At 39.6% G+C, this 144,179-nt stretch overlaps 3 protein-coding genes across 5 annotated transcripts; 1 reads left to right on the forward strand and 2 right to left on the reverse strand.

Moving 5' to 3' along the window:
* The first annotated feature begins 17,902 nt into the window (after positions 1-17,902).
* prepl (prolyl endopeptidase like) lies at positions 17,903-31,813 on the forward strand. 2 transcript variants are annotated; one of them, XM_052089944.1, is made up of 15 exons: positions 17,903-18,189; positions 18,524-18,652; positions 19,881-19,947; positions 20,149-20,361; positions 20,519-20,645; positions 20,733-20,949; positions 21,168-21,359; positions 22,558-22,764; positions 23,178-23,353; positions 26,134-26,350; positions 27,788-27,937; positions 28,013-28,139; positions 30,146-30,248; positions 31,079-31,161; positions 31,569-31,724. In XM_052089944.1, the coding sequence occupies exons 1-14, from the start codon at positions 18,091-18,093 to the stop codon at positions 31,119-31,121; spliced, it is 2,067 nt and encodes a 688-aa protein (XP_051945904.1). In that variant the 5' UTR covers positions 17,903-18,090; the 3' UTR covers positions 31,122-31,161; positions 31,569-31,724. The 2 variants fall into 2 exon arrangements, with proteins under 2 accessions (XP_051945904.1, XP_051945903.1); XM_052089943.1 differs by lacking the exon at positions 30,146-30,248 and having other exon boundaries at positions 31,569-31,813.
* A 41-nt stretch (positions 31,814-31,854) lies between these two features.
* Positions 31,855-54,222, reverse strand: LOC127617844 (neutral and basic amino acid transport protein rBAT-like). Its single transcript, XM_052089946.1, has 10 exons — positions 51,750-54,222; positions 46,085-46,264; positions 45,617-45,759; positions 45,124-45,249; positions 37,329-37,448; positions 34,772-34,896; positions 34,473-34,674; positions 32,614-32,790; positions 32,394-32,519; positions 31,855-32,301 (listed from the first exon to the last, which is right to left on the reverse strand). The coding sequence occupies exons 1-10, from the start codon at positions 52,162-52,164 to the stop codon at positions 31,876-31,878; spliced, it is 2,040 nt and encodes a 679-aa protein (XP_051945906.1). The 5' UTR covers positions 52,165-54,222; the 3' UTR covers positions 31,855-31,875.
* Positions 54,223-55,815: 1,593 nt separating this feature from the next.
* On the reverse strand, positions 55,816-110,501 carry LOC127617850 (protein phosphatase 1B-like). Of its 2 annotated transcripts, none has more exons than XM_052089957.1 (6): positions 88,860-88,975; positions 67,225-68,094; positions 66,995-67,112; positions 63,570-63,681; positions 62,276-62,333; positions 55,816-57,561 (listed from the first exon to the last, which is right to left on the reverse strand). In XM_052089957.1, the coding sequence occupies exons 2-6, from the start codon at positions 68,077-68,079 to the stop codon at positions 57,532-57,534; spliced, it is 1,173 nt and encodes a 390-aa protein (XP_051945917.1). In that variant the 5' UTR covers positions 68,080-68,094; positions 88,860-88,975; the 3' UTR covers positions 55,816-57,531. The 2 variants fall into 2 exon arrangements, with proteins under 2 accessions (XP_051945917.1, XP_051945916.1); XM_052089956.1 differs by lacking the exon at positions 88,860-88,975 and adding an exon at positions 110,100-110,501 and having other exon boundaries at positions 55,817-57,561.
* Between the last annotated feature and the right edge of the window lie 33,678 nt (positions 110,502-144,179).

A 144,179-nucleotide genomic window follows, 5' to 3' on the forward strand; every position in this document is an offset into this window, starting at 1 on the left:
GTTTACATCTTATAGCTATACTTTTGAAACAGTGTGTATTTATGTGTCTTACTGTAACTGCGATTTATTATTCTTTTTTTAAATAAACGACGGACAAGTTAAAAAATATTTTTTTGGTAATCAATATTATTTAAACCCCCCACAATTCTCATTACTGTAATGCAAATAAATATTACTAATAATAGTATTGCATCTTATTAAAAAGTTTGTTAATTTAAATAGTAAAGTATTTTTATACCATAGTAGTATTTGTACTACTGCCTCTAATTTATTAAATAAATAAATAAAAAAACTTTGTATAATTTATATTTACTTAAATACAGCAAAAATGTCTGTATTAAAGTAATCAATTTGCAATGAGAATCACTATAAAGAGTAATAGGAATTACAAATAATAAAAATAAATATAAAAAAACAAGGAAAATATCCAGACACATTATGGAAAATTGGCATAAAAAATCCTAATGGTCCTAATAAGGTTTCATTTTCTTTTAGCAATGTTTTTTGGGGTGACATGTTACCTGTGCATGTTTGCATGACATTCACCCACATATTGTCCAATGGCAATACCATGGTATTCTTTGAAGTACCTTAGATTACCATGTTGATACCATGATATTTAAACATGGCAATGTTTCAGAATCATGGTAAATTTCAAAATACCACGAGCATGTTTACATACACCACCTTACACCCATCATGCTCCATAGGCATATGTACATGCCATTTAAGGTCATGTAAATGCCTGAAATGCTTTTGTTTTATTAAATATTAAGCAAAAGCAAATTAGCACACCTAGATTTTTGCCTTTTGCCCCAATTACTCTTATCAGCTCTTTGACAGCTTGTTCAATGTCTGTGAAAAATTTTGACATTAAAATTGGAGAAAAACATGTTAACTTCAAATGTCGTTTAAACATGATTTTCTTGCATTGTCAGGTTTTAAGAATGAGCAGATTTTTATAGACCATAATATTGCTCTGCATGTAATATCATGTACACTCCATGATATTTCCATCAGACACCATCACTATACTATGATACCTTAACCTTGATAACTTTTGTAAGGGTTTTAGGCTATTGACGGCAACATAAATAAGTACAGACTTAAAAACAGACCGTAGAAAAGGAAGTGCCTTATCCCAAGCTGGCCCTGGCAGTAAAGAGAACAAACACTGTTACTGTTCCAGAGACTCTCACTTTCTATCTTATGGCCACAAGCTTGTGTCTGATTCCTTCATATCTGCACCCCATATCTTCATTATTTACAGTAATAGCCTGTCAAAGCCATACATTCACTTTCTCTTAAAAACATATACCCACAGTTGGGCAATGTGCATGGTGCATGCACTGGCCAGTTAGAACTCACTCCCGGTGGCAGCCTGGGGCTAGCTGCTAAATGGAATGCTTCACCTCAGTTGAATGGGAATCATTTCTCTTTTATTTCTCCATGTGTGTGACCTTGTCTTTCTTCCCCTGTGTGAGGGTGAAGGACACTGGGGGCTTGCCTTTGGCTGGTGGGGGCTTCACAGAAGCTGGTGAGGGACATTAGGGAAGCGGTCTTTACTAGACGCAGGCCTGGAGCCCAGGTCACGGAAGAGGAAAGAGGCTCTCGAGTGATCTGATTGCCTGGTGCAGGATGTGACGGTCCTTAGAAAGGTTGCTAATAGCATAGCCCCCTTTTAGTGAACAGGACAATACTGGCTAATTCTATCTGATGCAGAGCTCTTGTGTACACACATGAGTACACACAAATGTAGACCGGCATTTAACTGAAGAGAACAAAATATGAACGATGTACACACTTGCACGTATAATGCACATTCCTAATGTGTTCAGGCTCAGTTGCATCTGTACATGTACTTGCAAAATACATTAACCCAACAAACACAAACACCACATAATGTGCACTGCAGACTGGAAAAGCCATTGACACTTGTTTTGAATTGATTACTAAAACGCTGGGTTTTGTGGCCGAGGAGAGAATGGACTTAAATGATTCCCATTGATTAGTGATGCCCCACTTTGGAGCACGCTACGGGTTTCAGCTCACATTCACAGTGAGAGTGACAACACAACATCAGGGTGTGTGCGTAGTGCATGTTAAATTGAGAGCGAGAGAGAGACAGAGCGAGTTCGGAGTTCAGACAGACTGAATTAGCTCTTCACTAAATGTAATGTGACACTTCTAAATTAATATATTTATCACAAGTGGAATAAGCATCAATTTAGCAAGTTAGCCACACCATCTCACTTATTTGATTGTAAAATACAACAACAATAACTTTGAGTGAGTGAAGTAAAAAAAAAAGGGGGTTGCATGACTATGGGCATTATTTAGACCTTTAAAAGATTTAAAGAACCACAGGGGAACAACATTGGGGTTCGGGTGACAGAACTTACCATATTCTGAAAAAAAAAAAACATACAAAAAACGAGTAAAAAACTTGTAAAGTGTGAGAGTGCCCCCAACTGGACACATCAGCTGGCTGACAAAAACAACAATTATGGTGGAGACAGTGAGAGCAACTCAAGCATAACCACCATGCTGAGAGTTTTAAAAACTGCTGATCCCAAAAACATCTAAATAAACATGCCTTCTCTTCACAAGTATCCCTGTGAAGAGTTTCGACAATGTGTTTTTCTCACTGTGTCAAAACACAGAAGTCATTTGTGAGACATTCACTGCCATTTCAGAGGCCCCAGGTAAGAGAGATGCAATTAGGACGCTAGCACGATCAATTAACCAGCTCTCCAAATCTACAGTAATTAGCTTCTCCATTGTGGAATAGTTGTAAAAAGCCACTTGGCAAAGCAGCGAAAAAGCATCGACTGGATTGTTTGGAGGGAATGTGGGTGTGTGTGCATGAGTATCATTGTGTGCATTTTTGTGTATAATACAAACCGTTATACAGAGTGTGATGTGATTGTGGGTGTTGGCAGGCTCTTTAACTGGTGTACTTACAAGCAAGTGGAAATAAAACAATTATCTCTCAAAAGGTGGTCAGATATGTGAAGATGCACAAATCAGCCCACGAGTTGCTGATGAAATTTACACTTTTGTGTATAATTTGTCATGCCTATAATGGACAAAAATAACCATTCTACTGAATGGTGACCGAGGCTGTCATTCTGCCTTTAGAAGAAATGGAAAAAAGAAAGTCATTCAGGTTTGGAATGACTTGAGGGTTGGTAAATAAATTTTTGGGGGCGAACTGTCCCTTTAAGGGTCTATTCTGTGGCATGCTACTTGGGTCTGTGCTTTACAGATACACACCTAAAAAGCTCAGTGGGGAGGCTTGGCATCATCTGGCCACTAGACCAGCACTACATCAGTCCCCCATAATCCTCTGGGCCAGATAGGCAGGGAGAGTTGGGTGAAAGAACGAGTAACATCACCCCCACCTAACTCTCCTCCCTCATTGGTCTGCCTTTCCTCAATACGTTTTGTGAAGCATGAACCCCCGGGCTGAGACTAATAAATGACTTCTCATTTCTGCTGAAGATTATGTCCCCTCATGACTCCACCAAGACAATGAGACAGGAACCAACCTGCTGGAAAAGAGGTGGGCCGTTCCGGGCTGCCCACTCTATGGGTGAGAAGGTAGAAATGGAGTAAGACTCAGTGGCTAAACCAGTACTCAATATCCACTCGCAACTTTCGTTCAAAACTATGCCAGAAAGCTAGTAGGATTTCTTCTAAAAACCTTCATTTGTGTTCAGCAGAAGAAAGAAAGTCAGACACATCTGAAATGGCATGAGGGTGAGAAAATGAGAGAAGTTAATTTTTTTTGTGAACTATACCTTTAAGCTTCAAAACCTAATTTGTTTGTGAGAACATTTACCTCGCACCACTCAGTGGACATTTTACCTCGGAACTAATGTAAAACTAAAGTAATGTTGCACAAATGTCACCATAGTTGCATAATTTTCATTCTCAAATGAAAGATAAGAGTGGACAAATAGCACAAGTATGGGGCCTCTGTTCTGTCCTGAAAAGCCAGTGATGTGAAGCGGCTTGTAGTACATATGAAAAAGTGCAAACAATGGGCAAGCTAAGCAATCAGCCCATTTTTTAAGCATGTCCTCTATACCGTGACCCAAAAGCAAGGGCTGAGGGCTTCTTAATCTTGCTTCTCTTGCCAGCACAGAGATCTGGAGGTGTCATATTCCTGCAAAACATTTCTGCTCCTTTTGCTCCAAATGGCCGACGTTTTGTTGCCAGTGCAGGGCCCCCATAATGAACCAGGGGGGATCTTCAGAAATCAATGACTGGACGTAATTACTTCTCTCCTTTTCTTCGCTGTCTTTCTCCACACTGGCTCTCCCTCTGAGCAGTACCGGCCACCAACTTTCAGGCTGACTGGGTAAATACAAAAGGCAGGCTGCACTGTGGCCAGCGGGAGGGGGTGGGGGTTCAGGATCTAGAACCGTCTGATCAGCTGTCACTGAGACACTGACAGACAACTCAGCATTGTTCACTATGCCTATGACCTTACAGAACCGACCTTCACAGTAATAAAACAAAGCTGTTTGATTTGATAATGGGTAATGTATGCTTTCTGTGCTACTAAGTTAAAACAAAAGGGTTCCACTTGTAAATAACAAACAGTGACAAAAGACTTATGATTGTCTTAGTCAAGGAACATGTACTCATATATTATTATTAAAATTATTATTATTTGTAAATTGCACATCAATGGCAATATACTGTATTTACATTTGTATTTATATAAGAAGATCAGTGGTCTTCATCCTTTTTCGGGCAAAGGGCCACTGGTGGATAGCAATACAGAGCTGGGACCCCTGTTACATTTTATATAAAATTGAGTGTTGCATTTTAAACCTGGCCTTTAATAACATGATAATAGTCCATATTAGTGCATTTACATATAGTACTTCATAATGATGATTAAATCGCAAAGCCATTAAAATAATCTTTAATGTACAAATTCATATTTTTAAACATTACATTTCAATGTAAATTAATACGTTTTAATAGAGGAGGGGCTAGCATTTGATTAACTTAGCTTATCTAAGCTTGGGTTTAAGTTACCCTAAACTTGTATTGTTAATTAACGCATTTACATTTTTCAGAGAAAAACTTTGTTTGAGATCAAACAATAATTAGCAGACCCTAAAAGACTTAATATATAATACAATATATTATCAAGACTCTTACTATAGGATTTAAATACTGTAGAATTTACAATAAATTTGTAACCCCTGTTTTTGATAAAATGTTGGTAGATGTATATCTCTTAAGGGACATGATGTCACATGGGAAGGCTTCTATAATACAGTAAATAATACATCACAAATAACAATTAATATTCTATTAAAAAAAAATTAATATTTTGTTTATAAAATATGTATTCTTTGCATTGAGCCCCGATGTCAGGGTGTAATGTTGCGATCTTCTTTTTGTCATGTATCCTCTCAGTGTATGAACTCACCGTTCACCAAGCTTGAACTTTTGTACGCAGCATTGTACTAAATTTCTTTGCATGAGCTTGCGTTTCCGGCCTCCCACATTCTGAATGGGAATGAATCGACTAAAATACATTTACTTACATCTGTTTTTAAGACAGAAAACTATTGAAAAATACTAAACAAAACAGAAGCTGATTAAAAACACACACATTTTAGGCATGTTTGTTCTGTTAATTACGTGATATACACACAAACCAGGACACAGCACTTACAAACATAAAAGTGTGAGGGTCATTACATTGAGTGCTTTGCTTGCAGATAAACATACATTCAGACAGCACACATAGATAAACAGAAAAACAGACATACACACCCCCCTTTTTGGAGTGCTGCCCAAACTCCAAGTAAGAGATGGCCATTCACGTGCCTTGTTCTAAACCAAGACGCTAATCAGATAAATGATCTATTTGTTTTAAAACATCATCAAGTACATTAGGGCTGCTGGAGAACTGGCATGGTTGCCAGGCAAACGGGAGGGCTCAATACACACGGGGGCCTTGAGGGGGGTCCACAAACACACCAATGGGATGGCAGAGAAGTGCACTTTGGTAGACACTGGGAAACGGGAGACAAATTAACTACACAGCATTAATCACTTACATGATGGGAGAACAGCAACACAAAAAGATACACTTTCACTCAATTACACTCTGTTTCACAGAAACTCAAAGGCCTATGGGCAAACTGTTGTTCTCTACACAAACAAAAATGTGCCAAAAAGTATGTTTTTTGGACTTGTACTATTGTACTTCCATTGTTTTTTGTTTTGTTTTTTAAATGTACCATGGCAGTTCTGCAGTATTCTTTGAAGTATGGAGTACCATGCAACTTGGTACATGAATAAAGTAACTATTCAAATCCCATGGTATTACCATCTGATACATCACTGTACCATGATACTGCCACAACATTTGTAAGGGTAATACCAGTTTGAATGATGTATGATGATATATGATGATTTTGTCCTGAATTTTAAAGGTGTATAACTATTATTTCAACTAATTATTTTGTAAAAATTTACTTTTTAAAATAAAAGTTAATCAAAAAATATAGACTGACTCTGATGTTTCTATACATTTAAAAAGCTGAATATTTTGGCAAAAACTTCCTTAAGCTCAAACTAAAATGTAAATGGATGCAATATTTCAGATGACAATTTTTTAACTAATTAACGACAAATTAAATGTTTTAACAAAGCGTAATGGTTAAAAGAAAACAAATAAAATCTGATTGGATGAGCCACGTTCAAAGCCTTAAAAAAGCCATCATAAACTTGTGATGTACATAAGTCAAATTTTATATTGATGCACCAAATAGTTTTAATTGGCAACCATTAACAACCTACAGTTAGTATAATGGACTAACTTGGAAATAATTATTTATTCTAACTATTATTAATAATAACTAACTAATAAGGATGTCAATCGATTCAAATTGTTAACTGAATTACATGGTATGCAGATTAATCAAATTAATTACATATATATATTTATTTAATTAATTTGATTAATCTGCATACCATGTAATTCAGTTAACAATTTGAATAACTGAAAAATAACTGACCCAGTTTAAAGTCATTATTATATATATATATATATATATATATATATATATATATATATATATATATATATATATAAATATTTACTATGGCATTGCCCCCAGCACAATGTCCCTGCAAATTCATGAATTGTCATTTCTATCCTTCAAGGTTCCCTTTATCACATCCTTTAGCTCTGATACAGCTAGCCCCAATGCTAAGCCCTGTATTCACTTTTATAATTCTGCAGCTCTTACATAGAAAATCAATTCCTTATTTAATACCATCTTGCAAAAACATTCATGTTTTATCGCATAATACTGCTTCACATAATGACTTTAAACTGGGTCAGTTATTTTTCATTTAGCTCAGAGACATGGTCAATTCTGGGTCACTCAAAAACAGACAATATTTCCAGTAGGTGGTTTTGTGCATTTTGAGAAAAGGCCATGAACTACTTGGTGAAAGTAGTAAAATTCATGGCCTTTTCACAAACTGCACTGATTGAAGGCACTTGCATGGTGTATGGGTCATTCTATGAAATGGGTGCCTTTACAGTTTGATAAAGAGAATTTTTAAGTAATTTATATAAAATTGTAGATATTTAAGAGAAATAATATTACAAAAATTGTCCGATTTCAAGATAAATTAATATATTTTAAAATGTGCTGGGACATAATTATGCCATCAGAAAGTTAACGGTGTTGATGGTAAAAATCTATATCTCACCAAAAAATATTGTATCTCTTCAGAATTCATTGATTACACAACTGGAGTCATATGGATTACTTTTATGCAGCCTTTATGTTCCTTTTGGAGTTGAAAGGTTTTTGGCCAGGGTCAGAAATAAATAGGGCAAAAATGCCACTGAAAAATGCCACTGTATGGCCAAAAAATTGCTCTAAATAATAAAAAATAAAAATAAAAAAAAACTCTCTTAACATTGATCTTTTTTTCTAATATTTTATTCTAATACTAATTTACATCATTACAACTTAAAATGTTATTCTAATTTAAAATTATAGGTAAATAACCTTACTGAATTTATTTGGAATTTAAACTAATAAATGGATAAGTTGAAAGTATTTTACTTAAAAGGGTGGCACACCTCATAAAGGTACAAAATGCCCCTAAAAATCAAATCCAGGGTCCAAATATTGCCCCATGATAAAAAAAAAAAAAAAAAGTTAGTTCCATTGTATAGACAAAACCACTTCATACATTCTTCAACATATTTTTGTACAGTTCAACACTTTTTACAATTTGGTGAACTATACATTTAATAATAGTTTTCTTTTATTTATTTATTTTGTGCAATGTTGAAAATTATGCAAAAATACACTTTTTAATAATTTACTTTAAAAATATTATTTTAAGAGGACACCTTACTGACAAACATAAGATGAAGTGAGAAAAAAGTGGTGATTTCAATTTGCCCCTGAAAAGTTAACTTATGACAAAATTATTATTATTAGTTATGGAATAGTTAAAAGGGAAAAGTTTAGTTACTTAAAAAGGCAATGGTAGGCTTGACAATATAGGGTCACAAATTTGAGTAATATATATACTCAACTAAAGGATTATTAGGAACACCATACTAATACTGTGTTTGACCCCCTTTCGCCTTCAGAACTGCCTTAATTCTACGTGGCATTGATTCAACAAGGTGCTGAAAGCATTCTTTAGAAATGTTGGCCCATATTGATAGGATAGCATCTTGCAGTTGATGGAGATTTGTGGGATGCACATCCAGGGCACGAAGCTCCCGTTCCACCACATCCCAAAGATGCTCTATTGGGTTGAGATCTGGTGACTGTGGGGGCCATTTTAGTACAGTGAACTCATTGTCATGTTCAAGAAACCAGTTTGAAATGATTCGAGCTTTGTGACATGGTGCATTATCCTGCTGGAACTTAGCCATCAGAGGATGGGTACATGGTGGCCATAAAGGGATGGACATGGTCAGAAACAATGCTCAAGTAGGCCGTGGCATTTAAATGATGCCCAATTGGCACTAAGGGGCCTAAAGTGTGCCAAGAAAACATCCCCCACACCATTACACCACCACCACCAGCCTGCACAGTGGTAACAAGGCATGATGGATCCATGTTCTCATTCTGTTTACGCCAAATTCTGACTCTACCATCTGAATGTCTCAACAGAAATCGAGACTCATCAGACCAGGCAACATTTTTCCAGTCTTCAACTGTCCAATTTTGGTGAGCTCTTGCAAATTGTAGCCTCTTTTTCCTATTTGTAGTGGAGATGAGTGTTACCCGGTGGGGTCTTCTGCTGTTGTAGCCCATCCGCCTCAAGGTTGTGCGTGTTGTGACTTCACAAATGCTTTGCTGCATACCTCGGTTGCAACGAGTGGTTATTTCAGGCAAAGTTGCTCTTCTATCAGCTTGAATCAGTCGGCCCATTCTCCTCTGACCTCTAGCATCAACAAGGCATTTTCGCCCACAGGACTGCCGCATACTGGATGTTTTTCCCTTTTCACAACATTCTTTGTAAACCCTAGAAATGGTTGTGCGTGAAAATCCCAGTAACTGAGCAGATTGTGAAATACTCAGACCGGCCCGTCTGGCACCAACAACCATGCCACGCTCAAAATTGCTTAAATCGCCTTTCTTTCCCATTCTGACTTTCATTTTGGAGTTCAGGAGATTGTCTTGACCAGGACCACACCCCTAAATGCATTGAAGCAACTGCCATGTGATTGGTTGATTAGATAATTGCATTAATGAGAAATTGAACAGGTGTTCCTAATAATCCTTTAGGTGAGTGTATATATATGTGTGTGTGTGTGTGTGTGTGTGTGTGTTATTTTCATCCAAATGTGCATATTTGCAAATACAGCAAGGAGAAGATGGTCAAAATAGGCATCCTCATGAAAAACATATTCAAATGAAATGGTAAAAAGAAATTATGTATTTTTGTTGATGTATTTTGAAAAATGTCTATATTAGCAAATGGTAAACGTTGCTATCAATTTTGACTGTTTTTTACACATAAGCATATGAAGGACACAAATAGCACTCGTTATGTAGAATGACCCGTATGATGAGCTGTGTTTTTTGTGTTTTGACACACAACCCCTGCACTTTTCAACAGGCCGTTCTGCAGTAATGAGGGCTTGAGTCTGGTCAGCGAGCCGCCCTGTGAACAGAGCGGTGTTAATTAACTCTCACCAACACAGGAGAGCAGAATAAGGCAAAGATGGAGAGGTAGACCTCTGACCTCCACAGGTCTAACAAGGCCTCATTGGGCAGCCTCAAATCTGAGCAATTAGTAAACCAGGTCCCTCAATCTGCATAATTGCCCTAGCAGGGTGTAGGACAGACAGCGATGTGAGTGGAGACCAATGGACACACAAACAAGAGGCAAATAAAAAGAAAGATGAACACTCTAATAACACTCATTAAATCTTGAAAATGCTCTTAAAGTCACCATTACACATGGATTGATGAGAACTGCATTGGTGGGGCATTCTGCAGAATCCCTGCTGAGGCTAAGCGCTGCCTGTTAGTAGCCTGAATGTCATTATTTTAGGGACTCAGAGGAGATCAGTTCCTACAGCTTGTCATGTGACCACTCCGAAGAATGTTTTTAAATCCACGCACAAATGCGGGACAGGAAGACCATAGCTGGACATGTAGAGACTACTGTGTGAATTCTAAAGATGATTACGAGGGCAATTCTCCCAAAGCCTGACAAGAAAATGTCCTGGTCCAATTTTACTCCAAACTAAAAAGAAAAAATGTAAAATAATATTTTGCCTTTAGAAACTGGGGCCTATTTTTTGTGCCATTAGTATTTTTTTGCTTTGTGACATTATGCAATTTGTGGTCCGGAATGGGTTCTCTTTTCAAATTTGAGAGCAGCAGTTGAGTGTGGTCACTCAGGTCAAGGCTTTGCATATGGGTTTAGGCTTCAACTTAGTATCTGTGCCACCCACTAAAACCAGGATGTGTAGACAAACTATATTGACTGGATTGGAGATGTCACTGCTACATCAGACATATATCAAATCAAATATTTATTTTGTTTTCAACAAACATCTGACCCGAACACATGACAATGGAAGAGCTGATGTTCGAATCCAACCCAGTGGTCAAAAGCCTCTCTAAACCTCTTCATGTCCATCCAGCATGTTCAGATAAGACCTTTGGTGTCCCTCTTGATCCCTGCTGGAAACAACAGCACTTAAACCCACAACAACATCGACCCTTCCAAGCCCTGACAAGTTGGATCACCGTAATCCATACATTTGGATAGCTAATCTACATTCAGCGCTTCAGAGGACATAGAGACTTTTCGGCTTGTCAAATCCTTAGATGGGAATTTGAAACTGGGTATGTGGGGTAGGTATTACAAGGGGCACCCCCCTTTTCAAACAATAAGCCTGCCCAGCTGAGCAGACAAGGACATAGGGGGAGATGTTTGGGGTTACCAATGCGTAAGATCAATTAAGGGAGGTTGAGAGGAACGTTTGAAAGGAGAAGTGATGACCTCTTCATGCTGGCTCTTTTCACTAATCCAGTAAAAGAGCCAAATATTTCAAGACATATCAGACTACAAGGTCCTGAAATCCATCTAAGGGCCAGGCTCCATCCTTTATCAAAACACGTAACCTGCATTAAAGCTTTTCAGGCATATTTTCTGGAATGGCACAAGCACAGCTGACTAAAGCATCAAACACTAAAGCAACCCAGTATTGTTATATGAAATTTCAGCATAGTCATAGAACACTGTTTGTCCAACTATCTGTTGCATAAAGAATAGTGACAAGAAAAATTACATTCATTAACTACATATAACAACACAATTCCCTTTTCATGACAGATACTTTTGGTGTCTGATATATGGCCAACATCAGCACCAGTAAAGTATGTTTGTTGTGTCTTTATAACAATAATTGAATGCAGAATATATAGTAAACAGTAGAATAAGAATAGTAAGTATATAACCTTATTCACAGTAGCCCCATATTTGGTTTTTGACATTATGAAAATGAGAGTAACATGTGATGTTTTGGAAATGAATGCAGGAATTGTATTTTTTGGTTACCATGGTGTAACTGTTATCAAAATAAAAGTCTAGTCATTATGATGTGTTATATGAAACTTGGTTGTGGGATATTTCTACTTGATATCTTTGATGTTTGATCATAATGGCATTTAATTACATGATGGTCATAATATTATAAGACAACAAAATTGGAACGATCCCGTTAGCCTAGCAGGTGTTAAACTGTTATTAGGGATGTTGCAATACTCGCATTTGCATTACAAGTACTTTTAGAAAGAGTACAATGTAGCATGATTAGAACACGTGTCTTTGCAAATGTTTGTTAAACAAGTGTCATCAATGCAGAACCTTTGCTTCACAAAGAACCTTTGCGTCTCCATGTATGCTTCCCTGGGAGATATTATCAGGAATCCTGGAATAAGTTTCCACTGCTATGCCGACGATACACAACTTTATATTTCTTCAAAACCTGATGAGATTTCACAATTCTCGAAATTAGCAGAGTGTACCAATGAAATAAAAGATCGGATGGCCAGAAATGTACTTCTACTCATTTCTGACAAAACAGGTACTAATTATTGGACCAAAAAACTCAAAAAATAAGCCACTACAATATCATTTCACTTTCGATGGATGTACTGTTACATCATCTTCAACAGCGAAGAACTTAGGTGTTATATTTGATACCAATCTGTCCTTTGAAAATCAAATTACCAATGTATGTAGAACAGCATTCTTCCACCTTAGAAATATTGCTAAATTAAGGCATATGCTCTCTGTTGCTGATGCCAAAAAATTTATTAATATGTTCATGATCTCAAGACTAGATTATAGTAATGCATTACTGGGAGGATGTCCAGCAAGATCAATAAATAAACTTCAATTGGTTCAAAATGCAGCAGCCAGAGTGCTAATGAGAACAAAGCAATATGATCATATTAGCCCCATTTTATCATCGTTACATTGGCTGTCTGTTAAATTCCGTATTCATTTAAAAATTCTGTTAACTACTTACAAAGCTTTGAATGATCTATCTCCGCAGTACTTAAGTGATCTGACACACTATATTCCATCACGTTCATTCCGATCACAAAATTCTGGCCTGTTAATAGTTCCTAGAAGATCAAAATCCACAAAAGGAGGTAGATTCTTTTCATATTTGGCTCCTAAACTATAGAATAGTTTCCCTAACACTGTTCGAGATGCAGACGCACTCTCTCAGTTTAAGTCTAGACTAAAGACTCATCTATTCAGCCAGGCATACACCTAATTTATCCTCCAACCCACAATTAGGCTGCCTTAGTTTATTCTGCCAGAACCAGAAACATTGATCATTATTTATAACTCTGCAATAAATTGAATGGCATCTATGCTTATATTATTTTATTTGTTTCCCTTTCTCAAAATCGGGACTCCTATCCTGAGGTCACCAGAACCGGCTGGATCCAGCACCATTCCTGCTTCGTGTTGGACTCCACTGCTATGTGTCGCTGAATGATGATGACTAAATGCAGCCGGTGCCAGCCAAACATCACTTCAATCTATTATGATGGACTTCAGAGGATGAACTGATATCAATTCCAACCATAAGACATGGAATACTTCATATGCCACTGTCTGAACCTTGGATTTAGGATGGACCACACCGAACCTCACCGAAATAACCGGCCATGTTGAACTGCGTTTCACATCCCTGATCTCTGCCTGCATCACCTCGGTCTATTGATGGGCAACAATCTTGAAATGGAATGCATAGACTATCAATTGCCAACAAAAGCCTTCATCAGCCAATTAACAAGGGCAATTGCATCTATGTGAACTTCTGCAGTTAATCCAGGATGGACTTCAAAGACATTGGTCATTAATCTTACAGTTCAAACAAAATCGATGTTTAAACACTGTCCCTTAACACTTACTTAATTTAATAATTTTAAACCATGACTTTAACTATACATAAGTAATATTTACATTATATTCATGATGTTAGCCAGAGGGGAACTGGCCCCCACAGTGAGTCTGGTTTCTCCCAAGGTTATTTTTCTCCATTAATCAACATCTTATGGCGTTTTGTGTTCCTTGCCACAGTCGCTTTCAGCTTGCTCACTGGGGTTATTAATACTTAAATAATTATTATTTAATTACTTATTTTTAAACACGATAAACAATCGTATTTTATCTAATTTCACAATGATGATTCATCGACATTATAGACTACAGTTTTATCGTCTGTTAATGCCTGATCTTCTGTCAATCTGCTTTGAAACGATGCATGTTGTGAAAGGCACTATAAAAATAAAATTGAAATTACTTGACTTGATATTTTTTTTATAAAAGTCAAGGTATAGAACCAAGTATGTGCATCTTTTGAGTTTTGGAATGTTTGTGTGACGACAGGCCTCTGCATCTTGGCAAACGTAGAGTGCAATATTTTCTAGGAATTTCCAAGATGGAAGTCTAACATCATGTGTTATGAAAAGGTTGTTAAGTTTAAAAATTGTGCTCACAAGATATGGGCCAATTAGTCATCACAGGTCACATGCAAAAACCTATCGGCTAATATCTTCTGAACTGTTTGACATATCACAATTATTTTGATTACTTTTAGTCAGGAATGTCTGTAGATATGACATAGAGGACTAGTCCCCCTAAAACAGAAAATACTGGTAGTGTTTTTACAGTGTGAGGTGTAACCAGCATATGTACCTGTTCAAATTTGAGAGAATCACAGACATTTCCTGTGTTGTCAAAGCTGTTGAGCACCTCATCCACTCTAATGGGGCCAAGACTGTCTCTGAAATGCATAAGCATGATATACACTCACCGGCCATTTAATTAGGTAAACCTGTACATCTACTAATTAATGTGATTATATAATCAGCCAATCGTGTGGCAGCAGTATAATGTATCAAATCATGCAGATATGGATCAGGAGCTTCAGTTTATTTTTCATCAACCATCAAAAAAGGGGGAACAAATGTGATCTCAGTTATTTTGATCTTGGCATAATTGTTGGTGCCAGATGGGCTGGTGTGAGTATTTCTGTAACTGCTGATCTCCTGGGATTTTCACATGCAATATTCTCCAGTGTGTATTGATAATGGTGTGAAAAACTAAAAACAACCAGTGAGTGGCAGTTCTGTGGATAAAAATGCATTGTTGAAGAGAGAGGTCAATGGAGAATGGCCAGACTGGTTTCAGATGACAGAAACGCTACGGTAACTCAGATAACCGCTCTGTACAATTGTAGTTGGCAGAATAGAATCTCAGAATGTACAACATGTCAAACCTTGAGGCGGATGGGCTAAAACAGCAGAAGACCATGTTGAGTTCCACTTCTGTCATCCAAGAACAGAAAACTGAGGCTGCAGTAGGCCTACCATTTGTGTACCTCAGCAGAAATACAGATTTTTTTTCCAGATCAGGCGATGTTTTTTCAATCATCTACAGTTTTGGTGAGCCTGTGCCCACTGAAGCCTCAGTTTCCTGTTCTAAGCTGACAATAGTGGTACCTGGAGGGGTCTTCCGCTGCTGTAAACCATCCGCCTCAATGTCTGACGCATTGTATGTTCAGAAATGCTTTTCTGCATAGAACTGTTGTAACATGTGGATATTTGGTTTACTGACACCTGCCTGTCAGCTTGGACCATTCTGGACATTCTCCTCTGACCTTTTCATTAACAAGCCGTTTTAGCCCACAGACCTGTTTTTTTTTTTTTTTGCACCACCATACACACTCACAAAATAGTTGACCGCGGTCCTGGTCCGGACCTCGGCTTGGTTCCATATTCCCTGCGGACTGGGAAGAGAAATTGGCCCTGGATTTTACATAAAAATCAGCCCAAAAGTTGTTGAGCGGAGGGGTGGGGGGTTGTTCTTTTCTGCATATCGCAGCACCGTTTTGTGGCCCTTTTTAGCCAGTCGCGGCCTGTTTGGCAAAACGCGGTGGCCCGTTTCAGCTTAGCGTCGTAAAGTTCCGGTTCTCCCTATGGCCAGTCCGTAAAACACTGCAGAAAACGAGAATGAAGCGAAGTGAATTCAGCTTCATGTGTCCGAAATGAATCTGACCGTTCAGCTAAACCAGATTTTAGACAGGAAGATGTGCTTCCAGAGCACCTTTAAACTATAACGTTTTTCCGTCTAAAATTAGCTTTATTTATCAGCATGTTTCAAGCCTTTCACAAACAGATTATTTTGGTGAAAATTAATGAAAGCTCATCGCTCGCATAAATGGCAAGGAAATACAACCAAAAATTTTATTTTACTAGAACGTTTACTAGAATGTTTCCATTATTTGATAGTCTGACAATTTATAGGCCTACTTAACTTAAGCTAACAGTATTTTTACGCTTCACTATTGTGCTGTACATTGTTTGTTGTTGGTAGATTTTCATTTTAAGGAAAATATAAAAATGTTCCATTCAGACTTTTACATTTTCTAAATTTTCTCTCAGGGGATAACCCTGAACCTCCAAACAATATATTTCCTTAATAGTCACAAGGCGTCCTATGCCCATTGAGTATCTAAAAATATTCAAACACAAATACTGTACTGTTGTCAATCAGCTTCAAAATGAACAGTTGATTTTTTTTTATCTTTTAATATTTAAAAAATAATGTACACAAGATTGGCTGATTAGATAATCGCATTAATAAGTAGATGTAAAGGTGTACCTACTAAAGTGGCCAGTGAGTGTAGGTTGAAAATACAATTTACCGAGGCTAAAGATATTAACAAAACAAAACAAGAATGTTAGCTATATACAGTAAGTGTGATGAACAATTGATCAATGACATAGAATGGAATAAAGACCTATAAGTGCACAACCTCGCTCCATGTATTTGCAACTTATGAAGAGTTGTTGCAAGATGTAAAACATAAACATGAAGATACATTATAAAAGTTTGGACTCACCAACTCATTCTTTATTATTACTAGTATTTTCTACATTTTTGAATATTAGTAAATACATAATCCTTTGTCTAGGTTACAGCTCAGCACTCATTCTCTCAACCAATTTCATGAGGTGCCACTTGGGATGACTTTTATTTCACTGTCTCATTCAATGATACAACTAAATAAATAATTAATATACAAAATAAATAAATACATTTAAAAAAAATTGTTTTGTAATGAAACTTGTGCATAGGCACATTTTGTATTTGTCTACAAATCTATTTTCAAGCATTTAAGCATAAGCAGTTAAGACTTTACAATAAGGTTCATTCGTTAACATTAGTTAATGCATTAGATATCATTAACCAACAATGAATAATATATTTTGCACAGCATTTATTAATATTTGTTAATGTTAGTTATTAAAAATAAAAAATGTAATTGTTAGTTCATGTTCGTTCATAGAACATTACTAATACTAACAAATACAACTTGTTTTAAAGAAATGTATTAGAATGTGTTGAAATTAACATTAAATTAACACCAGGTTTGGTGATTATTCGCGTGCATTGCTGTCGTGGGATCAATTCATTCATTAATGCCGCTTCCTTTGATTCTGTTTAATGCAAAGGTGCAAAAACAACAATGCCCTTGCAGACTCAAAGCTAAGCCTTGTTTTGCATTTGTCCTCTGGATGTGGCCAGACTCGATTTTTCAAAAGAATGTAATTTTTATCCAATTTACCGGTATACAACGGTCTCTGTTGTTTAATAAAATCCCACGCTACTTCGGTACACCACCTCCTCAGCTGCCAGGGTAAAGCAAATGTAATCCACTGGTTGAATCATCGAACATTCCTCTCTATCGGCTGTTATCTTTGATTTCTCACTCGATTGAGCGTCCCTGAACTAGATGTCATATTCTCGCGCCTCTGTGTACATAACATTACACCGTGTGGTTCTTCTGACGGAGAGCAGGGAAGCAGAAATATTTTGGCACTTTTTGTCAAACTTTTGTCACACTTTTTGATTATGACACTTACACAGATATATATTGTACCATTTAAGGCAACAGTGAAATGACGTTCATTCAGAATCTGAATCTGAGTAGACAGTGACATCGTGCTACATTAAATGAACCTGACCACTGTTTCATGTCTGCTGTTACGATCAGTTTCACGCAGTAGACATCGGAGCTCATGTATTCTGTTACCTTCACGACTATACAATGGGGTAAGATCAACTGCATAGATACTGATTGTTCTTCTGTATTGCACAGGAGTTGTTTTGAGTAGTATGTTACTTACAAAAGTAGTGTTGTAACCAAAGATAAGATAAATGCATGATTCAAAACTAACTAATTAAATTAATGATGAATCAGAAAAGACCATGTCAGCATCCACTGAGTTATGACAGTTGTTATAAAATGCACATATGTATTCTGTTGCTAGTGTTGTGTTTGAACAAGAAAACCTATGTCTGCATAGTAAAAATAGATCTAAAAAGATTCAGAAACGTGCAATGTAGTAATTTATATAATGTATCTCTATGTAATGCATTCTTACAGGGATTCTCAAAAACTACACCAGAGCTCTCCAAAGCTCAACTATGGAAATTAAAAATTCAAGAAGAGCGTTTTAAAAGAAGATTGCAATCGGTTCATGAGAGGTTTGCTAATGCACCAGAGAATGCAGAGGCAAGTTACTAATTGTTGCACCTGCAATATGACAGGGTCAGCAATTAAGGGGGTTTAGGCCAAAAATGCCACCAAAAGTTACAAAAAAAAGCCTGGAAATTCAAAATGTCTCTGTACTGATTTATTTATTTATTTTGGTAACATCAAATATAGTTTTTAATATTCTTTCTATATTCTTAGTTATAGGCTACATATTTTGAATATTAGTTGATTTAAGGGTAAGAGGAAATTACAGTAATTGTCAATATTTAGAATTTGTATTTATACATTTATTAAATTTGACACAAATGGATAAGATGCTGTTTTTTTATATAGTTAGAAAAAGTCCCCTCAAAAAGGTAAAAAAAATAAATAATTCCCCTTAAAATCATATCCAGGGGGCAAATGTTGTCCCTTATAGGGAAAGGTCACCCAAAAATTTTAATTCTCTCGTCATTTACTCACTCATGCATCACAGATGTGTATGACTGTCCTTTCTTCTGTAGAACACAAATTATGATTTTTAGAAGAATATTTTAACTCTGTAGGTCCATACAATACAAGTCAATGGTGGCCAGAACTCAGAAGCCCCAAAAATGAGGAGGTATAAAGGAGGCATTAAAGTAATCCATATGACTCCAGTGGTTAAATCCATATCATCTTAAGCAAGTTGATAGGTGTGGGCGAGAAACAGATCAATATTTAAGTCCTTTTTTACTATCAGTCTCCACCGTTGGCCAGCCCCAACCAGTAGGTGGCTGAATGTGGAAGTGAAAGTGTAGATTTACAGTTAAAAAAGGACTTTGTTCAAATATTGTTCTGTTTCTCACCCACACCTATCGTATTGCTTCAGAATATATGGATTTAACCACTGGAGTCTTATGGATTAATTTTATGCCTTTTGGGCCTTCAAAGTTCTGGTCACCATTCACTTGCATTGTGAGCACCAACAGAAATGAACTTTTTACAATTTGTGTTTGTGTTCAACAGAAGAGAGAAATCAGACATCTGAGATGGCATGAGGTTGAACAAATGATGAGAGAATTTTCATTTTGGGTCCCTATCCTTTTGGGTAACTATCCCTTTAATGCAAAAAGGCTATTTCTGACAATGGTATGTGACACTACTGATATACAGTATAGTGTGCCTATGACAATTGATTTACAGTATAGTATGTGTATAGCATAATTGATTTACAAGTAATAAATCGGTATGACATATTCATACTTTCTTTCAACATTATCTGAAGTTCCAGGGACACTCTCATGTATACTTGGAAGATGGGAAAGGGATCTACAGAACGGCCCTGGGACATGGTAATTTTTGTAGCCTTCTCTTTAACAAGAAAACCCTTTACCTCTTTATCGACACATTAAGAAAACATTTTTAGACTTTAATCTGATCAAAAATACATTACAAAATATATTACAGAGGAAACGTTTCATTTTGTAAGGTGTAGCCTATTTTTTGGAAGAGTTCCAAGTAGAAACAAGACATTGTGATATGTCTGCTTACAGATGAACAGGAGATGGTGGATGTGTTTAATGCTGATTGGGGAGGAAATGGATATGGAACCATCCAAAGGGTCAGACTCTCTCCCACAGAGAGCATGCTGGCAGCCACTGTAAAGAAAGATCACCACGAGGAGACCAGATGTGTATTGGTCCAAATAAGGGGTGTCAACCCTCCTCAAAAAGCCCTTTTGGTTTTAGATAATGTCCTCAGCTTTGGTAAGATCTTGAGTCAAAGAGGCAAAATTCTACAATAAACAGAACATGAAAAATGTCTGCATTGTGAATCACACATGTTTTGTCCTTTAATCTGCCAAAACTTTGGTGCTAATGAAAATCTTCTTGACTAACTTTTTCTCTTCAAATTTCTATACAGAATGGGCCACAGATGATGTCCTGTTCTACAGCACACAGGAAGCTCTTCAGAGCTTACGTGTTTTCCGTCTTTATTTCAGTGAGACTGGTGTCCAAACAAACCTTGTTTATGAAGAAAAAGATCCAGAGTAAGACCAGTGTGTGCTTTGGTCCAAACCAATGTTTGTTTAATGTTCTTTTTGCTAGCATTATGTAGTACTGTACCCCCTCTGTAGGTTCTTCGTGGAGGTCAGTCGTTCCAGAGACCAGAGGCTGGTGACAATTAACTGCAACAGTAAGAGCTGTTCTGAGGTGTGGTTTATTGATAGCAAGGCTCCAATCTCATTCCCCACCCTCATCCAGTCCCGTCAGCCTGGTCTACTCTACCACGTGGAGCACGCTGACAACCACCTGCTCATCCTTGCTAACACAGGCCCAGGCCAGGAGTACCAGGTAGTACCACATCTTTCATGATCTCAGGACACCTAAAAAAATATAGTGTTATATTACAATCTGTAATTCTGTGTTAAAGCAGTATCGTGTTCATATTTGTACACCCAGAGACATGAGCAAGATTTTTTTTTTTCTTTTTTTTTTTCAGAATGAAATTGTTACAACATGTACTGTATGTGCACTCTTTTTTGACTGTCCCACTGTGTTTATATCTCAAGCTGCTCAGGGCACCTCTAGCATTTCCGGCCATGCCACACTGGGTGCCCTTATTCAGTGCTGTTCCAGGAACAGTCTTTAAAGATATGGAGCTGCTTCAAGACTATTGTGTGTTCACAGCGAAGGATTCACAGTGCCAACTTCATATCCAGACTCTTACTTTAAAAGTGCCTCATCATGTACACACTCTCCAGGTGAGAACATCCTGTAAAATTATAAAATGCATATTCACCGATCAGCTACAACATTGAAACAACCTGCCTAATATTGTGTAGGTCCCCCTGGTACCGCCAAATAAGCACCAACCCACATCTCAGAAAAGCATTCTGAGATTATATTCTTCTCACCACAATTGTACAGAGCGGTTACTCTTGAGTTACTGTAGACTTTGTCTGTTTGAACCACTCTAACCATTCTCTGCTGACCTCTCTCATCAACAAGGCATTTCCGTCCACAGAACTGCCACTCACTGGATGTTTTTTTGTTTTTGTCACCATTCTAGTAAATTCTAGAGACTGTTGTGTGTGAAAATCCCAGGAGATCAGCAGTTACAGAAATACTTAAACCAGCCCTTCTGGCACCAACAATCATCCATACAATTATCTAATCGGCCAATCGTGTGGTAGCAGTGCAGTTCATCATGCAGATATGGGTGAGGAGCTTCAGTTAATGTTCACAGCAACCATCAGAATGGGAAAAAAATGTGATCTTGGTGATTTCAGCTGGGCTGGTATGAGAATTTCTGTAACTGCTGATCTCCTGGGATTTTCACACACAAATATTCTCAATATTCTGAGATGCGTGTTGGCGCTGTTTTGGTGGCACGAGTGGGACCTACACAATATTAGGCAGGTGGTTTTAATGTTGTGGCTGATCGGTGTACATACATAATGCATATTCATTCAAACAATCAAATCGCAGAAATGACTAATGGCAGAGTGTTCATTCATACAGGTGCTTAAAGAGGTTTTTTATGACACTTTCCTTCAATATTGCATAAAACTGATTTGTTTTTGTACTGCAATAAATATGAATCATTTAAACACTATACTATATTTGTATTACTGGATAGATAGCATCTTATTTTATGCATTGTATCTCATTAACAATATTAATAAGTGTATGGCTGTGATTTATAGCTTTTAACCTGCACCCTTCATTAAACTGTAGAAATATAATTCAAGAATATAGTTTGTAACGCACTATGAAGTGTTGCACGTAAATTTTCTAATATTGCTTTGTTTTGTTACGATTAGCATGAATGATTTTAATGAACCACTTGAGTTCTTTGTGCCTCATATTGGATTTGTGGTCAGTACATTGTGAATATTCTTCAGATTTGTTTTTAACATTTAGGTCAGAGAGATTCATATGCATATATTTTGACTTTAGCTTCCCCACTGGGCCTGTGATCTAGCACCACAGCATGTTGGGACTGTGGACAGAGGGTCATTTGGTTTCCTCCTCTCCTCTCCAGTCCACCCACCTGTACGCTACCTCTTCTCCCCCAGAGAACTGCAGCTTTCTTTAACAGGGGAGGTCACCCAGTATATCTCCCTCCTGGAGTGCAACACTACTCGCCTGCAGGCAGCCAGTCAGGTATAAATAACTTGATGCTCTGTAAAAGTGTGCTAATTAGCACATATTACTCTCACATGCAGGTATAAGGGCTCAGAATAGCCATCACATGCACATTACTGAGTCTATATGATGGAAAAGGAATATCATTAAAAATGTGATTTTCCTTTTTCCTTTTTATTAAATTAAATAAAATTCAACCCAATCCGTTTATGGACACAAAACTGCCTAACATTAGTCAAGTCTTGGTATTGATGTCATAACCATGAGCCAATTAATATATATCCACCCACTTTTACATATCAGCACTTATACGGTACTCAGTAAAATGCACATCCTGATGATTGGCACTGTAAATTATGCCAGTCCACAAAGCCATTCATAATAGTCATGCTCTTAAATATGCCTTAATATGCCAAGGTCTATGTTTATAGGATGGTACAATGGTGCCTTTGACTCTCTTCCACCTGCCTGCATTAGCTGATCTTTGTAAGGCTCCTTTGCTTCTGCATGTATATGGAGCATATGGTGTTGACCTCAACATGACATTCAGTGCTGAGAAGAGACTGCTGTTGGAGGACGGCTGGGCTCTGGCCTACTGCCACGTCAGGTACTGAACTACAATTCCCATCACCCTTCTTTACAGGGATGCAAAAATAGAGGGAAATATTCTGAATTTGTAGGAGTAAGCTATTTGTTAGCATTCCCATCCCATCTCAATGGCAGTTGCTCAGCTGGTGCAGGACCCCCCTGGTAGAGGTCTGCAACCTGAGAAACCTTCAGGCTTCAAGCAGGGTTCAAGTTAGTTTTTCAAGTATGGGTTAGGGTTTGTAATTAATGAAAAAATAAACAAGCCTACTTTATTTGTTTCGCACACACACTCTCACAGACACGCATGAACGGAAGAGTTAGGGGCTGTTCAAGAGCATGCTGTTTCTTCAGCATCTTTTGCAGGACCCGCACATTTTTTAGACAATGTGTCAAGTTTAAAGGAAATTTAAAAGTAAAAAAAAAAATACATGTTGAGACACTTGTGCTCTGTTTCATTTATTGCGCTGCATCTAGCTTGTTTTTAGCGCAGGAGTCATAAAGATTTACTGTTCTGAACAAGTTCAGGCTGCAAAGAGAACTTCATGTTACTGTTACTTTGTTTCACATTATTCCAAATATATTCCAAGCCAAGTTTTGGCACTTGATAAATGGTAATCCAATGTTTTTTTATTCCTTCTACTCTGGTGTGCTGAGGGGCCGTGTATGTTTACTGGATGTTTGGATGTTTGTTGTGCCTTGAATGTTTACTGTTGCAATACTGTTAGGTATGCTGCCTACAATGCTTACATAAAATACAGCCTATTGCATCAATACTGGCTAGGAGACTAAATTATCAAGAGAGTGAACAATATAACATTTCAGTCGGGATTAGGCTTAAAAAACGGTTCCTTGTTCGGTTTCATTTTAAGGCCCGCTCAGACCTCATACCTGGTAGGATGCAACTTGAAATTTGTCATCTTTACTCAAGTGAACCACAAAAGATTCTGAACCTAATGTGACTAATCACATGGGAGCTGCAAGAAAATGATGTCATGACAATGCTGAATGGTTAGAATTACACATTCCTAACGCCTTCACTGTCCTGAGGCAGCAGATACTGTAGAAAATGTAGATCCCTTTCAGGCTTTTAAGAACCCTCCAAAAAAATCAAGCATTGGAAAAACATCTACGATAATATAATGAAAAATTTATGCTTTATATGTTCAGGGTTCCCACGCATCCTGAAAACCTGGAATTTTGCATTGCAGATTTCCAGTCATGGAAAACTCATGGAAAATGAGAAAAGTACCTAAATGTCCTGGAAAATACTTATTTGTCTTTTAAAATATTTTAGTCAAATTAAACTGTTAAAATAAATGTTGTTCCAACATTGGTGTAGTGCTAAATACAAAAAAATTGTGTTGTAAATCTTAGACAATGATGACGGTCATACTGCAATTTTTTTATTTTTTTTTTATTAATTCACACCCCAAGGTGGTAGCATGGTGATGCAGCCTTAAAACCTCGGGTTGTAAATTAATTTGAAATAATTCAGAGATTGTCTGCTTATAACGCCGCCACCACATATAGGGCCCTATGGTTTCTGTAATACGGGAAACACAGATGGAATTACTGAATCCAGTCATAATCATTGTATTAGCTATAAAATTCAGAATGTCAGGGTCCTGGGAATGTGACATATTTGGGATGAAAATGAATGATTGAAGACAATTAATTAATTCAAAATCTTAATATGTCCAAGTGTGTTTGTTAAACCGGTTGTGATTTAAATAAATACATGTATAATCTGCAAGTGCTGCACTCTTCAAAATAAATGTGTGAAGGTGGCCGCACGTACCCTAAAAACACCTCATCATGAGCATCACGCGTGATCTGGGTGTGCATGTGTGTAGTAGATGACAGTGAGCAGAGTGCTCTGAAGCGTACAGCACATACAAACTATATATTTATTTTAATGAAATCATAGCTTTTTGGAGTTTAATAATCACAATGGGCCATGTAGCAAACTGCTAATCCGGAGGTGAGAAACTACTATCAAAAACACGCCTAAATAACAGTTTTATTTAGATAAAAATATATAATGTTTAATGCAATTAAATGATAATAATGTATTAAAGCCATATCTCACATCTGTGATGTTCTGCTGTGCAGCACTTCATTTGACAAAAATATCTCCAATGTTGTTTAGGATTGTGTGGTGAGGATTTTGTAGAAGAACTCTTCATTTGATTGATTAAAATAATGCAGTATTATTTGAAAAGTAATTAGATTTTTATTTGTGTAAAGTTTTAACAAATTCCTTTGATTAGACACTATTTTGATAATTAAATATAATTAAACTCCAAAAAACAAAATTTTAATGACCTCTCTTGTGTTTTTCTTAAATATTATAACTATGTGGCAATGTATCCATAGGCGGAAATCGTAGGGAGTCATGGGGTCAGCCCCCCACATCTGAGGGTTGTCCCCTCCTTAAAATATGTGTATTGTAAATAATATAATGATATATTCTTAAAATAATTGTTTAAGAAATAAAATAATACAAATGCAAACGGGGCAACAACAAAAAAACCCTTGGTGTCCCCTTCAAAAATTGCTCTTGAGAATTGTTATGTTTATTGTCCCCCCAACATTTTGATGAAATTTTCGCCCCTGAATGTATATAAAAATTGGTGCCTATGGTCTCTATGATCAACTTAAGCTTGCGATGCTTTTGAGAAACGCAGCCCTGGAAATGTCTTGACAAATATTGCCTTGAAAAGAGAGGGAACTCTTGTACACAGCTGTTATGTTCTAAATGAGTCATTATGTGTGTTCATGTTATTTGTAACTATGTAGGGGTGGTGGTGAGCGTGGATTAGCATGGCACAGGGCAGGCTCTGTGCTGCAGAAGCAGAGGGGAGTGGAGGATCTTTCTGCTTGCATTCAGACTCTTCATCACTTGGGAGTGTCTAAGCCTGCGCTAACTGCACTCACAGCTTGCAGTGCTGGTGCTGTCCTAGTGGGGGCGCTGTGCAATCAAAACCCTCAGCTGGTCAGAGCTGTAATTCTACAGGTGGGTCTCTTAATACATCAGTAGTGGCAGTGGTTGTGGTTCTCAACTGATGCATCACAACCCAAAAATGGCTCACAGGCCTGATAGGGTTGCAGAAAGCAGGGCAATAACAATGCAAAATCCAAAAAATAAAATGCAATTTGCCATAGACTCCTGCATTCTGTAGATAGCAAAATAAATATGCTTATCAATTTTGAAAATGGAGGAGAAAACTCTTGCCATATATTAATAGCTGATGTCAATGGCTGGCTATTCAGTAAAACGCTATGTTTTTTGCCATAAATTCATCTGTCACTTGGTAGAAGCTAGCCAAATTAGACACATGCCAACATGAACAGATTGCCAGACATGAACTCCTCCTCGAAAACCATGAACAAAACTATAGATATTATAAAATAGAAAATATAACTCATTACTTTAATTATTGGGCGGGTGATCATTTGCTCTGACGACGACTCGAGTACGATTCGCTACCTGACATCACGATGCATCCTGAAATCTGAAACCAGTAATTACAGATGAAATGTCATGTGCAGGCAGTTATGATCCAGGTTTTAATGGAGTAGGGTCATAGAATTAAAAAATGTCTATTAATAGTATGGAAAGGCGGTAACATGAGATGAGGTAACCGCGAGTTCCCTATTCGTTTTGGAATAGACTTGTCAAGCCCGTTCCCTAGAATTTAATCGCATTTTCATGCAGGAAAGTTTTCGGCACACACTACGAAATATAAAAATTTTATATCTTTTGCTGCTGCCGTGTGTCATTGACCAATCACAGGTGACTATTCAACTGGTTAGTTCCCTTCAGAATGGTCTGAAATCACTCCCTATACTGTAGCATTCACAGCATGTTTTCCTTCACAGCCAATCTCTGCCCACCAGTCACATTTATTTAAGCCAATTTCTATTCTTGGTTAAAATGTTTTATGGAGATACAAAAGCATTATTAACATAATATATATATCGTAATTGGGGAAGAAGACAACTCATTGAAACTTACGTTGGTAAATGGATGCAAACAGTTTTGAATAATGGCACAGAAAGCCGAACTCAACAGTATGCTTCCATCCATCCATTTTATATTATGTATGTTAGTGGGGTGAATCCGGCTGCATAAACTTTTATTTCAAAGTGCGATTTCTTTCCCATTAATCTCACATGCTGTGCTCTGTCTTTTGCTTGAAGGTTTGTGTAATATGAGATGGACACATTGGGTATAATATACAGTATAATGATAATCGATTCTTAAATTGATGTATTGATTATTTTTCCACCTATTAATTACAGGTTAGGTTTGGTAATGTGTTGGGTTATCTCCTAATGTTCAATGTAAAATCTGGGTCCTGAAGCAAAACTAAACTAGTTATGGAACACTATCCAATGCTCTCTGAACAGCCTATATTTTAATTTCCTCCATTTATATGATTCTTGGCAGGCGCCTTTTCTAGATGTACTTGGCACTATGCAAGATCCATCTCTGCCACTTACTATAGAGGAGAGGGGGGAATGGGGAGATCCCCTTATAAGCCCAGAACACAGGGACAATATTGCCTGCTACTGCCCATGTCACAACATTATACCACAGGTAAATCTCTCAAACCTCACATGGACCATGTGTGTTATGATTCAGGGGCCAAATAACTAGTGTTTTTTCTTACAGCTTTATCCATCCATGCTGATCACGGCATACTCAGAGGACCGCAGAGTTCCTTTATCAGGAGTGCTGAAGTATGTGGAAAGACTGAGGAAGGCCATCCGAACGTTTACTGCTGGTGTCAATGTTAATGGTGAGTGTATGTTTGCCACACTTAGCCTCTTTTGTCATATCACTTCAGTAGAACACAATCTATGCCATCATTTTATGAGAGCAGTTAGCCATGTGAATTGCACAACATAAAGTAGAATGCCTAAAATCACTGTAATGTGCACAACTTTTGTCTTGTCTTGTTACTTTTTAATTTTAAACTGGCAGATCAGATTCAAAATGTTGAATGGATTTGCAATTTGTAAAAATAGCCAATTTGAACAGACTAAACAGACCTGTGACCACATGCACCAGGTTACTACATTACTTGGAAACCATAAACACAATACAGATTGTGTATTATAAACTAATAATAAATGTATTTATGGAATATTGGCATCTTTAATCATTCTGTTATATCTGGAGGGGTTAAAATGGGGTGGAAGACTCCATAACGGTGTTCCAGCACCTCTGATTAAATAAAAACACAAAACATTTGCAATATGTTGTCATTTCAGTCTATTTCCTGCAGATAGGCTCCAGTTCAATTTTATTTATGCATTCTTCATTTAGCAAGTGTGCTTGCTCGAAAACTCCTTTAAAGTTAATTACATAAGCATTATGCTTCTAGTCTGTGTCGGAACCTGGTCAGCTGTATTTGCAGCATTGTTTTATCAGGGTGCAAAAATACCCTGAATATCTGCTGTTTTAAAGTAATGACTCACCCTAGGCACTTTATTACAGTAATTGTACCATGGTAAAAGTAATAGAATAGTCCATCATGTAATTACAAGATTCTGGAGTTGATAGTGATAGTGAAGCCAGAAGTAGTCCATGCGACTCGTGCATCATATTCCAAGTCTTGTGAAGGCATACAATAAATGGGGTTTAAGTAATTTTTCATTGAAAATCATTATGTCCTATGTGCGTTCATGAGCGCTACAAGATTAGCTTGTTCATAGTGGCTTGTGTGTTTAAGCATGAACAAATCATACAGGTTTGGAAAAACATGAGGGTGTATAAATTGATTGATTTTTGGGTGTGGTTTTAATCATTCTACTTCTCATTGTGGTAAAATCACTGTTGAGCACCACCTCAAGTGACTTATTATATTTTATGCTCTGCTGTCAATGTTAAATAAATTGGTAACATAAAATGTATAACCAGTACACCAATCTGGAAATATTAGCTCAAAGATTAAAGAGTTTTTAACAAAACATTATGCCTGTAAACCAAGAAAGGAAAATAAGTATTGAAGTAAGATGGAAATAAACTCACAAGTAGTAATCCAGACTCTCAAATAAACCCCTGGGCTTAAGAGAAGCACTTACACTCTCTATCCAGGAGAGCAGATCACTGATCTGGAAACGGGTGATTTGTGGAGCGATTCCTCTCTGTATCAACCTGAAGTCAACGTGTGTGAGCTGCTCTGTGAGATATGTTGTCTGCACATCTTAGTCCAGATTTCCTTACTTAGAATCCCTCTACATCTGTGTGCAATTAATTATCTTTATTATACACACAGAGACAACACATGCATGCCTTTGCTAACACCCCACACACATACGCGGAACAAAAAAAGAAAGTCTCCTAATCTCTCCCTTTCCTCTCTGGGAGATAAAATGCTGATCACAAATGTTGCCAGCTTGGACAATTAACATGTTTATGAGATAGTGTATCAGGCAGGAAAATAAGGAACAGTACACTGGGCTGAGCCAAGGTCAGGAGAAGCCTTGTGAAACATGTGGTTCAGAGATGACGCGGTGTAGAGAGAGACACCAGTGGCCGAGCTGCAGATAAGAGGCAGATGATAGAATTTTGAGGATTAGGCATAAGATTTTTACATTCAGCTTCACTTGAGAAAGATCCCATCACTGTGGGGAAATAAGCCAGCCAAGGGAGTGGGCCAAGTCCAGCTACATGGCAGCTTCTCATCAGCCATTGTTTCAAGAGCATTGACTTTAAAGTGCTGGCGATATGATGGAGAGCCAGTGTACCAGATTATGCTTGGAAATTGTCAAACTAGTTTTATCTATCCAATGCATTTAGCACTGCAACAAAATGAATTACCAGTCCTGTGGAAAACTGTAACTCGAGGGAGATTGCAGGAGCAGATTACATGTGGGCCTGTGTTCACCCAACTAATATCCAGGTAGGATTTAGTGGATGTATGAACTCTGTCACCCTCATCATTTACTATGGATTAACATTAACTGTGGACATGTTCCTCTACGTTTGACAACCAGAAAGTGTTCAGACACTATTTGTCTTCATATGAACCGCATATCTATTGTTTTATCAATGGGTCTGTTTTGTTAATTTATGAAATGACAGGAGCCATTCCATGTTTAGTTTCAAAATACACTAAACTGAGCACTTTATTAGGAACACCTGCACACCTACTTATTCATGTGATTATCTAATCAGCCAATCAAGTGGCAGCAGTGTAATGCATAAAATCATACAGATATGGGTCATGAGCTTCAGTTAATGTTCACATCAACCATCAGAATGTGGAACAAATGTGATCAGTGATTTCGACTGTGGCAAAATTTTTGGAGCCAGATGGGCTGGTTTAAGTATTTCTGTAACTGCTGATCTCCTGGGATTTTCACACACAACAGTCTCTAGAATTTACTCAGAATGGTGCCAAAAACAAAAAACATTGAGTGGCAGTTCTGCAGATGGAACACCTTGTTGATGAGAGAGGTCCACGGAGAATGGTCAGACTGGTTCGAACTAACAGAAAGGCTATGGTAACTTGGATAACCCCTCTGTACAATTGTGGTGATCAGAACAACATCTTAGAATGCACAACACTTCGAACCTTGAGGCGGATGGGCTAAAACAGCAGAAGACCCCGTTGCACTTTATTTGGACTATAGTGTCCCTAATAAAGTGCTCAGTGAGCGTATATGAATTGTCAAAGTAGGAACCTGTGCCTCATTTATGACATTATTATTTGTACTGTTTTACAATCAGCACATGTCCCTGCTATCATTCTGGACATGCAACCAGGGGGTGATCACTTTGGCCCTGAGGATTTTCAGCTATCCTTGAATGAGGTAAATCAACCCTGAAACCATTATACAGAATGCAGTGCCCTCAACTTATCAGACAGTGTTGTTAAATTGCATGTTTTTACATTAGCACTTCACTCAAATATAATACATAGGCATGCTGGGCATTATAAAGCTATGGATTAAACATCAAAGTTGTGATTACATAAATATTTGATCGTGATTTTCTTTTTTACGCATTTTAGCATTTTAGATGTATTGCTTTCTCTTGAGATGCAATGAAGCCTTTCACTGTTTATTTAAAAATTACTTAAACTGTGAGAATGCTGTTTGTGATCCTAAGAAATGGCTTACATGTTTTCAATGTCATGTAATGGTGCATTTTTGCAGGTTATGTAATAATCATGTATCCAAAGATAATATGTACAAAAGTTCTTTCTCTTCTCTTTCAGAGTGCCCGACAGTTGGCCTTTCTTTACACAGAACTTGGACTAGACCACCAAAAATCTCAACGGAGACAAAAGGGAAGGTCAAATGATCCGAATTGCAAGTCCCATTAACCCCAAAACTGAAACAGAGGGTCTTTATTTGTGCTTAATCAACCAAATACAAAAAGTTTTTTTATATAATGAAACGTTTTGATTTTGTTACACAGATGCTGTTTATTTAATAAAATGAAATTTTAAACTTATAAGAAACCTGACTAATACAAAAACGTGTCTTCTCACAACGATCTTATGAATCTTATAGAAATTATCTTCAGCACCTGTACAGAATATCTAGTACATCCATGTAGCAGGCTTTCTCAGAAACAAAACACTCAGATGCATGGTTAGGGTGGAATCGCCTATTGCTGGAATATTCCAGTAGCAATCCTTGCCCTTTAAATGTTGTAATGCTGGATTTGGAGAACGTTTTTTGGCTTAATGGTACTGTACTTAAATGTACAGTAAAGACATCTGGCAGCTCACTAATCGAAGAGAGGTCTGTCTCAGTATCCTTGCCAAAGTTTAGAACAACCAAGAAGGCTTTCTTGTACCCATCCATCTCACGCAAATAAGCGAATACATTAGCATCACTCCGGACGTAGCAGAACCAGCCTCGGCTCAGGGCGAGCTCAGCCCCTCTGAGCAAACTTAGAGTACGATACTGTGAAGCTATTGAATTGGGATCAGCCTGTTGAACCTGGAGAGAAAAAGATGATTTGGCATTAGTTGTTGTTGCCATTTGTGAACAGCGCTTTAGTTTCTTGTCACAGTATTCTGGAAGCAATGTACCTCCACGTTGACAGTTGTGTAGTCTGGAGCGATGTCTAGCCACGTGCCGGTTTCACTGTCACTAAAGCCAGCATAGAGTTTATTGCTCCATTGCATTGGTGTACGCTGTGGGTCCCGACTGTTGTTCTTGATAGTTAAAAAATGATCATTGTACAAATGAGCTACAATTGAATGTGTTGCAGTTATTTAAAAAAAAAAACAAGTATTTTCTTTCACTTACTGGATTGAACTTTCCGAAAGGGTCCTGAATGACAGATACATTTACATTCGTCATGCCAATCTCCTCTCCGTAGTATGTTGTGGGAGTTCCAGGTAGTGTTAACAACAGCATGTTTATAGCACGTATATATTCCTTACCTGCACTTGAGCCTATGCGTGGCTTGTCGTGGTTTCCCACCTATAAATGCACATGAACAACTGGGTTTAGTTATAAGAGATTACATTGTGTGTAATGTCTGCTCTCTATGTGTAACAAACCTTATATTTTTATTTAAAAGGTGTAAAATCTTTCATTGCTATGCCATGAGTGGCACCATACAGAATTGTAAAAGTAACTAGATGCAATTAGGTAAAGTTTGTCAAGGCAAACTTTGATGATTGCCTGTCAAAGTTTTGTCTGAAAATTTGAAATCCTTTTAAAAGTCTTAAGCTTGATAGTAATACAGCCATTACAGTAAGACAAACCACCAGCTAGCAAGCTGGCTAGTTAGTTAGACAGACTATTACATAATAAATAGATAACAAGAGCAACTTGAAAGATTAAAAAAAGGCCTTTTTGGGTTTGTTTACATTTAATGTTTTTGTCAGTTGATTTGAATTACCTAGCATTCCGTTGGCTCATTTGAACATTCAAGTACAGATTTTTCAAATTTTTGATTATTCACTTTATGAAAATCATAAGTCCAATCAGCTAGAAAAGACATGGCACACAATTCCAGAACAGTCTGAATGTCTGTACCAAGTTTGGTCAATGTAACTCTCTGATTCTTGAGATAAGATACAATACATTTAAAAAATCTGAGTTTTTGATTTTTAATACTAAATTAATTTGAAATGGATATATTTGTAGACAAATGTGTCAGCAAATGAACCATGATAAATTGACATTTATTCACTTACATCTTACTGTAATTAGTTCACTCGGACACACCAAAAAACATGCTATTTACATTTGAAGAATGTCTAAGAATGTAGTCTTTAATTATCTAATAATGTAGGAGCCAAGTGATAAAATATATTCTATAAATTTTATTTCTGTTTTCACACTATTCTGAAAATTCTGGCACGGTTGACAAAATTGATTTCTCCTCACTTAAATAAGCTAAACTGAAATGGCAAAATTATTCCACAGTTCTTAACAGAATTTATCTCAATGGAAAGACAGTTTTGACATGTTGAAGCTGTGACAGCAGAGTCTGATGAAGCATTGTTTGTTTAAAATATATATTTTTTTACATATGCTTTTATCCAAAGCGACTTACAGTGCACTTATTACAGGGACAATCCCCCCGGAGCAACCTGGAGTGCCTTGCTCAAGGACACAATGGTGGTGGCTGTGGGGATTGAACCAGTGACCTTCTGATTAACAGGTCTGTGCTTTAGACCACTACGCCACCACCACCACCACTTTTTAATTATAAAATTGACCAGACCATCTGTCCTACTGTTGCATCCACCATGAGCAGGAAAGGGGTACTCAGAGTCATAGCTGACCTTGACATTGTCTGATTTATTCAGAATTATAAAAAAATTAGCACACAATGTTGATAGGCAGTTTTTATGGAAAATATAATTTCAAGTTTACTTTTTGTATTGATTGGTTTGATATCTTACAGATACAAACCTTTCATTACACCATATCTTTCATTGGATAGTTATATTTATGAATTTGTTTGTTTTTGCAAACTGAGGGATGTCATGATAAATTGACAGATTGAAGGCTCCACTCAAGTTAACAGATTGCAAATGTATTCAGTGCTGATAGTAGCACAAAAACCACACGCTTCCCTTTTAATGTTTATATTTTGATGTCAATGTGATGCTCAATGAACAAGCAGGCTGGTTACTCTGGTTACTCACCACCCAGTTTGGCCATTTGCCCTCTGGAATGTTTGACATCCAAAAATCAACCAGTCCTTTGGCTTTATTTCCTGACAAGCCATCATGAAGATACAGCAGATAGAAGTTAAAGGGGAAATCGCTTTCCGTTGCATACCGTGTGCCATAGTACCTCATGGTTTTTTCGATTTCTTCATAGTCATAACTCTCTATCACCATGAGCCTGATTTGGATAAAGACAAAGAGTGAAAGATTAAAAAGGCTATTTACAAAAGAGAATCGTGGTTGATTTGGGAGTACAGTAGAGGTATTAAGGATACCTGTGACGCCCAGGCTCTCTACTGTAGGTATCCATCTCTACCCTCCAGTTGGTAAGGATCTCATGAAGCCCCGGTTGTGAATAGGTATAATCATGGTACAGCTCAAACTCAGTGTCTACAGTTGACTAAAGAACATCAGAGCATCACATCTTAATAATAAAAAGTAACGGTTGCTAAAAAACACCAAATAAATCTCATTGTGAAATATGCTACAGATGCTTTTATGGCATTACTCAATATTTGAAAATAGCTAAATATTTCCTATTTTGTCCCTAAAGCAACAGGGCATATTTTCAATGAATTTTAAATGAATGTTCTGGGTTATATACAACTTAAGCTCTATCAACAGTGCTGTTAAATAAACTCTTGATTTAGCACAGAAAATAATTGTGTTTTCTGCAATGCATTTACTATGGAGGTCTATAGGACAAGGGGGTTGCACAGGAATAAACTTTGAAATACACACTACCCTGAAGGTATAGCCACAAGACTAACTGATCTTGTCTGTGCAAAGATATATTCAATCTTTCAACTCCTGTCATGACCATGTTAAGCAACCCTGTTACTTTGCATGATGCATGCATTAGTACCAGAAAGGGACTGTTTTCTACAGTGAAATTCCACCCAAAGGAATTACGTTAGCAAAACTAGAATGGGAAGTTCATCCGCTTAGACCCTGCCGGCCCACCGTTGGACCCGTGGGGAGGTGCTATATGGCAAGCCGTTTTAAAACTTAATACTATGCGTCCATGGATGCATTTTTTGGCACACTGTATGTGGTATCATTGAAAATCTTAGAATCTGAACTTTTCAGAGAACCCCATAACTTTTGCATTTAGTTACATAAAATAACAATATAAGGCCTGAAAACATTTGTGTCACAGATTGTCCCCACCTAGAGGCCAGTTGTAGAAATTATTCAAATTAATATAGAAGTCCTTAACGTAGCACTTAAATAGACGATTCATACATCAAATGAAAGCTCTCATTCCCAGGAAGGTGATTGTACAGTTTATTTTATTGCCATTATACCACAGTTTGAATTATTATTATTTTATTTTTTTAAATCACAAAGTGACATTTTATTTTGGTAAGGCATAAAATGTGAACGTCTCTTTTCTTTGATGACTACTGATCTGTATGCCCAAAATAGCCTCAATTTATATAAAATCTTACCTTGGGTTGTTAGCTTTAAAATGAGTTAAACAATTACTTGTTCACTTGTTTGTTAGCTTGCTTGGGAGAATAATCCAATGTTGTATCAAAAAAATGTTGAACAAAATATGAAGTTTATTAGAAAAGTATGAGAAACAAATCACCAGCAAAATAGGTTCTCATCTATAGAAAATCATTGAAATATCATTGTAAAGCTGTGATTCTCTGCCATCTAATGACATCTAGATTGGGCTTCTAGACAAGATATTCAACAAAACACTGTGGAAGCTCTCAGTATTACAAAAAAAATGTGTCTATGGGTGAGGGCTAAAATGTGTTGGAGCACCACCTACATTTCAAATCAGTATAATGTGATGGAAGGTGATAGAGGGAAAATAATTTTTTCTAGTACATCCAGTGGAATAAAATAAGATGTTTTGCTTGAAAATGGAGGACAAATAACTGAAATGGCATACTTTTCAATTTTAGACATTAAAAAAAATACATAATGTTATTTATTAATTATTACAATAATTTCTTAAAATGTAGGGGGTTATCTGTAAAACGTGAAAATTGTATGAAATTGGTAAACTGTGTGTGAACAGGGAGCTTTTCAATTGAAATGTGAAAGTTTTCAGGTGGCAACCCAAAAATCTTTCAGAGCATAAGGGGTTAAGGTATTATATAGACAACATTACTGCTCAAATAACATATTTTTTGTCAGGACAATTTCATATAAACACTTTAGCAATAATTTAAGTAGCTCATTTCAGCTTTTTTATCTTTCAGAATGTCAAAATGACCAGAATTACCTTTCTTGCCCCATTGACGTTCATTGTAAGTGCATCACTGTAAACACAATATTGGTTTGTTTTTGCAAACTGAGGGATGTCATGATAAATTGACAGCGTGCAACAGGTGGTATCTGAACTTTTGAACTTGAAACATTCCTCTGAATTGGTGCTAACAAGTGCAGAAGGAACAGAAAGAAAAGGCATAAAGGAAGAGGGCCAAGACCATTGAGTAATGCCATGGCCTTGTCTAGGCCTTCCATGGCCTTGTAATCATCTGGAATTGGGATAATTGGAATGACTTGCCAGTAAATCCAGAGAAATATGTACTAGTAATCCTCAGATGACATTGTGAGAACAAAGCTTCTGACAATGGCGCAACACTTAAATACATTATAAGATTTTTTTTTTTTCTGTTTCAAATACAGAAGTGCTTTAATAATGAGAAAGGTAACCGCTTAAGAATGTGTATTTCTCAACGTTTATGTTTCTTGTATGGGGCAAAGCAAAAAATCTACATTTAAAATCTGCTAATTAATCAGAAGGACATTTTCCTGTGGTATCACATATATGACTTTGGTTTTTACAGCACAGACCATTATTTGACTTACTGGATCTTGGTCTGGATCAACCTGGGGTTCGTTTCTCAAATGCGTGGCTTCAAGCATGTGTTTCACAGCATCCATTCGGAACCCATCCACCCCTTTCTGCAGCCAGAAATGGATTATGTCCTATTACAGAGACACAAAACAAAGATCAAAGAGGGTCCATGTTTGTAGTGAAACGTGATATGGTATGGTGAATTGTAGATATATTCAAAGGTCTGGATGAATGGCCTTTTTGTTAAAGGGTTTGAAGGCTAATACTACTATATGAACATATTATTAAAAAGAAAATGGTTCTGACATTATGCTGAAAGCCCTTTGGTTGTTGCTAGCATTTATACTTGCCTTTTAATAAAGTATGAGCTAAGCTCAGTACTACCAGTGCTCTGTTCTACACAGCCAAACTCAACCATCAACATAGCTGGACAATACAGTAGAGATATCTTCTATTTGTCCCATGATTTCAGTCAATGTGTAAATGCAAACACAACATAGTCTGTTACTTGCTGTAAATACATAGCTAACAAAATATCGTCAGAATGAGATACATTAACTCAGACAAGGCTGAAAAAAAAAACTGATTGATTGTCAACACATGTCAAATAAATACTTTTCAATGAGAATTTTCTGATTTGCTCAAAGTTAGCCTTTTTCTCTGAAAATATGCAAGTTCCCACATCATCTCATGTTCTTCTTAGTTTGAGTGTTTTAATGGATTATGAATTCATGGTCAAGTGGGTTTGTGCACCCATACATAACAGACATTCATTTAGCCACACAGTTATTTTATCATCTCTCTCTCTCTCTCTCTCTCTCCTTTTTACCACCATCACTGTTCTAACCTCACTGGGACACAGTACAATAAAATCACAGTTATCCATTTTAAGTTAATTTGGAAATATCACCAACAATGTTTTTTCAGCACTAAATAATTTAGGTTCATATACATTTCAAAATATATATATATATATATATATATATATATATATATATATATATATATATATATATATCACACACACACATACACACACACACACACACACACACACACATACATGTGGCTACATGTGAATAACAGAAATGGAATAATGTGGCAATTTGTCAGGAAAAGTTCATATAAACACCTAATATTATAAGAAGCACATTTCAGCTTTCAGAATGTCTTGCCCCATTGACTTTCATTGTAAGTGCATTACTGTAAACACAATATTTGTTTGTTTTTGCAAACTGAGGGATGTCATGATAAATTGAATGCATGCAACAGGTGGTATCTGATCTTTTGAATTGGTGCTAACAAGTGCAGAAGGAACAGAAAGTAAAGGCATCAAAGAAGAGGGCCAAGACCATTGAGTAATGCCATGGCCTTGTAATCATCTGGAATTGGGATAATTGGAATGACTTGCCAGTAAATCCAGAGAAATATGCACTAGTAATCCTCAGATGACATTGTGAGAACAAAGCTAACAGAAATGGAATAATGTGTCACTGAACAAAGGGGGAGCCCTCAAGTTCCTGGACATTTCTGGGGGGAATGGCCCTCTGATCCAACAGGTCCCAGATGTGCTCAATGGGATTGGGATTCGGGCTCTTCGCTGGCCATGGCAGAACACTGACATTCCTGTCTTGCAAGAAATCATGCACAGAACGAGCAGTATGGCTGGTGGCGCATATATATATACACTCACCTAAAGGATTATTAGGAACACCATACTAATACTGTGTTTGACCCCCTTTCGCCTTTAGAACTGCCTTAATTCTACGTGGCATTGATTCAACAAGGTGCTGAAAGCATTTTTTAGAAATGTTGGCCCATATTGATAGGATAGCATCTTGCAGTTGATGGAGATTTGTGGGATGCACATCCAGGGCACGAAGCTCCCGTTCCACCACATCCCAAAGATGCTCTATTGGGTTGAGATCTGGTGAATGTGGGGGCCATTTTAGTACAGTGAACTCATTGTCATGTTCAAGAAACCAATTTGAAATGATTCGAGCTTTGTGACATGGTGCATTATCCTGCTGGAAGTAGCCATCAGAGGATGGGTACATGGTGGCCATAAAGGGATGGACATGGTCAGAAACAATGCTCAGGTAGGCCGTGGCATTTAAACGATGCCCAATTGGCACTAAAGGGCCTGAAGTGTGCCAAGAGAACGTCCCCCACACCACCACCACCAGCCTGCACAGTGGTAACAAGGCATGATGGATCCATGTTCTCATTCTGTTTACGCCAAATTCTGACTCTACCATCTGAATGTCTCAACAGAAATCGAGCCTCATCAGACCAGGCAACATTTTTCCAGTCTTTAACTGTCCAATTTTGGTGAGCTCTTGCAAATTGTAGCCTCTCTTTCCTATTTGTAGTGGAGATGAGTGGTACCCGGTGGGGTCTTCTGCTGTTGTAGCCCATCCGTCTCAAGGTTGTGCGTGTTGTGGCTTCACAAATGCTTTGCTGCATACCTCGGTTGTAACGAGTGGTTATTTCAGGCAAAGTTGCTCTTCTATCAGCTTGAATCAGTCGGCCCATTCTCCTCTGACCTCTAGCATCAACAAGGCATTTTCGCCCACAGGACTGCCGCATACTGGATGTTTTTCCTTTTTCACACCATTCTTTGTAAACCCTAGAAATGGTTGTGCGTGAAAATCCCAGTAACTGAGCAGATTGTGAAATACTCAGACCGGCCCGTCTGGCACCAACAACCATGCCACGCTCAAAATTGCTTAAATCACCTTTCTTTCCCATTCTGACATTCAGTTTGGAGTTCAGGAGATTGTCTTGACCAGGACCACACCCCTAAATGCATTGAAGCAACTGCCATGTGATTGGTTGATTAGATAATTGCATTAATGAGAAATTGAACAGGTGTTCCTAATAATCCTTTAGGTGAGTGTAAATATACATACATACACACACACACACAGTATCTCACAAAAGTTAGTACACCCCTCACATTTTTGTAAATATTTGATTATATCTTTCCATGTGTCACACTGAAGAAATGACACTTTGCTACAATGTAAAGTAGTGAGTGTACAGCTTATATTACAGTGTAAATGTGGTGTCCCCTCAAAATAACACACAGCCATTAATGTCTAAACCACTGGCAACAAAAGTGAGTACACTCCTAAGTGAAAATGTCCAAATTGGGCCCAAAGTGTCCCACCATTATTTTCCAGCACTGCTCTAACTCTCTCGGTATGGAGTACACCAGAGCTTCACAGGTTGCCACTGCAGTCCTCATCCACTCCTCCATGACGACATCACGGAGCTGATGGATGTTAGAGACCTTGTGCTCCTCCACCTTCCGTTTGAGGATGCCCCACAAATGCTCAATAGGGTTTAGGTCTTGAGACATGCTTGGCCAGTCCATCACCTTCACCCTCAGCTTCTTTAGCAAGGCAGTGGTCATCTTGGAGGTGTGTTTGGGGTAGTTATCATGCTGGAATACTGCCCTGTGGCCCAGTCTCCGAATGGAGGAACTGACAGGCTGACCCCCCACCCTCTTCCACCTCTGCAGCAATGCTGGCAGCACTCATACGTCTATTTCCCAAAGACAACCTCTGGATATGACGCTGAGCACGTGCACTCAACTTCTTTGGCGAGGCCTGTTCTGAGTGTAACCTGTCCTGTTAAACCGCTGTATGGTCTTGGCCACCGTGCTGCAGCTCAGTGTCAGGGTCTTGGTAATCTTCTTATAGCCTAGGCCATCTTTATGTAGAGCAACCATTCTTTTTTTCAGATCCTCAGAGAGTTCTTTGCCATGAGGTGCCATGTTGAACTTCCAGTGACCAGTATGAGGGAGTGTGAGAGCGATGACTCAAATTTAGCAAACCTGCTCCCCGTTCACACCTGAAACCTTGTAACACTAATGAGTCACATGACACTGGGGAGGGAAAATGGCTAATTGGGCCCAATTTGGACATTTTCACTTAGGGGTGTACTCACTTTTGTTGCCAGCGGTTTAGACATTAATGGCTGTGTGTTGAGTTATTTTGAGGGGACAGCAAATTCTGTTCAAAGTGGATTGCATCACGGCGTTATCGGGGAAAACAAGAGGCGGTGGAACATTCTTTTAAATCAAGGAAACTTTGGTGTACAGATGTAAAGGTGATGAAGATGATGTGCTGTCCTACTTTAGAGGCACTCTTCATCAACTGTAATAATTTCTACTTGCCGCATGAGTTTTCCTAGTTTATTCTGGTGAGTGTGTACATCCCGCCACAAGCATTCGTGAACACAGCGTTGCAACAGCTGACTGATCTCATCACAGACACAGAGCAACAAAACCCAGACTCTCTTATCGTTATTCTGGGAGATTATATTAAAGCTAACCTCAACCGTGAACTGCCAAAATACTGGTTTGTACTGTTTGTATACACATCACATGCCCCACCACAGACAGAAATATACTGGATCACTGCTACTCCACTGTAAAGCATGTATATCGCTCTGTCCCACGTGCAGCTTTAGGACTCTCTAATCACTGTTTGATCTTTCATCTTCTCCCGACCTACAAGCAGAAATTAAAATCAGCTAAGCCTGTAGAAAGGACTGTAAAGATTTGGACCAATGAAGCAGAGTTAGAACTACAAGCCTGTTTGACTGCACTGATTGGAGTGTTTTTAAGGCTGCAGCCACAGACCTGGATAAGCTCACAGATACAGTGACATCATATATATTTCTGTGAGGATATGTGCATTCCTACTAGGACATTTTTGTCATTCAATAACGATACACCATGGTTTTCAAGAAAACTCGACAGCATCTGTAAGCATGCTCAGGCCAAAGAGGATGCTTACAGAAGTGGGGATAAAACCTTGTACAACCAGGCCAGGAACACACTTACTAAGGAAATCAGAGTGGCTAAAAATGCTACTATGAAAAGCTGAAAAAAACTGTTTTCAGTCAATGCTCCTGCATCTGTGTGGAAAGGCCTAAAAAGCAATCACCAAGGGAGTCAAATAATGGCTGATGAACTGAACGTGTTTTACTGTAGATTTGAAAAGGCCAGTCTCACACCCTTCCACTGCTCTGATCTTCACTTCACACACCCTCTTACTACTCAAACTGCACTTATGATCTGTGTGTAGGATGTGTGCAGGTCTTTCGCAAACAAAAGACTAGGAAAGCTTCAGGCCCAGACAGTGTTTCACCTGCATGTCTGAAAGTCTGCGCTGACCAACTGGCCCCCATCTTCATACACATCTCCAATAGATCAATGGAGCAGTGTGAAGTTACCTTCTGTTTCAAATGCTCCACCATCTTTCCGGTCCACAAAAAACCCCAAAATCACAGGACTAAATGACTACAGACCTGTCGCTCTCACGTCTGTGGTCATGAAGTCGTTTGAGAGACTGGTTTTGGCCTACCTGAAGGACATCGATGGACCCCTGCTGAACCCCCTTTAGTTTGCTTACCGAACGTTGTTTGGTTACATTGTTTGGTTCAGCCACCAAATCAGACAGAAGGAAACTACATCGGACAGTCAGAACTGCTGAGAGGATTATTGGTGTCCCCCTGCCCACCCTCCAAAACCTATGTGTCTCCAGATTGAGGAAATGTGTAGGTAGAATCCCTCTGGACCCCACACACCCTGCCCACTCCTCCTTTGAACTGTTGCCCTCTGGCCAGCGCTACAGAGCACTGAGCGCCAGGACATCCAGGCACAAGAACAGTTTTACCCTCAGGCCATTTTCCTCCTGAAAAATTAAACTGCCTCAGGACTCCCCTACAGTGCAAAAACTAGCACGGGTGCAAGAACATGCAATATTTTCACAAAGTTGAATTGCATAAGCTAAATTTAAGTGTGTGTGTGTGTGTGTGTATATATATATATATATATATTTATTTTAGGGCTGACGATATAACGCGTTAATTCAGTGCGATTAATTTGACTAAAAATAACGCATTAAAAAAAAAAAAATGTACGCCATTAATCGCAATGCCCCCGGACCATAATATGGGAGATTCCTGAGAAATGCAAGCTTAGTACCACCTGTTTACTCCAGAGGGCAGTAAGTGAATTTTCAGCTGTATGGGCAACGTGCAGTTTATATAGTGAAGAAAAACACCCTTGAGCTGCAGAACAACACAAACATGCCTTACGTTCTTGCGTTCAAAACACTTAATGGAGCGCAAATCCGAACTAAGGGATCTCAATATGTGTTCTAAGTATTAAACTATATTTAACTTGACACAGTGACCTAAACATTTTATGTTTATGACTCAATGCACACGAGACGCTACACAAGTATGTCTGACGCAGCTGTTCATTGATGGATTCTTAAACAAGCCCTCATAATAAATATCCAACTGATTGACAAATTCACTTGTGAAATGGATTGCTGTGAACTGTATGCCAATGATTGGCTTATGATCAATAATATGGTAGTAAACAGTACATTGTATTCTAAAGCCGCTTTTTTTATGGTCTTATTAATGATGAACACTTCTGCTACACGAATGTAATGCACTTTAATTATCTGAATATACACTCACCTAAAGGATTATTAGGAAAACCATACTAATACTGTGTTTGACCCCCTTTCGCCTTTAGAACTGCCTTAACAAGGTGCTGAAAGCATTCTTTAGAAATGTTGGCCCATATTGATAGGATAGCATCTTGCAGTTGATGTAGATTTATGGGATGCACATCCAGGGAACGAAGCTCCCATTCCACCACATCCCAGAGATGCTCTATTGGGTTGAGATCTGGTGACTGTGGGGGCCATTTTAGTACAGTGAACTCATTGTCATGTTCAAAAAACCGATTTGAAATGATTCGAGCTTTGTGACATGGTGCATTATCCTGCTGGAAGTAGCCATCAGAGGATGGGTACATGGTGGGGTCTTCTGCTGTTGTAGCCCATCCGCCTCAAGGTTGTGCATGTTGTGGCTTCACAAATGCTTTGCTGCATACCTCGGTTGTAACGAGTGGTTATTTCAAGCAAAGTTGCTCTTCTATCAGCTTGAATCAGTCGGCCCATTCTCCTCTGACCTCTAGCATCAACAAGGCATTTTCGCCCACAGGACTGCCGCATACTGGATGTTTTTCCCTTTTCACACCATTCTTTGTAAACCCTAGAAATGGTTGTGCGTGAAAATCCCAGTAACTGAGCAGATTGTGAAATACTCAGACCGGCCCGTCTGGCACCAACAACCATGCCACGCTCAAAATTGCTTAAATCACCTTTCTTTCCCATTCTGACTTTCAGTTTGGAGTTCAGGAGATTGTCTTGACCAGGACCACACCCCTAAATTCATTGAAGCAACTGCCATGTGATTGGTTGATTAGATAATTGCATTAATGAGAAATTGAACAGGTGTTCCTAATAATCCTTTAGGTGAGTGTGTGTGTATATGTATATATATATATATATATATATATATATATATATATATATATATATATATTGATAAATATTTAAAGTTAACTATGTATCATTATTTCATCATTATATATTGAATTATTGTTATATGAGGGCCGGCGTGGCATGATTTGGGACACCTTTCTCCCATCATGATCTTACGAGCTCTGTGCAGGGGCGGTACGATTTTTGTCACATTTATCCCATCTTGAGATCCGGGCGGGGCCGGGATGGAATGATTTGTTACACCTTTCTCCCATCACGATCTTGCAAGCTCTGTGCGGGAACGGTCAAGCAGTGACTCTGTTGTGCCACTCCAGAGAGCGCTACATGTTGGATGTACAATATAAAAATCTGGGGCCAGAAGCAACATCTGTTGAGAACCACTGCTGTAGTGTAAATGTCTGTAGGATTCCTTTATCTCTCTTACCGTCATCTCCTGTATAACATGGGGGTTACGGTAGTTGAGGTCTGGCTGTTCCTTGAGGAACTGGTGGAAATAGCACTGTTTTCTCATTTCGTCATACTCCCAGGAGGAATTCCCCAAAACACTTATCTGATGAATCAAACAATGCAACATGTTTTGTATAGTCATCTAAATATTAACACTTATGTAGTGCAATCACATTTATTTCCATTATTTCAGTCTTAATTGTAACTAAGAAAATATTCATACAGTGTGTACATAAGATGGAATATAACAGCAAATGTTGGTGCTTGGATAAACATTCTGGATAGTTCTTCAAGATCATGATGATTCTTAAGAGCAATCCCAATTCTCGAAATTCTCGGAACTGCACACAAGAATTTCCCCTACTGTTGCACTTGTGTACATGGTAGTGTGACAATAAAGTGATTTGATTTGAATTCATAAAAGTGTTCACTATTTACTCCATTTGCAATCAAAAGATGCACGTTCATACCCAGTTGTTTGGAGGTTTGTCCTTTGTGCAGTTAACCCAGATATAGTAGTCTTTATAGAGCTCAGTGCCATTCCGACTAAGTTCAAACCAGATGTGCTTGTCACTGGTATGGTTAGGGATGTAGTCCATGATAAGCTTTAGACCTGAGAAAGAGAATAAAGTTGTATGCAGTTACGAAAACCAAAACAATTTATACTGATTTCACATTGTAATTGATTTATGTCTTAACAAGTTTGGAATTAATAATCATTGGTCACTCTGTTCATGAAGCCTATAACACAGTGAAGTCAGTTCCTCCCACATTCTACAATTTACCATAGCATAAACACAGCAAAAGACACGACTGAAGCTATATGTCAACATGTGAACTTGATACCATTGTCAAATGTTTCACATCTAGGCTCACATCCACATTGTTAGTGAAGTTGATTGAAATACTATGGACTGTTTATTATATTGCACTCCTACCTTTGTCATGCATGCTTGCCAAGAGGTCATCAAAGTCTTCCATGGTTCCAAAAAGAGGGTCAACTTGCCTGAAATCTTCCACATCATATCCATAGTCCCTCATAGGAGACTTGTAGAAAGGACTGATCCAGATTGCTTTAATGTTCAGGTACTCAAAATGACTCAGTTTCTCCTTTATTCCTGAGGTCAAACATGACAGCATTTACAGAATTATAGAATTGCTATCTGCACAATTACCTTTGATCTTTATGAAGACTTTCAGCATTCTTCTTATGTATCCTTCCCAACTCAGTCTTAATCATTTTCATCTTTCAAGAATATTACTGCCATTTTGGAGGGTCACTAAAGTAATTAGCATGTTTCATATTGTAGAAGATAAGCTGGTGTCTTATCAATTATGTTTGCTTTTGTGAAAATGTTTAAAAGAAAACCACTAATGACCCTCTAATGTAAAACTGTAAAGTCAGTATGGTGTATTATTAAAGTGGCATATGCATTAATCTGGTGCTATACAGAGCCATTATAAGGGAAAAGCATGTATTTTGCTTTTCTGTTCAAGGCATTCATACACCGGCTTCTCAAAAAGCACTACAGCAGTATTTAGGGGACACACTACAGGTTACAAAAATACACTATAAAGGTTTCAGGATAATTTTGTTCTATTATGTAACCAATGTATATTTCAAGTGCCCAGTTTGTTATATATATTAAACGCACACCCAGCAGTGGATTTATCCCTTACATATTCAGTAAGTATATACATATATATGATAACACTTTACAATAGGTTCCATTATTTAACAACAGTAGTTAGCATGAACTAACACTGCACAAAACTTTTAAACATTTGTTAATCTTAAATGTTAATTTCAGCATACACTAGTAATTTCTTTACTTTTTTTTTTTTTTTTTGTACTTGTTAACATTAGTTAATGCACTTTGAGCTAACAAGAACTAACAATGAACAATTGTATTTTTATTAACTAGCATTAACAAGATTAATAAATGCTTTAAAAAAAATACATTGTTAATCGGTTGTTCATGATACTTAAAGCATTAAATTATGTTAACAAATGGGACCTGTAAAGTTCTCATCAAAAAAATACTCCATGTGCAGCAATGACAGCTTTGCAGATTCTTGGCATTCTAGCTGTCAGTTTGTCCAGATACTCTGTGGCATTTCACCCCACACTTCCTGTAGCACATGATATAGATGTGGCTGTCTTGTTGGGGCACTTCTCACGCACCTTAAAGTCTAGTTGATCCCACAAAAGCTCAATGGTTTAAGATCCATAACACTCTTTTTCAATTATCTGTTGTCCAATGTCTTTGTCGATGTTTCTTTGCCCACTCCAACCATTTCTTTTTGTTTTTCTGTTTCAAAAGTGTCTTTTTCTTTGCAATTCTTCACATAAGCCCTGCACCTCTGAGTCTTCTCTTTACTGTTGTACATGAAACTGGTGCTGAGCAGGTAGAATTCAATGAAGCTGTCAACTGAGGACAATTGAAGTGTCTTTTTCTCAAACCAGAGACTCTGATGTACTTATCCTGTTGTTTAGTTGTACATCTGGCCTTCCACATCTCTTTATGTCCTTGTTAGAGCCAGTTGTCCTTTGACTTTGAAGACTGTAGTGTACACCTTTGTATGAAATCTTAAATATTTCAAGGACTTTCTTCATAGTCTTAATTCCTCAAAACAAAGATTGACTGATGAATTTCTAAAGAAAGCAGTTTCTTTTTTGAAATTTATTACCTAATATTGTCCTTAAGACATGCTAGTTGCATACTTTGGCAACTCAAAAACGAACAAAGACAATGTTAAGCTTCATTTAATGAATCAAATAGCTTTCAATTGTATTTGATATATGATCAATGATATGATTTTCTAGTGCCAAATTATCAATTTACTCAAGGATAAGGTGTAGGATTGATGGCTGCTGGAAATGGGGCCTGTCTTTAAAAGTGATGGTGCTATTTTTTACATCAGTAATGTCCGGACTATACTTTGTGATCAGTTGAATGCCACCTTGGTGAATTAAAGTAACAACTTCCTTCTGAAACCGCAAAATCTGTACAGTATTCCAAACATTTGGCTGGCAGTTTATAGTTGTCCGATTCATCTAAGATGGCGCCACGGATGGCCACCTCGATGTGGAGCTCTCCAGTTCTTTTGGTGTTTAGTAATTTATTTCCAATCAGTTTTACCAGAGATGAGCTGTTGAATATTGGGCAGCACATGCCAGACAATCTTTTACCGGTTTTTGATTATTCTGACGTTCTGTCGCAGTCGCAGGAGCCGCGGTGTTGTACAAGTGCGCTAAAAGACGCAAACATGGGAAGCAAGCCGGCGCTCTAGTCAAGCTCCAACAGCGTGGTTTTGTGCTGCCAAGCATCCATCTAGCAAATCTCTGCTTTCTTCCAAACAAAATGGACAAATTACTTCTCACCCACAAAAAATAAGTACTTTGCGAATTCTGTTGTATTGTGCTTCACGGAAACCTGGTTGAGTGAAGTCATACCGGACAGCGCATTACATCTGCCAGGCTTCCAGCTGTTCAGAGTGGATTACAATGCGGAGTTAACAGGAAAAACGAGAGGCGGTGATACATGATTTACATCAACTAATGTAGGTGTACAGATGTGCTGTCCTAATTTAGAGGCACTCTTCATAAACTGTAAGCCTTTCTACTTGCCGCAGGAGTTTTTCTAGTATATTCTTGTGAGTGTGTACATCCCGCCACACGTGAAAGCAGCGCTGCAACAGCTGGCTGATCAGATCACAGACATGGAGCAAAAACACCTGGACTCACTTATTATTATTCTAGGAGATTGTAACAAGGCAAATCTCACCCGTGAACTGCCCAAATACAGACAGCACATTACATGCCCTACCAGAGACAGAAATACACTGGATCATTGCTACACAACAATAAAGGATGCATATCACTCCGTCCCACATGCAGCTTTAGGACTCTATGATCACTGTCTGGTTCATCTTTCGGCCTACAGACAGAAACTAAAGTCAGCTAAAAATATGGACCAATGAAGCAGAGCTGGAACTACAAGTCTGCTTTGACTGCACTGATTTGACTTGTTTTTGAAGCTGCAGCCACAGACATGGACGAGCTCAGATACTGTGACATCATATATTAGTTTCTGCGAGGACATGTGCATTCCTACTAGGCCTTATTTAACATACAAAAATGACAATCCATGGTTTACAGCAAAACTCAGGCAGCTTCGTCAGGCCAGAGAGGATGCTTATAGAAGTGGGGATAATATATTGTACAATCAGGCCAAATACAGAAGAAGCTATTCTGAAAAGCTGAAAAAAAAAACAGTTTTCAGCAAACGACCCTACATCAGAATGGAGAGGCCTGAAAGACTTTACCAACTACAAGACACCATCCCCTAACACCGGAGGGAATCAACAACTGGCTAACGACCTGAATGTGTTTTACGGTAGATTTGAAAAGCCCAGACACACAACCCATACACGCTACGAACTTTACAGCACACAAAACATTTACACCTCCTGCCACCATCCTCCTCCCCTCTCCAGCTACTCAACATGCACTTAAGGTCTGTGAAGAGGATGTGTGCATAGTCTTCCGAAAACAGAAAACAAGAAAAGCACAGGGCACAGATTGCGTTTCAAAATCCTGCTGGCTCACATCTTCACAAAAATCTCCAACACATCACTGGAGCAGTGCGAAGTTCCCTGCTGCTTCAAATGTTCCACAATCATCCCAGTCTCAAAGAATCCCAAGGTCAAAGGTTTGATGACTACAGACCACTCACTCTGATGTCTGTGGTCATGAAATCATTTGAGAGACTGGTTTTGGCCTACCTGAAGGATATCACTGAACCCTTTCTGGATCCCCTTCAATTTGCTTATAGAGCAAACAGGTCTGTGGATGAGGTAGTCAATATGGGACTGACTTCAGTTCGGCTTTTAACACCATCAACCCCGCTCTCCAATAGACTAAATTAACCCAGCTCTCTGTTCCCAGCTCTATCAGTCATAAACAGTTAACATTGCCCCCAAATACTTTCCTTTGGTCAATACATCCATGTACAATATTCAATCCATCCATTCCTACTGATACCCATATTTCATTTATATTATTTAACATATCCTACCTCTTCTACAATACATTATATCACCTACAAATAACTGTATATCTTTATATAAAATATTCTAATAACATTACTGCTATTGTGTATTTCTCTTTTTTATATCTTTATTATTATTATTATTATTATTATTATTATGTCACTATATGTATATGTTTGTATGTATACGTTGCATTCTCTTGCACTGGAAGCTTCTGTCAACATGACAATTTCCATGCAAGCATACTTGGCAATAAAGCTCGTTCTGAATGTGATTCTGATATATAAACTTAGCCTCATAGATTAAAACAATATTAATATGTTATTTAGAATAATATTAAAATATATTATATTTTAATAAAATGTATTTATATATAATTTGTTTAAGGGTCATTGAGAAATAAGGTTGTCAGAGGTGATAAAAATGAAAATTCTTAAAAATAAAAAAAATCTAGTTTAAAACACGTCAAATTCATAGTTTGTGTTAACTCTGGTTTAAAAAATGTTTTACATTTTAGCAGCATTAACTTGAGTATGTGTCATGTGGTGTAACCAAGTAAAATGTGTTTTTTTTTTCCTTGCACCTTGAATAAATGAGTACACTTAAACATTTAATAAAAAATAGATAAATTTTTGAATCAAGAATTTAAAGAAGTTTTCTCAGGTTACACCACATGCTCAAACAAAATGGGCCTTTCCATAAAAATGTCAAAATATTGGACATAAATTATTTTTAAACTTCACACTCAAAAGAAGCCCTCTATTGTTTTATTATTATTCTTTTTTAGGTTGTTTGTTTTAATATTTTTTTGTCAAAACAAATAACAAAATGACTGCATGTTGTTTACACCACATGGCTTTGAAATGGTGGACACAAGTTTTTCAAATAATAATATTTTAAAACAATTGTTTTACTGCCTTTTGTAAGAAATATTAATAAAAGATTATTCAGCACTTCTCATGCCAAAAATTTGTTTTTCCAAGAACCAGAACAAATATCAAAATGACAACTCAGAAATTGTAAAAATTTTCTTCACAGAAGAGGTGTATTCAAGTAATTGTTTTGTGTGAATTGCATTTTTATTTATTTGTGAATAATTTAACAGACCTGGACAAAAAAAAAAAAAAATCACCACATTGACCCATAATATATTTGAAATAATTTTAATCAATTATATCATGTAAAGAAATCACTCAAGGTATTTTGTAAGATTACACTATGTAGACAGAAACATTTTTTAGCAATTTAAACATTGTATTTTGAAATGTTTGAAACAAACATTTAAGGTTAAAATAACCTTTTTTTGGTTTTTATTTTGTTCTTTGAATGTTTTTAAAATGTCACTTTTAAGAAACAAAATGATGATTTTTGGCCTAAGGTTGCATAACATCTTTTTCACATATTTAATTAATCAGTGCCTAATCTTCTACTGCAAAATAATTCAAAAAATATTGTTATAATACAACATACAAATTTGAATCAGAGTAACAACTGCACAATATTTCATAAGATCACTTCATTGACAAATACAGAAGGGTGAAAAATTACCTTTGAGGTCTCCAATGCCATCAGCATTTGAATCTTTGAAGGATCGCAGGTAAACCTGATAGACTGGAGATACCTGCCACCAGCTAAGGCATCGAGGTGACAGTGCCACGATCGCAATGGTCATGGCGATAAGGGCCAGGGTGCATGCAATGATCAGCCAGAACAAAATCTCACGAGGTACCCGGTAGCAAGCTTGGCTTGAGTGTAACATGAGTACCTCTTTGGGCATTCCAGCATATGGTTTGATTTGAGTGTACGCGCTCTCTTCTGGGCCATTGACTGAGATGCTTGTGGTGTCATGCTCTCGAGAACTTGATGCAACAGATGTATCACCCTCAACATCCTCTTGAAAGGCAGTATTCTGGACACCTTCTTGCAGCTCCAATCCAATGTTTGTGAATTTGGTTAAACTCATTTTGCCATTGTAGACCACTAATTCTAGTAACCTATCTTATTTCTTCATAAAATCATCGAGCACAGGAACAACGCTTGTGAGATCCAACACAGCAAGAGATCTTTTAAAAAGGAGGCATTCACAGGTCCATAGTACACCACACCTATTCATTCGCCTTCCCTCTCTCCCTCGCTCTCACACACACACACCCCTCCCAGAGGAATGTGGCAGTTCTGAGAGTAGAGATTAGCAGGTCCAATCACACACTATCTTGGCTACATATTACTGAAAACTCAGATCATGGCATTGACTATATTCAACAAAGTTACACCTTCCAAGGGTTTATAAAATGTATATTTAATATAAAATTCTTATATCCATCTAAAAATGTACATTCAACTACATTTTTTAATTTCAAAACACTGATTTAGACAGCTAATTAAGCATTATCACAGGCGCAGGAGTACTGTTGTTGTTAAATAATTTACATTTAAGGTAGAAAATTTGTCAGGTAGTTCATACATTTCTTCTCTGGCAGCAAAAAAAAATAAAAAGCCAAAGCATCAAACGCAACTCGCTCTCTGTTCTTACTCAGTTTTGAACTAGGGGTGTTTAGTTCCTAAATGAATTACCTACCTTCTCATGCACTTCCATTGTTTCAGTGCATGGTTTAACAAATCAGTTGAGTAAATGATTTAATGACTCACTCATAACATCAAGATGCTCATTTGTCACCATCTAACCGAACAAATGCACAATCTCCAGAAATGGTCAATGAAAGAATCGGTGAATGAAATCAAAATAAACAATAACTATGTTTTCATCCAAGGAATTTGTTGCAAAGGTTTAGCGCATCAAAATGTTTGCCGGTATAGCTGATGGACATACAAATTATCAATAAGATTTTAAAAGTGTCGACATATTTTTTTCCCCTTTTCTACCCAATTATGGAATGCCCAATTCCCACTGCTTACTAGGTCCTCGAGGTGGTGCAGTTACTCACCTCAATCCGGGTGACGGAGGACAAATCTCAGTTGCCTCCACTTCTGAGACTGTCAATCCGTGCATCTTATCACGTGGCTTGCAGTGCATATGTAATCTTATGCTACTCTCCGCGACTCACAACTTACCACACGCCACATTGAGAGAGAGAACCACAAATCGTGACCATGAAGATGTTACCCCTTGTGACTCTACCCTCCCTAGCAACCGGACCAATTTGTTTGCTTAGGAGACCTGGCTGGAGTCACTCAGCACACCCTGGATTCAAACTTGCAACTCCAGGGGTGGTAGTCAACGTCAATACAGCCAGGCCCTGACATATTTTTGTTTAACTTTAGCATATAAATTCCATGTCAATACTCCAAATGTCACGAAAACTAATTTGGAAACACTTTTTGTCAGGAACAATGGCATTAACACCAAAATATAGTGTCACATGACAGAATTTACAGAGATTAGGTTAGGCTTAACTATACAGATCTGATGCTTGTAAACACAGCTGTGTCTGGACAACAATGGGGATGTGCATGCCATCAAGGGCACTGTAAACCTGTGGCACAAGGTGCACCAAGGAATTGCAGTGTGTAATTTCATTGGCCTCAGCTACATTTGGCAGCATGATATAACGGCACATACATTTTTCTCAGATTGCTATGCGTACAGCATAAACGTTGATGGACGGTTGTTTTACTAACCCTGAAAATTTCCCCTCTACTCTGTACTCGCTGCAGGAACAGCTAGAACAGGGCGATGGTAATCCAATTTTGGTCGGAAATGGTGGCAACCTGCAATGGGCGTAACATCAGGATCAGCCAGAGACTTGCTGTAAAGTGTCTCTGCACCACAACTTTACAGAACGCCCTACTGTGTGGTTTCTCTCATACCCCTGGGCTTCGTCACATAAGGGCAGTTACTTACAGTCCTATCAGAGACCAACTGCTCCAATTAGACATCATCTTCTGATATTTCATACAATTGCAATAATTTGTGAATATGAAATGACAGTAAGCTGGCCAAGTTCAAATTAATTGTTTCAATACTCTCTCCATTTTTGTGGCCAAATCAGTTTTTTTTTTTAAGATGTCATCACACACAATTTTAGTGGTAAAAGGCCAATTAGATGCTCCATTTTATCGTTGTTACATGTGGCTACCTGTTAAATGTCATATTCATTTAAAAATTCTGTGAACTGCATACAAAGCTTTGAATGGTCTAGCTCCATGGTGCTAAACGGACCTTCTATTACATTATATTCCATCAAGATCAACGATCAAAATATTCTGGCCTGTTAATAATACCTAAAATATCAAAATCCACAAAAGGAGGTAGATCCTTTCCCTATTTGGCTACTAAACTATAGAATAGTCTTCCTAGCAGTGTTCAGAACTCAGACACACTCTCAGATAACGCCGTAAACATGAAACGCCGCCAACCCAATCAATAGTCCTATTTGCAATAGACGGCCAGCCCAAACAGATTCTTCTTAGTTTAAGGTTTTAATAGTTTGTTGGAATCCAGTCATCAACTCAAACTTAAGTAGATCCATGGGGACAGCATTCAATCAAACTTGTAGCACACACACACTCTAGGCCGTCACACACACACACACACAGACAGACACAGAACTGCTCCAAGGTGTGTTGCATTAACTCCTTTTACAGTCCCAAGTCCTGCCCCTCAATACCAGCCAAGAAGAAAGAAATGTGGTGATATGAGAAAATGAGCCTATCATCTAAATCCTAACAACTGAAGACTCCTCTATTCTGCCTGGCATACACCTAATTCATCCCTCAAACTCTTAATTCTACTGCTTTACCGGAACCATTTCTCAAATTCTATAACTCTGCTTTTAAGTGAATGGTATATATGCTAATTTTATTCTATTTGTTACCCTGTCCCAACCTTGGGATGCACATAGATTCAGCTCCGGTCCTGACTGTTGTTCGACTCCCACTGCCATGTGTTACTGAGTGATGATGACTACAGTAGCCGCAGCCTATTGCAGCCAGATATCACTATAGTCTACAGCGATGGAATTTACAGAGGAACTGATGCCAACTCCAACAGTAAGACATGGGATACTTCATTCGCCACCGCCTGAACCTTGTACTTAGGATAGACCTCACCGAAATGACCGCCGCTTGAACTGCGATCCACCTCACTCATCTCTGCCTTCATCACCTTGGTCTAATGATGGACAACACTCCTGAAATGGAATTCATAGACTATCAATTAATTGCCAACAAAAGCCTTCATCAGCCAATTAACAAGGACAATTGCACCTATGTGAACCTCTGCAGTTAATCCAGGATGGACTTCAAAGATTTTAGTCATTAATCTTACAGTTCATACAAAATCTTTGTTTAAACACTGACCCTTAACACTTAATTTAATAAGTTTAAACCATGACTTTAACTATAAGTAATATTGGCATTATATTCATGCTGTAATCCAGAGGGGAACTGGCTCCCACAGTGAGTCTGGTTTCTCCCAAGGTTATTTTTCTCCATTAATCAAAATCTTATGGAGTTTTGTGTTCCTTGCCATAGTACCCTTCGGCTTGCTCACTGGGGTTCTAAATACAATTTAATCATTTCTTTTTATACTAAATTTATAATCATATTTAATCAAACTATACAATGACTCAAAGACTTCACAGATATTACAGTTTAATTCAGGCATGATTTTCTGTAAAGCTGCTTTCAAATTGTGTTGCAAAAAGCGCTATACAAATAAAAAGTACGAGTTAACTAGATATCCACAAGTAGAACTGTCTATACCACTTTTTTCTCAGAGTACTGTCTGTGACAAAATGTGTTACTTTTGGATGAACAGAAATTCTGAGCACAAAGTCTTCTAAACACATTTCCCCTTTTTTTTGGTGTTTTCTTTAGAACTGTTCATAAATGACAGTCACTATTTAATTGATTTATTTCAATGCTGGTCTATTATTGTGGTGTAATCCATTTCAGATATATCCACCTCAAAATGGCACAAAAAAGAAGCCTGTGGTTTACTGTTTTATATGTCGATTAACTTGTCTATTCCTGTATGCAGCAACTGGACTGTTCTTGGACAGAATAAGCTGCATGTGGACCAGACTTTGCCATTAGTCAAATGTATTGCTACATGAAACAAATTTATTTTCAAATACACAACTAAATCGTCTACACAGCACACAGTGAAAGGACTCCACATCTGCTTTGTCTCACCATTAAAATGATTAAACATGGAGCAAGGCTGCTTTTTCCTTTATCTTTATTGTTCTGCTCAATGTCACCTTTCAAGGCCAATGAGTACTGTCGTTGACTGCTGAAAATATATTTGAGCAAAACCAACATTACACTTGTATTGATAAATCAGTAAAGAATTAATCATAAAGCTAGTATTTTCATGTTCAGCTAACCAAAGTAAAAAACACAGCTTTACAATATAATCTGAAGGGGGAGAAAAAAGGACAGGTTGTAGCAAGTTCACATCTGCATTGTGAACGCGAGGGCTGACAAAGAGAGAAGAATAAGAGATATAATACAGAGAGGAGCTGAGAAAAGCTGCGTGGCTTTGGTGGGCAGTAACATTCCCTTTTAGCCAACAACACCCATAGATCCTGGGTGGTTAGGTTAGACAAGTACATAACTTGAACAATCTCAGTGCGTCTTAAGGAATTCACGCAATGTGGCACACTCATTGGTCGCCACCAACTCAACTCTATTGCTTGTCACACGTTAAGCTACAGAGAACATCAAACTTGGGAAAAATAAAAAATATATAAGAATTTATATATATTTATCTCTATATATTCTATATTCTCTGAAACAGCAGGATTAAAAAGCTTTTGACAACCAATCAAGTGATGATAAAATGAAGCAGAATGGAGTCCAAGGTTCTACCTAAAGGTCTGTCAGCGTACATGGGGAGGGGAGGAAGGTGCAAAAAGTCAACAAGCTACAAACCTTTCCACACAGGTTATGTAGTAACAAAGCAATTCTTTAAAACAGGTCTTGCACCCACTCATCAGTCAAATACATCCTTAATTAAACCCAGTAATGATCCATCTCTCCGAAACCAGGGGCTGCAAGGCAAAAGTCACTCTAATTTGCAGCCTTCTGGAGACACCACAGCACATGCATGGATCCATTCCGCAAAAAAATCCTCTGTTTCAAAATGAATAACCACAGCCACCACTAAAAAAATAAAGAAAAAGTTTTTGTTGTGTGATGTGTATTTTGTTCAAATTGGAACTCCATTCTTTCCCTCATTTATTAGCAAAAAACTGCTTGTAATGCTTTTGGTTGTACTGTGTTTCCATTGTGCTGTGACTCTTGTTCCAATGAAGTTTCATTGGAACAAAAGAAACTCTTCATTCTCTTCCCTCAGGTGCGAAGCCTACCACAGGTCCTCAAGGTCAGCACCACTCTGCGCAGAGAGAGAGAGGGAGAAAGAGAGAGGTAGTCCAGAGAGAGAGAGAGAGAGAGAGAGAGAGAGAAGTAGTCCATAGAGAGTAGATGATGAATTGAGAAATTGAGAGAACACAAAGAAATCAGCATTAGATAATCATTACATAACTTTTCAAACTAGAATATTCAAGCTTCCTGTTTCTTAGTCTAAAATGTTTTTGGTATGAATAGAGTTCCTGTGACTGAATGATTTCTATACCATAAAACTAAAGCATTAAAATTATATGAAAAATTCTGTCATCATTTACAGACCACAGGTTGTACCAAACATTTTTCTTTCATGGAACACAATATTAGCCTCAGTTACCATTTACCTTCATTGGTATTTAAAAAAAAATAAAAAAAAATACCAGACTGGGGCCATCATCTCTTTTTGTGTTCCACAAAACCCAGAAACGATTCTGAGTGAAACAGTAAAGCATAATTTCATCCTTCACTATGAATTTAACGTTCCTCCTCTCACTTCTCAGGAGACATGTTTTCCCTCATATATTCGAGGAAAAAATGCACATGCAAAGCATTATTTAGCAGGATTCTGGAAAACACAGAAAAGTTTTAAGTGGCCAAAATAACTATTATTGATCCAAGACTCAGACACTGAATAATATTTCTGTTCCCTAGTACAATTTATTCAAAGAAGCATCTTGGTAAGCCAATTAATATAGTGTCCTACACACATAGGACTTGAAAATAAATCCAAGTTAAACAAGCCATCTGCATTCATTGACAGAAACACTGTCGCTTTGGTAATAAAACATGAATTCAGTAGTCAGTAATCTATGGGGGTTGAACGAGATTTAACAGGTAAAGTAAAATATACAGCACTACATAAAACAAAACTGTATAAAGAAACAAACCAGCAATTCATTCAACAGGTTCATGGAAAATTCCATCAACCTTTGATGCATTTACAAGATTAGTACATTTCTTAATGGGGTATATTTAAGTGAGGTTCTGCAACTATGTTCAGATGCACACAAGTCGCTCTTTCTGCACATCAACTTACCAAATGAAACAGCTGGGCTGCATAAATCAAAGGGTGAACACATATGTAATTAGTTTTATTATTGTGCATTTTTACTTTTTATGTGTCTCGAATTATGGAAGTGTACATGTGTTATGTATGAGAATACCATACTTTATGTTTGAGTAAGTATGCTACAGATATTAACTTCAAAAGTGAACCTGGACATCATGATGAGTGTCAGTCTTATGTAAATCAACAATACTGTAGCCAATCACAGCAGCTATTACAAACATTACAAAATATGGCTGTGCAAAATATATGCTACTAAAAGATTTTTAACTAGGACAAAAGGAGGGATGGACAAATTATAAAGAGTAAGCTACTACACAGAGAAACACAAGGATCTAGTCTACTCCTCAAAACAAACCAGCAAAACATGATCCTCAACTTTAAGGGCAGTCCAAGAGAAAAATGCCATCTCTCTCACACACACACATCAGATCTCTTGAATGTCCAACAGGGGAGAGGGGAGCACTTGGATCAAAACCTCAGCTTTGTCCAAATAGTGTCCAGACTTACACTTAAGAATGTGTCTTACTAATTAAAGCAAACCGAAATTAAATCTTGACACATTCTCCAGTGGTGTTTGACCCCACACACACTTTTATGTTCAGAGGTACAATGACAAGGCAGGTATACAACAGCAGGCTTTCCACTACAAATTTCCATGCAATGCACCGTGATATTTCTCCATACCACAAGTTGTATAGTGACATCATCATCATGAGATATGGGCATAGTTGAACAGCATAAAGAGGTTTATACAACGGTTAGTTCCAACTCTAAATTATGATTGTATGAGCAGAGTTTGAAGTGGTCATAAAGTCACACCTGTAACCAGACATTCTACAAAAACTGTCATTATTTACACACCCATGTGTCATTCCAAACCCATATGACTTTCTTCAGGGGAAAACAAAAGGAATTAGTGTGTTTTTATGGCGTTTCTTGCTCTTTGAAATTTTACAGACCGGAGTCACCATTTGCTTGTAATACACTGGAAATAAATCCTGTGAAGAACTTCTCCTTTGGTTTTCCACAGAAAAAGAAAAGTCACACTGGTTTGGAGCAACAAGTGCGGAAGTAAATTACAGAATTTGTATTGTTTGGTTGATGCAGCAAGTTTCTACATTGCTTGGCAACCACAAACACCCTAACGATTGGCTTATGAACTAAATGAATTGGTGAATTGTTTATTCTGATTATTAATACATTTAACTAATGATTGAAAAATGGTTTTATATTGCTGTTGTACCCTGTTAAACCAAGTGACGTAATGTTGCGGTGTTGTCCTGTGCCGCTTCTTTTCCCTGCCTGTGTTCTTCTCTCCCTGTCTGACTACGTTTACATGAACAACAAAGCAGTTTATTGCGAGAAAGCTGCTCAAGTCTCGAAATTGGTGTATGGGTTAACATGAGCGGTGTTCACTGTTTTCTCTTTATTGCTGTATACATGCAGCTCGGTAAGTAAGCAGTTTTCTCCACAACAATGTAATTTACCCACAATGCTTGTGTAAATAACACACATGGCATCTGAGGAAGACTTCACTATTTTACTCTGTTGCTTCACTTTATTTCCAGATATTCCAGAATTGTGTGCCATGTTTGTTTTCCTCGCTTGCTATCGTGAACTGCAGCAGAATTGTGCAGCAACAGTGGAGTTTCCCCTCTTACAAAAAACTCTGGGATTCCCCCAATGTACAAGCGCATATACACAAATGTAAGGGACAGTTGATATTTTACATTGGTGTGTATAAATGGGTATGGTTTATAATTTGTGATTTTCCCACTGTACTTCCAGAAAAGCTGAATACTTTCTGCTTTGTTGACAGGTTTTTGGTTTCCTCCATCCTATGACGTTTGTTATCCGGTCTGTTCACGCACATGCACACTTCTCAAAAACCAGCTAGAACGCTGCTTATGCATTTACATGTCAACAATAAAACGTGCTCTTTGGGAAAAACCTAGGTGTGTTAAACCGCTTCCTCTTAATCCCTAAAACGGTGCAAGGACATCTGCATTCTTGGTTACGAGACTTTTCAGAATGCAGCTTTCTTCAAAAACCCTGGTATGAACAGTTTTCTTGAGCGCATATAAATGTGGTCTTCTCTTTCTTCTGTCCTCACCTTTCACAGGATTGGACAAGCCTGGATTGATGTTCAGTATAAAAGACTGCTCCACCTACAGGGAGAGCTCTGTTGAATTTGTGATTTCCTGTTGTTACCACTGCTGTTAATAAACCCTGTTGTGCTAGGAGTGTTTGTTGTAGTGTGCTGTAGTGTTTGTTTGCTTGTTTGGTTGTGACTGATGAAAATACCATTGGTATTTTATTTTTTTTTTGTTGTTGTTGTTGTTGATAAATCTCATTTCCTTTTTGTACATATTGTAAATATGCAATTCACCTTTGGAAAGCTGTAGGGAGTAAATTTTCCCTTGTTTAGTATTAGTCAGGGAGTAAGGGTAATTATTGTATTTTATTTATCTTTTATTCAATAGTTTGTTGTTTTTCAGCACTTAGTTTGGGCTTTGGTTTGTTGTTTTGGCTTATGCTCACCTCTGAAGTTGTTGCTTCCACTGTTTTGTTTTTAATAAAGAAGTTGAAGAACTATATTCATTTTGTGTTCCAGTTTTTGGTTGTGGCCTCAACCTAGAAGGGGTTGTAACACAGCCATTTTATTCATAGTTTTCCTGAGCAACCACTGGGCGATGTCATGATGATTCTTATTTACTTTTTCTGTTTCTGATCTAGTGACGCAATGTAAAAACCTCCAAATCAAGCTGGAGAACCAGTTTTTTTTTTTAACAAAAATTCATCTCAGGCTCAGTGATGATGTTGGCTGTCATAACGGAACTATCAACGTAACTAACCTAGGACCATCGCTTGCCACCCACACTCTTATGTGAGGCACTGTCAATAAAGTAATCTCGACTCTGTAAGGTATCAGCACTATAGAGCCACATGTGTTTGACAATTTTTACAAATGTACTGTAATAATTTAAACATTACATTAACCGCTAAGATTACGCTGACTCAAGTGAAAACACTGGAGACTGGAAATTGAATCACATTTCAAACATGTTGATCATATTTGCATTCAGGAAAAAGGTGGTTAAAATCAAGCTGTGTGTTAGTGATATTAACATGGCTAAAAGGGGTAACACTTCGTGCTTTTTTCCTTTTCTCATGGTAAAATCAATACACCTCTTGTGGCTTGTTGCTTTGCTATAAGCTGTTTAAGTCCTTATTTGGTAACTAATAACATCCCATTTGTCGCCTGCCTGCACAGAGATAAAACACTGATCATCCTTGATGGGATATATTCTGAGTGCTAGTGATGTGATTTTAACTGTGCTTTGGAGCCCATCTGAACGAGCTAATTACATCTGCTGCATTTTGAGCAGGATGTTTTACTCTCAGCAGTAAATAAACAAATCAAGCAGGAGAGTGGGATTGAGAGAGCAAATAGTCTGTTTAAGTGTGAGGTGTGGATCAATGTAACGTCTCATGATGAGATGAATGAAATCAGTCAAAGGGAAGGTAATACCGTATCTCTACACTTCTATCCTTTTATGTTAAGCCCTGGGGCTAACAGCACAGCTACCATGACTTGGAGGTTGGTTCTAGACCTTTCAAAAACCATACTCACACCATCTTCTTCTCTGTGGGGGTTCAGCCGGTTGTATACTGCTTCAATAGTACTGTGTCTGCAATGACAGAAAACAGACAAACTGCATCAGAAAATTTAAATACTTAATACACAAATTTCCATAACATGAAATTACTCCTAACTTTCATCCCTCTTTTATTAAAAATATGCAAGTATGAGTTACTATATATTCTGTGCCAAGAATATGGAAATAAACTTCATTGGACATGACTGACCTTCCCAGTCACCCTATAACTGTGCATCACACACTGCACAGAAAAGGGGTGAAGTACAGATCATGAACAAGATGAGGTTTAGGAAAGACTGTCAAATTGTCTTTCTATATAGTGGTTGTGGGTACAAGAGGTGAACAGGTATATGCTATTCAGCAGATATGAGCAAACTGATATTAAAGTGATAGTTCACCCAAAAATGAAAATTCTCTCATAATTTACCCCCCCCTCAAGGCCATTTCAGATGACTTTCTTCTGCTGAACACAATAGATTTTTAGAAGAATTGTGGTCCTCACAATGCAAGTGAATGGGTACCAAAATGTTGAAGCTCCATAAAGCACATAAAGGCAGCATAACAGCAATCCAAAAGACTCCAGTGGTTAAATCTGTATCTTCAGAAGCGATAGGATAGGTGTGGGTGAGAAACAAATCAATATTTGAGTCCTTTTTTATCATAAATTCTCTACCCTACCCAATAGGTGGTGATAAGCATGAAGAATGTGAATCACCAAAACCACAAGAAGAAAAAATGGCATGGATGAAAGAGGAGATTAATAGTAAAAAATGACTTAAACATTGTTCTGTTTCTCACCGACACCTATCATACAGCTTCTGAAGACATGGATTTAACCACTTGAGTCATGTGGATAACATTTATCCTGCATTTATGTGCTTTTGGAGCATATAATTGTGCTGCAATGCCACAATTTTTTATTATGTCACCGATTCATGTATGGCATGAGGGTGAGTACAAGAGATTTTTCATTTTTGGGTGAACTAGGGTGTACAGGTTACAGAGTAAAACTCTGATTTTGTTTTTGGACCTACTTGGGACCAGTGTTGGGGTAACATGTTACAAGTAACATGTGTTAAGTAATCAGATTACTTTGAGAAACAGGTAACGCAATATTTTTTTATTTTAGACCATAATATCAGTTACTTTTTAAAATAGAGTAATGTGTCGCTTTTGAACACCTCTACTTTCCCTGTATTGTGAGAAATCAGGAGAAAATTGTGCAAACTTTGGGGAGGAGATTTATTTACTGTGGTATTTATTTACTTGCAGGCAAGGCCGCCCCCTGGTGGGAGGTTAGGGATACTCTCTTGGGAAAGGCTGCTCATGACATGTGCCAGCTCAGGCACACCTAGTTCCCCTGCTTTGTCCATGATTTCTGATGAGAAAACAGAAAGGATAAACCACAGGTTAAAGCTTGCTAATATGCATAACAATGGTCCCGTCAAGACTTATGTGTGACATTGTGTCGTAAACAGGACTGTGAATAGCTCTAAACATCTATAGAGGGTACAGAGAAAAAAGTTTGTGGCATGAGGGGCATGGTTAGGTGACTATCCTTATCACTCTCTCTCTCTCTCCCACAGACCGACACATGACCACAACCCCCATGCCACATACTTGTGTAGATCACTGGTGTTATTTGATATTGCTTTGAAAAGACTGCGAAAAAGATATGTCAACAGCAAAATGGGAGTTAAAGTAATAGAAAGAGTGACAAAAATATACAGAGACGAGAGTGTGTGAGACTCAAAAAAAAAAAAAAAAAAAAAAAGTCTGAGACCACTTGTGCTGCTCTGGGCCTGTTGCCAGTTAGATGTTCAGCCAGCACATTCCTCAAGAGAGCATCAGTGCAGACAACTCCCTCAAGCCCTCTCAGCTTCCAGCCAAAGATTACAACAATGTTACCTCAACCTCTGCCCAATGCTCAGGGCCAAGAACTTACTGTGGTGGTGGGGGCATGGTTGAGTGCCAGCTTGTGAATGGAGAGCGAGATCAGGAGATGGTAAGGATCATCACCTGGCAATGATTGACTCTAACAGCTGTTTGTCATTGCAGTGAGAGTGGAGATGGGCTTTAAGAGCGAGCCGGATGCCACTGAGGGGTGAGAGTTACGAGACACAAGCCAAAGAGACTGTATTGATCTGTGTCTTCTGAAAAGTGTGCTTGAGTGTGTCTGCTGAAAAGCGTGTTTTTGAGTGCGTCCGCTGAAAAGTGTGAATTTTGAGTTTAAAAATAAACATACCGTTTGAGTTGGTTCCGCCGTCTCCCGCTTCCTCCTTTCCCCTAACAGTGAACGTTGTTACACTGGTGCCAAAACACGGGATTATGGGAGAAAGAAGGCCGCTATGAATCCCTCGCCTCTGCAGGACATGGTCAAGACCCTCGCCAGCCATCCAGCTGGCAGAGGACGTAAGAGAGGGGGGAAGTCTCAGATTTCCCAGCTCTCAGAGGATTTCCCGCGGGATATTTCCCTCTAAAGCAGATTTGAGACGAGACTCTTAGGCATGCCATTGACCAAGTGAGAGTGATTAATGGTCACCGTCTATTGGCCGGGCATTTGCGGGGATGTTCGCAGATGGTGTGCGGCATGCCATGAATGTCAGCTGGTGAATCTGCCGGCCAACCCAAGAGAGCCTTTGCGCCTGCTACCTTTGATCGAGGTCCCCTATGGTAGAATTGGTATGGACCTCGTCGGGCCATTAGAGCAGATGGCACACTGCATCGCTTTGTGTTGTTCTGGTAGACTACGCAACGTGATATCCGGAAGCAGTGTCTTAGCGTAATATCTCAACATGTAGTGTTACGGAGGCAATCTTCAGAATTATTTCCCGAGCGAGGATTCCAAAAGAATCGATTTTACATAAGTAAAAGTAACTGTTATATTTTGACAAATTGTTATAGTTTCATATGAAATAATCTAAAAGGTAGAATCAATTAGAACTAATTTTATATCAACAGTGGCATTTTTCAAGATGTGTTTCAGCTAGTATTTATTTTTCCATAAATACTATAATGTTGTTATTATTATTACTAATATTATTATTACCAAGCCTAGCTACACTGACCTAACCATGGTAATGAGGAGCCTTTCCTCCTGTGTAATATGTATGTTCTGTTTGAATTATGTATGAAATTAGGAAACAAACAGGATAATTGAATGAGTTCCAAAAAATATTAGTGTTAATGAAGTGGACTGATGTCTTAGAACTGAACTGAACAAAAAAAGAGATCTGAATCCTTTAAAGTCCAGATACAAGTTGAAACATTTTTGGAAAAAAGAAAAAGAAAACACTGGTTTCATTTCTACTGAAGACTGGAACTACTGTTAATTTTACTGTTAATTATCCAGTAGACTAGTAAATAATAAAGTGTTTCTTAATAAGCTATACATTTATATTGAAATAATGTGTAGTTAGAGGTCTGGGTTTCTTTACATATTAAAGAGTACTCCCAAGTATAAATGCATCTAATATTATGATAATTGAGATCAAAAGACTATGACAATGAACATTTTTGTCGACAATTTTTTATTGTCGACGTTTTCGATAACATCGACTAAAAGTTTCAGCCCTAATGTCAATACAGAGAATGGAAGGCCAGTGGAAAAGGAGTATGAAAGTAAAAATATCAGTGCCATGCTATTGAGAGGGGGATGTAGACAGGACATGAGTACAAGACAAGAATAGAATAACTGTCGTGATGCATGTAATGAACCAAGTAATGTTTTTTTGCAAACATGTCGCCACATTCATGTTATAGACCATTTCAAGGATGTAAACAATCACAAAGGAATTAGAATGCTACTGATCCTGAAGCACTTCTGGTATCATTACCGGATCCTTTAAATTAGGCTCAGAGTTAAGATTTTCTCAAAGAACATCAAACGTTTACCTGAAGTGACTTATCCAGACGTGTTGTTGATACTGAGCGTCTACGTGGGAGAGATGACATTTTATTGTAGTTTAGATGCTCACAATTATTTCCACAGCTGAAAGATCGGGAATATTGGATAAAAGCATCTGCTAAATGTAAATGACTTGGTGCAGCATTCGTTATAATGGGAGCAATCTATAGTCACTTTTAGAGCTCTATCAAACTTACAATTAGTAATTTACCTACCAGAGATAAGAAGTGTGCTACAGTTTAGTACTGCATGTCTCGGTACAATGATGCAGTTCATGCTTCCATTTGAGGTTGCTTTTTCTGAGTTCTAAACACTTTAATTTCTGTTTGTTCCAGGCATACAGAGAGCATCCAGCAACCGAATACCATGGTCCACATTTTAATAATGACATGTTATGACAACAGTTTTAACATTAGTAACGATAATTGTGTTAAAAATCACAATGAATGAAGCACCTATCGCTGTTGTTTCAACTAGTAGGTAAAGTTCAAGGGACAAAGACATCACATCCTTAAACTGATGAATCATCCTTGAAATGGTATATTTAGGTCTAGAAATACATCTATTAACAAAAAATTATGCTTGAATTTAAAAAATATAAATACTATAAGATCCATAACATAGATATTTCCCACAAAGCAAAGGTAGAAAACGTAATTAAATTAACACCTATAGCATATTGTTGCATGAGTGCTCATGGACTCATTGAGGACAACATGGGTATCAGTATATTTGTTTGTATGTGCATGTGTGTGGAGGGCCCATGAGCGTTTCTATTTCTCACCTTCCACACGTGACTCAAGGTACCGGTCCAAATCAGCATCTCTCTTTAACGCCTCCTCTGACACCTGGGGTGCATTTGGCAAACAGACTAATACAACACTCATATTATCTCGACTTCCCTGAAAGGGGGAAACAGGAAGAAAACTATTTCACTTAGACATAACAAGTAAATGCTCATATTTCAGCAAAACTGTCACATTAGTCAATTAATATGAGTTTAAGAAACTGTACCTTATGTAGACAAGTATCCACAACCTCGTTGCAAATTCTCTCCAGGTCATTGGTCACCTCCAGCCTCGATCGCACAAAGGCGCACAGCTCCTCATTGCTCATCACATCCCAGATACCATCACATGCCAGCACCACAAATTCATCCTCCACGTCTGACCGAGCAATCTCAAATATTTCAGGTTCTGGTGACACAAGCTGCTCTGTGGGGCCTTTGCCCTCTACACACTTGTAGTCATAGTCACCTAGTGCTCTGGATACAGCCAGTGACCCATTCACTCTCTGAATCATCACCGAGCCACCTGCGTTCTGGATGCGTTCCTTCTCCCGAGGGTCGCAGGGCTTGTGGTCCAACGTGGAGTAGCAGACGTGTGCGTTGCGGCAGAGAAGGGCCCGTGAGTCCCCACAGTTAATGAAGTATAGATGTTCCGGAGAAAGCAGCACAGCTACTGCAGTGGAGCCGCTGCGGTCCATGCCATTCCGCAGGTCGGTGAAGCTGCGCATGTGCTCATCAATCCTCAGGAAGCCGGCACGAATCCTCTTCTTCACCGCTTCTATTGTTGGTGTATCGGGTGCTGGTGCTCCAGCCCTCCGAAGTTCATCTGCCGAACCCACAGCAATGATATGCTCCAACAGGTGCTTGGAGCAGTAGTTAGCAACACGCGAGCCGGCATGACCGTCATAGACTGCGAAGAAGGACCAGTCATCCAAACCATGTGGCAGGCCTACAGCTGTAGTGTGTGCATCCTCCATCTCCACTCTCCAGCCCTGCATGCTGCTGAGGCCAAAACGCAGGCCGTTCCCTTCCCCATGAGCATTGAGCTTCTCCGTTTTGGGCTTGTCCAAAAATGCCCCCATGGCTCAGGCCACAGTCTATGGAAACAAAGAAACAAGCATCTAAAAAGAGGTGTGTCATTTCTGCAGCCAAACAGAATAGAGTGCAACAGTTTGTTGCATTCATTTTTTCCATGGATGATTTTTAATTATAACTAATATATAAATATAAGCTTATGTTGAAGACACCAGTATGTGTTATTTTTCTGTAAGGTCAATTATTGTTTAATAGTGAAATTCCAGGTGCAGAACTACACTTCCCATGATCCAACAGAGAAAGATCAACCAATCAGATAATTGCAGCCAAGAAATCATGCCAAAAGAGCCAGGCAGCAACCAGTCACTCCCATGACGTGCTGTGAATGACATAATCGAGTCCCTACGCTCACAAACTACATACAAATTAGGTATGGCCATTTTGGTAATTTTGTCTACTCAAGTATGATCTGAGATGCCATAACCATCTAATTTTTTATATAACTATAAGTGACAAGTAGAAAATAGTTTTGAAGATCCTCCAATCTGTTCTATTCAGTTGCGCGCCGTCTAGCTGTTCTCCAGACTGTTGAGGGCTGTCTCTGCCCCAGACGAAAGAGTTACATTGCTCATGTTGGAGTTTGTTGCTAAATTAAAAATAAGGCCCGTATTTGATGCATTTGTGTATAGTTGTCACTGAATTTAGAAATTTCAAGATGCATCATTGCTATCACTTACGAATACTCGTGCCCATATCTATTATATATTTGGATATATCTGAATATTTGGCAACAAATTAAAAAGTATTGTTTCTAAAATATATGATCATCAGCTTTAAATCAAAAGTTTAATATTTTTCCAGTGTTTTTAATTTGATTAGATTATTTGCAATGCTTCATATGATTGTAGTAGGGCTGTCAAAATCGATTATTTTGGTAATCAGGTTAAAAATTATTCTAACAAATATTCAGAAAAACTATTTAACTCAGATTGCATAAAGTTGTTGAGGTTGTCACTTTTGGCTAAAATGTGTTCTTTAACCAAAATGTGTATGCACTCAATGATTCAATAACAACCCAAAAAAGTCTAAAGTCAACAGACACCCAAAACAGATTTATAATACAAAAACGTATATAATTCAAGCTGTCAGAGATTGGTTACTTTAGGTTTATTAACCCCCCGAGTCGTATGGTTTACTTTTTTGATGGATGGATGCACATTTTTTGGCCTTCAAAATCTACCATTCATTCTGATTAAAAGCTTGGAAGAGCCAGGATATTTTTTTAATATAACTCTGATTGCATTTGGCTGAAAAGTCATATACAGCTAGGATGTCTTGAGAGTGAGTAAATGATTTGATAATTTTCATTTTTGGGTGAACTAATCCTTTAACCCTCTGGGGTCTGAGGGTGTTTTGGGCCCTGGAGAAGTTTTGACATGCCTTGACATTTGTGCTTTTTTCAGTTGCTTAAAAACATATTAATGGCTAAAGTCTGATAACACTGTATTCAACACAAACTGGGCTACAATAATATGAGAGCAACATGTGTGTACATGTTTGTATTTTTGAGAAAATAACGTTTATGCAGGGTTTCTGAAAAAACAAAATTTTTAAGTCATTGAAATAAGGCCATATAACACATACTAAATATTTGTCCACAAGACTTTTGAGAACTGGATCTTGTAGCCTAGAGTTTTTGCTACAACATGATGGGAAAACCATCCTGATCACTTATTCATACAAAACAATATAGTACTTTAACTTTTGTAAGACACTTTTAGTGTTAGAAATGTCATATGAGAGGAGGTGTGAACTATAATGAATATTGAGGTATTTCACACCTGAGGAGACCAAAGACCCCTCCCCTGGGACTATCAATGAGGAATGTGACAGAAAGAGAATGAATGTGAGGAGACTTAATGATCAAAATCAAGTTAAGTTAAAAGAAGTAATATGACTATACATTTTCTTTAAATAAAGACTTTCCTTAATTTTAGACCTACACTACCGTTGAGAAGAAGTCTCTTCTGCTCACCAAGACTGCATTTATTTGATCCAAAATACAGTAAAAACATTATGTGAACTCATTTTACAATTTAAAAGAACAGTTTTCTATTTGAATATATTGTAAAATGCAATTTGTGATCAAAGCTGAATTTTCAGCATCATTACTGCAGTCTTCAGTGTCACATGATCCTCCAGAAATCATAAGATGGTGATTTTCTAATATGGGCATATTTAAAGTGCATTTTACTCATTTACACCTGAACCCATATTTGCAAGCACAAGTTTTGTTGATGATAATGAGGCAGCATAAACACTAGATAAAATATAATCTAAACATTCATATTATTTTTATATCATATTACATATCATATTTATATCATACAGCATACAATTCATCATGAAATCTAATTTACATGAGAAAGATCAAATTTACATTTAAATGGTAATGCACACAGAATGGAACACAAATTATAATCTGAATAACCTTATTAGATCATATGGATTCAGTCAGATTTACCGAGCAGAATGTGTGCATCCGTCAATGCGTGTAACTTTTTGCAAGTCGGACGGACTTCTTTGTCATTATATTACTTTATATTGCTTTATAATAGCCTATATTGCAAATTATTGTGTAGATAAATAGGTTCAGATTGCATTCCAATGGGTTTTTTGCCAAGTTCAGCATATCTCGAATAATCAAAACAGCCCTAGATTGTAGTTCATTCCCTCAAAAATGACAATAAGTACACAGTCTTGTACACCTTTGTGTTTTTGTTCACTTTTCACATTTGTAATGATGTGATTTACCTCAGCTGGTTGGTTTGGTTTATAGCTTAGAACTCTTTATGAAGGATTTTATGATATCTCTTTGGAGAAAAAAAAAAAAAATAGGGGAACATTCAGAACCAAGATTTTTGAAAATGTGGGTGACTTTTGTTACGCTCAATTGAAAAAACAATAACGTTTTCAAACAGGTTTCCTGAACGCTCCCCCGTCTCCCACTGGTCGACGAAACAGATGGTCCCAACTCAAACATACAACATTTGTTGAGCCAAAATTGCTATGTCAGGCTGGTGAGGATCCTCAAATAGAGCAATGTTTTAAACGCCAGTGTTTAAGAGTGAGGCAGTATGAAATAAAGACATGGGAAGTGGGTTGCAGCACAAAAGAAAAACAAAAACATCTCTGTTCTACTCAAAACCAAAAAATGTATGATTGTTGAAATCAACACGTGTAAGCTAACATCCCTTAATACTGCATCAGAGAATTACAACAACAGAGCTCCTTCAGATAGATAAGAGAACGAAACATTTTGCAGCCATTTTGACGAGGTACAACATGTTCTCCAAATACAGCAAACTCAGAGTGAAAATAAATGTGGAAGGTTTAGTCTTAGTGCTATACAGACAGATTCTATTAACAAACTTCAAGTGAAATAAACATGTTGAGATTCTTGGCCCTGAAGCCACAGAGTCAGTGTAGCTTATGAATATCAACAAACTGCGGCCTAGATAATCCAATTGCCTGTGTAGGGCTGCTGCACTGGTGGAGTGCTCCTGAATTGTCAGCTTATGTGTGTGTTATCCAAATTCAGAGTGATCAAAGCACTATGATATGTGCTGAGAAATGTATTATTCCTAGCCTCCTATGGGAATGAGTATACATCGGACCAAAAGCCATGTGATCTAGTTGCTACTGATGACAGGATTTTTATTTTTGGGTGAACTATCTTTTATTTTTGCTTATTCTTCTATCAGAAATAGTTTTAAGTGATCAAATACAGGTGAAGCGTCTGGTCTTTAATGAACCTAAGAGAGCACATGTTACACCACTCTTTGTCTCTCTCCACTGGCTGCCGGTTCATGCACATACTAAATTCAAGGCCCTGATGCTGGCACACAAAACAGTCACTGGGTCTGCTCCAGCATACCTAAAAACATTTATGCACAGCTACGTTCCCACCAGAAGCCTGCGGTCGGCTAAGGAACAGTGCCTTGTCGTACAAAAACAGAGAGGCACCAAAACACTTTCCCGGACTTTCAGTTTCATCACACCACGTTGGTGGAATGACCTTCCCAACTCAATCCATGAAGCTGACTCACTCTCTATCTTCAAAAAATGGCTAAAAACACATCTTTTCCAAAAGCACTTAACCAGTCACAAAAAAGATTAATAAAAAAAATGCTCATTGCACTTAAATCTGTTTTGTATACTATTCTGATGATAGTGAAACTTTGTAGTATGGCACTTTTCGTACCACTGTCTCCTTCAGATGATTCGCTTATGTTTTCCTCTTATGTAAGTCGCTTTGGATAAAACCGTCTGCCAAATGAATAAATGTAAATGTAATGAAGCTTTTACTGTCTTTAGCTTCTTTAATTCTGTGAGTACCTTATTCATTCATCAGTATTGTGATTGCAACTGACGTGATTGTAGCAATTGCTTAAAAAAAGATTAAACTTCTCACCCAGCAGGAAGATGGGATTTGCTCTCCCTAAGATGACATGCCTCTTAAGACTCGAGTCAAGCTGTGACATGTAGCTGTCTAGACTTCTATAACTACTTTTCCAGGTGAATCACATTGGATAAACAAATTTAAATGTATTTTAAAATGGAAAAGCCATTATTGTTTTTTGATAAGATGGCACAGCATTGGTAACCATGGTGCAAGTAACAGCTACTGCCAACTATAAGGGGGCGTCATCCAGAATGCAGATATGCACCATAAATTCATACATTTTAAGAAACTGCAGAGATTCAAAGCAGAGGAATCAAATCAGGGAAATATTTACAGGGTGGAGTGAAAGTGACCAAATTTACTCATGGTGCAGTAACCTCAGTAACATGGATTAAATCCAACAGTGCTAGAAGTTCTGGAACCCAGAGCTCACAGTCAGCCAACAGTGAAAGGAGGTCAGCCATGCTGCCAGATCGGTCACACGACAGCTCTTTTTGTCCACATGTTAAAGCTTAAACTCTCAGCAAACATTACACTAGTAAACAAATAAATGAATAACAATTCTATGTCCATTTTGAATGAAGAGGGACTCATGAGTCACACCATGATTGTATACATTTGACTACTGTTCTACAAAGCAAGCAAAATGCTTTAAGCATTCAAGTCAAATCTAATCAAATTAACTTGTTTTCACAATATGCAAGTACCGTATGCAACGGTCAACAGATCTGCCCTGTGAATGCTAATAGATCACAAACCTCATACCAGCTGTAAGCTGCTTTCGCTAACATGCCCCAGTAAGAACATTACAAACACCCAAGAATAGACTGAGTTGTATAGTGGACTTTTTTTTTCAAAGGCAGTAGCTTGCTGAGAAACAATATGACAAACCAGAACTAATTATGGTGTTTTCCACCTGAATCCTCTAAGACCCCTTTAAGTGGACCAAAAAGTGTAAAAGGGACAGTTCAATTTGCATTCACACTGATTGTGACCTTGAAAGTGGGTACAGATCTATTTGATCCACTTGATAAAGCTAGTGCACACTACATTAGAGGTGTGAAACTACACTGGATTCACGATTGGATTACAATTCAAAGGGTAACGATTCGATTATAAAACAATTCTCAACGCATCTTGTCCTTTAACATCTTTCTTTTTTCAGTTTCTCAAAAATGTTTCCCTTTCAGCTTTTTATTTAAAAGCTGTTTTAAAAAAATCAGGAGGAGTCACATTACTTAAACCAGCCTTTTACATTCAGTATGAGCAATGGAACACCCACAAGATTAAATAAATGTTCTAGTGGTCTGTCGTCGTGTTTTTCCTAAAATAAAAATACATTTCATTTATTAAACGATTTAAGCAACGTATTTTAAGATTGTTAAAGATATATAACCTCTTGGTAAAAATTGCTATTTTCAAGGGTTTTCCAGGACTTAAATTTTAAAAAGCCAAATTCAAGCACTTCAAGCACCTTGTACGAAACCTGAATAAAGGCTATACAATGCTTGAAATTGAAAAAAAAAAACTGAAGATATCCTACAAAGGTGTACACTTCAAAGACAAAAGACAACTGACTTTAACAAGGACAGAAAGAGATGTGGAAGGACAGATGTACAACTAAACAAGAGGATAAGTACTAGTGCTCGACCGATTTATCGTTAGGCCAATATTAGCCTTTCACCGATATATCGTATCGGCTAGAGGTCAACCGATATAGTTTTTTTTCAGGCCGATGCCGATCTTTTGAAATCCGGGTCGGCCGATGGCCGATTAATGCTGCCGATTTATTTTGGTCGATATTTGTCCGATATGTGCTTGTTTTTAACCTTTTATTTGAAAGATAAAATGTAACACAAATAATTACTTAAGATAGACAAAATTTCTCAACAAATATATTAAATAAACAAAGCTGGTGTTACGAACTGCTCCGAGACACGAAGGTTGAGATCCAAAAGTAGCTTTAATTAAGGGGCAATCCAGACACGTAATCCAATATTCAGAGCATCCAAGAGAAGCACAGGCATAACTAGGGATGGGTATCGTTAAGGTTTTAATGGTATTACTACTCTTACCGATACTGCTTATCGATCCGGTACTTTAACAGTATTCTTAACAGTTTTTTTTGTTATATATATATATATTTTTTTTTTTTTTTTAAACAAAGATAAACGTTATATAGGCAGTGATTTAATTTCAGGAAGGTCTACTAACATTACTGTTCAGGTGTGGTCTAAAAATAAATCTAATAAAGTAATCAATTGTAAAATAACACTGCATAGTTTATCATAGATAGATTAATGCAGATTAATGCTCATTAATGCATAAGTTATTCATTCAAGAGCTGTAAGTGATTTTCTCTTTGCCTTTTGTTGGTTGATTTGCAGTAATGGCTCAATCGTCAGCATGTTCATTAGACTGCTTCCCCTTTAAGACCGAGTTCAGATCTAATAGGCTACTGATACACCATATTTTCTCCCTCCTCAATTTATTTCCATAACTACGTCCATTTAAGACATAAACTGTGTTTAAGGGAATCTCAAAGCCGGTCGTTTTGATATATTTTAGTGTATAGTTGATCGTTTAGACGCGCACATGAAACCCAAAGTAGCCTATACTTTGTTTGTCTCGTTGCTGTCTGTTTCGGAGTTTGGGAACGGTATCTCTTGCGCTCTTTATTATTATTAAACGCGTCCCGCAATTTAGCAACAGTAGCTAGACTGCATTTTACAAAAATCACCGATCGTTCTGATTCTGACGTTAAGATTGAGTTTTAGGGAGAAATGTCAGTGCACCGCTGTGAATGGAAGGAAGTTGTGCTAGACAGAATGCGGCTTATGTATAAATATTCTTATTATAATCTTTGGATGGCGAAATCTAAAATAAAATCAGACTAATTTCACAGATCTAAACCAGGCTATGTTTGAATGTTTAGTTCTGTCGTCTGTCGTCACTCATTAAGCAGGGCTCGTGTTGTGCTCGCTGTGGCACCGCTTGAGCGAGATCTCTCTCTCTCTCTCTCTCTCTCTCTCTGAGTGCAAATAGCTAAATTGCATTACAGACAAATGGTTTCATATTATTATACATAGAAATGGCTGGCGAGATAAAATAACTTTCTCTTTATAGCAATAATAAATGTATTTTCTTAATTTCTCCAGTACTGACAGCAGAACCGATAACGTCCGAGCTTACCAAAGCCAGTCCTTCAATAGCCTATAGTGCGTGGGTATCTTTATTACTTATTTCTCTGCATTGAGTGACAACCCTCTCAAATATAAGACATACAAACAGAACAAATAAAAGTCTCAGATTCACTGTCTGTAATTAAAAAATTCTTGCTTACTTATTGTGACATGATAGCAACCCTTCTGCTGTGATAATGCAACTTCAACTACGCTATCAATATCCAAAGTAGCCGAACGTCGCGTTTGTCGTGATTTTCCTTGAAGTTGGCAGTAACATATCAAAAGTTTAAATAAATATAAAGAAGTTATACAAATTTAATCCTTACTGTTTTCTCCAAGGAACTTAGCGCCTTCCTTAGGCACTGGATGAGGTCTGCTCACTCTGCTGGAAAATGACTCTAGGGGCAGTGTGCGTCGAACACGTGTTCCACAACAACACTAGGCTGCCCACAGATGCCGATGCCGATTATGTTAAAAAATGCAAAAAAATCGTCCGATTAATCGGTCGACCTCTAATAGAAACCATTGATGCAACAGAAGCAGACTTAAATTGAATAGCACAGAGGCAGCAGGTTCTTCCCTAACAGGGCAGAATGTAGAAAAGTAAGCAAGATCAAAAAGTCTGCCATTCACATTCACCGTTGCATATACACTAGAGAAAGCTATGAGAGAGCGGTTGATGGATAGGAATGCAAACGCTCCATTCTGAGGGTGTTTATCTTACTTGTTTTTTTTTTTACAGATTTAATTTTATATTTAAGAAAGTTGGATTCACATAAAATACACTTTTTGGCACGCTAAGTTATGGTCTCTGGAAAAGAATCATCTATTTACATCTGGAAATGGAACAGATCCGTTAATAGGATTTCTTTGAGATCATGCTGATAAGAATTATTCTACTTACTGTATTTCACTCTATAGTCATGTATTTTGAAATGGCACTGTCAAAATGGTGTCAGTGAAAACGTGACCATATACATTTTTGCAAAACTTGTTATACGTGTCTCCAGGTACAATTCCCTGCAGTTTCCAGGTGAAATGAACACTAGAGGTGCTATAACAACTGATTCATTCACTTTATGGCCGATTATGATTTTATAAATACATATTTTTCACTATTACTCAGACTAGGCTAATTTATGATATCAATACACTTTTACTCAAACGCATCTTTTAAAAATAAAATAAATTTTAATGCTTGTATTACAGACCCACCTATATAAATACACTTATTTCAACATGATTAACTTGTGCGGTAGCTCACTTTGAAGGGCGTCTGACTTTGAGCCGGAGGACAGTGTTTCAATTCCAGCAATGAACTGACACGTGGCATTACAGTCATAGAATCAGCAAGAAATTATGTGGTTGGTTCAGAAAATTTTATTTTTCATTTTGATTCTACATTTTAAAACACTAATAGCATTGTTTAATGTTTAGGCATTGATAAGCTAAGGATGTCTTTTTTCATGTCTAATTATTGGTTAGGTTCAGGCAAATGTTTTACATTATCTAAAATTCACAATAAAACCTCATCTGAAAGCATACCATTTTACTCGCTTTTGGCACCCTAGCTGAACATTTTACTGGAAACCTGCAGCCATACGTGTTATACAGCACGTACATTTTTAATTGCAAAAATGTTGTCGTGTTCACTAAATGTCATGAGATCAGGCTGATCTATTTTCTGTAGATCCAGCCAAGGGGTTTATTACATGTGGTCTTTTTTTCTTTTTAATCCCCTTTTCTCTCCAATTTGGAATGCCCAATTCCCGCTACTTAGTAGATCCTCGTGGTGGCGTGATTACTCACCTCAATCCGGGTGGCAGAGGACAAGTCTCAGTTGCCTCCACTTCAGAGGCAGTCAATCCATGCATCTTATCACGTGGCTCGTTGTGCATTACACCACGGAGACTCCTTTCATGTGGAGGCTCAAACTACTCTCCGTGATCATGCACAACTTACCATGCACCCCTTTGATTGTGACCACGAGGTTACCCAATGTGACTCTCCCCTCCCTAGCAACCGGGCCAGTTTGGTTGCTTAGGAGACCTGGCTGGAGTCACTCAGCACACCCTAGATTCGAACTCGTGACTCCAGGGGTTGTAGTCAGCGTCAATAATCACTGAGCTACCCAGGCCCCCGTATCACATGTGGTCTCGACATGCAGTAAAAGGGTCTAGATGACACACAGAGGGATCCTGTTTGCACCATGAATCCCCCACTATTGCTCAGCAGGCTGCAATCCAGTCATGTGGTATGCTATGATGTCACAGAACAGCATGTCTGAGCATCGGAGCTTGCCACCCCTCACGTCTACTGCACTATAAATAAACCCAGATAGGATTGCATACAACCCCCCCCCACCATTTACCAAGATCCATAGCCAGTTAATTTAGCAAGATCCATAGCCATAATCCACCTCTCAGTTTTCATGAATGGGAAGTTGCATTTCCTCATACCACTAAAGAGGCCAAAGCAAGAGCCATATTTATCAAGAGAGGTCACATGTATCTGACTGAACATATTCATAAAACATAAATTAATGTTATATGTACATCTGTAGTGTATACATCATTGATTAAAAATCTACTTCCTTGACCACTCTAATATAAATGCTTTCATTTAGCTGGAAAGAGCTTCCTGCACCTGTGCCTTGACTCTATGCTTTGATCATGCACTCGGTTTAGCATCACAGTTAAATAAAACAGCCTAGATAATAATTACTCATTGCCTATGAATGTGTGGATGCAGAGGGCACAGTGTGCCAAAGCACTAAATCAAACAAAAAAAACATCCTGTAGAGACAGGAAGTGGGCTAGACCTTTGAAGAGTGTTTCAATGTGGGGACACAACAAAAGGAAAAACATTACAATTTATAGAGCCTGGTCCTCGGCCTTCAATTTCAGACCACCTGTGCCCAAAATTGACTTTCATCTAACATCACCCACGTCCCCCTCATCATAATGAATCGTAATGTCTATAATAAAGATATCATTTTGTAATTGTATTTTTTATAGGGAAATTTTAGCTGAAAATAAAAATTCTGCCTTTATTTACTCACCCTCTTGGGTAATTTCCACGAAACCTGTCATGAAAATGTCCTTGTATCATATTTAACCTCAAATCACACAAAAAAAAAAAAAAGACATTTTTTATTATGTTGCATAAGAAAATGATGCCTAAATGAATGACCATTACAATTTCTGCCTTGTGACATTATCTTCAGGGTACTTAAGCACATTTTACCCCAATTCTGATTGCCATAATGCATCCAGAAGTTTCACTTTTACAGTTCATATTGTTTTCAATGATTCTTGTTACTCTAATAGCATTACATAAAAACAAATTGTGTTGTAATATGTACAACTTTTAATCAGTGACCAATATTTTGCATTGCAGTAATGAGAACTGGTGGGTAAAATGTGCCACAATAAAAACAAAAATGAATGGCCTTAACCTAAATTATATTTTTCTATATGCAAAATATAATTTATTATTTGTGTTTGGAGTAACATAGGACCAGGACAATTTCTTGATAGGTTCTGCCTCAGGTTTTGCCCCTTTTTGTACCAAACCTAAATTAATTTATAACTTCTGTGGAACACAAAGGATATTATTTACTTTCATCTTTTTCCATAGATTGAAAGTGAATGTTGACTGAGGCTAACATTCTGACAATAGGCCACAATATACTTTATGCTAAATCAAAGAATTATGAGTGCATTCATCATTTCAAACAAAATCTGACCAAAAATAACTTGAGTTCGTTCCAGTGGTTCGAAAAAGTTTGCCAGCACAAACTCTCAGAAAACGTCTTACCAGCTGCTAAACACCTTCATATTCTTATTTTTTAATTATCTACTCCTCGCTCCACACAACCCTGGTGCCACAGTGTTACTTTAGATTTGTTTACATACTTGTAACGACCAAACATATTTGGAATTCCGTAAATGTCCAACTCAATTCTCAGTAAATCTGAAACACGGTAAGCGCACGATAGCGATGTGCACAAACCGAACTCAGAGCATTTGTTATGTATATTATATTTAGGGATGCACCGATCCAATGCCTACATCGGTATCGGCTCCAATACTGAAGCTTTTAGACTGATTGGGTATCGGTCCGACGAGCCCGATCCAAATCCGATACGGTGTTAGTTACTGTGAAGTAGGGCTGCACAAAGCACGATTATAGCAAAAATCATAAATGCTGATTATTGCATTTGATGTTGTAATCGCTTTTATTAATGTTGATTAAAATTTGTAATTAACATGACGTCACAAAGCAACCGACCATGCGGTTCTTCAGAGAAGCAGATTTCAATGGTGGATATGAGCTGCGCTCCAGTTTCTTTTAAGCATCTTTTAAGCATTATATTGTATTGTATTTTGTATTGTAATAATGTTTGTTAAGGTAAGGCAAATGAAAAATATTGTAAATTGATATCTATGGTATAGAATAAATTAAATGATTGCTAAACTACTGCTTAAATTATTAGTCCATGTACAGTAAATATGGCATATTCAATATTCAAACTTATTAACAGCTGATTTAAATCGACCAAGTTAATGCGTTCAGTAAGCCCTTAAGTGGCTAGACAGTGGACCATTCATCCTGTTACATCTTCAATGGTGATCTCGTTTATGTAAGATCATCGTTAGATCATTTTTGGCCTCAGCGGTTGCACTTTGGAAATTAAAAACAGTCATTTGTGATCGGAGGCTGTGCAATTCGTGATAATGTTAAATCTACCAATACCAGCTATGTGGCAAATGGGTCTTATTAGAGCAAATGCAATAACAATGACGGTGATTCTTGAAATATGCTATTCATGCCATATTCTTTATGTTGGCTACACCTCCAAAACTACGTTCAAAGCGAGCGGTGCAATATGCAATGAATCCAAAATAATTACAAAGTGCTTTTCGCTCTTGTTCTACAGCTTTCTTTCAAGTGTCAGGTGATGTTTCTTCGGTATTAATGTTCATGTGCTGTGCGAAAATAGCAAGAACAAAGCAAGCATCTGGGCTTTCAGGCGGTTTAAAACTTGCACATTAGGATCAGCTGTCATTACAGATAGGAAGGAGGACTAATCCAAGCGGCTCTGATTGACCATTGCCAAATCATTGCTCAAGGGACATGTTAGTGATTGGTTAGAATACTCAACTGCTGCAAAAACATGTTGTAAATAAACATTGACGCAACAGGAGCAGACATAAATTGAAAGCAGTAAACGTCAGTTTTCACGATTACATAATCGTGGCAGCAGTAATAATGACAAAGAAGATATGACTCATGCATTTTATTCAAAGCCACTTGAAGACGTGCGATAGCTCTGTGGATCACAAAAGACTGTTTTTAATAAGTAAATATATAAAAAGCACGGGCAGCTCCAGCACGTCAGTGAATGTCGCTGCTCTGTTTGCACACACTGTTGAGCTGAATCGATACAAAATGATTCTCAAAGAACTACATTTCCCAGAGTGCACCAGCAATAGCAATCCAGGTGCTTGATTAAGAGCACCTGCTGAGGCATGAAGGTTCACAGTCATTCAGACAAGCAAACTTCAGAGAGAAGACACTCCAAGTTCACTCATAGGTTCAGTCCAAAGACGCCAATGGTCGGTGAAATGTTTAATTTACTTTTATGATGTTTGAAATACTGCTAAATATGTTCAAGCTATGTTTAACTTCTGTGTAGATGGTTTAAGGAACACATTGCAGCATTGACTTAATTGATTTTGTGTTAAATGGGTTTGTGCTAAGAAATATTTAATTTGTGTTTGGGAAAATTAAAAGTATAAGATTTGAAGGATGGTACAAAGTTAAAAATGGTAAAATATTACATTTCTGGTAGATGTTAAAAATGTACAAATGAATTTGAATTCATAATTTTTCTTTAAGTAAAAGGAATTAAATGTTTAACTCATATGAAATTAATTAAAAAAATGCTTAACTAAATGTTTAATTAAAATGGTAACGTTTTTCTCTGTTTTGAAGGTTTACAAGCTAACACATATTGAGAACAGACCAATCAACTGACAAAGAAATGAAAATAAAAGTGATTGAGTCGGAACATTGAGTTGTACTTGTGTCCTTTGGATGTTGAACTGGAGGAGGACTTGACACACGCTAACAGCTATTTTTAGCCTTCACAGTACGGCTGCACGATTTGGACAAAAAGTCATATTGCGATTATTATGAAAAATATTGCGATTTGAACTGTGATTATGATGGTAATGTTTTCCACATGTTCAACTGCAAAAAGGCTGCTGAGGTTTTCACACTTGAGCCATCTTAAAAAGATCCAAACTGAGACTTTTTTTTCAGTTCAACCACAAACAATTATATAAACAGTGAAACAAAGTCTTCTTAATATTCAAATGTTACCATCCACCATGTACCTGTTTTTGTCCATTTTGTGACAGGGTCTCAGTCCACTAATCATCATTAGTTTTTGAAACAGTCAACTTGAATATTAGGGATGCTCCAATCAGGATTTTAACATCTGATACCGATCTCCAATTTTCTTTTCATCTCATCAATCGATGCTGATCATTTAACTTTTATCAGCAGCTCTGTCAAAACTGGTTATATGTAAGCTTTCTGCTCAATGTCACTGTTAACTACAAACCATAGTTGTTGCCTAGTTATTGCTGTCAAAAATAATGTTGGTTGATTGAATAATTCAGTATACACAAAATATAATTTTAAAGGGGTCATATAATGCCATTTTTGTACAAGTTAATATGAATCTTTAGGGTCTAAATGAAAACTTTGTAATATACTTTTATTAAAAATTCTCATTAGTATTTTAAGTAGGGGTGCACCGATGTACTATCGGCCAAACATCGGTATCGGCCGATTTTCACCTTGTTGACTGACATCGGCCTATCGGCAAATACGATGTCCTTCACCGATGGCAGTGACCGATGTTTATCTGTTTATATGTCTTGGTTATTTGCGGATGACTTGGACAACAGTTGCCTACCCAGCTGCAGTTTTGGAGAAGATCCAACAGGTGGTGCTATAATACCACCCACAGCCACTGGCTGGACACGACTCTGGCATGACGTAAGAGGGCAATGGATGCGGTGCGCACGTGTGGTTTGTTTTCAAATAAGTGCAAGAACATGTCGGTGGTGATTTTACTGTCTGGCCTGTGATTTAATCTAGATTAATATGATTTAGCTGTATAACAGGTGAATATCAGGCTAAAAAGGCTCTTGAAAGTCATTTTTTATTTGTTATTTGAAAGAAGTTTTCATAAATTTGTGTGATTGAATTTGTGCTCAAAGATAGTGTGATGCAGGGCTGAAAGATTTAAAAACAGCTCATTTATTTTTTATAATGAAGATTTCTTTGTTTCACTGGCACAAAAGGGAGATTAAATAACAGCAAAAACAAAATAAACAAACTGTATCACATCGGCCATCGGCCAAATTGTTATTTTAAACATCGGTATCGGCCCAGAATCACACAATCAGTGCATCCCTAATTTTAAGAAAACACTAATTTTACCTGCTCAGAAACAGCTCTGTTTTCAGCATGCCGTTTCAGTGCATATGACTTTAAATGATAATGAGCTTTGGTCACCCCGCCCCTCCGTTAGGGTTAGCGATTTGCAAAGATTAATATAAAGGTTAATAAAACGTTACACTTACTTCTTCTGGAGGTGCAGAGGGAATATAAATAGTTGGTACCGAATCTTTTTTCAGCAGCAGCTTCTTAGCAAAACCAGCTTTATACTGACCCTCGTTTATAAAGCAGTCTGGTGAAAAATGATTCGCGCAAACATGAACGTATTGACGTTGCTCGTGGGGAATATTCCCATCGTAAACAAAACTCAGCCACTGCGTCTTCAGCGGTTCAGATTTAGGAACATCAAAATGACTGCTGTGTTCGTTATTACACCGAAGAACAGAAAACCACAATCGCTTAGGCGCCATTCTGCTCCAGTGTATCAACAATGATGACGGACTATGATTGACAGCTCGCTCACGAGCGAGGGCGGGTCTGTGTTGAAACACTGCTGTCAATCAACAATCCTGGGAGGGGTGTCCGACCGTGTGACGTCACACGGTCGAACGGCTCGATTTGAGGCAGGGGAAAATATATAAGGAGATTAAAACAAAAACACTGGATGGATTTTTATCATAATAGGATGGTTGTGTACAGGCACAGCCAACACACATTTCAGTACAATCAACTTGAAAAAGTGCATGTATCATTATATGACCCCTTTAAAATATAAATGTTACTCATTATTCTAGGCCTTAAAACTAGTAGGCTTATACAAACTATTCTTTACTGTATATAAAATAGTCCCAAAGAATTAGGCTTAATGTCAAACTGAAGTTGAACTGATTGTCACCATTTCATTTAATTATTGTTATTCATTATTTATTTAATTTAGCAATGAATTATATTATAGTACCTAAATATTTTATATAGATTTATTGCATGAATGTTCCTTCCTTTTCATTTTGTTGGATGTTGGTAATATTAGTTACGCTTTCATTTGTTTCCACGGGGAGTGTAATAAGTGCGACACGCTCTCTTGTGAGAGGTAAACAAATGACGGGAGAATGAAGAGATGTTTCTGGACAATACAGGTGTTACTGTTAATGCTGTTTGCTCAGCAATCATTTAATAAAGATGTTTAAATTATACCCTATCTTGTATTCCGCATTATTATGATACCTGTTTCATGCGGAGAATGAGATGGTGCTACCGCAGATAATAATAAAAAATGCTTCACGCAGGATGCGCCAGTTTAGTGTAAATAAAGCGTTTAGCGCACGTAAGTTAACGGGACCGAACTCTGATCACTTCTGTTACTCAAAGCATAAGAGGGAATTGTGGAGCACAGAACCGCTCTGAAAACACCAACAATGTTCTAACTTAAAATCGACTGGACAGAGCAGCACAAATAAACTTTGAAGGGAGCAAACTATTTATATATTTAAATCACAGCCCTTTGCAATTTAATAATCGCACAAGGTCATTTGCGTTTAGATTTTATTTAGATTAATTGTGCAGTCCTACTTCACAGCGATGCAAAATATTTGAGCGCTACTAATGAACATCTCAGATGTAGATGCTCAAGTTCAGTTCACTTATAATATACATTTAGAACGGCACTGAAGGTGCTTTTTTACCAGAATTTGAATAAGAAGCGAATAAAAACTACAGTAAACTTGCCTACAAACAGACACACTTATAAGACTTCCTGGAGAGTTCAGAATGTCAAAATAAAAGTGTGAGGGTTTAAAAGTTAAAGGTTGAGATATATAACTATATATTACGATTACAATATATTATTATCATTTGTTTACAAATTATTATTATAATTAAGTTGAATGGGTTCCAAAAAATAACAATTAAAAGTGAGCTGATATCATATAACAAAATTGAACAAAACAAAAAAAGATCTGAATCCTTTAAAGTCCAGATACAAGTTGAAAATGTTTTGCCAACAAAAACATTTTAAAAATTGCTTCTTTTCTACTGAAGACTTATACTGAAATTACTGTAAATTTTGCTGCTACATTATCCAGTATACTAGTTAACAATAAAGTTTTTCTTAATAAGCTATAAATTTATACTGAAATAATGTGTAGTTAGAGGTTTGTGAGTTTTTACATATTAAAGAGTACTCCAAATTAGTTCCACACAATAATGTAAAGAAATTCTAAATTGATTATGCAAAAAACAACACTGGTATCGGATCAGTAGATACTGAGATTTCCGATATCCGAATCGGAAGAGAAAAAGTGGTATCTCATCCCTAATTATATTATCAAAGCACAAGAGCACAGAACCGCATTGAGAACGTTATTACACCGTTTCATTATCATGCATGTTCCATGTAAATGTAATATTACAGATCAGTGTGGCATACATACGATACTTGTAAACATCTGCAATTCTGTATTTCAGCACAGGCTTGAAAGTAAAACCGTGATTGGTCAGAGGCGCACTTCTGAAGAGAGCATGATTGGTCAGGTGAGGTGAAAATGGATTACGAAAGAGCTTGTGATTTGGTAAAAAGAGCTTGATCATCTGGAGACATAGCCTACAATGAAAATGTACAACAATTTGCAACTTAACCTGGCTGATCATTTCTGTTTGCTAGCTCACTAATAGCGCAGACGGTTATGCTTACTGTAATTAACCGTGAGAGGCAGAAATCATATTCGGATTCAAATGCTATTGATTGGGCAACACTATCACATCATTATTTTGTCTCTATTCTGCTCATGAATGCAGAATGTTAACATGGCATATTACTTTCATCATCATTTGAGTGGAAAAAGCAGTTTATTACACGGCTCTCTGGGATACTCTGTATTGATTGATCAATGGTGCCATCAAGCGGTCAGATCTGTAACAACCGCACAAACGGGATTAAGAAATATAAGAGACCAATATCGGCTCACAATGGCTGCAACTAATGATTATTTTGATATCTAACGATTATTCGACTATTCGCCGATTATTGCAAAGATTAATCATTAGCTCTTAACCTATTAGTTAGCCTGTGCCAACTTAAAAGGTTGGATTAAACGTGCCTACTAACAATAGAGGACAAAATCATATTTACAAAATTATTCTAAATGAACTCACTGAATTAACAGGAAAAAAGTTTTATTAAGTTTAATTCAATAAAGAAATTCACTGCAAAAAATCCTACTGTTATAAAGTGTTTTTGTCTCGTTTTCTATTTAAAATTGTCTAAAAATCCATTTAAAAAAGATGCATTCACCTTAGAAGCAGCATATAATATATTTAGAATTGCTTTAAGAGAATGTATCTTAAATATAAGTGCATTTTGTACACAAGTGTATTTTTTCAATTGGTTATAATTCTGCGAGTGCAGTAAAGACAATATATACTTATATTCAAAATCTATTCTCTAAAAGCAAGTCTAAATATTGTATATGCTGCTTCTCAGGTGAATGCATCTTTTTTAAAGGATTTTTTGATATTTAAAAATATTTTCATTTTCAATATTACATTCAACATTCTCAGAAATAAAAATATTCTGCAGTATAGCTGCTAAAGTAAATATAAGTTATTTTAAAGGAGATTTAGATATTTATATTGGAAAAGAAGCCAAAATAAAAACAAATCAAAAACTTGTTGTGGTGTATAATGTGGCAAAGACTTCCTCTCTAACCTTTGTTCACTTCAATCCATCTTTAACTCACCAAAAAACAAACGCTCTCTTAATAATAAAGATGCGTATCGCCAATTTTCTTCATGATATCAATCACATTTTAATATAGCTATATTAAGCATCCACACTTGAGGCACGATTAAATATTACAGTTTAATATTTTAACATCTCATGTTATGTTAAAGGGAACCTATTATGGCATTTAAAATGTTCCTAATATTGTTTTGGGAGTCCCCAACAACAGTTTTACATGCATGCAATGACAAAAAACACTTTTATTGTCTTATAATATGCATTTATGTTTACCTGACTTGCTCACCGACTCCCAAATGATTCGTTCAACGACTAATTTTTCCAAACCCCTCCTTTGCATGACGCTAATCTGCGGTGATAGGTCAGATGACCCAGTCAGTTGTGATTGGTATAATCTGTGCAGAGATTGTCGGAAACGGAACGCCCATCACCACTTTGTAGTAAAAAAAATCAAAATCAGAGAAGGAATTTGAGTTGATTTATGTTACCGATCATAGCCCAAAGTTCGGTGGTAAACACCCAATCAGTTATTGTTTGCGTTAGCCCAACGCATAAACATATTGGTAAAGCACTGCATTACTACAAGTTATTGCTCTATTCTTTATGACAACTCCAATAACATCGACAAACATTTCACATATTTCAAAAAAATTGACATTGGAGACCTAGAAGCTGCGCTGAGCGTAACTTACACAACACACACAAATACTTATTAAGCATGCAAAAAACACATAAAAGCAACAATTATTAATAATACTAACAGGTTGTGATTCGAGGAGGAAGCTGATCCCAATAAACTTGGTACTGAACCTTCCTTCAGTATCAACCGCTCATGAATCCACACTTGAAAGCATTCATGTTCGTAAAGCAATCGTCATTAAAATGACGCGAACACAGCACAAGGTTCGGGCTATACTTGTGTGGTATAGTTGTAAATATAAACTCTAGCCACTGATTCTTCACATGCTCGTCCCTGGGCAGTGAAAAAAAAGGTCGCTTTTGATATGCACTTCAGAACACAGCGTCTTGTTGTCAACATGACGTTTTCAAGTTTTCCCTGGTGTCTGTGCGCGCAATGAGTGGGCGCGGCCAATTTGATAATTTTTCGTGTTGACGTCACAACGAAAAGGAAAATGACTCATTGAAAAACAATTCATTAAATTGACTCAGAGTCGACTCCTACTTTTGAGAGACAATAACTTTTTTTACGGTGAACTTTCATAAAACTTTGCAGGATGTTTTTGTTCACTTAAATCTATGTTACACACTACATGAAAGGTAATTTTCAAAATTCCATAATAGGTGCCCTTTAAATGAGATCAAGTGACTTTGACAATTAAAATTTTTGTAGACAATTTGTTTTTGTCGACGTTGTCGATAATGTCAACTAATCATTTCAGACCTACGGCTCACTGTGTGTTTCTACTACTAAGCTAATAAAATCATTTAAACTCAATGTTTCATTTATAAAAAATAAAAAAAATAGGCTGAATATTGAGTCGTCAGATGTGTCATTTTCACAAAATAAACACCAACAGAACGATGCAAACCAGACGTTGATTTCAGCTGTTCAGCCATTTCTTTTTTCTCAAATTACATAACTTCAACGCAAATCAATCTTTTATGTCCATGTTTTTATTTATTTGGTTAGTAGCCAAGTAATAAACTGAATAATGTACAGTAATATAAGATTGGAACAACAAGATGAGTAAATTATGACACTATTTTTGGTTGAACTATACTTTTAAAGTAAATTGACCAAACATTGCTTCAGCAGTGTGCAGCAGTTCAAGCTTTCATCCAGAGCATATATTCATTACAACAGCCTCTTATAAAGCAAGCACTAGCCTCAAACATGTCAAGAGTCCTAAGCTAACTCCAGGAATTCTATTAATATTCTGCTTTACCAGCTCGGTTCACTAACCTGGTGAGTCATTTTATGACCATAAAAATTATACTTACCTGACCAACTGATGTTCTGCATTCAACAGTTACACATCCCCACGACACAGTTCGCTTGTACAAGATTTCCACATTCAAATGAAGTGAAGAGGAGTTCAACACACTCCTGAGATCTATGGCACTGCAATGATGTAACTGTTGGACCACTGTCATATGTTCCCGTTTCCATGCCTACGGTACCTGGAGTGGCAGCTAAGAGTGGTTTCTATGGTAACAGAGAGCTTGAACAGGGCACTTCAGTGCATCTTTCCTATGACCAGCACCTTGGAATTGCAAGTGCTACAAGACAAACAAAACTTACATTTCAAAATGTATTTCATTGACTGAATTGAAACAAGAGGGGAAGCTGACACAGTGCAGTGTGAAACCAATACGCATTACTGGGTTCCACGCACACCTTGTGCTCCTTGCATGCCTTTTAAAAGTTATTATAACTGTTAAAAGCCAGTATATCAAATGTTATAGCCCTTAAATTGGGCAGTGTGTTGTGATCTAACTGCTACATTGGCCTTGTGTTGTCTCCACTATTGAGCCATAACGAGACACATTATCTCAATACACAAAAGCTGCTGTACTATTAAGTAGGATTCACACAGGCAGGCAAAGTCAGTGCAGTAAGATTTGTATTTTAAGATTCTGAGGGAATGAGTGCCTTCAAGTTAAGTAATGACCAAATCTATAACCTTATAGCAACAGTCATGAACTTAATCCCTACAAACATGCAGCGACTTCCAGAGAAAATGCTACCTCATCTCATTCATTTTAAATAAGAGCTGGCAACTTGCATCTGGCGGATGACATAGCGCATTCTAAAATTCGAAACAACTGTTTTTAATGAAGGTACGCACACCACCGCTGCCGCTCAGCTTCTGTCGGCGGTGTCTTTTCACTTGTGTATTTTTCTTTATAATGGCAATAATTTATATAAATAAATCCTTTAGTCCTAGGCTTGCCAAGGACATGCGAGTCTTGAAATGATGTGACCACAGGTTGGTAACAATGACGATCTATAAATTAGTTACTACCATGGTATATTTGGCCAGATTATCCTGCAGTTATAAAAACTTTAGAAATAACGATTGCTAGTCTGATAAGGTCAAACGTTGTAATGTTAACAAACGTTGCCTAACTTTTGTAACATTTATTTCAATACATCAATGTTTCCAATAAGTCAAAACAACAGCATAAGATATGGCACTTATCTGCTCAGATGACATGTTTTCGGTTATCCCTCTTTTCCTTTCTTTCATAATTTATTTGTCCATTCGCTCTGATAAGATGTCCTGTATCATGTACACCGGTGCCTCAAACCACATTCATCCGTGCAAAGGAGCAGAGCCGAAGCACAACCAAAATAATGTTCTTCCCCAAGATGCATGCAGTTTTATTTTTGAACTGCTTGAGGGTCAAAAATTACATAGTGCAGTGATCAACGCTAAGATTTTTTTCTAATGGCCTGATTGGGCCAGTGCTTCAAAATTTTACTGGCCCTGCCAAAATGTTCAATGGCCCCAACACAAAAATGACAAATAGCTGTTTTTACCATCATGGCTTTAAAAAAATATGTCAGACGATAAATATTTTTAACATATCTTATGTTGAAGAGAGAGAAAATGTGTTTATTTTTTTACAGTGTTAAACAAACAGAGACATGGATTTTCAGTCTTACAGAAAGAAACTGTTGATTTCTTGTGTTCCAATATGTGGATTACTAATTTTTACCAACATGTACAAATTTTAAATTTGGGGATTTCGCACACTATGAAGACGGAATGAGCGGGGATGACTTAAAATGTTGCACAAGATGTTAAATCCCACTGCAGAATTCATTAAGTGGGTTTTTTTTCCTGATATTTTCGTAGAAAAGAGCGAGGACAGTGTTTGGAGAGTGTGCTCGGAGAGTGTGCTCGGTGTCTGCATGATCTTGTGCATGCATGTGACTGTGACTCTTGGTGTGTCCAGTATGTTATGCATTTGCGCATCTTTGCGAGATAAATATACTCGCACTCGCTCCTCGGTTAAAGTCTTTGTTCACTGAGTGTCATTTTTGTGCCCTCTTGCTTGTTGTTTGCTGGCACTAATGTTATAAATGCAGCACTGGCTTGATCAGACAAGTGACAGTTCTAGCAACTGGCCGTTCTAGCAACTGGCCCGAACCACTCTCACACTGGCCCCGGGCCATCGGGCAGTCCTTATTGTTGAGCCCTGTAGTGTAGCCTTGAGTTCATGTTGCATATATGGATTCAAGAATTGAAACATGACTTTTAATGCAATCTTCCCATCATTAATCAAAGAGTTTGCAAACATCAGCAGGTCCCCTAAAGGTTGTGGGATTCAAGCAGTGGTGGACAGTAACGAAGTAAATGTAATTCGTTACTGTACTTAAGTAGCTTTTTTGCATATCTGTACTTTACTGAAGTATTTAAATTTGGGGAGACTTTTACTTTAACTCCACTACATTTCAAAGTCAAATATCTTTTTACTTTACTACATTTTCAAAATCAGTCGTTCCTTTTTATTTATGAGTGGATAAAAACGTAACTGGTCAAACGAGCCACCAATCACAGTACAGCGCACGCGTGCTTTGTTTTGAACTTGCCTTGACGGCATCTACTAAGCCCGAACCAGGGGTGCATTTCCCAAAAGCATCGTTAGCAACTATGGTCGCAAGTTCCATCATTATCATCATAGTTCAACGAGTCGGTGTTTCCTGAAACCATCGTTCCAACGAACATTCGCAAACAGCATCGCAGAGTTCTGTGGTTGGAACGACAGCTCTCGACCTGTGGTTAGAAGCAGAGTTTCTTGTTATTATAACATGCGGGCTTAATAAATTATTATCTTGAGCCAAATAAGCAAGATGACATTCAGTACAATCAGTATCTTTTATTAAGAAGACATACAAATGTCCTTTATGTCTTTTAGTTTGTCAATAGATTTAAAGTACCGTTTTTGAAGAGTGCGCATGTGTGAACGTGCTCTAGTGCGTAAGAACGAGCCAATGATTGAATCTGGGAAATAAAGCAAATAACTGAGAAAAATATGAGATAGTCCTCAGATGACATGTCCGTAATTTATAGCAAAACATCTAGCATTAATTCGATTGCAAACAGATTCATTAAAAGTAGTTTTTACTCCACCACATGTGTGACATCATTAACCAAAGTGGTTGAATAACCAATTTGCGACAATACGGTTTCGGGAAACAGTCGTGACTAGCAAGTTGATTTCTTCAACAGTGCATCGTACTACGGTAGTGGAGCAGCAAGTTACGTCGTTGTACGGGAAACGCACCCCAGAGCCGTTAAATATGAGAGTTGCGAACATAGACGGTTGCGACAGTGATCTCGCCGCCCGCGTCACGTGATTCGTGTAGCTCTCAATAGTTCCAAACAAATTGCGTTGCCAATGATTTTAAGCGGGGCAGAGAGCAGCAGCTATTATTGCAGCAATTATCGGTAAATATTGACGCATAATGTACATTGCTTATTATGTTGACACTAAAATGACTTGCATATAATAGCATTTTTTTTGTGAGGAGTAGCAGAAACACTGCATTAATACGTTTTTGTATACATAGAATATATATATTCTATGTATGTGTGTGCTTGTGCAGTGTGTGTGTATATGTGTGTATGTAGTGTGTATATATATATATATATATATATATATATATATATATTTATTTAATGAGCGTTGTGCAGGTTTATGTGAATGTATCATAACATTAGGATGTTAATAATTATGACGATAGGCACTCGAGAAAAATATATACAGTAAATACTGTAAATGTATTATACCTTATGGGAACAGTCCCCTTCCCTCCAAAACTAAACACACAAAAAATTTATTCAATTCAAATATATACATCTGACTAATTAATGTCATTTTATTAATAGATTGGTGTGCCAAGAGTGACATTAGTCTTCATGTAGACTGAGTTAAGCAAGAGTCTTGTGACAAATTATAATAGGACATTATGGCCATAAAAAAATCATAGTACTTGGATACTTAAGTACATTTGAAGGCAAATACTTTTGTACTTTTACTCAAGTGAATGTTTAAAGGCAGCACTTCTACTTTTACTTGAGTAGTATTTTACCTTGAGTATCTTTACTTTAACTCAAGTACATGGTATGTGTACTTCGTCCACCACTGGATTCAAGATAGTGGGGCCAACAAGCAAACTCAATTTGTTAATCAATTTACGAGACGCATGCAGTAATTCATTAGCTACTGAGCAAAGGCTTTCAAGACATTAAGGAGGTACTGCCAACAATAGGCCCTTTCCCATTGTTGGTACTAAAGCCAGTTTTAGATACTTTTCCCTGGGACTTCATGCTTTTCGTAACTTTTGCACCTGAGGAACTATAGTTCCTCAAAGCCGTATTACGGGAAATATTTGGCTCCTAATCCAGGGTAGGTACTTTGGGGCATGTAGGGATTGTGGGAGGTGCTACAGCCTGTGATTGGTCAAAAACTTATGATGCAAAAAGCATTGAGAAAATCAATTAATTTCTTCTGAGGCAAATGGATAGGTTGTGCAAAGTTCTTTACAACAGAGGAACATAGAGAATCATACATAGATGCCTCATTCGGTGAGGCAACATCTTGGAACAGTGAACAAGGAGAGCTGTTTTTAGTCTGTTTGAATGCAAGTGCGCAAGTGGAGATGCCTCAGACAGAGCTCCTTGCTCAGACCAGTGCATAAATTCCTTGTGGGTAAAAAAAGTACCACGGTCCATAAAAGCAGCAGCTAATAAGGGATTTACATATAAATGTCAATGCAGAGGAGGCTTACGAGCTTATGCCACGCAAGAGGTAGTTTTAACTCCATCCTAGTCAATGTACTAACCCCAACCTGGCCAGAAGTGAACATTTTTAGGAAAAAACGTTTGAAATATTAATCTATTTCTTACACACCTAGCGTTTCACTTCAGAAGTGAACAGAAAGGGGGATTTTTTTAAAACAGAAATGTTGTTAAATCACAGCCTTCGCGGTTAGAAAATAGTACTGGGTCAAACCGCGATTTTGATTTTATTTAGGTTAATTATTCAGCCCTAATTAATTGTGTATTTCATTGTAAAATGTGTGACAGAGCATACGCTCAAATAAGTGTGTGGGCATTTGAAAAGCAGCCGTGTGAGGAGTCAGACTCCTGATTGGTATAACCGTTTTATTATTTAGTACCAAACTGGTACTGAATTACCGGTACTTTTGACAACACTACTTAGTATTTGAACATTACATTTGTCTAGTGAATCTAATAGGCTAATCTATACTTCTAATTTTATAATAATATTTACTTAAATAATTATGTCTCCAAAACATGTTTCCAGCAAATCTCCACTTTTTAGCTTAAAGTGTTAGAAACCTTTTTCCAGATGCAGCCTGCAAGGAAAAATTTGCTGTTGGTGATGATAATCACAAAAACAGATAATGGAAACTCACTAAAATGAAACAGAATTATAATTTACAGAAATATTAAATGCAACAATTAGACTAATACAACCCTGCACCTGTGAGAATTGGACACAGGAAATAGCAATGAAGCATTACATTGCATTCGCATGCTGTGGCTATGATTGACAGACTTCCCTTAACCCTTTGATGCGCAAGCTATGGATACCACTTCTAATGCACAACATGGGTCTAAAAAGACCCGTATTCATTTCCTATGTTATTTCATGCATGGCTGGAATTTTTTTTTTAGATAAATTTATTTAAGCATTTAATATTCCATGATCTATAAATTTCATGATTTATAAATATTAAAAATTTCTTGTTTGAATTTTTTTTTCTAGGTTTTGTGTTACTATATCAAATTTACTTATCAAGCATGATAAAACAAAAGAATAAAAGACAACATTTTGTCAAATTAATCATTTTAGCAGTCATTTAGACAACACATTTAACACTTGAAATGTTTATTTGCCACTTTGTCTCGCATAGCATTCACATATCACAGATAACTAATAACACTGAAATTGAACTGTGTAACTATTGAATTGTGGTGAATGTAATCAAATAAAAGAAAATACAACAAACAAAATAAAATCACACTGGTACAGCGGCATCTCAAATTGCCATCTTAGTGCTTACATGCCTCACAAATGACAACTACACGTTTGTGCTCCTTGCACACAGGCCTGGTGCACTGGGAACACCAGCTGCTGACTTTTCTGTCTTTGGCAGCTGGGCATATTCTGCATCTCTTCCTCTTCAATTGTCCTGTCTGATGTCCACCTGTGGCCGAGTGTTTTGTTTTTCTATCCCACATCTTCCCATTGCCTCGATGATATGGCTTTGAAGGAGAGGCATGCCCTCCAAGCGTCTCTTCATATAAGGCATGACAAGCTCTTTGACGAGCTCCTTGAGGAATAGCCGTCTTGCATTGTTCACATCACCCATGTAATCAGGGTGATGTGCAGTGAAGATGGTGTAGGCATTGAGGGTGGCAACATCCAGTACATTGTACCATAGCACCACGGGCCACCTCCGTGTTCTCCGCTTACATGAGTAGGTGCGAACCATCTGATCCATTGTGTCCACTCCTCCTTTGGTTTTGTTTTAGTACTTGATAATTTCTGGTTTCTTCTTGAAAGAAACACTGTTGTCATCCACTGCTTTGTCATCATGCATGGTGCTCAGGAGGACAACAGCCTTTCCCTTCTTTGGCACATAGCTTACCATGGTCATGTTGCCATTGAATCCAAATTCTGAGCTATACTTCTCCCTCAATTTGGATGGCTTCATGACAGGCGGTATGTCCTGCTTGTTCTGGAGAAGAGTTCCCACAATGGTCAGGTCCTTCTCAAGAAGCTTTTCAGCCAAAGGCACACTGGTAAAGAAGTTGTCCATTGGGATGCTCGCTCCAGTAAGACCCCCTTTTACTCATTCTATCTGACTGGGTCTGAGTTTCATCTTCAGAGGACTCATCAGACAAGTCTTCAATGTCATCAAAGGAGTCTTCTTCATCTACAAGAGCTGGATTTACACCCACAACTCCAGATTGACCCTGTGGCACATAGTCTAGGTCCTCAGCATCAGATATCACAGAGTCTGAATCAGTACTAAGAATTGCCTCATCTTCCTCATCCTGTTCTTCATGCAGCATCTCGACAACCATTTCTACCGTTAATCTTGATTGGCTGGTTCCAGTCATACTCACACTCTGTGTAAAGAAATTCAAAAGCACAAGAATATTTTCAAATGCACATCAAACTGTTTATCAAGTATATAGTTATTATATAGTGTCATTATTGGACATAAACCTTATATGTCCAAAACCTTTGATTTATGACAAAAAATAAGTTACGCTCAAACAGCTAAGATATATATTAATATTAGTTTCTTTACAGTATCAGTGTGTCTCTTCTATTTGTGTATGTAAAAAGAAATTACGTTTTGAAGGCCAAAATTAGCATAAATGGACAGTATGTGAGCCCTTTACAATGTTAAAAGAAAAAAGGGATATAAAGTCATGGGACTTTAATGTTTTTTTTTTTTTTTTGTGTGACATACATTATATTTCTCTGTTAGCCTACTTAGTGGAGTAGAGAAAAGTGTCCTTAACTGAAGAGAGCTGCTCACACTTAAATGTAAACTAAAAAAGGTAATGACTAGCAGGAAACCACTAACAACTTGAAAGTTTAAAAAAGATTTACAAAGATTAAAAAGATATTAAGAAATAAATAATTTACCTGTTGAGGGTGTCTTGACAATCTGTGTAATTGGATGACTGCTGAGCTCCAGTAATGAGGTGGCGTTGACAGTTACAGTTCGAAAATCAAAAAGGCGGGAAAAAATAACCCTAAACTCTTAAAACACTGAATCATTTCAGCATATGAAGGATTATGAACTTTTAGGCCTTCTACGTGTAAATAAGCTTTAAAATACAATCTTTTTTTAGTGTAGCTAACATTAGCTAGCTAGAATATGTCACCAGCTATATAGCTAATAGTAGTATTGGACATGTTTCTCCTTCTCACAAGTAATTTCTCTCTAGGATTACAAGGTCAAGGTAACCATAGCCCAGGGGTCACCAACACGGTGCCCGCGGGCACCAGGTCGCCCCCAAAGACCACATGAGTCGCCCGCAGGCCTGTTCTAAAAATAGCACAACTCAGCTGCGTATAAAATTTTATTTTATTCTGTTGCTATTCACTTTTTTTAATCACACTTGCATTTATATAGATTTAAAAAATGAAAACATCTTAAAAATATGTTTCTTATACATGAAGTTTAGATAAGTTTAGGTGAACTCTGACGTACTCCAGTTCGGTCAGTATTGTGCGTGTGACAATACAGTGCTCGTGGAGAGTAGGCTAAGCTAGAGGGCGTAGCGAAGATTGGCGCTGAACGTAGTTTCTTACCCCAAAAACATGGCAGAAAAAAGAAAACGTATCACTTTCACAACGAATGGGAGTCGGGAGTTCTTTTTTACGACTGTGAAAGAAACCTGCATGTGTCTTATATGCGGAGCGACTGTGGCAACGGCAAAGCGGCACAATGTGGAGAGACACTTTACTACTGAATCACAAAAACTGCTAACTACCCCCGGAGGCGACTCACGGGCAGAAAAAGCCCTTGAGCTAAAGACAGCTTTGGGTAAGCAACAAGCTTTTTTCACAAGGCCGGCGAAAAAGTCACAAAAAGCAACCGAAGCCTCTTTTAGAGCTATGCATTTCCTGATCAAGAAGAAGGCATTTTCAGATGGAGAAGTTGTCAAAAAAGCAATGATGATAATTGCTAACACTGTACTTAAAAGACGAGAAATATGGAAGCGATGTAATCGCCACTCTCTCCGACGTCCAACTGGGGGCATCTACGATGGCTAGCAGACATCCCAAGTCTCCCTGAAGTTCCGGGAGTCTCCCGCGTATTGATAGCGGCTCCCTGATGCCCGCAAATTAGTTAAAATCTCCCGGAATCAAGAGCGAGCGAGCAAGAACGGTTAGACTGTGCTCCAAACCGTGTAGCGCGCACGGCAGAGAGGGAGAGAGCGAGAGACCTTGCGCGTGTGTGTGCGTCAAGAAATGCATGTAAGACAGAGAGCATCCTGATTGGCCTGTTTCGGTAAGTCAACCAATCAATTGTCAGTGTGGGCAAGTTTTTATCTCTTCTCCCGAACCTAATTAATCAGGACAGTGTATCTAGACACAGGAGCGCCATGGCAGAGGGAGAGTGCCCCAAAAAGCGAAAATATAAGACACATTTTACGCCAGACTACACGAAAGTGTATCCCTGTCTAATAACAGTGAAACATAATGACAGTCTTGCACGCTGTACAGTTTGTAACAGTGAGTTCAGCATTGCCCATGGCGGGTTAAATGATTGTAAAAGACATGTTGAGGTGAGTTAAACAAGTTTCATTTCATGTGCATATTATTCAGGCAGGCTAGTTACCTACGCAAAAATAGTTATTTTATTCATTCATTGTTCTGTTAAACTGTATTTCGGTATACAAGTAATGTCCGGGGTGGGGGGGTCTGGGATACCTCCCTGAAATGACTTTTTGCAGGTTGGGATTCCTGGGCTAGACGAGTGTCAGCTTTGTCCAGTAACTTGGTCGATCAGCTGGACCGGGATCTGGCGAGGTGCAGGTGGTTTAGCATCCAGTGCGACGAGTCCATGGACAGCACAGCGCAGCTGATGGTTTTTATCCGGATGGTGTTTGAAGATTTCTCCACAAGAGAAGAACTCCTGACACTACTGCCCATAAAGACAACTACGAGGGGAGTTGACATTTATAACACAGTGAAGGAGTTTTTCGTGCAGAAAAAGGTACCATTGGAAAAGCTGGTAGCGGTGACCACATATAGGGCTCCTGCTATGATTGGCCGACATGCAGGTTTCATCGCTCACTGTAAAGGTGACCCAGACTTCCCAAAATTTCTGCATTACCACTGCATCATTCACCAGCAGGCATTGTGTGCCAAAGTGATCGGCTCTGGGCACGTGATGACTCCCGTTGTGAAAATCATAAACAATATCCGCTCCAAAGCAAAACAGCACAGGATTTTCAAAGTGCTATTGAAGGAGATGGCAGCTGAATATGGTGACCTGCTACTACACACAGAAATCAGATGGCTCAGCAGAGGACGAGTTTTACTTTTGGGTGAAATCAAAGAGTTCATGCAGTCCAAAGGCAAAGACGTCTCACTGCTAGAGGACACAGAGTGGACACTTGACATTGCATTTTTGACGGACATTACTGGGAAACTAAACCAATTAAACTGCGAGCTGCAAGGTAAAGGCAAGACTGTTGTTAATATGATAAGTGCTTTAAATGCATTTAAAGCCAAAATGAACATTTTCTCTGAGGATTTACAGAGAAAAAAGGTGCTGCACTTTCCCTCTGTGCAGTCAGTGCTGAAAGACAATGCTTCTGCATCTGATACATTTGACAAAGTTGCAGACAAGTACTATGAAGTCATAAACAGACTTGGGCAAGAGTTTGAGAATAGGTTTTGTGACCTAGATCAGCTTGAGCCGTGTGTATCATTCATTTCCAATCCTTTCATGAATGTGGACACAACAAGCTTTGCTGAGCAACTAAGTACAACGTTCAACTTGGATGCTGGACAGGTGGAGATTGAAATCATAACATTGCAAAATGACCTCCACCTCAAAGCCTACCAGGCTGCACCAAAATTTTGGTGCCTTGTTGACACAGAGAAGTACAGTGGTGTGTGTGTGTGTACAGCAGCTATGAAGGTTGCCAGCCTGTTTGGTTCTACCTATCTATGTGAATCAGCATTTTCTGACATGAACTTCATCAAGAACAAACACAGAACACGCCTCACTGATGCACATCTGAAAGAGTTACTCACAGTTTGTAACAGTGTCAAGTTACACACCAGATTACAATACAATGGTAAACAGCATGCAATGCCAGTCTTCCCACTAACAAAGAAAATTATACCAGATGTCAGTGGCAACATGTCAGTGCCATGGCTAAGTTTAATTAAAATATTGAAGAATTGTTCAATTTAAAATGTGTGTTCATGACATGTAACAGTTATTATTTTATTAAAAATACAGCAGATTTGGTCATTAGTTCAAAATGTGACAAGATTTATTTAAAAATATTTAAGATTTTTCACTACATTACAGACATTACAATGTACATAATTGATAACTTTTTGAAACATGGTGCAACATAGTTCATGATTTGTTTAAAAGGTTTGTCAGTGGCTAGTGAAAATGGGACATTTTTCCTAAGAAATGTAATTTAAGTGATCATCTGAACATTTTACAATTACTGAGATAAATAGAAATAAAGTGCTGAATATTGATATCTGTTTCCCACCTTGTCATTGTTGGTAATTATTGTGAGAAATCATTAACGTGATCAGAGTCTTTACATTATTAATAATGTATAAGGCAAACTAAGCAAATGTGTTATTTCAGAAGAGTGTATCAAACTGGTAGCCCTTCGTATGACTCAGTACCCATGAAGTAGCTCTCAGTATCAAAAAGGTTGGTGACCCCTGCCATAGCCTAATATTCAAAAATTATGTCCATCTTTTACAAAATATAAAATATTTTCTGTGGTTAAAATAAAATAAGACTTGCATCAAATATACAAAATCAGCCGTGTTGAGTTGTGAAATGTGTGGCAGGTGAATAGTATTCTGCAGTAAATGTTCCTACTTGCAACAATGTGCAAATATCAAAGGTTTCCATATGGGTCATTTTTGACCCATATATGTAAAATTGATGTAGAAATAAAAAAAAATAAAAAACTGTGTTTGTTTATAAAGTAAGAAAGGAAACATTAACAATGATTTGTGGAAATCAAAAACAAAATATTTAATGAATACCTGGAATAAGAAAAAAGAAAGGAAAAAAAAAAACATATCTTTTAAAGATTCAGCAAAGAAACACTCAGCCATCACTGAAATAACATAGGAAATGAATACGGGTCTCTTTAGACCCATGTATGTAAAAAAAAATGTAGAAATACAAAAACTGTGTTTGTTTATAAAGTAAGAAAGGAAACATAAACATAATGATTTGTGGAAATCAAAAACAAGATATTTAATGAATACCTGGAATAACAAATGATAAAATACATATATTTTAAAGATTCAGCAAAAAAACACTCAGCCATGCATGAAATAACAGGAAATGAATACGGGTCTTTTTAGACCCATGTTGCACATTAGAAGGGTTGCGATACAAAAACGATTTTTATTCGAAAAGCAAGAAAAGGATTTTTAATGATCTAAAACAAGTTAATTGAGGAATACCTGGAATACTGAATGATTAAATTAATTTCTTGCAAAGATATAGAAAATGAAAACTCAGTCGGGTCTTTTTAGACCCATGTTGTGCATCAAAGGGTTAAACCATCTACTGGTTTTAAAGTGACTATACTTCCTCATGAATTTGCATCCCTGAATGGGCAAAAAAGGTGCGACAATAACTGGTCGACGAACATGTTTTCCGGGGATATTATTTACTTAACGAATAATCTAAAAGCACCAAATCCACCATTTCCTTCTTCAGAGTGTTTCACGCTCCACTCCTGTCAGATTCAGAATCACTGTACACGCACTGCTGTAGCCAAGCACGTGACTGGCCATAGCTGCAATCAATCAAGCAAGCAATCTGCCTCGGTAGGACTGTGATTGCCAAGCATGCGATTGACCGTTGCTGTAATCAACCCCCCATCAATACACAAACTCTTTGGATCTGCACATATCACAAAAGTGACCAAATTTGGGTTCAAAACAGCAAATTTCATAAGGTGATGAGTTTACATCCCCAGGGCTCTACAGTGCGAGTATTTCACTCGCATTTGCCCCTAAAAATAGATATGTGCAAACTGGAAAAATTATTAACGAGCACAGTGTGCGATTAAAGATTACAAACGTAACCCCCCCCCCATTTAAGATATTTGTTTAAAAATTACAAAACCCACATTCCACAAGCAGAGTTTTCTGTGATGATGCGGTCCAGTCAGAGAGAGAAAGGTGAACAATGGAAAAAGTATCGGTATAGGCGACATCGCATTTTATTTTAAGCGAAAAAGAGAAGAGGAGAAAGAGGAATTTGGCGAGGGGGAGTCGCAAGGTTCAACTAACGAAGTCTCTTCACAAGGTTTACCGGAGACGGCTAACGTTAGGGATGCACAGTATCGTGACCACAGCCGTCACTTCAACGTCCACTGTAGCTGGTGGAGGGAGAACATATAGATTCAATGCAAATTGGCTCAAAATATTCCCATGGCTAGAGTTCGAAAACAACGTCATGTTCTGCAAATATTGTAGAGGGCAGAAACAGGTGGGCAACTCGTCCTTCGTGTCAGGAAACCCGCATCTGAAATAGTGATAGTCATTTGTGAACGAGTGGGCTCTTGTAGGTGAACGTTGGGAGCCGGCTCGCATATCAGAATCTATTTATAAAAATATTTAAAAACAAATTAAGATATGAATAATCAAAAGATTTAAAAATAACTAAAAACTAATGAAATAATATAGGCTGAAATGCTCAAGCGCACACATAGTTCTGACTGTCTGCTCAGACTAAAAGCCTCACCTGTTGTTCCTGTCAATCAGAAACGCAGTGTCAACCAATGAACCGAAGATGCGTGAGGGAGGGCGGAGCAAATTTATGTTGTTCAGATTGTATTTGAATTGTAACATTTATATGCAATTTGTTAAGTACATTGAAAAGTTATACTTTAAATGCACACGTGAAATAACACCCTTTTTTACATTTATTTCAATTTGTGGGATGCTGCAGTTTTGCAAATTATTTATTTTTCTTTGATATGGTGCATTATTCTATTATCAGTACCGCCGCTACCTACATGCATACTACGCAGTTTGCGTAGGGCATCAACTCCCTAGGGGGGCACCATCTTACCCTAGGATGGCACCAGAAAGTCCACCGGCTGCCCTTACTGCTCACTATAACGCTATTCAAGGACCGAAAGCAGTTATGAACACAGATAATCGATTCACGCTCATATCACACGTAGGGCATCAATTTGGCCAGCAGTGGCCCTGTCTATTATGTTGTTCAGATTGTATTAGTTTTGATTGGTTTGATTTATATGCACTTTGTTTATATACAATAAGTTACACTTTAAATGCAAATGTTCAATAGTATTATTTTTCTTAAATCAATGCATTTTTAAATAAATTGTGGTTAAGGTAGAGTATAATTTCATTTAATAATTTAATTAGAATTGTTTTGACACCAATTATGAAAAGAGCTGGAATGCCCATTGCTAATCTGAAAAGAGATAGTGTCGCGAAACTTCTCACGGCGGCATATCCAGTGCTCTGGATGAGACAGGAGAAACCATCAAGCTCTGTGTCAGCAGCCTTGAGGAGGCAAGTGCTGCAGTCTGAGGAGGAGAAGAGGAAGCAGCTGAAAATAAAGATAAACATTGCATACCTCATTGTGAAAGAAGAATTTCATCAAATTTGGGCCGCTTATCAGACTCCTCCACAAAAACTGAGCTTACATGAATCCCACATACGACAATGTGTGGAGACGATCGGTCCAATTGCTGATATAATGAGAGATCGCTGGCTGACCTCTAAGTACGCCAGACGGTCAACATACAAAAGCAGTTGGACAACTGATATCCTTTGATTTTAGTTGGCATGGGTTCAATGTGTGATTTGGGAGGTATGTGCTGTTCCACAGATGTGTGTCCCTTAGTACACGCGCACACACTCATACACGCAGTATAAATATGTATGTAATAAATTGTTTGTTAATAAACTCTGTATTTAATTTTCACTGTGCTCCTAAATTTTTTCATTTAGGAGCGCATGTACTCCTTGGGAAAAAAGTTAGCTTAGAGCCCTGATCCCTTTTTATCATCGGACTGTCACTGTTTGCAGACAACCAAACTCTGTAAAAGTTCAAGTTCAGTAGCTTTTGACTGAATTTTAACTGAAAGATTTTACTTACTTCCTCCAGTTGGACACATAACATATAAGGTCTTTAAAATCAATTAAGTAATCAATTAAGCACCACTAATATCTTGAGCTCAAACAAAGAAAAAACATCCTTTTAAAATAAATAACAACCAGTAAAATAATTCTGATTTCTGAGAGTAAAAGAAAATTATTTATAATCAAAACATCATTTAAAAATAGGTTGATTGCATGAACATGCTCCTTTTAAATCCATCTAAGCAGCAAAAGCCCAATAACTATTTTCAAGCACTTGTGGTTTGGCCCACAGTTTATTTGTTTTGGGACTAGATTTGGGATCAGATAATAACTGAAAAATAGGAAATGAAATATTAAGTTATTTTCAATAACAAATGGAAGAAGAGAGTCTTTTGATATATGATATCAAAATGTAATATGCCATCACAATGCTGTGCAAGATACTCCTTAAAAATACCTAAGCAGTTTAAGCCATTCAGGTATAACCAGATGTGGCTTGCCCTCCCACATTTAAAACATCTGAGGTCTTAGGAAACGCATAGAACAGACAAAATTCCTATATTACGTAACCTGAACTATGGAATGATTTTCCGGACATCATTCAAAAGGAATTGCAAATTGTATTTGCAATTGCATTTTCAATTTGTGGACGCATAAAATGTGACATAATCCAAACGCAATTGCAAATCGCGCATTACCGTTTGCATTTTCGTTTAAGCGAACGCACAGTGACTGCCAGATTTCAAATGGAAAAGCAAAGTCCGTTTGCAACCGTGTTTCCCATATCTTACGAGTTTTGGCCCTGTCATATTTAAATAGCAATTTCAATTACCATGTCTGCTTTTTCACTTTCTCAGCGTCGCGTATGTAGCCAGCCAAAATTCAAATGGAATACTAATTCCCTTAGTATTTCCATTGATGCCTTACACGGAAACCTGTCAATCAAGGTCAAGGGTGGGATTATGCTATGGGGCATGTTTGTCTTGGGAAGAGACGTCACTCACAGTCGACAGTCAAGATCAAATAAACCGGCGTCTGTTCAGGGCATCACCTCAATACATACAACAAATACATCCCATATATGAAATAAGATATGGGCTTAAGTAGATGTGGAAGTCACTATAAATCAAAGTCTAGACACATTTAACAATACAAGAACACAAAAGGGTGCATATGTCTGTGCGTGCTCACATATGCAACATTATGTTTGTATGCATTGTGTTATGTCCTACGGAAGCGTATTGCATTCACTTGAGAGAAAAAAAATCTACTCTGTTTTTCTGAATTAACGACTTAAAGGGGGGGTATGTGATTTTCTTTTTTGACCATTTTTTCAAAATAACTTGAAATCCTATTCCTAACCCACTTACTGGCTGTAAATTAGAAGCACTGAAATGAAAATTAAGCAATTTAATCATCTGTGGAACGGGCAGGACTCGAAAAACTCCAGCCGATCATTTTCAAGACCATCTAGAATCATTGGACAGAAAATGTGTCAATCAAACGGTCGTACCATGCCCCCCTCCCCCCACCACCCTGGCGTGCGTGTCCCGTTCGTGCGCATACTCAAAGCCCGTGACCCAGTAACAGGAAGTGCAAGTCGCCCCGGTACAGAGAGAGAGAGAAGGAGAAGGTGTAGTTGCTTCCGTTTGTAGAATGGCAGACAAGACACCATCACAGAAAAGAAAATCTATTTTCGAGAGAGCAATTACGTAACAAAACGGCCGAAAGAGAAAGGTCAAAAACAAGGGTCATTCTAGGCGATGCTTTTAAACGCTGGCGGCAACTGAAGGACCAGGAAGGACTACCAACAGATGCGGCTGTGGCATTTTTTCTGCTTGACAGGTGAGAAGCCGATTAACTAGTAGTATTTAATCAGGGAACTGTCTTTATTGACGATATGCGCATGAGAATTGTAGCTGTTCTAACGTTATAGCCCAGCCATATGATGAACTAGCTAGCTAAACAACCTGTTTGGGGAGGAAGCTGATGTGAGCGATTGTATTTATGTATGGAGAATAGAGCTTTTATAGTGCTAGTGGGGTTGTTCCACATTTCTATGAATCCTGTTTTGAATAGAAGACCGCTGTACAGACGCCAGGGCTGGCTATGTTCTTTTTTTTTTTTTTACAGTTATGAGAAAATCGTGCATGATTGCGCGTCCATGTTTTTCGAATGGGTGGAGTCAGGGCCAGCGTTGGAGGAGAGAAGGTAGGACCTTATGAGTTGTGTATTTTCAAAATCTGCCGGTTGTTTTGCAAATCACATACCCCACCTTTAATTATCTCAGAATTACGAGATACTTTTTCATTAAAAAAAAATATTGAGATCCCTCAAAATCCTGCCAGGAGCTCTATTTTAGCTGGATTGCATGGAAGTAAACATGTCCCGCCTTTCAAGTTTAATCCGGTTTTATTTTACTTTGGGTCTGAGACAATATGTAGAGATATATTTTAAACTTGGCCTTCAATACAAAGACATTACTGACATTTGTAATACTGTCATGGCTGAGACACGCTTTGATCTTCCAAAGGACACTAATCAAGCAATAGACTTGTACTTGCATTTAACACTAGAACTACCGGAATTCTAGAACTACTAGAATGGCCATAGCGGTCATTCTGACCGTTCATACTAGACTGGACCAAATGTCACGTCATATTTACATTCGAAACTTCTATTGAGGTTTTAGAATGAAGCTTCTAATGTCTGTCGTCATATTTTATGGCGTCATCACCCTAAAAATTTATTGAATAAAATACAATAATATGGATCAAATGGAGCCAGCTGAACGCAGATAGTCCTACATAATACTGATCTTTTTTGTAATATATAATAGTGCTAGACCATATAAATACATAGGCCTATATATATTATATATTAGCCGCTAGACTGCCCCGGAAGGTGCGTGCCTCGCTTTGTTTACAGCAAGTTTTTAACCACAGTGAAAATGGTTTTGAAAGTCTAAACGTCAACAAACATGGATTGAGGCGGAATATTTTGTTAGATAAAAACATGTTGTGAATTTTGGAAATTATTACATCTATCCTTTTTCAAAACATGTTGACTTTTGGACTTTACAACGCTCTGGAGTTATTGGAAATTGGAAACAATCCTATGCAGCCACCACTGGAATCAAAATCCATGAATAAATGAATCTGTTATATTAATAATAAAAACCAGGACACGAAATTTTAATTCTAATGAATGTGAAAATGTATTAGTTCATCAACAACCACAGAACTTGCTATTGTAGCTAATTACAGATACAAATTTGATTATTTATATTAAATTATTCTCCTAAAAGGGGGCCCCCTTTTTTGTTCAAGTGAGCCCACTTTTAAGAGAATTCGTTCAGAATGATTTTACAGCATACTATTTTCATTATAGTTTTACAGCATGATATTTTTGCTCACAGTAAAACAAATATTGCTTTCTAAATCAGTTCGTTTTCCCACAGTTTAGCGAATGTTCATACTCTTTATTAACCGCTTTGGCCATTTTGGGTTTGGCCTATATGTGTTTCATACATGTCTAAGGTTTTTACTATGCATTGAAATACACTTTGGTGATGTTTTTATAAGCTATTGTATTGATTTGTTTTTATGTTACAAAGAGAATAATTTAATATAAATAATCAAATTTGTATCTGTAATTAGATACAATAGCAAGTTCTGTGGTTGTCGATGAACTAATACATTTTCACATTCATTTTATTAATATAACAGATTAATTTATTCATGGATTTTGATTCCAGTGGTGGCTGCATAGGATTGTTTCCAATTTCCAATAACTCCAGAGCATTGTAAAGTCCAAAAGTCAACATGTTTTGAAAAAGGATAGATGTAATAATTTCCAAAATTCACAACATGTTTTTATCTAACTAAATATTCCTACTCAATCCATGTTTGTTGACGTTTAGACTTTCGAAAACATTTTCACTGTGGTGGAAAAACTTGCTGTAAACAAAGCGAGGCACGCACCTTCCGGGCAGTCTAGCAGCTAATATATAATTTATATAGGCCTATGTATTTATATAGTCTAGCACTATTATATATTACAATAAAAGATCAGTATTATGTAGGACTATCTCATGCTCAGCTTGGCTCCATTTGATCCATATTATTGTATTTTATTCAATAAATTTTTAGGGTGATGACGCCATAAAATATGACGACAGACATTAGAAGCTTCATTCTAAAACCTCAATAGAAGTTTCGAATGTAAATATGACATGACATTTGGTCCAGTCTAGTATGAACGGTCAGAATGACCGCTATGGCCATTCTAGTAGTTCTAGAATTCCGGTAGTTCTAGTGTTAAATGCAAGTACAAGTCTATTGCTTGATTAGTGTCCTTTGGAAGATCAAAGCCTGTCTCAGCCATGACAGTATTACAAATGTCAGTAATGTCTTTGTATTGAAGGCCAAGTTTAAAATATATCTCTACATATTGTCTCAGACCCAAAGTAAAATAAAACCGGATTAAACTTGAAAGGCGGGACATGTTTACTTCCATGCAATCCAGCTAAAATAGAGCTCCTGGCAGGATTTTGAGGGATCTCAATATTTTTTTTAATGAAAAATTATCTCGTAATTCTGAGATAATTAAGTCGTTAATTCAGAAAAACAGAGCAAAAACTTTTTTCCATGAAAAATTCTCTCGTAATTCTGAGATAATTAAGTCGTTAATTCAGAAAAACAGAGTAGATTTTTTTTCTCTCAAGTGAATGCAATACGCTTCCGTAGGACATAACACAATGCATACAAACATAATGTTGCATATGTGAGCACGCACAGACATATGCACCCTTTTGTGTTCTTGTATTGTTAAATGTGTCTAGACTTTGATTTATAGTGACTTCCACATCTACTTAAGCCCATATCTTATTTCATATATGGGATGTATTTGTTGTATGTATTTTATTAATTATAAATCTTAAACTCAATACTCTGTAATTTTTGTTTTAAATTTATAAGCCTAACCAGGGACAGCGGTTGCAAATTAGTCACGGCTAGAAACATGTATGCGTGGCATCTACTTTGTAGGCCTATTCTTTATAAAGCAATGTTCTATGCATTTGTCCCTGTCAAATAAACATTAAAATAAATACAAAATAAATAAAGAGGTGATGCCCTGAACAGACGCTGGTTTATTTGATCTTAACCGTCGACTGTGAGTGACGTCTCTTCCCAAGACAAACACGCCCCATAGCATAATCCCACCCTTGACCCTGATTGACAGGTTTCCGTGTAAGGCATCAATGGAAATACTAAGGGAATTAGTATTCCATTTGAGTTTTGGCTGGCTACATATGCGACGCTGAGAAAGTGAAAAAGCAGACATGGTAATTGAAATTGCTATTTAAATATGACAGGGCCAAAACTCATAAGATATGGGAAACACGGTTGCAAACGGACTTTGCTTTTCCATTTGAAATCTGGCAGTCACTGTGCGATCGCTTAAACGAAAATGCAAACGGTAATGCGCGATTTGCAATTGCGTTTGGATTATGTCACATTTTATGCGTCCACAAATTGAAAACGCAATTGCAAATACAATTTGCAATTCCTTTTGAATAATGTCCGGAAAATCATTCCATACTGAACAGTGAACACTCCATCAAAACAAAAGTGGATTTTGTTGCTTAGGGCACACACAACAGAAGAGGCACTATTTAGTTTGATTATTCGTGCCATGGACATCTGACTTCCATCAATTCATTTCAAACACACTGACAACCTCTAATTGAACTGACATGGGCTGTTTTGTTTTGTTTTTTTTTTTTTGTAAATTTGACAGGTTTACAGAGTCTTACAAATACAAAAACCAATCATTCCCATAAATAATAAACTTGGATTACATTGAAACAGAAAGGAAATAAAAAGGTAATGGAAAAGATAAATAACTACTAAAAAGGTAATAGTGACCTGGGCTGTTTCATCTACTGGTTGAGAGTGGAATGACGTGTAAACTTAAAAGTATACTTCTAAATGATTCAAAACAACAAACATTCCCCATGAGTAATTAAATGACTGTGTCTGTTTTATCTTGGTTAGAGTGTTTACTGTAGGAATGATTGGCTCCATCTCATATCCTAGTAACTTGCCTAGACATTATTTCTCGGCATCATTTGAACGCCGAATGGAAAGCATATGATGCCTCAAAAAAACACCCATTAACAAGTCGGTTACCATGAGCAGGCAACACCGGCTAACTGACTGGCCCTCAGTACATCAGTTACAAAACACATCCAGCCCGGTAGATAACGCTAGCTTGCTAGTTAGTTAGTCTGACAAATGTGGTGTAACTTACCTTTCTTGGATTGAAAGTTGCCCTCCAGAAGACGCCACGTTCCAGACGGCCGTCAAATTTGCCTTTCCTATCGAGAAGCCACTCGCTGAACATCTAAATGTTTTGAGCGTGTATGATATTAGCTCGTCCCAACTAACGCAGCTAAAGGTAAACCCAGCTAGCTGGCTTGCTAATGTGGTTTAATTCACACGGTCACTTCTGCCCTCAACGGCTCTCGGCTGGGTTTGCGAGCGTTAGCGGTCATTTTTGACATCCCTTTTAACTTCAACTCAATAAACTTCAGCTCAATAAAAAGAAGTATTGGGTAAAAGGGTCGAATCTGAGGAGAATTTCGAACAGTGTTAGCGTTTCTAGCTACACATTAGAGACAGGTGACGTGCACTACTCAGTGCCATTGACGGCCGCGCGCTTGGCTTCTGTGTGATGGGAGGGGCCAGTGCTTCTATGATTGACATGCCGACAACTGCCTGTGCTGATTAGTGAATGGTCACTTTTTATTTTATTTGATCAATTTCACATGCATAAATGCATACAAATACTTTTAATTACAATCAGAAAAGTAGTCAAATAGTCTAGACACAAATAATTTTATTTGGTTTATTTATTTAATATATACACTGGCAGCCAAAAGTTTGGAATAATGTACAGATTTTGCTATTATGGTATTAATTGGTACTTTTATTCACCAAAATGGCATTCAACTGATCACAATGTATAGTCAGGACATTAATAACATGAAAAATTACTATTACAATTTGAAAAAAACTGTTCAGAACTTCTTAAACTACTTCAAAGAGTTCTCATCAAAAAATCCTCAATGCACCATAATGACAGCTTTGCCCACACTTTCTGTAGCACTTGCCACAGATGTGGCTGTTTTGTCGGGAACTTCTCACACACCTTATAGTCTAGCTGATCCCACAAATGCTCCATGGGGTTCAGATCCATAACACTCTTTACCTATTATCTGTTGTCCAATGTCTGTTTCTTTGCCCACTGTAACCTTTTCTTTTTGTTTTTCTGTTTCAAAGGTGGCTTTTTCTTTTCAATTCTTCCTATAAGGGAATCTTAAAGAGGTCTTCTCTTTACTGTTGTACATTAAACTGGTGTTGAGCAGGTAGAATTTAATGAAGCTTTCAGCTGAGGACATGTGAGGCATCTATTTCTCAAACTAGAGACTCTGATGTACTTATCCTGTTGTTTAGTTGCACATCTGGCCTTCCACATCTCTTTCCGTCCTTTTTAGAGCCAGTTGTCCTTTGACTTTAAAGACTGTAGTGTACATCTTTTGTATGAAATCTTAATTTTCTTGGGCAATTTCAAGCATTGTAGCCTTCATTCCTCAAAACAATGATTGACGGATGAGTTTCTAGAGAAAGCTGTTTCTTATTTGCCGTTTTTGACCTAATATTGATCTTAAGACATGCCAGTCTATTGCATATTGTGGCAACTCAAAAACAAACACAAAGACAATGTTAAGCTCCATTTAATGAACCAAATTACTTTCAGCTGTGTTTGATATAATGGCAAGTGATTTTCTAGTACCAAATTAGCAATTTATCATGATTACTCAAGGATAAAGTGTTGGAGTGATGGCTGCTGGAAATGGGGCCTGTTTAATTTTGATCAAAAATGACTTTTTTCAAATAGTGATGGTGCAGTTTTTTACATCAGTAATGTCCTGACTATACATTGTGATCAGTTGAATGCCACTTTGTTGAATTAAATTAACAATTCCTCTTCCGAAACAGCAAAATCTGTACATTATTCCAAACTTTTGGCTGCCAGTGAATATATATATATATATATATATATATATATATATATATATATATATATATATACATAAAGCATATATTCATTTGTTTTTCTTTAATGTAGTTTTGTTTTAATGTTATTATACAGTATATTTAACTGTAACCCATAAACATTGTGTAAAACGATGGCTTTAGTTTGTATGCTTAATTAAGTTTTTCAATAAAAATAAAAAAGGCTATCAATGCCAAGAATAAAACAAATTTGGGTTGGATCAGACATCTTTGAATTTCAGGATGACCTTTTGGCTTCAGAGCTAATGACATGTTCTATATGTGTTCCTCACCTTTCATTTTTTAATTTGGATCACGGGTATGAGCAGTCTTTGGACAAAGTTTTTAAAAGTGGGCTGCTGAAGGTCATTTTATTATTGGTGACTCTTTATGTTTTAAATGTATATTTGTTAATTTATAAATTTGAAAATTCATTTTCAACTATGGGCTCAGAATTTATTGATGACAGCAAGGCTTATCTTTTGGATAACTGTTGACCTGTCAATTGATGTCTTCCACATTCTACCTTTTACAGCTATCCAGCAGCCACTCCTGCAGATAATCTTTGAGCTCATTGAAGACTCCACCTGTGTGCTTGTCGATTACCTCACTGGTGTCCCCATCTATTATGGATTAGTAAAGCATCTGGGTGGTAATCTTACCCATGAGATAGTTGGTTACCAATGTGACAACTTTAGCAATTATGTAATCAGTGGATGACCTTCACTGGATGATTTTGTTATGCATGGCAGGTCCAAAACATCAGAAAATGTGCTCTATCATGGCCCGGCCATGCCCTCCTCCTTGTCACACTCCTCCCCCGCCCGATTCAGGCCAAGGCGCCACTGGTCTGACCAACTCTCCCCCATCTCTGGGGGGAGACGCTGCCCTTCCGGCCATTATGTCAGCAGGTGTCCCACCCTGCCTCCTGTGAACCTGGGGGGATTGACGAGGGGAGGCGTGTGGAGAGGGTTAGCGGAAACATACAGAGAGAGATGAGAAAGAGAAGAACTTTCCCGCCAGCTCCCGGATGCTCTGTCGCCCAGTCCTCAACCGCTCCTCCACCTTCTGGCAGACACAATCTCGCTCCTCCCCTGGCATAAGGCAGCGGGTCCTCTGGTCCCTGGCTTATCGTTTGGATAACTGTTGACCTGTCAATTGATGTCTTCCACATTCTACATTTTACAGCTCTCCAGCAGCCACTCCTGCAGATAATCTGTGAGCTCATTGGAGACTTCACCTGTGTGCTTGTCGATTACCTCACTGGTGTCCCCATCTATTATGGATTAGTAAAGCATCTGGGTGGTAATCTTACCCATGAGATAGTTGGTTACCAATGTGACAACTTGTGTTTACATGAATTCCTTCACTGGATGATTTGTCTGAACAGTAAACATGAACTTTAAGGATTTAAATGAACTTAAAATAACATAAAACACAAGGACGCAGCCGCGTGCATCTCTCTCTCTCTCTCGAACCATCATCTCCAGCTGCCCCTTATCTCACTCTCCCGCTGATCAGCTGATTCAGTGCCGGCTGTGCTCTGTCACTGTTTATACCCAGGTACATCTTAGGGTATGATGGTACGTAGTGTGGTGTGATGGGACTCCGTTCCCCATAGCGTTCATTGTTATGTCATGTGAACTGAACTGAACCTCGGTTCCCTGAGATGAAGGGAACAAGACATTGTAAAACTTGGCCGCACTTGTCATGTTATGTCTCACTTCTGTTCTTTCCCTCTACTCTGTCTCCCTCTGTTGGTCGTTCTATGTTACTTTCCCTCTCCTTTCCTCCGCTCCCAGCTGTTTCTCATCTTCCCTGAGTTCCTCATTAATCCACCTGTTCCCTCTTTCCTCTGATTAGCTCTCTATTTCTCTCCTCGCTCTCACTACATTCTCTGTCGGATTCTCACTCTGTGTTACTATCTCTAGAAGCAACTAGAAGCAACAGAGTCCTGTCCTGTTGGCATCCGCCATCACTAAACTGTTCACCGGTAAAGGACATCCCCTATCTCCGTGCCCAGTTACCTGACGCCACGAGAGAGTGGTACTCTTCAGCTACCCGTGGACTAACTACAGCTCGAAGGAAGCATTTGTTTTGCCATTTTGTTATCGCCCTCTCTGCGGGCTGCTTTTGTTTGTATTCCTCTCAAGGAGAAGACTTTGTGTTGACGTTATTTTCTGAGCTTCATTAAAGGCTCTGTTTTTATACATCGCTTTTGGGTCCTCACTTACCTTCATAACAGAAGAATCCGACCAAGATGGACCCAGCAACTCCGGATCCTTTACGGTCTGCCGTCAGGTTCCAGGGCGCGATGCTGGGCAGACACGAGATGGAGCTATCTGCTGCGCAACATGCCGTCGAGACCCTGGTTGCTCGAGTCGCCCACCTCACAGGTCAGGTACACCTTCTTCGCCTTGATTCATCGGTCGCCTCCAAGACTCCTGTGCCTCCTGAACCCAGGATCAATAACCCGCCGTGCTATGCTGGTGAGCCCACAGAGTGCCGCGCGTTTCTCACCCAGTGTGATGTAGTTTTTTCTCTCCAGCCCACTACTTATTCCCAGAGCAGAGCCCGCATCGCCTACGTAATATCTCTCCTTTCTGGACGGGCTCGAGAGTGGGGAACTAACATCTGGGAGGCGAAAGCTGTATGTACTAACTGTTATCAGGATTTCAAGGAGGAGATGATACGGGTTTTTGACCGCTCTGTTTTTGGGGAGGAGGCATCCCAGGTCCTGTCGTCTTTGTGTCAGGGTAAGCGGTCCATTACTGACTACTCCATTGAGTTCCGTACTCTCGCAGCCTCCTGTGACTGGAACGAGCCGGCGCTGCTCGCGTGTTTTTTGGATGGTCTCTGCATGGAGGTAAAGGAGGAGATTCTTTCCCGAGAGGTACCCTCCTGCATGGATGCTGTGATCGAGCTCGCCATTCGCCTAGAGAGGCGTGTCGATCGCCGTCGCCGAGCTCGCGACCAGGAGGCTACATTTTCATTTGCACCCCTCTCCGCTGCACTACCACCCTCCTCCACCACCTTGGTTCCTGAGCCCATGCAACTGGGGGGCATCCACATTTCGGCTAAGGAGAAGGAGCGGAGAATCACCCACCGTCTCTGCCTCTACTGCGGTTCTGCCTCACACTTCGTGACCTCCTGCCCGGTAAAGGGCCAGTGCTCGCCAGTAAGAGAACAGCTACTGGTGAGCGCTACTACTCTGGTCTCTCCTTCGAGGTCTTGCACCACTCTTCCTGTCCATCTCCGCTGGACGGGCTCTGCTGCCACCTGCAGGGCGTTGGTTGACTCTGGCGCAGAGGGCTGCTTCATGGACGACACCTGGGCTCGGGAACATAGTATCCCTCTCATGGACTTATGTCAGCCCACAGCCCCGTTTGCCCTGGACGGCAGTTCCCTTCCTAAGATTCAGCGTGAGACGGTACCCCTTACCCTCACTGTCTCCGGTAATCACAGCGAGACCATTTCTTTTTTTATTTTTCAGTCCCCTTTCGCCCCTATTGTTTTAGGCCATCCCTGGTTAGTTCAACATAATCCCTCTATTAATTGGGCTAAGAATACTGTCCTTTCGTGGAATGTCTCTTGTCATGTTAAATGTTTAATGTCTGCTGTTCCCCCTGTATCCTCTGTCTCTGTTTTTCAGGAGGAGCCTGGTGATTTGTCGGGAGTATCGGAGGAATATCACGATCTGCGAACGGTGTTCTGTCGTTCCCGGGCCACTTCCCTCCCCCCCATTTTGTGGAGAAGAAGGACTGTTCCTTACGTCCCTGCATTGATTATCGAGGCTTGAATGACATAACAGTTAAGAATCATTACCCGCTCCCTCTTATGTCATCAGCTTTCTAGATCCTGCATGGAGCCAAATTTTTCACCAAATTGGATCTGCGTAACGCTTACCATCTTGTGCGCATTAGGGAGGGGGACGAGTGGAAGACTGCGTTTAACACTCCGTTAGGGCATTTTGAATATCGGGTTCTCCCATTCGGCCTCGTTAACGCCCCTGCCGTTTTTCAGGCACTAATTAATGACGTCCTGAGAGACATGCTAAACATCTTTGTTTTCGTTTATCTCGACGACATCCTGATTTTCTCTCCGTCTCTCCAGATTCATGTCCAGCATGTGCGTCGCATCCTCCAGCGCCTTTTAGAGAACCGTCTTTACGTTAAAGCTGAGAAATGCACCTTTCATGCCGCCTCCGTTAATTTCCTCGGCTCTGTCATTTCTGCAGAGGGCATTAAGATGGATTCTGCTAAGGTCCAAGCCGTTTTAGACTGGCCCGTTCCTAAGTCGCTCGTCGAGCTGCAGCGCTTTCTCAGTTTCGCAAACTTTTATCGACGATTCATTCGTAATTTCAGTCAGGTGGCTGCCCCCCTGACTGCCCTTACGTCTGTCAAGTCATGCTTCAAATGGTCCGGTTCCGCCCAGGGGGCCTTTGATCTCCTCAAGACCCGCTTCACGTCCGCGACCATCCTTGTTATGCCTGATTTGTCCAAACAGTTCGTGGTCGAGGTTGACGCGTCAGAGGTGGGCGTGGGTGCCATCCTCTCCCAACGCTCTCCCTCGGACAACAAGGTCCATCCGTGCGCGTACTTTTCGCATCGCTTGTCGCCGCCTGAACGTAACTATGACGTGGGTAACCGCGAGCTGCTCGCCATCCGCCTAGCTCTAGGCAAGTGGCGACAGTGGTTGGAGGGGGCGACCGTTCCTTTTGTCGTCTGGACTGACCACCGGAACCTGGAATACATTCGCTCCGCCAAACGAATCAACGCGTGCCAGGCTCGTTGGGCTCTGTTTTTCGCCCGGTTTGATTTCGTTATTTCCTACCGCCCTGGTTCCAAGAACACTAAGCCCGATGCCCTGTCACGTCTCTATTCCCCCGAAGTCTCCACGGACCCCGTGGGGATTCTCCCTACGGCCCGTATCGTTGGGTCAACTGTCTGGAGAATAGAGAGGCAGGTTAAACGAGCGCTCGCTCTCACTCCCTCGCCGCGCACCTGTCCTAGACACCTCCTCTTCGTTCCCGCCCCCACCCGCCTGGCCGTTCTTCAGTGGGCTCACTCGGCCAAATTGGCTGGTCACCCCGGCGTTCGGGGCACGCTCGCTTCCATTCGCCAGCATTTTTGGTAGCCCACTCGGGAACGCGACACGCATCGTGTCGTGGCGGCTTTTTCCGTCTCCACGCAGACTAAATCCGGGAACTCCCCTCCGGCCGGACTTCTCAGACAACTTCCCATCCCCTCTCGACCGTGGTCACACATCGCCTTAGATTTCATTACCGGACTTCCTGCGTCGGCGGGCAATACTGTCATTCTCACTGTCGTCGATCGATTTTCTAAAGCGGCCCATTTTATTCCCCTCACTAAGCTCCCTTCTGCCAGAGAGACGGCGCAAATAGTCATCGAGAATATTTTCAAGATTCATGGCCTCCCTCTGACATTGTTTCGGATAGAGGTCCGCAATTTACGTCCCAGTTTTGGAAGGAGTTTTTTCGCTTAATTGGGTCTTCCGTCAGTCTCTCGTCCGGCTTCCACCCTCAATCTAACGGTCAAGCCGAACGGGCCAATCAGACTGTCGGCCGCAGCCTATCTTTCTGTAACCCCGCGTCCTGGTCCGAACACCTTCCCTGGGCTGAATACGCCCATAACTCGCTTCCGTCGTCTGCTACCGGCCTGTCTCCTTTTCAGAGCAGCCTCGGGTACCAACCTCCGCTGTTCTCATCGCAAATTGCCGACTCCAGCGTCCCGTCCGCTCAAGCTTTTGTCCAACGTTGCGAGCGCACCTGGAGGGGTGTTAGATCAGCTCTCTGCCGTTATAGGGAACAGACTGTGAGGGCGGCTAACAAGCGTAGAACTAAGAGCCCCAGATATTGTCGCGGCCAGAGGGTATGGCTTTCCACCCTTAACCTTCCCCTTAAATCTGTCTCGCGTAATTAACTCCGCTCTTCATCGGTCCGTTCCGCATCTCGCAGGTTATTAGCCCCGCCGCGGTGCGACTTCTTCTCCCCAGCTATCTGCGCCGCGTCCACCCAGTTTTTCACGTCTCCTGTGTTAAGCCCGCTATTCGCGCTCCCACTCGTCCCCCTCTCTTCCCGTTCGTGTTGAAGGCGCTCCTATCTATAGGGTCCGCAAGATTCTTGACATGCACGCTCGGGGTCATGGTCATCAGTTTCTGGTTGATTGGGAGGGTTACGGACCCGAGGAGAGAAGTTGGGTTCCCTCTCGGGACGTGTTGGACCGTTCGCTTATCGATGATTTCCTCCGTCGCCACCAGGTCTCCTCCTTGGAAGTGCCAGGAGGCGCTCGTTGAGGGAGGGGTACTGTCATGTTATGTCTCACTTCTGTTCTTTCCCTCTACTCTGTCTCCCTCTGTTGGTCGTTCTATGTTACTTTCCCTCTCCTTTCCTCCGCTCCCAGCTGTTTCTCATCTTCCCTGAGTTCCTCATTAATCCACCTGTTCCCTCTTTCCTCTGATTAGCTCTCTATTTCTCTCCTCGCTCTCACTACATTCTCTGTCGGATTCTCACTCTGTGTTACTATCTCTAGAAGCAACTACAGCCCTGTGTGTCTCTGTCCAGAGTCCTGTCCTGTTGGCATCCGCCGTCACTAAACTGTTCACCGGTAAAGGCCATCCCCTATCTCTGTGCCCAGTTACCTGACGCCACGAGAGAGTGGTACTCTTCAGCTACCCGTGGACTAACTACAGCTCGAAGGAAGCATTTGTTTTGCCATTTTGTTATCGCCCTCTCTGCGGGCTGCTTTTGTTTGTATTCCTCTCAAGGAGAAGACTTTGTGTTGACGTTATTTTCTGAGCTTCATTAAAGACTCTGTTTTTATACATCGCTTTTGGGTCCTCACTTACCTTCATAACAGCACTACTACTTCAGAGTTTTGAGGAATGAGTGACACGTTCTTGTCCCTCAGTCAGAAAATGAAGAAATTATGTTTGAGCACTTGCTTATATAGGGCAAATGTGCACCTAAACGGGTGGGGCTCAAACATCATTGCCAATCATAAGATTTCCGTTATGATACAAGGGCTTCAACCAGGTAGTGGGAAAAGAGATTTTCCCCATAGCGTTCATTGCAATATCTTGTTCCCTCATCTCAGTGAACCGAGGTTACATGAGTAACCATAGATGTTTTCTGACAATTTCCATTTAAGTCTTTAATCACTGTGGTTACCTCACCGGGGACCTCTTTATGTCATCAGAGATGAATACTTCATCACTGCATACTTACTGACTTTATGGGGATATTAGCGATTGCTTAAATGATCTAAAAGAGATGAACTCTTCAATGATCTCATAAACGAACTAGTAAAGTCTACCACGAGAAACCAGATGTAGAGGTTGGATAAGGATAGTAGGCTTTTTAGGTCTCACCATGCCAGGCCTAACCCATCCCAACTTAGCTCTAGTAAACAGTAAGCCAAGTACAAACCCTGCATCTAATAAGTGCTGATGTACCATTGCTATGGAGACTGCAGAGTGGCTTTTATCACCATGGAGACTAGGATTGACTGAACATAACAATCTCTCTATTCAGAAACAAGATAAATAGAAACTGTAGCTTAGAGGAAAAAACAACTCATTCTCATTCCTTAAGTGTTCAATTTTGCCACTTGTGCAGAAGCCATCCGAATAATTTTATGTTTAACCTGAATGTTTTAATATACTTATAAATATATTAGTTTGATATTACATTATACAATCATATAATATTTCAGATTACCTAACTCATCCCCATCTCTAAACCTAATCGATAATCAACAATATTAAACATGAGACACTTAGATATTCATTATTTGATATATATTACACTATTTATAGATATGTCTAAGCACGCAACTGCAATTCAATGCCTAAACCTAACCAGTTTTCAGCAATAGAAAAGACGTAAAAAGAGATAAAGTACAGTGACGATCATTTATTTTTACAAATACACTCATTTTGTGAGTAGCAGAGTGAAACTGAATGTTTTAATCAGTAAAAATATTCCCCCTCCATGTAGGCATCCTGATCCTAGTCATCCTGATTATACCAGCACGTCTCGTTCAAAAAACACATGTCCATCCGAACTTGAGGTTATTGTAATCGGTCACAAAACACACGAGAGCCAATGGCATAATTGTCTCTGATGTCAGACCTGTGTCATTACGATTGAGGCAGCAATTTTTGAATATGTTAGAATGAAACTTCTGAAGGCATGTTAGTCATGTTAGTAAGGCTCTTTATTTCTCTGCCTTCAATGCTCTTCTCTGTGCTTTTCTCAGTTTAATCAGATCAGCGTAACACAAACTTTGTCAACATAAACGTCTCTGTGTCTTCAGCTTCACAATAGCATAAAACCCTCAAAAAGACACGCCAGTCACTGGTCACTCGTGTCGTTTTATCTCCCCCATCTTGCGGTGGCATGGCCGTTTATATGCCGCTCACCTCACTGGAATTTTAGACAGGTGTTAGACATAATTTAGCTCAGGTGCAAGCGCCCTTACCGCTTTCTCTATTCGGACGGGCATTCGACCACGCCCCCGCTGCCAAAAATGTAGGTTTGTTCTTCACATAAAATTATTGTAAGTCTCAGAATACACATGGAATGAAACAGGTCACTTCAGCAGTGCAGGATGTGTACTACAGACAGACAACAAACATCAAAAACAGCAAAACATCAGCGGAAAAGATATGGTTTCAGTTTTTAATGCTGGCCATGCACATCACATGTCACTGTCATAAACTTCCAGCTGCTGATTGTTTTTTAACTAACTTGTGTTCTCCTCATGTTAACTTAACTAACTTATAACTTAACTAACTCATCCGAAATGTCTGTAGTAGCAGCAAGGCGAAGGAACCTGGTAGAGTATTCTAGTAGGGGAAGATGCTGCCTGAAAAGCTCCAAGAATAAGGCTGTTGGCTCCATGCTCAGTGAAGTGTTCCTTGAAGTGAGTCTTTGTAGGAGAGGAAGATGTTGGGATGAGCTGGCACATTAATCCGTATTCTTCTGTAGTTGTGGATCAGTCCTTCTGTAACGTTTGGTGCCCAAGGAGTGGAAGAGAGTAGATGCAGGAGTTGAATCTTTCAAACTTTAATCATAAACACAGGACTAGAAACAAACGCTGGAGTGCAAACAAACATAACAACTAAGACATTACCGTTCAAACATTACTATTCTAACATTACAATTCAAACATAACAATTCAAGGACTGACAAATACTAATCAAAACTAGAGGGTATATATACACTTGGAAACTTAATGAGGGAATGGCTTACTCGTGGGGATAACAAGAAGTGATTAGGGCAGTGGATACTGGGAAATGTAGTGCAGGAGTTAACTTCAAAATAAGAGTCCTTGAACACTGTGGAGACAAACTGTGACAGCTTCCTCCTTCCCATACTGACCAGTCCTACTACAGTTGTGCCAAAACCCAGGAAATCTGAGGAAGCTAGTACTCCGTCATTAAGTCCTTGCCATTGGCTGAAGCAATCCAATCCCTCGCCAGCATGCATCAGGCACATCAGGCACAGGCCCACATCAGGCACAGGCCCTGCTTGAGCTACTTCAAGAGCAAGATCAACATTTTCCAGTTGATTTGGAAACTGGCAGGCATTCCAAAGCTTACTACACCAGGGGGTAGGCCCAACTGCAACCCCGGACCCAGCAATTTCCATGCCTCTAGTCACCATCATGAAAATGGGCCCACAGGATGAACAGGAGGCATTCCTAGAACTGTTTGAGTGGACAGCGGAAGTGTGGAAATGGTCGAAAGATCAGTGGGTGGCATGTCTCCTTCCCCTGTTGTTCGGGGATGCCCAGCTCACGGCCCAACTCCTGCCTTGCCACAAACGTCCTGGTGTATGAGAACTTAAAGAAAGCCATCATGCATGTGGTCGGCGGCAGCCCCAAGCAACAATGGCAACCCTTCCGCTCCCTGACGCTGAACGAGCGCGGCCACCCATTTGCATTCGCCCAACAGCTCTGTGACACCTGCCAGAAGTGGCTGCTGGCAGTGGATTGTGAAGCCAAGGGAGTCGTTGATCTGGAGGTGCAGGAGCAGTTTGTCTTTTGTCTACCAACCGGTACAGCAGAATGAGTCCAGTGCCACCATCCAGTGTTGCTGGAAGAGGCCATCCAGCTGGCTGAGGACCATATGGCGGTGTACTCAGTGGCAGAGCAGCCCTCGTTTTCTCTTTCTCCTCACTCTCTCTCTCTCTCTCTCTCTCTCTCTCTCTCTCTCTCTGTGATGCACATCAAATATAAAATCTCAACCTCCTGAAATCATGGATGGAGGCAGTCCCTGTGATGTTGGCGACAGTGGTTCCGGAGAGGGTGGAGCTCAGCCTGGAGGTAAACTAAAAAGAAAATCATTTCACCCTGGTCACTTGTGGAGACCACCTCTCAAATGCTTAACACACAGACGTGGCTAAATTGCATAAAGAACTGCAGACATGTTCTTGCCACTACCTGGTCCTACAAACCTTGTACAGAAACACATCGAGACTACGCCCGGAATAGTGGTACATACTCATTCCTACCAACTTCCCGAGCACAAGAAAAAAGTGGTATGGGAATAATTGGATCCATTGCTTGAGATGTGAGTAGTAGAATAATCCCACAGTGACTGGTCCAGCCTGGTAGTGCTGGTTTCTAAGACAGATGGGTCGGTCCGGTTCTGTGTGGATTATCAAAAGGTAAATGCAGTGTCTAAATTTGATGTATAATCCAATTGTATTGATGAACTGCTCAATCGGTTAGGCACAGCTCGTTTTTATTAGACGCTGGATTTGAAAAATCCCCTTAACCCCAATATCCCATGAGAAAACAGCCTTCTCCACACTGTTCGGCTTGTTCAGTTTGTTTGGGGCTCTGGCTACTTTCCAGTGTCTCATGGACGAGCCCTCAGACCTCATGTTGCTTATGCCGCAACATCTGAGGGCTGTTCTGATGTCATTGAGGTGAGTGGGGCTCACAGCAAACCCGAAGAAGTGCACAACTGGTTGGGTGGAGGTATGGTTTCTGGGCTTCCACTTAGGCCATGGGCAGGTACGGCCTCAAACTGATAAAATTGCTGTGATTGCAACCTCCTCGAGACCTAAGCCCAAAAAGGAGGTAAGACAGTTCCTGGGGCTGGCTGGCTACTATCGTAGGTTTGTACCTGATTATTCAGCTGTCACCAGATGGCTGACTGACCTTACTAAAAAGGCAGCACCAGATCCGGTCCAGTGGATGGAGCAGTGTTAACAGGCATTGATGCAGGTGAAAGCTGTTCTTTGTGGCGGGCCACTTTTACATTCTCTCTCTCTTTCATTTTACTGATGGACGCTTCAGACAGGGGCTTGGGGGCAGTGCTCTTGCAGATGGTGGAGGGGGAGGAACGGCCAGTGATTTACATTAGTCGGAAGCTCTCTTTGATAGAGACTAATTATAGCACAGGAATGCTTGGCCATCAAGTGGGCCATCCTCACTCTCAGTTACTCTCTGTTGGGGCAGGCTTTCACCCTCTGTTCAGATCATGCCCCCCTCCAGTGGCTCCACCGCATGAAGGATACTAACATGTGGATTATCTGTTGGTAACTGGCGTTACAGCCTTTTATGTTTGAGGTGGTCCACAGGCCAGGGGTACAGATGGCTGGTGCGGTTTTCCTCTCCAGAGGAAAGTGGTGTGTGGGGGAGTGGTGGGCAGGACGGATGGGTGCCTGGCCTGAGTCGGGCTGTGGGGTGTGTGATGTGGGCGTGGTTGGGTGTCCGTCCAGGGAGAGTGGAAGAGGTAAGGATTCATCCCTGGGTGACAAATAGGTCTAACAGCTGTTTTTTGTTGCAGTAATCCAAGAAGAGCGATAAGAGGAGCCCATTCCACAGCCCAAAAAGAGAGTGATGCACAGCAGTGCGGTGCGTTAGTGTGTATGAAGAAAGCAACCTATGAGTCATTGTTGTATTTGAATAAAGACTTGAACTTGCTTGAACCTCGCTTCCTCCTTCCCATACTGGCCAGTCCTACTACAACCACAATAAGCAAATGACTTGAGCATCTTAATGTCAGAAGCTTTACAAGTTATGTCAGTGTTACAGTAAGTGCTATTTTTGATTATTCTTATATAGTACTTGGCTTATGGATTAAATTCAAAAATTTGGTGTGCAGATTGATCTCTGACTACAAGTTTTATGCTTAAAGATATACCATTCAAGACAAAGGACAGACATTCTGTAAGTATTTTGAGGACAGATCAGAGATAAGCAGGGTAAGTTTTAAATGAAACCCACACACTCATGATATGCCTTCGATTGATCCAGATTTCAGAACAGACACAAAAAAACAAACACAAACCATTAAAAATTACATTTTATGAATATTTAGTGAGCATGCAATATTCATTTATGCAGTAGTCAGTTTCCCTTCTGTCATTCTCTCCACGTTGTGTCGGAGAAGTGACACTAGGGGTCTCTCTTGAGCGCTGATATATACCTCTGTTCTATGAAAAAAGGCCAATGAGAAGTTGGCAGACGGTATTTGCATATCCCGCCCTTGGACATACGGGTATTTAAGTGGGGCAAATACGGGAGTTCATTCAGAAAATTTCTTCGGAGCCGATGGTCGTGTATGCAGTTGCTGCGAGTTACACACCAAGTTCCTGTTATTCCTCTGACGCTCTGCATGCTGTTGGACTTTACGGCGCACAACAGCGGCTTTCTCCTTCGTGCATGGCTGTGCATTCTTGCCCCTAGGCGCTTCGACAGCGCAGATAAAAAAAACAAATTTTTTCATAAAAGAGTGATTTTATTAAAAGAGTAATTTCCTCTAAAAGAGCAAAACACAGCGGCGTTGAACGTCCTTTTAAGGACGTGTCTTTATAAAGATGCCTTTCCGACCTTGTGCTGTTCCTGGATGCGGTAGAGTGCTCTCCGCTTCAGACGGCCACAGGCGTTGTCTCGTGTGTCTGGGTAGCGATCACACCGAGGCTGCGTTTGTGGATGGTTCATGATCTTACTGCGAGAACATGACCATGACAATGTTGCGGTCGCAGCTCGCTTTCAACCGAAAGCAAGCCACTCCAGCCGCCCCTTGCTTTGCTCCTTCTTCCCACGGGATTGAGGACAATGCGGTTGGCGATGGAGGCAATTTGGGGATGGCAGCGGGTGCAGCTCCGCCGGGTATGCCCCCTCGGAAACCCTACTACCTGGCGGGGCCGCCCTGTACTCCCCTCCCGGCCCTGTAGAGCAACATCCTCGCTGACCACGAAGGCCTACAGCGCCGCTGGACGCGCTGCTTCCACCCTGCATGCCATGGCTCTCCTGCAGGTCCACCAAGCCAAGGCACTCAGAAACATGCACAGGGGTGGCCCTGATCCCGACGCGCTGCAGGAACTGTGGAACTCAGCGACTGACCTCGCCCTGAGAGCGACGAAGATCACAGCACAGGCGCTCGGGCAGGCGATGGCCATGCTTGTGGTCCAGGAATGTCAACTATGGCTGAACCTGGTCGAGATGCGTGAAGCTGACAAGACTCGCTTCCTCAACACCCCTGTCTCCCAGTTTGGCGTCTTCGGTGGCACCGTTGAGGACTTCGCCCCCAGCAGTTCTCCACAGTGAAGAAGCAGATGGAGGCCATCTCACACATCATGCCAGGGTTTGAAGGTTTGGCGGCAGGCGATGGTGACTTTCCCACTGTGCGTGCCGCGGCGCCATGCTCGTCTCGGGACTCGAGTCTGGAGCCAGTGCTGAAGTGGTCTCGTATGCATCAGCCCTAGCGATTGTTTTTTCATTTGCCGCACCACCTAACAAGGGCTGCGGTACCCAAATTCTCAATAAAGGAGCTATTTCCTTTGTCTCTGGGTCATCTGGCCCACAAATGCCGTTCTCACTGCACTTTGCTTCCAGATCTCAACAGTCACGGCTTCCTGAACGCGGGCTCAACCGGGCTCTGTCCAAACTCCCGTTCAAAATGCTCACCCAGAAACAAATTCTATCTGGCATCCGGCATCTAGATTGGTTTGCAGCAGTAGACCCGAAGGACGCATACTTTCACGTCTCGATCCTGCCACGACACCGACCATTTCTACGGTTCGCGTTCGACGGTCAGGCGTATCAGTACAAAGTCCTCCCCTTCGGCCTGTCTCTGTCCCCTCGCGTCTTCACGAAAGTCGCAGAGGCAGCTCTTACCCCGCTCCAAGAAGCCGGCTACGGGTGCTCCACTACGGGTGCTCAATCTACCCTGTACTGGAATAGGTGCTCCACAGGTTAAGGCCTCCTGTTCGGACTCCCCCTGTGTGTAATTCCGTGGTACTGTCCCCTCACGAGCGGACTCCCGTGTCTCCCTTAGGCAGTTCCAGCTGCCTCGGTCGCCGTGTTGTAAGCTTCCCCCCTCTACGAGGCTGGATCTACCACTGCGCCAACTTTCCCACATAGGTCCTAAGCGGCCATGTGATGTATTCGCCACTCTTTGCCTCCCCTGCAGGGTAGGTGTGGTCTCCGCAGGGTCTTCTCCCCCTGAAAGAATAGGAAACGGGGTAAGACCCCCTTCCCTTAATACATGTAAGGGTCCGGCCGTAGTTGCTCTATGCGAGAAACATAGAGAGAAAAGAGGCCCAGCCAGGCTTGGCCCGTTCCCAAGTTGACAAGCATCACCTTGTTCCCCTTTCCAGGGTAACCAGAAGGATTCTGATGGCTTTAATGAGGCATTGGGGAAGGGTACGTGCAGCCTGATACAGCTGGTCACCTTTGCACGTAAGAATACCTGCCCGCTCCTGTATCAGAAGTTCACGTACACGGCTCAGTGCATGGCACGTTTAAAGTTGGACTCCTAGTGTCGCTTCTCCGACACAACGTGGAGAGAGCGACAGAAGGGGAACGTCTAGGTTACGTATGTAACCTCCGTTCCCCGATGGAGGGAACGAGACGTCGTGTCTTCCCCGCCACGTCGCTGAGCTGAGCCACTGTTGTGGCCGGACCATTTCCGGCTCCTCAGAAAAATCCTGAATGAACTCCCGTATTTGCCCCGCTTAAATACCCGTACGTCCGGGGGCGGGATATGCAAATACCATCTGCCAACTTCTCATTGGCCTTTTTTCATAGAACAGAGGTATAATCGGCACTCAAGTGAGACCCCTAGTGTCGCTTCTCCGACACAACGTCTCGTTCCCTCCATCGGGGAACGGAGGTTACATACGTAACCTAGACGTTCATTACATCAACATTTAAATCCAATCAATCATGCATTTATTATTTTGTTATTTTTTACCACACAACTAAATCATTTAAATTATTAAAAGTTAAATGAGCAATGTAGGCTTACAGTACTGAATTTGCTAAAGAGTTTTACAATTTAGCTATCTCCATTAATGTCAATAGTGGGTGTCCAATATTCTTCAGAGAATACTCATGGAAGAAATTTAAATTTAATTCTGGATTCAGAAATGATGTTATGCCTCAGTGCCTCAGAAGGTCACAACCTTCTTGCCTTTTCTGTACCCTGAAGAAATGAGAACATATCCATCTGGAACTCTATGTTGAAAACATTTACAGAGTATAAAACCAATTAAGGAAGATGTCATAGTTTTGAACATATTTTTTTGCTGTTTACACAATATAAACATACACAATATGCACATATGGCATACACATATGCATACTTTTGCCCTGTGTAATGGTAATCCCTTAAATCACTCTCATTAAACAGCTGTCTCTTAGAGATGTCTGTTTAAATCTAACTCTCATTCTGAATGTTAAGGTCATTTTTTATCTGTGGCAAACAGCACATAATACTTGCAGGGTGGGGAGAAGATAGTGGGAACCACCCCAGCTGTAGAGAGACTCCCTCTCTGATCAAATGTTCATGTTACTAACCAGCATATGGTCCTACAGTATGAACCCCTGCACATGCCAATGTAGGCTATATAATACGAAAACATTCAACATATTTTTCATGTAAAAAATATAAACCGAATTGCTAAGAAATTATTTAAAAATTATTTAATAATACATACCATTCCAAATCTTTTATTGTACTTGTTATTCATATTTTCTTAAAGACATCCATAAACTAACCAGAAAAGTTGTTACAGAAATAAAATAATTTTGCGAATGTTTAAATGCTGAACAACTTTTTTAACTTGCCCCACAGCCATAATTTAAATTAAATAAATACATAAATAAATAAAATCTAAATATTTGTAAAATAATTAAGGTTAACCTTTAAATAAATCATGTTCATGACTATGTTTCATCTGGGTGAACTACTTATACAGTATATATATGAAGTTTAGAATTTCTAATATTAATGTATAAAAAATATAGTAATAAGGTTGCTTACATTGTTACTTACATGTAATGACGAAACACTCAGTAATTTACTGTAAAACTCATAAATATTTATGTTAACTCCACCCACTGGAGCCAGATATCTCAGGAACTGAATATTGTTGCGGAGGAGCATCATGTTTTTTAGATACTATGTCAAATTAAAAAGAATTTACAGTAAACTGTTAAAAACATGCCTTGAGACACTTGCGTTCGTGGAGCTGTCTTGCTTTTTTAGTGCAAGAATGCTATCAGTGTAAACGTTTACACCATTAGGACTTTAGTAGGAGCCCTAAATACAGAATTTGTGTGCTTTGTCCACCACTGAGCAAATATTTAGGCCCTAGTGCTAATCCCCAATCTGAACAGATGCAGACTAGAACTTCAGTTTAGCATGTGTAGCGAGTGATTAGCTAATGAGGCAAACTGGGTTAATGAGGCTCGATTTAAATTAGTGATGCAGATCGCATACTGACCTGCAAAATATGTGTGTGTGTGTGCATCCACGTAACATTAGCATGGGACACAGTTAAGATATTCCCTGGTCTGTATGTAGCTGTCACTGATAGATGTCATTCAAATATATAGAGGGACAAAACACACTTGGAGCTTAAACATGTACCATACCTAGAAACATACTTAGAAGAGTGTACTATTGCATCTTACCCATCAATTATTTCAGCATAAAGTTTAATTTTAACATTAAGAAACTGACTGTTCAGTGATAATGGCAATTCTGAATTATATTTTCTGCAGAGTAGTCTAAATATGGCAGAGATAGATTGACCAGACAAACAAATTAAGTATATAGACATAATTATCTAATATAATGGCACTAAAGCATAATAAATCGTTCAATGATTTTCATATACAGTGAACGTGTGTGTGTGTGTGTGTGTGTGTGTGTGTGTGTGTGTGTGTGTGTTTGTTAGACAGAGAAAGAAAGAGTGTGTTTGGGTTATTGTGAGCATGCTGTCTCAGTCTGTGATCATTGATGTGTGATCTAACATTAGCTGACAGTGAGGTTGGAGGGCACTCTCTAGGGTCCTCAGGCTGGGAGCACTATACACCACATACAGCAGAACTGTTCCCTGTCCCACTGAGCTAACAATTAGGACACACACACTAGTAACGCAGGGCCCAAGTGTGTAAGTATTTTAGACAAACTACATTTATATTTTAGAATGTGCATGCACTGTATATAATTTGCTACACATGCTAATGCATACAAATGTGTTTGTTCTCATTGCATTTTGATTTGCATGTATAGAATTTTAACACTTCAGGTAAGTGGTGTATTTCAAACTATGCCTCTACACATGTGTACACACACTTAAGCATGCATCTATATCAGGGGTGTCAAACTCAGTTCCTGGAGGGCCACAGCCCTGCAGAGTTTAGTCCAAGCCATCTTCCAGAATGCCTCATTGTAATCTTCAAGCACTCCTCAAGACCTTGATTAACTGCTTCAGGTGTTTAATTAGGGTTGGAGCTAAACTCTGCTGACTATGGCCTTCCAGGAAACAAATTTGACTCCCCTGAGCTATAGCATCTCGACCAGAGACACACCAGTGAACTGGTAGCTTGATCTGTTAGCCATCTTACATTTAACATGAGGCTAGTCCACCTCTTCGTAACTTATATGTCTAATTAGGAGCTCACTTCCACTAAAGTGAGCGGACAGCTATGCACCATGTGGAGACCTCTCCATCTCCCCTAAGTCTCTGAAGAATTCAGAATTGACAGCTTCCAACCCACACACATGCTACACAACATGATCCACAAGCCACTGGGAGAAAATCTACCATGATTGTGATGAACAACCCATTTCTACAGTATTTATAGTATATTGAGCACATTAATCACAAATATCGACAACAAACCCTACTGGAATTTCCTTTTTAAATTTAGAGGGAAAGCAGGGAAAGATACAGATAAGGAAGAGTGTCTGTGTTTTGAAACAAAGGTCAAAGGGTGGTTAAGAGAGATCAATGCCATGATTGCTGGTGTGTGAGATGGATATTCACCAATGACCCCCTGTCCCCAGATGTCTAATGCAAGGAACTTGACTGTCCCCTGAGACACACAGACTGACATATTCTGAGAAAGACATGTTTTACCCAATCATTTTGTGGGTGTGTGAGCAGTAGGGATGGGTATTAACACAGATTTCCTTATTCAATTCCGATTCGCAAGCTCTTGATTCAAATCTAATTTCGATTAAATATCAACACATATGGCCACATTTCAGTTATAGGGCTCTAATTTCACGAGTGTGCAAAACGCAGCGCTACATGCAACAACTGTGCTCTACGTCTTATCAAATATTTGTGAAAGTGCAATTTCTAAAGCTGTTTTATGAAACAAAAATTTATGAGATTTGTGTTAAAATATCTATAGTTCTTGTTTTATTTTTAAATTATTATGTTTAAATTTACAGTTGTATTTACAATATAATTTGCACTGGTATTTTTCCACCTGTTGAGTGATTTTTAAGTCACTGCAAAAGGCGCCAGTGAAAGAAGTTGGATAGAATAAAATGTTTGGATTTTTTTATTTACAATTTTGTTATTCTGATTATATTTTAATTTAGTTTGAAGTGTAATTTTAATTTAGAAATATTTTTGATTGAATTGTTTCATGTTTCAATAAATTAATTGAATTGTTCAAAATCAAATCGACCGGTAGAAGTGAAGTGTGTGCCGATACAATCACTGTTAAAACTAGTCATAATTTGTGTCATTAGATTAAAATAATTAATCATATTTACATTCCCTATAATATTTTGGAATGTACATTTAAATCCTGACGAGAATAAATAATGTTGAGCATATAAAAGGAGTATGTCCATATTTCTATTCTTCTAATTCATTGCATTTGTCACGTTCCTGTGTTTGTCTGCCCCATGTTTTCCGTGTCACCCTTCACCGATCCCATTCCATGTCACGTTTTCCCTGTTGAGTCTCACTGTCCGTGTGTAAAACTACACTTCCCACAATTCCCAAATCTTCTCACTGCCATTATTGTGTCATTGTTTGCACCTGTTTGTCGTTTGTGATCCTCCTGTGTCTGTGTATATAAACCCTGTGTGTTTTCCACTCCTTGTCTATCGTTGTAAGTTTAATGTTGACGTTTGGTTTTCATGCTCTTGTACTCTCTGTCTTCGTTCGAGGTTTCCCTGTCTTTTATGGATGTTTCCCCAACCTGTTTAGCCCCTTTATGTTTTCCCCATTTAGTTTATTTTTTAACATCGTGGACTTTTCGTTTGTTCCTGAGTTTGTTTTTGTTTATATGCTTGCCCAATAAAGCTGCATTTGGATCCGCATCTCCCGTCTGCCTCCTCCTTCCCACACAACTCGTTACAGAACGATAGACCACACAATGGATCCAGCAGTGTTAAGGGCGAACTACCAACTGCTCTGCCTGAAGCAAGGGGACCGACCGGTAGAAGACCACATCCACAACTTCCTTGTTCTGGCAAACGTTTCAGAATTCCCTGACTCCTCCCTTGTGGTCTTCTTCCGGGACAACATGAGCGACGGGCTGAAGGAGCAGTTGCCACCGGCAAGGCGCTACTGGACGCTCTGTGACTTCATGGAGGCGACTTTATTGGTCTGCGGCTCACCGTTCACCGTGGGTGTCGCTGAAGAGGACCCTACCTCTCCTCCCTCAGTGGTGACTCTCCAGTCACCCGTGGCGCTTCCTGTCACGCCAGCCCAATCTGTCAGCGAGCTCACCCCCACGCCAGCCACCTTCCAGGAGCCAGCGCGTTCCACTTCGTCTGCCCGGAGGAGGAGGAGAAGATGGGCTTCCGCCTCCTGGCCCACGCCTGCCCCGGTCTGCGAGCCAGAGCCCACGCCAGCCCCGGTCAGCGAGCCTGCCCCGGTCAGCGACCGTCCCTGAGCCAGTGCCTGTAGTCTCCACTGTCCCAGGGCCAGCGTCAGCAGCCATGACCGTCCCAGGGCCAGCGCCAGCAGCCATGACCGTCCCAGGGCCAGCGCCAGCAGCCATGACTGTCCCAGGGCCAGCGCCAGCAGCCATGACCGTCCCAGGGCCAGCGCCAGCAGCCATGACCGTCCAAGAGCCAGCGCCAGTAGCCATGACCGTCCAAGGGCCAGCGCCAGTAGCCAGGACCGTCCAAGAGCCAGCGCCTCTCGAGCCTCCTAGGGCTCTGCCTCCCAAGTCTCTCGAGCCTTCCAGGGCTCCTCCTCCCGAGCCTCCTAGGGCTCTGCCTCTCAAGTCTCTCGAGTCTTCCAGGGCTGCTCCTCCCGAGCCTCCTACGGCTCCGCCTCTCAAGTCTCTCGAGCCTTCCAGGGCTCCTCCTCCCGAGCCTCCCAGGGCTCCGCCTCTCAAGTCTCTCGAGTCTTCCAGGGCTCCTCCTCCTGAGCCTCCCAGGGCTCCGCCTCCCAAGTCTCTTGAGCCTTCCAGGGCTTCTCCTCCCGAGCCTCCTAGGGCTCCACCTCCCAAGTCTCTCGAGCCTTCCAGGGTTCCTCCTCCCGAGCCTCCTAGGGCTCCGCCTCTCAAGTCTCTCGAGTCTTCCAGGGCTCCTCCTCCCGAGCCTCCTAGGGCTCCGCCTCTCAAGTCTCTCGAGCCTCCCTCGGCTCCACCTCCAGAGCCTTCCAGGCCTCCGCCTCTAAAGAATCCTACCGCGCCACCTCCCTCGGCTCCACCTCCAGAGCCTTCCAGGCCTCCGCCTCTAAAGAATCCTATGGCGCCACCTCCCTCGGATCCACCTCCAGAGCCTTCCAGGGCTTTGCCTCTAGAGCCTCCTACGGCGCCACCTTCCTCGGCCCCGCCTACTGAGCCTTCCTCGGCTCCGCCTCCTAAGCCTTCCTCGGCTTCGCCTCCCTCTGCTCTGCCTCTAGAGCCTCCCATGGCTCCGCCCTCTGAGCCTCCAGAGTTCTCCATGGTTCCGCCTCCCTTGGCTCCACCTCCTGGGTCTCTCTCGGCTCCACCTCCTGGGCCTCCCGAGCCATCCTCGGCTCCGCCTTCCTCAGCTCCGCCTCTGGAGCCTCCAGAGCCCCCCTCAGCTCCACCTCCTGAGCCTTCAGAGCCTCCCTCAACTTCGTCTCCAGAGGCCCTCTCAGCTCCGCCTCATGAGCTTCCAGAGCCTCCCTCAGCTCCGCCTCCTGAGCCTCCATAGCCTCCCTGGTCTGCCTGTCTGCCCTTTGTGCCCCCGTGGACTGCCTAATTGCCCCTTGTGCCCCCGTGGACTGCCTAATTGTCCCTTGTGCCTCCTTGGTTTGTCTCTGTGTCCCTTGTGCCCCCTTTGGTCTGTCTGTTTTCACCCTTTTCTAGCCCCTCTCTCCTTGACCATTTGTTTATTTTTTCTATTCTTTTGCTTCTTAGGACCGTCTGGAATCCAGTCCTTTTGAGGGGGGGCTATGTCACGTTCCTGTGTTTGTCTGCCCCATGTTTTCCGTGTCACCCTTCACCGATCCCATTCCATGTCACGTTTTCCCTGTTGAGTCTCACTGTCCGTGTGTAAAACTACACTTCCCACAATTCCCAAATCTTCTCACTGCCATTATTGTGTCATTGCTTGCACCTGTTTGTCATTTGTGATCCTCCTGTGTCTGTGTACATAAACCCTGTGTGTTTTCCACTCCTTGTCCATGTTTTCCTCATTTAGTTTATTTTTTCCCATCGTGGACTTTTCGTTTGTTCCTGAGTTTGTTTTTGTTTATATGCTTGCCCAATAAAGCTGCATTTGGATCCGCATCTCCCGTCTGCCTCCTCCTTCCCACACAACTCGTTACAGCATTCATTCTATTTACACTTATAAATTCTTATGAATGTGCTGTCTTTCTTTATATCGCTGGTGCTTGAGGGAATCAACTATATAATAGGATGCAGACACTGCAATAACCAGAGAACCTCAGAATTAAATCGCACTTGACCCAGCCCATTAGTGCGTGCCATTTTGCCAAACCCACTTGCGCCTAGACTAAGCGCGTACTTGCACAAAAATACCAACACTTCATGGCCATGCCCATTAACTTTGCGCTTATGACTTATGGCAAAGCTCTGTGCTTAATGCTGGTGCTCTTAAAATAGAGCCCATAATGTCCATTTTGCTTGTGAAATAAATTATCTCTCAGCTAATACAGGTGATCTTCTAACTATGTACAATACAGAAATATTAATTTAGCAAATCATTTGTTAGCAATATGTAATAATAATCTATCAATATCAATCTATCTCTATCGTTACGTGTTTGTACATAATATGTACTATTTACAATAAATAATAAACATAAACTTGACTATCGCAATTGTTATAAAAATCAAACTAATAAGGTGAAATCAGACAACCTTGTCTGATTCCACGTTCCAATTTTAGTCTAGAAGCACCCATTTTCAATTTGAAAGAACATTTATCATTTGCATAAAGTGTCTGAATCGCTTTGGTGAAAGGACCAAAGCATTATTTTGTGGAACAGAGATGATAAACGGATGCACATAAGATTTTGCTCTTTTGGACAACATATAAACACAGATTTATTTCAGTAGCATAACTGATTAATATTAAAAACACCAATGTGCACACAAAGATTAAAAACACAAAGATTGTTAAATGATACTACTATAACCCAATAACAAGACAACTCATGCCAAGGGTTGCTGAAAAAAATAAAAAAATACTGTACTTGGTGCCTCTTAAACAATCCCAGTGCTTTCAGGACAGAAAAAAACCAACAATACCTTTTTTATTTTTAATGTTCACACTGTTCATATCTTGCAGAGGTACATATTGTTTGTGTCCTATGCAATGAACAATCAAGAGCTGATTCAATGTGCGTCTTTATTAACCCATACTCCATTAACAACTGCCCGCGAACCGGGGCCAATATGTCACAACAGGATGCAAACCATATATGGCATTTCACCGTAACATCTCCCTTTCTTTACAACGTTGCCACACTTCAATAAGAACCCCCTCCATTAATTAACAACCCGAACATGAGTGGTTACTAGACCAACTTATGCTGTGCATTACCAAAACTGAACTGTATTACTGGTGCGTTAGTCTGTCTACACCACTAAGGGAAAATCACAAGTCCAGTCTCTGTGGTGGACGTGACTGACGGCCGCTGCGCGTAATGATCAGGGTTTCACACTGGGCAGGCATATTACTCACTGACAGCTTTTGTCCTTGAACTTGCTCTGGCACATATTCCGTGTTGTCCGATGTGTCGCCCTCTCTGATTGCTGTTTCACCGTCGCTGGCTACCGAGCCCTGACTGATCCCTGCTCCTTGGTGATTAAACTGGGCGGAGCGCTCAGCCCTTCGCAAATCCACACGGTTGCGCCTGTATAATGTGCCATCCACATCCACCACATAAGACCGCGGATTCACTCTTCCCAGACACTGGCCTCTCCGCCACCATCCCGTGCGGTCTCCAGGCAGTGGTTTCATTCTGATGTGTTCACCAACATTAAGCTCTGGCAGGTCTTTGGCTCTTGCGTCGTAATGGAATTTTGCCATGCGCCGTTTCCACCTCAGTTTCTCCGAAACTCCTTCGACCACCTTGGGGAAAAGTAAATTGTTTGTCATGGGAAGCCCCGACCTAAGTCTGCATGACATCAGTCGTTGAGCAGGACTGCTGTCCAATCCCTCTGTGGGCGTGTTTCGCCAGTGCAGAATTGCTAGCCATGGATCTGTTCCGTCGAGTTTTGCCCTCTTACAGAGCGATTTCACAATCTTCACAGCCGATTCTGCCTTTCCGTTAGATTTTGGGTGCTGGGGAGAGGATGTGACATGCATGAATCCCCACTGGGCCGCAAATTTTCTAAACTGTTCACAAGCAAATTGCGGCCCGTTGTCGGTAATCACTTGATCTGGCTGGCCGTAACGCGCAAACTGCACTTTGCAGCGTGTAATGACTGTGTCCGCCGTCAGATCTGGCAACTGATCAATTTCCCAGTAATCTGAGTAGTGGTCCACTATGATCAGAAATTCTCTGCCACCATACGCATACAGGTCCATACTAACTATTTGCCAGGGGCGCACAGGGATTTCATGAGACATCATCGTTTCCTTTTGCTGGTTTTGCGCGTACTCGTTACATGCAGGACAGTTAGCCACATAATCTATCTCTCCTCTCATGTTGGGCCAGAACAGCGTTTCCCTCGCCTGTCTGTAACAGGCTTCTCCTCCAATATGAGTGGCGTGAATGTGATTGAGCATTGCTGCTCTCAATGACTTCGGTATAATGGCACACTGACCTCTATAAAGCACACCATTTTGAATGTTCACTTCATCTCTGAATGGCCAATACTCGCGCACCAAGAGCGATGCGTTTCTTTGAGTTCGGGCCAGCCAGTTAGCACAGTCTTTGCCAGCTCCTGCAATGCGTTGTCAGCTTTGGTCTCGGTCACAATTTGACGAAGACTGATGTCTGTCACGTTGAGATGTAGGGCTTGGTCTATGAATGACAGCACAGCCTCGGCGCTGTCCATGGTACTCACGTGTTGTTGTGGTCCGGGCTCGTTAGACACCTGCTTGTCGAACACTGCCCTGCTCAGCATATCACTTATGTACATCTCTGGACCAGCTTTGTATACAACATTCAGGTTGTAGCTTTGAAGCTGTAATAACATGCTTTGGAGGCATTTGGGAGCATTAAGAAGTGGTTTCTTAAATATTGTCACGAGGGGTTTATGGTCGGTTTCAGCAGTAATTGTCTCCCTGCCGTACAGATAGTGATGAAACCTCTGACATGCGAACACGATACTCAAGCATTCCTTCTCAATTTGGGCATAATTTTGTTCAGTTCTCGTAAGCGCTCGAGAGGCGAACGCCACAGGTTGTCCTTGCTGCTGCAGACAACAGCCCAAACCGTTCTTGCTGGCATCGCTTTGTATTGTCACTGGCTTGTTTATGTCATAATACTTCAAAACGGGCGTGTTCGTAATCATGCGTTTTATTTCTTGAACTGCCTCGTCGTGTTTAGGGAGCCAGTGCCATGCTACGTCTTTATCTAGAAGCCTGCGAAGCGGCTCGCGTGGGAGAAACTTGGCCAGGTACGTCACAAATCCAATGAAGCACTGAACTGCTTTTACATCCTGCGGTGTCTGCATTGCGAGGACTGCCTTTGTCTTTTCTGGGTCAATTCGTAATCCTTCCGCTGACAATATGTGCCCATGAAAGTGCACCGCTTTGAGTTTGAATTGCACCTTTTTTTCACTCAGCCGGAGTTTCACAGCTCTGCATCGCTCCATCAGAGCGCCGAGATTTCTGTCATGATCTAACTCAGCCTCTGCATCCGAGTCACCGCAGCCAACAACCAGTATGTCATCCGTTATGGGCTCTATGCCTCGGAGTCCCATCAACAGCTCGTGTTGCTTACGTTGATAGATTTCTGGTGCTATGGAGACGCCGAAAGGCAGTTTACACCATCTCATCCGCCCCCATGGTGTCCAGAAAGTTGTCATTAAGCTGCTTTCATTATCCAGCTTGCAGTGTAGAAAGGCATCGCGAACGTCTACCAGCGTGAACAGACGTGCTTTGGGTAATTTATACAGAACGTCTTCCAGCGTTGGCATGTGATAGTGCGATCTTTGCAGTGCTTGATTAAGGTGTTTTGGGTCTATACATATTCTTACTTTGTCTGGCTTGGCTATGACTACCATGTTGCTGATCCATGGTGTAGGTTCCGTGACACTTGTGATGTGTCCGTCTCTCATATATTTATCCAGCTGTTCTTTTACTCTGGCTTTCAAGGCCACTGGCACGTTCCGTGGCACGCATTGCACAGGCGACACGCTGCTGTCGCGCACAAAGCGGACCTCTCCTGGGACTGAATCGACTGGGTCATTAAACACGTCCTTGAAATTGTCAATTAACTGTTGCTTTGTGAAAGGCATGTCGGAGTATGCAATCAGTCTGTGAAGCTCTTCTGGGATGGTAAATTTCATGAGCCCTAGCCGCTCACATGTGTCACCCGAAAGTAATGGCTCTTGATCAGCTTCGACCACTTCAAAGACTAGCTTGTGTTTGGTGCTCTTTATTGTGCATTCTGTATGAAATAGGCCTAACGACAGCATTGTGGCACCAGAATACAATTTTAGTCTTGTTGTGCTTGGCTGCAAAGGGCTTTCTGAATCCAGTTTTTCTTTGGTTATACGGCTCATAACGTTACAAGGTGCTCCCGTGTCTAGCTGACAGGCCTGCTTTCTTTTATTAAGCGTCAGGTTAACAAACCATCTTGGACCGGGGCACTTTACTGTGTCAATGCATTCCTCAGCAGCGAAAAGTCGACCCTCGCTGTAGGGCCCTTGCACGTCCTGACCATCATCCATCATTACACTCACTCTGCCGGACCTGTCTGCAATCTGACGCGCTCTACACACTTTTGCGAAATGATTCAATACACCACATGATCGACAGGTCTTTCCATATGCGGGGCACTGTTCTCTGCCTTTCTTGTGACCACCCCCACAATACTTGCACTTCACAGTTCTGATCGTTTGCTCATTATTCATTTCACCATCCCTGCATTTCAGCCTTTGTGCTTGTGCGATATTCACAGCATCACTGACTGTGTTGTCAATAACTTTATCTCGTTGTTCCGTCGCTTCTGCCAGTCGGCATATTTCGGCAGACTGTGACAAAGTTAGCTGACGTTCACGCAACATGCGCCGCCTCGTGTTCTCATTGGCAATGCCCAGGACAAGTCTATCGCGAATCATTTCATCTTTGAGCTCCCTGTATTCACAGGTCGATGCTCGTTCCCGCAGCCTCGTGAGAAAGTTGTCTATAGGCTCGTCCACCTCCTGCTTGCAACAACCAAACATATATCTTTCGTAGATCACATTTTTCGCAGGCTTGAAATAATCTCCCAATGCATCAAGTATGAATTTCGGATCCTTCGTTTGTTCCTCGTTCAACACAATATTATGACTGTAGATATGCCGACATTCATTACCCATTAATCGCCTCAGCGCTGCCGCTCTCACCTCTTTGGGCTTCTCACTTAGCCCGGTAGCTAGCTCATAGTCCTCAAATTCCCCTCTGAAATTGTCCCAATTTTTGGATATGTCTCCTGACATCCGCATGCCCTCAGGGCCAGGAATGCTGTTTAAAGCCATGTTCAGGATCTAGTGTTCACTTCTGACACCATGTTTGTGTCCTATGCAATGAACAATCAAGAACTGATTCAATGTGCGTCTTTATTAACCCATACTCCATTAACAACTGCCCGCGAACCGGGGCCAATACGTCACAACAGGATGCAAACCATATATGGCATTTCACCGTAACACATATTATCTGACCCACTGGCTTTCACATTGCAGTAATTGTTTTGATATTTTTTTCTCTTCCTCCATCTCTCTGATTTGTCATACTTCTTTTCCACTCATCATAAGGGTCCTCAGTTCTTCACCATGTGTCTTATCAATCCTTTCAAGTTCACAGATTTTCTGTTAAATAAAGTTTACGTTTCAGTGTATTATTCGAACTTGCAAATGAGGAACATAACATGCAATTTGTTACACAAATATCAACAGTATCTGCAGTATCACACTGCCAAGTTCCAGGAGTAGCTACAGTAGTATAGAAGTGCAGAAGAAAGAGACAGGCAAAGACATAGATTTTGGCATTAATGGCACTAAGTGGCATTATTGTGAACTGGTTAAGTGCTTACAAAAGACATGTCTTCAGCTGTTTCTTGAATATTCTGATAGTTTCCACGGATGGGTGAAGTTTGGAAGCTTATTCTACCACAGAAGAACAGAGAAAGTTAATTTTGGTGAAATGGACTTTGAGCCTCACCAGATACCACTCATTCACTGACCGCATAGAGTGTGTGAAGTCGTGGAACGTGAGTTTGAAGTATGAGGATGATGTTCCATCGACTGTTCTGTAAACCAAAGTCAAAGCCTTGAATTTAATGCGGGCATCTACAGGTGTGAGTGGAGTGAAATCAAGAGGGGAGTGTTCTGTTGCATTCCTACTGACCGCCAGAGGCAGTGTTAATCACTAATGGATAATTGCAGTGCCAGCTAGATAGATCGAGAAAATATAACAACAAAACCACGTCATGACGTAGACAGAGCAAGAATATAATCCGCAGTAGCTCGGTACTCATTCTCTTTCACTTTCTTGCTCTATGATAGGTCGTTTCTCCACACTGTTCAGTGCATTTTACCTGAGTAGCGAGGACTCGCCCTCTCAAGCTATGACAGCGCGCTCTTCGCCATTCGTGAGTGTATGCTATTTCATTTTCTGATAGTTAGTGCTGGATATACAGTGCGCTTCACAGTACTATCCGGTGGCTGGTATCTGACTGTAACGGTTGCCCAGTAACCGATATTATTTTTCGATTCATCTACCATTACATAGTTATTTCCATTGATAACTTATTGCGGGTCATACTGTGCTATCTGATGGCCGGTTATTTTGTTCTCTTGTTTCTCTGGCTTGCTTGTCGTTACACAACTTACTATTTTCGGTTCTGTCCGAAGATATAGAAGTCCAAGTTTTTACTAATTATCTTGGCTGTCTGATTCCCTTCGGTCATAACCGAGGGCGTGCAATAATCGACTGACTCATGGCTCACAGCTCCATTGTCACCGGCTTCCCGCCGAGTTGTAAGCTGTGTCCGAACATGCTTCTCCTTGATGACGGACACTATCGCTGCCATCGTGTTTAGGAATCCAGCTTTTAAGAGAAGCTTTGACAAATACGTGTTTGCACTGTAGTATGCTGCCTATGTCAGAAACACAGCTTCAACTCACCAAGTTAGATCCTCGGTCGCCCGTTACTCTCGCACAGCATGATTCAGCCCCACGGCACGCTCAGAAGCGTCGTGCGTCAGCATTGTTTCAACGGATGAGGCTTTAAGAGGCAATGTACGGTGTACAAGCGCACAGTGCGGACACTCTATTAAAGAAGGTTTATGAATCAGTGGCCTTTTTAACTCGAGCAGAGAATAATCTGCCAGCTGCTGCTTGCATGCAACACCACATTGGGGTCATCAAATGTAGACACTTCAGTACCTCAGCTCCTACAAATGGCTTTATTGGCCATGAGTCATGTGACTCGTGAACTGGGAACACTTTCAGCAACCCTGCTAATAGCCCGGTGCCAGGTGTGGCTTGCTCAGGGAAAGCTGCCTGAAGATTGTAAAAAGACTCTGAGGGACCTGCCAATCGTAGCGGGGCATCTGTTTGCCCCAATGTCTCTGAGGTATTGGAGAAGAGGGTGAAGATGTCGGAAGCTTCCCGCCAGCTGATTCAGGTCCAATGGGCACCTAAATTTTAGGATGCCGCCAGATCCAATGCACCATAAATATCCAATACCAGAGCAGCGATTTCATCACCATACTTCCCAACCTCAGGCCCCACAGCATCCTCTGGGCTCTGAGGATGAAAGTCTGAAACCTTGGAACCAGTTAGCGCTTTTGATAGCTGGGGTGCCCATGGAAGTTGTTCCTTCTCGCCGGGAAGTGGTCACAACCGATGCTTCGCTGACGGGATGGGGGGGCAACATGGAACCAGTGGGGTATTGGCGGCCATTGGTCTCAAATAGAGGCCTTGGAGCATATCAACATTCTAGAATTGAAGGCTGTGTTTCTAGCGCTGCAACATTTCTTACCAGCCCTTGTAGGCCGCCATGTGCTTGTCCATTCGGACAACACATCGATGGTTTTTCATCTGAATCATCAGGGCGGCACCAGGTTTCTCAAGTTCTTACAACTGACTCAACGGATCCTCTTATGGGCTCAGTACCGACTGGCTTCATTGAGAGTGGTTCATCTGCCAGGATTGAACAATCAGGTGGCAGACGCTCTATCCAGGGATCTAATACAGCCGGGAGAATGGAGTCTTCACCAGGATGTTGGGTGGTTGATCTGGCAGCTCTTCGGTGACGAAGAGGTTGATTTGTTTGCATCGGAAATGACGACTCACTGCCGTTGGTGGTTTGCGAGGACCGAAAAGTCAAGTCCATTGGGACAGGATGCTCTTGTCCACGAGTGGCCGAAATGCCTGTTGTATGCATTCCCTCCTTTTCCACTGTTATGGAAGATGCTACACAGAGTATTCCTATGCAAGTGCAGGGTACTTCTAGTGGTGCCTTGATGGCTGGCCAGACCATGGTTCCCTCTCCTTCTGAGTCTGTTAGAGGGCAAGCCGTGGCAACTTCCCACCCGGAGAGATCTCCTCTCCCAAATGGATGGGTGCGTTTGGCATCTGGATCTGGTTCACATTCAGCATTGGGTTTGGCTGCTGGGGCCAACCCACGTCTAGCAGATTGTGATCCGGCAGTAGTCTTTACTGTGGATAATGCCAGAGCTGCTTCAACGCGACAGATTTATGCTGCTCGTTGGAGAATATTCTCTTCATGGTGTGGAGCTAAGGGAATTGATCCGTTTCACTGCACTGTGCGAAAGATCTTGAGTTTTTTGCAACACTTGATGGACAACGATAAAGCGACTTCTACTCTGAAGGTGTATGTCGCTGCCATATCTGCACATCATGCCCCAATTGATGGTTCTTCTGTGGGGTCTCGTAATCTTGTTTGCAGTTTTTTTGAAGGGGGCAAGGTGCTTAAAGCCGGTTCGTGGGACTCTTTTTCCTGTGTGGGACTTGTCACTTGTCTTAGACTTTCTTAGTACATCGCTACTGCATCGATACTGCATCGTTCAGACAGACTGATCAGTTATTTGTCTGTCATGGTGGTATGTAAGGGTGGGCCTTTGTCTAAGCAGAGACTGTCGCACTGGATTGTAGAAGTGATCTAATTGGAGTGCATAGTGGCTAAAGCACAGGGTTGTTAATCAGAAGGTCGCTGGTTCGAATCCCATTGTGTCCTTGAGCAAGGCACTTAAATCCAGGTTGTTCCGGGGGGATTTTCCCTGTAATAATTGCACTGTAAGTCGCTTTGGATAAAAGCATCTGCCAAATGCATAAATGTAAATGTAAATGTAATTGGCATAGGATAAGGCTCAAACACCTTACAAGGTGTTACCTTCCATTCTACTAGGGTAGTCTCTTCATCTTGGGTTTCGTTGGCAGATATCTGTGCTGCAGCAACCTTGACTTCTCCATGCACATTTGCATGGTTCTACAAGGTTAATGTGGCTGCTTCTCATGGTGTGAGCTCTGCAGTTCTCCATTAGTGCTTAACATTGCCTCTGGCGGTCAGTAGGGATGAGAGAGAGAGAGAGAGAGAGAGAGAGTGTGCGATCACCTGTTGCCACACCCAAGCAGAGATTCTGACAGCTTTCTGAAGGTCAGCTTTCTCAGTAGAAAATAGACATTCAAGCGGGGGGTATTCATCTCTATTTTGCAGTAACCAGTGCGCAAGAGTCATTCCATATAGAAATAGCGATGTCCTCTGCCATTTTAAACAGTATGTATCCAATGTGGAAACTCTGATAAAAGGTAAGCACCTTGAGTTCTGTAATAAATCAGTTGTGTCTCTCAGCTTTGATGAGCCTTAATACCGAAGTTGTCCGTTTAAAGCTGTTTAAAGCAATTTCCTAGCTTTGATAATGTATTAGAAATACGAGCGATCACGGAGCGTTGTTCTATGTAAACAATGACTAACGGATTCATTTTACGTCACCAACTGGCTCATATTACACACAAAAATGATCTTTTGCCACCACCTGCTAGCTAACATACAGTATATCATTTCAAAATAAAGACAGAAACTGATCTGCACTGCTCTTACACACAGTGAAGCGTCCGAGTGCTGATGGTGTCAGTCTCTTGTCCAATCAGATTCGAGGACAAGAACTAACTGTGTTAAATTTCACAGTGCAAACTGCAAAATGTTCTGTCTCATGGCATTAAAAATAGTACAGACCAAAATAATATGTTTTACAGTGAAAGGGATGTTACAATATTGATTACAAGACAAATTAGTATATTATATTTATACAAATGACTACTATATCACATTGATTTTCTGTGTGACAGAGGTGAATTATCAACATTTAATTTGTGTGCACACATTTATCCTCA

Source organism: Xyrauchen texanus, chromosome 24, assembly GCF_025860055.1.
Source record: "Xyrauchen texanus isolate HMW12.3.18 chromosome 24, RBS_HiC_50CHRs, whole genome shotgun sequence".
In the NCBI taxonomy this organism is placed as follows: Eukaryota; Metazoa; Chordata; class Actinopteri; order Cypriniformes; family Catostomidae; genus Xyrauchen; species Xyrauchen texanus.

What these genes read in the sequence shown, in the direction of transcription:
- prepl (XM_052089943.1), top strand. Translation starts at nt 18,091, where the DNA reads ATGAACCTGACCACTGTTTCATGTCTGCTGTTACGATCAGTTTCACGC. An exon ending in ATGCACCAGAGAATGCAGAG is followed by an intron (nt 18,653 to 19,880) that starts GCAAGTTACTAA and finishes CATTATCTGAAG; the next exon opens with TTCCAGGGACACTCTCATGT. An exon ending in CAGAACGGCCCTGGGACATG is followed by an intron (nt 19,948 to 20,148) that starts GTAATTTTTGTA and finishes GTCTGCTTACAG; the next exon opens with ATGAACAGGAGATGGTGGAT.
- LOC127617844 (XM_052089946.1), bottom strand. Translation starts at nt 52,164, where the DNA reads ATGAGTTTAACCAAATTCACAAACATTGGATTGGAGCTGCAAGAAGGT. An exon ending in TGGCATTGGAGACCTCAAAG is followed by an intron (nt 46,265 to 51,749) that starts GTAATTTTTCAC and finishes GTTTGACCTCAG; the next exon opens with GAATAAAGGAGAAACTGAGT. An exon ending in GGCAAGCATGCATGACAAAG is followed by an intron (nt 45,760 to 46,084) that starts GTAGGAGTGCAA and finishes TCTCTTTCTCAG; the next exon opens with GTCTAAAGCTTATCATGGAC.
- LOC127617850 (XM_052089957.1), bottom strand. Translation starts at nt 68,079, where the DNA reads ATGGGGGCATTTTTGGACAAGCCCAAAACGGAGAAGCTCAATGCTCAT. An exon ending in CCTTGAGTCACGTGTGGAAG is followed by an intron (nt 63,682 to 66,994) that starts GTGAGAAATAGA and finishes TTTTCTCATCAG; the next exon opens with AAATCATGGACAAAGCAGGG. An exon ending in GGGGGCGGCCTTGCCTGCAA is followed by an intron (nt 62,334 to 63,569) that starts GTAAATAAATAC and finishes CTGTCATTGCAG; the next exon opens with ACACAGTACTATTGAAGCAG.